The sequence below is a fragment of the Telmatherina bonti genome (genome assembly GCF_933228915.1).
Source record: "Telmatherina bonti genome assembly, chromosome: 5".
NCBI lineage: Eukaryota > Metazoa > Chordata > Actinopteri > Atheriniformes > Telmatherinidae > Telmatherina > Telmatherina bonti.
Genome location: NC_136623.1, coordinates 6,336,357 through 6,480,535, shown reverse-complemented (window position 1 = coordinate 6,480,535; position 144,179 = coordinate 6,336,357). Strand labels below are relative to the sequence as shown.

Here is a 144,179-nt window from a genome sequence, read left to right as displayed (position 1 = left end):
CTGATCCATCACCTAGTACCGCCACAGAGCCGAGATTCATGATCCTGTATCATCAGAACCCTGATCCATGACCCTGTATCATCAGAACCCTGATCCATGACCCCGTACCACCATCAGAACCCAGATCTATGACCCTGTACCACCACAGAACTCTGATCCATGACCCCGTACCACCATCAGAACCCTGATCCATCACCCCGTACCACCACAGAACCTCAATCCATGACCCTGTACCACCACAGAACCCAGATTCATGACCGTGTACCACCACAGAACCTCGATCCACGACCCTGTACCACCACAGAACTCTGATCCATCACCCCGTACCACCACAAAACCCTGATCCATCACCCCATACCACCATCAGAACCCTGATCCATGACCCCGTACCATCAGGACCCTGATCCATGACCCAGTTCCATCAGAACCCTGATCTATGACCCCGTACCATCAGAACCCAGATCCATGACCCTGTAACATCAGAACCCTGATCCATGACCCTGTACCATCAGAACCCTGATCCATGACCCCGTACCATCAGAACCCAGATCCATGACCCTGTACCATCAGAACCCTGATCCATGACCCCGTACCACAATCAGAACCCTGATCCATGACCCCATACCACCTTCAGAACCATGATCCATGACCCCGTACTATAATCAGAACCCTGATCCATGACACCATACTACAATCAGAACCCTGATCCATGACCATGTACCACCACAGAACCCTAATCCATGACCTCATACCACCACAGAATCCTGATCCATGACCCCGTACCATCAGAACCCTGATCCATGACCCTGTACCACCACAGAACATCAATCCATGACCCTGTACCACCACAGAACCCAGATCCATGACCCTGTACCACCACAGAACCTCGATCCACGACCCTGTATCATTACAGAACCCAGATCCATGACCCGTTATATTCAGGACCCAGATCCATGACCCTGTATCATCACAGAACCCAGATCCAAGACCCCGTACCACCATCAGAACCTTGATCCATGACCTCATACCTTCAGAACCCTGATCCATGACCCTGTACCACCACAGAACATCAATCCATGACCCTGTACCACCACAGAACATCAATCCATGACCCTGTACCACCACAGAACCCAAATCCATGACCCTGTACCACCATCAGAACCTTGATCCAGGACCCTGTACCACCACAGAACCCTGATCCATGACCCTGTACCACCACAGAACCCTGATCCATGACCCTGTGTCATCAGAACCCTGATCCATGACCCCGTACCACCACAGAACCCTGATCCATGACCCTGTACCACCATCAAAACCCCGATCCATGACCGTGTACCACCACAGAACCCTGATCCATGACCCTGTACCACAATCAGAACCCTGATCCATGACCCCGTACCACCATCAGAACCATGATCCATGACCCCGTACTATAATCAGAACCCTGATCAATGACCCCGTACCACCATGGAACACTGATCCATCACCCCGTACCACCATCAGAACCCTGATCCATGACCCTGTACCATCAGAACACTGATCCATGACCTCATACCACCACAGAATCCTGATCCATGACCCCGTACCATCAGAACTCTGATCCATCACCCCGTACCACCACAGAATCCTGATCCATGACCCCGTACCATCAGAACTCTGATCCATCACCCCGTACCACCACAAAACCCTGATCCATCACCCCATACCACCATCAGAACCCTGATCCATGACCCCGTACCATCAGGACCCTGATCCATGACCCAGTTCCATCAGAACCCTGATCTATGACCCCGTACCATCAGAACCCAGATCCATGACCCTGTAACATCAGAACCCTGATCCATGACCCTGTACCATCAGAACCCTGATCCATGACCCCGTACCATCAGAACCCAGATCCATGACCCTGTACCATCAGATCCCTGATCCATGACCCCGTACCACAATCAGAACCCTGATCCATGACCCCATACCACCATCAGAACCATGATCCATGACGCCGTACTATAATCAGAACCCTGATCCATGACACCATACTACAATCAGAACCCTGATCCATGACCCCGTTCCATCAGAACCCTGATCCATGACCCCGTACCATCAGAACCCTGATCCATGACCCCGTACTATAATCAGAACCCTGATCCATGACCCCATACTACAATCAGAACTCTGATCCATCACCTAGTACCGCCACAGAGCCGAGATTCATGATCCTGTATCATCAGAACCCTGATCCATGACCCTGTATCATCAGAACCCTGATCCATGACCCCGTACCACAATCAGAACCCAGATCTATGACCCTGTACCACCACAGAACTCTGATCCATGACCCCGTACCACCATCAGAACCCTGATCCATCACCCCGTACCACCACAGAACCTCAATCCATGACCCTGTACCACCACAGAACCCAGATTCATGACCGTGTACCACCACAGAACCTCGATCCACGACCTTGTACCACCACAGAACTCTGATCCATCACCCCGTACCACCACAAAACCCTGATCCATCACCCCATACCACCATCAGAACCCTGATTCATGACCCCGTACCATCAGGACCCTGATCCATGACCCAGTTCCATCAGAACCCTGATCTATGACCCCGTACCATCAGAACCCAGATCCATGACCCTGTAACATCAGAACCCTGATCCATGACCCTGTACCATCAGAACCCTGATCCATGACCCCGTACCATCAGAACCCAGATCCATGACCCTGTACCATCAGAACCCTGATCCATGACCCCGTACCACAATCAGAACCCTGATCCATGACCCCATACCACCATCAGAACCATGATCCATGACCCCGTACTATAATCAGAACCCTGATCCATGACACCATACTACAATCAGAACCCTGATCCATGACCATGTACCACCACAGAACCCAGATCCATGACCTCATACCACCACAGAATCCTGATCCATGACCCCGTACCATCAGAACCCTGATCCATGACCCTGTACCACCACAGAACATCAATCCATGACCCTGTACCACCACAGAACCCAGATCCATGACCCTGTACCACCACAGAACCTCGATCCACGACCCTGTATCATCACAGAACCCAGATCCATGACCCGTTATATTCAGGACCCAGATCCATGACCCTGTATCATCACAGAACCCAGATCCAAGACCCCGTACCACCATCAGAACCTTGATCCATGACCTCATACCTTCAGAACCCTGATCCATGACCCTGTACCACCACAGAACATCAATCCATGACCCTGTACCACCACAGAACATCAATCCATGACCCTGTACCACCACAGAACCCAGATCCATGACCCTGTACCACCATCAGAACCTTGATCCAGGACCCTGTACCACCACAGAACCCTGATCCATGACCCTGTACCACCACAGAACCCTGATCCATGACCCTGTGTCATCAGAACCCTGATCCATGACCCCGTACCACCACAGAACCCTGATCCATGACCCTGTACCACCATCAAAACCCCGATCCATGACCGTGTACCACCACAGAACCCTGATCCATGACCCTGTACCACAATCAGAACCCTGATCCATGACCCCGTACCACCATCAGAACCATGATCCATGACCCCGTACTATAATCAGAACCCTGATCCATGACCCCGTACCACCATGGAACACTGATCCATCACCCCGTACCACCATCAGAACCCTGATCCATGACCCTGTACCATCAGAACACTGATCCATGACCTCATACCACCACAGAATCCTGATCCATGACCCCGTACCATCAGAACTCTGATCCATCACCCCGTACCACCACAGAATCCTGATCCATGACCCCGTACCATCAGAACTCTGATCCATCACCCCGTACCACCACAAAACCCTGATCCATCACCCCATACCACCATCAGAACCCTGATCCATGACCCCGTACCATCAGGACCCTGATCCATGACCCAGTTCCATCAGAACCCTGATCTATGACCCCGTACCATCAGAACCCAGATCCATGACCCTGTAACATCAGAACCCTGATCCATGACCCTGTACCATCAGAACCCTGATCCATGACCCCGTACCATCAGAACCCAGATCCATGGCCCTGTACCATCAGAACCCTGATCCATGACCCCGTACCACAATCAGAACCCTGATCCATGACCCCATACCAACATCAGAACCATGATCCATGACCCCGTACTATAATCAGAACCCTGATCCATGACACCATACTACAATCAGAACCCTGATCCATGACCCCGTTCCATCAGAACCCTGATCCATGACCCCGTACCATCAGAACCCTGATCCATGACCCCGTACTATAATCAGAACCCTGATCCATGACCCCGTACTATAATCAGAACCCTGATCCATGACACCATACTACAATCAGAACCCTGATCCATGACCCCGTTCCATCAGAACCCTGATCCATGACCCCGTACCATCAGAACCCTGATCCATGACCCCGTACTATAATCAGAACCCTGATCCATGACCCTATACTACAATCAGAACTCTGATCCATCACCTAGTACCGCCACAGAGCCGAGATTCATGACCCTGTATCATCAGAACCCTGATCCATGACCCTGTATCATCAGAACCCTGATCCATGACCCCGTACCACCATCAGAACCCAGATCTATGACCCTGTACCATCAGAACCCTGATCCATGACCCCGTACCACAATCAGAACCCTGATCCATGACCCCATACCAACATCAGAACCATGATCCATGACCCCGTACTATAATCACAACCCTGATCCATGACACCATACTACAATCAGAACCCTGATCCATGACCCCGTTCCATCAGAACCCTGATCCATGACCCCGTACCATCAGAACCCTGATCCATGACCCCGTACTATAATCAGAACCCTGATCCATGACCCTATACTACAATCAGAACTCTGATCCATCACCTAGTACCGCCACAGAGCCGAGATTCATGACCCTGTATCATCAGAACCCTGATCCATGACCCTGTATCATCAGAACCCTGATCCATGACCCCGTACCACCATCAGAACCCAGATCTATGACCCTGTACCACCACAGAACTCTGATCCATGACCCCGTACCACCACAGAACCTCAATCCATGACCCTGTACCACCACAGAACCCAGATTCATGACCGTGTACCACCACAGAACCTCGATCCACGACCCTGTACCACCACAGAACCCTGATCCATGACCCTGTATCATCACAACCCTGATCCATGACCCCGTACCACCATCAGAACCCAGATCTATGACCCCATACCACCACAGAACCCTGATCCATGACTCCGTACCACCATCAGAACCCTGATCCATCACCCCGTACCACCACAGAACCCTGATCCATGACTCCGTACCACCATCAGAACCCAGATCCATGAACCTGTACCACCACAGAACCCTAATCCATGACCCCGTACCATCAGAATCCTGATCCATTACCATGTACCACCACAGAACCCAGATCCATGACCTCATACCACCACAGAATCCTGATCCATGACCCCGTACCATCAGAACCCTGATCCATGACCCTGTACCACCACAGAACATCAATCCATGACCCTGTACCACCACAGAACCGAGATCCATGACCCTGTACCACCACAGAACCTCGATCCACGACCCTGTATCATCACAGAACCCAGATCCATGACCCGTTATATTCAGGACCCAGATCCATGACCCTGTATCATCACAGAACCCAGATCCAAGACCCCGTACCACCATCAGAACCTTGATCCATGACCTCATACCATCAGAACCCTGATCCATGACCCTGTACCACCACAGAACATCAATCCATGACCCTGTACCACCACAGAACATCAATCCATGACCCTGTACCACCACAGAACCCAGATCCATGACCCTGTACCACCACAGAATCTCGATCCACGACCCTGTATCATCACAGAACCCAGATCCATGAACCGTTATCATCAGGACCCAGTTCCATGACCCTGTATCATCACAGAACCTCGATCCACGACCCTGTATCATCACAGAACCCAGATCCAAGACCCCGTACCACCATCAGAACCTTGATCCATGACCCTGTACCACCACAGAACCCTGATCCATGACCCTGTACCACCACAGAACCCTGATCCATGACCCTGTGTCATCAGAACCCTGATCCATGATCCCGTACCATCAGAACCCTGATCCATGACCCCGTACCACCACAGAACCCTGATCCATGACCCTGTACCACCATCAAAACCCCGATCCATGACCCTGAACCACCACAGAACCCTGATCCATGACCCTGTACCACCACAGAACCCTGATCCATGACCCCGAACCATCAGAACCCTGATCCATGACCCCGAACCATCAGAACCCTGATCCATGACCCCGTACCACCACAGAACCCTGATCCATGACCCCGTACCACCATCAAAACCACGATCCATGACCCTGTATCATCACAGAACCCTGATCCATGACCCTGTACCACCACAGAAACCTGATCCATGACCCTGTACCACCATCAGAACCCTGATCCATCACCCCGTACCACCATCAGAACCCTGATCCATGACCCTGTGTCATCAGAACCCTGATCCATGACCCCGTACCATCAGAACCTTGATCCATGACCATGTATCATCACAGAACCTTGATCCATGACCCTGTACCACCACAGAACCCTGATCCATGACCCCGTACCACCATCAGAACCCTGATCCATGACCCTGTGTCATCAGAACCCTGATCCATGACCCCGTACCACCATCAAAACAACGATCCATGACCCTGAACCACCACAGAACCCTGATCCATGACCCTGTACCACCACAGAACCCTGATCCATGACCCCGAACCATCAGAACCCTGATCCATGACCCCGAACCATCAGAACCCTGATCCATGACCCCGTACCACCACAGAACCCTGATCCATGACCCCGTACCACCATCAAAACCACGATCCATGACCCTGTATCATCACAGAACCCTGATCCATGACCCTTTACCACCACAGAAACCTGATCCATGACCCTGTACCACCATCAGAACCCTGATCCATCACCCCGTACCACCATCAGAACCCTGATCCATGACCCTGTGTCATCAGAACCCTGATCCATGACCCCGTACCATCAGAACCTTGATCCATGACCATGTATCATCACAGAACCTTGATCCATGACCCTGTACCACCACAGAACCCTGATCCATGACCCCGTACCACCATCAGAACCCTGATCCATGACCCTGTGTCATCAGAACCCTGATCCATGACCCCGTACCACCATCAAAACAACGATCCATGACCCTGTATCATCACAGAACCTCGATCCATGACCCCGTACCATCAGAACCCAGATCCATGACCCCGAACCATCAGAACCCTGATCCATGACCCCGTACCACCATCAGAACCCTGATCCATGACCCCGTACCATCAGAACCCTGATCCATGACCCCGTACCATCAGAACCCTGATCCATGACCCTGTATCATCACAGAACCCTGATCCATGACCCTGTATCATCACATAACCCTGATCCATGACCCTGTACCACCATCAGAACCCTGATCCATGACCCGTACCATCAGGACCCTGATCCATGACCCTGTATCATCACAGAACCCTGATCCATGACCCTGTACCACCATCAGAACCCTGATCCATGACCCCGTACCATCAGAACCCTGATCCATGACCCCGTACCATCAGAACCCTGATCCATGACACCGTACAACAATCAGAACCCTGATCCATGACCCCAAACCACCATCAGAAACATGATCCATGACCCCGTACTATAATCACAACCCTGATCCATGACCCCATACTACAACCACAACCCTGATCCATGACCCCGTTCCATCAGAACCCTGATCCATGACCCTGTCCCATCAGAACCCTGATCCATGACCCCGTACCACAATCAGAACCCTGATCCATGACCCCAAACAACCATCAGAACCATGATCCATGACCCCGTACTATAATCACAACCCTGATCCATGACCCCATACTACAACCAGAACCCTGATCCATGACCCCGTTCCATCAGAACCCTGATCCTTGACCCCGTACCACCATCAGAACCCTGATCCATGACCCCGTACCATCAGAACCCTGATCCACAACCCCGTACCATCACAGAACCCTGATCCATCACCCCGTACCACCATCAGAACCCAAATCCATGACCCTGTATCATCAGAACCCGGATCCATGACCCTGTGTCATCAGAACCCTGATCCATGACCCGGTATCATCAGAATCCTGATCCATCACCCTGTACCACCACAGAACCTCAATCCATGACCCTGTACAAACACAGAACCCTGATCCATGACCCTGTACCAACACATAACCCAGATCCATGACCCTGTACCAACACAGAACCTCGATCCACGACCCTGTATCATCACAGAACCCAGATCCAAGACCCCTTACCACCATCAGAACCTTGATCCATGACCCTGTACCACCACAAAACCCTGATCCATGACCCTGTGTCATCAGAACCCTGATCCATGACCCTGTACCACCATCAAAACCCCGATCCATGACCCTGTACCACCACAGAACCCTGATCCATGACCCTGTACCACCACAGAACCCTGATCCATCACCCCGTACCACCATCAGAACCCTGATCCATGACCCTGTATCATCAGAACCCTGATCCATGACCCTGTACCATCAGAACCCTGATCCATGACCCTGTATCATCAGAACCCTGATCCACGACCCCGTACCATCAGAACCCTGATCCATGACACCGTACCACCATCAAAACCCCGATCCATGACCCTGTATCATCACAGAACCTTGATCCATGACACTGTACCACCATCAGAACCCTGATCCATGACACCGTACCACCATCAAAACCCCGATCCATGACCCTGTATCATCACAGAACCTTGATCCATGACACTGTACCACCATCAAAACCCCGATCCATGACCCTGTATCATCACAGAACATCAATCCATGACCCCGTACCACAATCAGAACGCTGATCCATGACCCCAAACCACCATCAGAAACATGATCCATGACCCCGTGCTATAATCACAACCCTGATCCATGACCCCATACTACAACCACAACCCTGATCCATGACCCCGTTCCATCAGAACCCTGATCCATGACCCCGTACCATCAGAACCCTGATCCATGACCCCGTACCACAATCAGAACCCTGATCCATGACCCCAAACCACCATCAGAACCATGATCCATGACCCCGTACTATAATCACAACCCTGATCCATGACCCCATACTACAACCAGAACCCTGATCCATGACCCCGTTCCATCAGAACCCTGATCCTTGACCCCGTACCACCATCAGAACCCTGATCCATGACCCCGTACCATCAGAACCCTGAACCAAAACCCCGTACCATCACAGAACCCTGATCCATCACCCCGTACCACCATCAGAACCCAGATCCATGACCCTGTATCATCAGAACCCTGATCCATGACCCGGTATCATCAGAATCCTGATCCATGACCCTGTAACACCACAGAACCTCAATCCATGACCCTGTACCAACACAGAACCCAGATCCATGACGCTGTACCAACACAGAAACTCGATCCACGACCCTGTATCATCACAGAACCCAGATCCTTGACCCGTTATCATCAGAACCCAGATCCACGACCCTGTATCATCACAGAACCCAGATCCAAGACCCCTTACCACCATCATAACCTTGATCCATGACCCTGTACCACCACAAAACCCTGATCCATGACCCTGTACCACCACAGTACCCTGATCCATGACCCTGTGTCATCAGAACCCTGATCCATGACCCTGTACCACCATCAAAACCTCGATCCATGACCCTGTACCACCACAGAACCCTGATCCATGACCCTGTACCACCACAGAACCCTGATCCATCACCCCGTACCACCATCAGAACCCTGATCCATGACCCTGTATCATCAGAACCCTGATCCATGACCCCGTACCATCAGAACCCTTATCCATGACCCTGTATCATCAGAACCCTGATCCATGACCCCGTACCATCAGAACCCTGATCCATGACCCCGTACCACCATCAAAACCCCGATCCATGACCCTGTATCATCACAGAACCTTGATCCATGACACTGTACCACCATCAAAACCCCGATCCATGACCCTGTATCATCACAGAACATCAATCCATGACCCCGTACCACAATCAGAACGCTGATCCATGACAACAAACCACCATCAGAAACATGATCCATGACCCCGTGCTATAATCACAACCCTGATCCATGACCCCATACTACAACCAGAACCCTGATCCATGACCCCGTTCCATCAGAACCCTGATCCATGACCCCGTACCATCAGAACCCTGATCCATGACCCCGTACCACAATCAGAACCCTGATCCATGACCCCAAACCACCATCAGAACATTGATCCATGACCCCGTACTATAATCACAACCCTGATCCATGACCCCATACTACAACCAGAACCCTGATCCATGACCCCGTTCCATCAGAACCCTGATCCTTGACCCCGTACCACCATCAGAACCCTGATCCATGACCCCGTACCATCAGAACCCTGAACCACAACCCCGTACCATCACAGAACCCTGATCCATCACCCCGTACCACCATCAGAACCCAGATCCATGACCCTGTATGATCAGAACCCTGATCCATGACCCGGTATCATCAGAATCCTGACCCATGACCCTGTAACACCACAGAACCTCAATCCATGACCCTGTACCAACACAGAACCCTGATCCATGACGCTGTACCAACACAGAAACTCGATCCATGACCCTGTATCATCACAGAACCAAGATCCAAGACCCCTTACCACCATCAGAACCTTGATCCATGACCCTGTACCATCACAGAACCCTGATCCATCACCCCGTACCACCATCAGAACCCAGATCCATGACCCTGTAACATCAGAACCCTGATCCATGACCCTGTGTCATCAGAACCCTGATCCATGACTCTGTATCATCAGAACCCTGATCCATGACCCAGTACCATCAAAACCCGGATCCATGACCCTGTACCACCACAGAACCCTGATCCATGACCCTGTACCACCACAGAACCCTGATCCATGACCCTGTACCACCACAAAACCCTGATCCATGACCCCGTACCATCAGAACCCAGATCCATGACCCTGTACCATCAGAACCCTGATCCATGAACCCGTACCATTAGAACCCTGATCCATGACCCCGTAGCATCAGAACCCTGATCCATGACCCCGTACCATCAGAACCCTGATCCATGACCCCGTACCACCATCAGAACCCTGATCCATAACCCCGTACCATCAGAACCCTGATCCATGACCTCATACCACCACAGAATCCTGATCCATGACCCCGTACCATCAGAACCCTGATCCACCACCCCGTACCACCACAGAACCCTGATTCATCACCTAGTACCGCCACAGAGCCGTGATTCATGACTCCGTACCACCACAGAACCCTGATCCATCACCCTGTACCACCACAGAACCCTGATCCATGACCCTGTATCATCAGAACACAGACCCATGACCCTGTATCATCAGAACCCTGATCCATGACCCTGTACCACCACAGAACCCTGGTCCATGACCCTGTACCACCACAGAACCCTGATCCATGACCCTGTGCCACCACAGAACCCTGATCCATGACCCTGTACCACCACAAAACCCTGATCCATGACCCTGTACCACCACAGAACCCTGATCCATGACCCTTTACCACCACAGAACCCTGATCCATGACCCTGTGTCATCAGAACCCTGATCCATGTCCCCGTACCACCATCAAAACTCCGATCCATGACCCTGTATCATCACAGAACCTTGATCCATGACCCTGTACCACCACAAAACCCTGATCCATGACCCTGTACCACCACAGAACCCTGATCCATGACCCTGTGTCATCAGAACCCTGATCCATGACCCTGTACCACCATCAAAACCCCGATCCATGACCCCGTACCACCACAGAACCCTGATCCATGACCCTTTACCACCACAGAACCCTGATCCATCACCCCGTACCACCATCAGAACCCTGATCCATGACCCTGTATCATCAGACCCTGTACCATCAGAACCCTGATCCATGACCCTGTATCATCAGAACCCTGATCCATGACCCCGTACCATCAGAACCCTGATCCATGACACCGTACCACCATCAAAACCCCGATCCATGACCCTGTACCACCACAGAACCCTGATCCATGACCCTGTACCACCACAGAACCCTGATCCATGACCCTGTACCACCACAAAACCCTGATCCATGACCCCGTACCATCAGAACCCAGATCCATGACCCTGTACCATCAGAACCCTGATCCATGAACCCGTACCATTAGAACCCTGATCCATGACCCCGTAGCATCAGAACCCTGATCCATGACCCCGTACCATCAGAACCCTGATCCATGACCCCGTACCACCATCAGAACCCTGATCCATAACCCCGTACCATCAGAACCCTGATCCATGACCTCATACCACCACAGAATCCTGATCCATGACCCCGTACCATCAGAACCCTGATCCACCACCCCGTACCACCACAGAACCCTGATTCATCACCTAGTACCGCCACAGAGCCGTGATTCATGACTCCGTACCACCACAGAACCCTGATCCATCACCCTGTACCACCACAGAACCCTGATCCATGACCCTGTATCATCAGAACACAGACCCATGACCCTGTATCATCAGAACCCTGATCCATGACCCTGTACCACCACAGAACCCTGGTCCATGACCCTGTACCACCACAGAACCCTGATCCATGACCCTGTGCCACCACAGAACCCTGATCCATGACCCTGTACCACCACAAAACCCTGATCCATGACCCTGTACCACCACAGAACCCTGATCCATGACCCTTTACCACCACAGAACCCTGATCCATGACCCTGTGTCATCAGAACCCTGATCCATGTCCCCGTACCACCATCAAAACTCCGATCCATGACCCTGTATCATCACAGAACCTTGATCCATGACCCTGTACCACCACAAAACCCTGATCCATGACCCTGTACCACCACAGAACCCTGATCCATGACCCTGTGTCATCAGAACCCTGATCCATGACCCTGTACCACCATCAAAACCCCGATCCATGACCCCGTACCACCACAGAACCCTGATCCATGACCCTTTACCACCACAGAACCCTGATCCATCACCCCGTACCACCATCAGAACCCTGATCCATGACCCTGTATCATCAGACCCTGTACCATCAGAACCCTGATCCATGACCCTGTATCATCAGAACCCTGATCCATGACCCCGTACCATCAGAACCCTGATCCATGACACCGTACCACCATCAAAACCCCGATCCATGACCCTGTATCATCACAGAACCTTGATCCATGACACTGTTCCACCATCAAAACCCCGATCCATGACCCTGTATCATCACAGAACATCAATCCATGACCCCGTACCACAATCAGAACGCTGATCCATGACCCCAAACCACCATCAGAAACATGATCCATGACCCCGTGCTATAATCACAACCCTGATCCATGACCCCATACTACAACCAGAACCCTGATCCATGACCCCGTTCCATCAGAACCCTGATCCATGACCCCGTACCATCAGAACCCTGATCCATGACCCCGTACCACAATCAGAACCCTGATCCATGACCCCAAACCACCATCAGAACCATGATCCATGACCCCGTACTATAATCACAACCCTGATCCATGACCCCATACTACAACCAGAACCCTGATCCATGACCCCGTTCCATCAGAACCCTGATCCTTGACCCCGTACCACCATCAGAACCCTGATCCATGACCCCGTACCATCAGAACCCTGATCCACAACCCCGTACCATCACAGAACCCTGATCCATCACCCCGTACCACCATCAGAACCCAGATCCATGACCCTGTATCATCAGAACCCTGATCCATGACCCGGTATCATCAGAATCCTGATCCATGACCCTGTAACACCACAGAACCTCAATCCATGACCCTGTACCAACACAGAACCCTGATCCATGACCCTGTACCAACACAGAACCCAGATCCATGACGCTGTACCAACACAGAACCTCGATCCACGACCCTGTATCATCACAGAACCCAGATCCTTGACCCGTTATCATCAGAACCCAGATCCATGACCCTGTATCATCACAGAACCCAGATCCAAGACCCCTTACCACCATCAGAACCCTGATCCATGACCCTGTACCATCACAGAACCCTGATCCATCACCCCGTACCACCATCAGAACCCAGATCCATGACCCTGTATCATCAGAACCCTGATCCATGACCCTGTGTCATCAGAACCCTGATCCATGACTCTGCATCATCAGAACCCTGATCCATGACCCAGTACCATCAAAACCCGGATCCATGACCCTGTACCACCACAGAACCCTGATCCATGACCCTGTACCACCACAGAACCCTGATCCATGACCCTGTACCACCACAAAACCCTGATCCATGACCCCGTACCATCAGAACCCTGATCCATGAACCCGTACCATTAGAACCCTGATCCATGACCCCGTACCATCAGAACCCTGATCCATGACCTCGTACCATCAGAACCCTGATCCATGACCCCGTACCACAATCAGAACCCTGATCCATGACCCCGTACCACCATCAGAACCCTGATCCATAACCCCGTACCATCAGAACCCTGATCCATGACCTCATACCACCACAGAATCCTGATCCATGACCCCGTACCATCAGAACCCTGATCCATCACCCTGTACCACCACAGAACACTGATCCATGACCCTGTATCATCAGAACACAGATCCATGACCCTGTATCATCAGAACCCTGATCCATGACCCTGTACCACCACAGAACCCTGATCCATGACCCTGTACCACCACAGAACCCTGATCCATGACCCTGTGCCACCACAGAACCCTGATCCATGACCCCGTACCACCATCAAAACCCCGATCCATGACCCCGTACCATCAGAACCCTGATCCATGACCCCGTACAACCATCAGAACCCTGATCCATGACCCTGTGTCATCAGAACCCTGATCCATGTCCCCGTACCACCATCAAAACCCCGATCCATGACCCTGTATCATCACAGAACCTTGATCCATGACCCTGTACCACCATCAAAACCCCGATCCATGACATTGTATCATCACAGAACCCTGATCCATGACCCTGTATCATTACAGAACCCTGATCCATGACCCTGTACCACCATCAGAACCCTGATCCATGACCCCGTACCACCACAGAACCCTGATCCATGACCCCGTACCACCATCAGAACCCTGATCCATGACCCCGTACCATCAGAACCCTGATCCATGACCTCATACCACCACAGAATCCTGATCCATGACCCCGTACCACCATCAGAACCATGATCCATGACCCCGTACTATAATCAGAACCCTTATCCATCACCCCGTACCACCACAGAACCCTGATCCATGACCCCGTACCACCATTAGAACCCTGATCCATGACCCCGTACCATCAGAAACCTGATCCATGACCTCATACCACCACAGAACCCTGATCCATGACCCCGTACCATCAGGACCCTGATCCATGACCTTGTTCCATCAGAACCCTGATCCATGACCCCGTACCATCAAAACCCTGATCCATGACCCCATACCATCAGAACCCAGATCCATGACCCTGTACCATCAGAACCCTGATCCATGACCCCGTACCATTAGAACCCTGATCCATGACCCTGTACCACAATCAGAACCCAGATCCATGACCCTGTACCACAATCAGAACCCTGATCCATGACCCCGTACCATTAGAACCCTGATCCATGACCCTGTACCACAATCAGAACCTAGATCCATGACCCTGTACCATCAGAACCCTGATCCATGACCCTGTACCACAATCAGAACCCTGATCCATGACCCCATACCACCATCAGAACCCTGATCCATGACCCCGTACTATAATCAGAACCCTGATCCATGACCACATAATACAATCAGAAACCTTATCCATGACCCCGTACCATCAGAACCATGATCCATGACCCGGTACCATCAGAACCCTGATCCATGACCCCGTAACATCAGAACCCTGATCCATGACCCTGTATCATCACAGAACCCTGATCCATGACCCCGTACCACCACAGAACCCTGATCCACGACCCCGCACAACCATCAGAACCCTGATCCATGACCCCGTACCATCAGAACCCTGATCGATGACCTCATACCACCACAGAATCCTGATCCATGACCCCGTACCACCATCAGAACCATGATCCATGACCCCGTACTATAATCAGAACCCTGATCCATGACCCCGTACCACCACAGAACCCTGATCCATGACCCCGTACCACCATCAGAACCCTGATCCATGACCCCGTACCATCAGAACCCTGATCCATGACCTCATACCACCACAGAATCCTGATCCATGACCCCGTACCATCAGAACCCTGATCCATCACCCCGTACCACCACAGAACCCTGATCCATGACCCCGTACCATCAGGACCCTGATCCATGACCTTGTTCCATCAGAACCCTGATCCATGACCCCGTACCATCAGAACCCAGATCCATGACCCCATACCATCAGAACCCAGATCCATGACCCCGTACCATTAGAACCCTGATCCATGACCCTGTACCACAATCAGAACCTAGATCCATGACCCTGTACCACAATCAGAACCCTGATCCATGACCCCGTACCATTAGAACCCTGATCCATGACCCTGTACCACAATCAGAACCTAGATCCATGACCCTGTACCATCAGAACCCTGATCCATGACCCTGTACCACAATCAGAACCCTGATCCATGACCCCATACCACCATCAGAACCCTGATCCATGACCCCGTACTATAATCAGAACCCTGATCCATGACCACACACTACAATCAGAACCCTTATCCATGACCCCGTACCATCAGAACCATGATCCATGACCCGGTACCATCAGAACCCTGATCCATGACCCCGTAACATCAGAACCCTGATCCTTGACCCCGTACCATCAGAACCCTGATCCATGACCCCGAACCACCACAGAACCCTGATCCATCACCTCGTAACGCCACAGAGCCGTGATTCATGACCCCGTTCCACCACAGAACCCTGATCCATCACCCCGTACCACCATCAGTCCCTGATCCATGACCCTGTATCATCACAACCCAGATCCATGACCCTGTATCATCAGAACCCTGATCCATGACCCTGTATCATCAGAACCCTGATCCATGACCCTGTACCACCACAGAACCTCAATCCATGACCCTGTAACCACCACACAACCCAGATCCATGACCCTGTACCACCACAGAACCTCGACCCACGACCCTGTATCATCACAGAACCCAGATCCATGACCCGTTATCATCAGGACCCAGATCCATGACCCTGTATCACCACAGAACCCTGATCCAAGACCCCGTACCACCATCAGAACCTTGATCCATGACCCCGTACCACTACAGAACCCAGATCCATTACCCTATACCACCACAGAACCCTGATCCATGACCCAGTATCATCAGAACCCTGATCCATGACCCCGTACCACCATCAGAACCCAGATCTATGACCCTGTACCACCACAGAACCCTAATCCATGACCCCGCACCATCAGAACCCTGATCCATGACCCTGAACCACCGCAGAACCCAGATCCATGACCCCGTGCCACCACAGAACCCTGATCCATGACCGCGTGCCACCACAGAACCCTGATCCATGACCCCGTACCATCAGAACCCTGATCCAAGACTCCGTACCATCAGAACCCTGATCAATGACCCCGTAACATCAGGACCCTGATCCGTGACCCCGTCCTATCAGAACCCTGATCCATGACCCCGTACCATCAGAACCCTGATCCATGACCCCGTACCATCAGAACCATGATCCAAGACCCCGTACCATCAGAACCCTGATCCAAGACCCCGTACCACCATCAGAACCCTGATCCATGACCCCGTACCACCATCAGAACCCTGATCAATGACCCCGTACCATCAGAACCCTGATCCATGACCTCATACCACCACAGAACCCTGATCCATGACCCCGTACCATCAGAACCCTGATCCATGACCCCGTACCATCAGAACCCGAATCCACCACCCCGTACCATCACAGAACCCTGATCCATGACCCTGTACCACCATCAGAACCTAGATCCATGACCCTGTACCATCAGAACCCTGATCCATGACCCTGTACCACAATCAGAACCCTGATCCATGACCCCATACCACCATCAGAACCCTGATCCATGACCCCGTACTATAATCAGAACCCTGATCCATGACCACATACTACAATCAGAACCCTTATCCATGACCCCGTACCATCAGAACCATGATCCATGACCCGGTACCATCAGAACCCTGATCCATGACCCCGTAACATCAGAACCCTGATCCTTGACCCCGTACCATCAGAACCCTGATCCATGACCCCGAACCACCACAGAACCCTGATCCATCACCTCGTAACGCCACAGAGCCGTGATTCATGACCCCGTTCCACCACAGAACCCTGATCCATCACCCCGTACCACCATCAGTCCCTGATCCATGACCCTGTATCATCACAACCCAGATCCATGACCCTGTATCATCAGGACCCTGATCCATGACCCTGTATCATCAGAACCCTGATCCATGACCCTGTACCACCACAGAACCTCAATCCATGACCCTGTAACCACCACACAACCCAGATCCATGACCCTGTACCACCACAGAACCTCGACCCACGACCCTGTATCATCACAGAACCCAGATCCATGACCCGTTATCATCAGGACCCAGATCCATGACCCTGTATCACCACAGAACCCTGATCCAAGACCCCGTACCACCATCAGAACCTTGATCCATGACCCCGTACCACTACAGAACCCAGATCCATTACCCTATACCACCACAGAACCCTGATCCATGACCCAGTATCATCAGAACCCTGATCCATGACCCTGTACCACCGCAGAACCCAGATCCATGACCCCGTGCCACCACAGAACCCTGATCCATGACCGCGTGCCACCACAGAACCCTGATCCAGGACTCCGTACCATCAGAACCCTGATCAATGACCCCGTAACATCAGGACCCTGATCCGTGACCCCGTCCTATCAGAACCCTGATCCATGACCCCGTACCATCAGAACCCTGATCCATGACCCCGTACCATCAGAACCCAGATCCAAGACCCCGTACCATCAGAACCCAGATCCAAGACCCCGTACCACCATCAGAACCCTGATCCATGACCCCGTACCACCATCAGAACCCTGATCAATGACCCCGTACCATCAGAACCCTGATCCATGACCTCATACCACCACAGAACCCTGATCCATGACCCCGTACCATCAGAACCCTGATCCATGACCCCGTACCATCAGAACCCGAATCCACCACCCCGTACCATCACAGAACCCTGATCCATGACCCTGTACCACAATCAGAACCTAGATCCATGACCCTGTACCATCAGAACCCTGATCCATGACCCTGTACCACAATCAGAACCCTGATCCATGACCCCATACCACCATCAGAACCCTGATCCATGACCCCGTACTATAATCAGAACCCTGATCCATGACCACATACTACAATCAGAACCCTTATCCATGACCCCGTACCATCAGAACCATGATCCATGACCCGGTACCATCAGAACCCTGATCCATGACCCCGTAACATCAGAACCCTGATCCTTGACCCCGTACCATCAGAACCCTGATCCATGACCCCGAACCACCACAGAACCCTGATCCATCACCTCGTAACGCCACAGAGCCGTGATTCATGACCCCGTTCCACCACAGAACCCTGATCCATCACCCCGTACCACCATCAGTCCCTGATCCATGACCCTGTATCATCACAACCCAGATCCATGACCCTGTATCATCAGAACCCTGATCCATGACCCTGTATCATCAGAACCCTGATCCATGACCCTGTACCACCACAGAACCTCAATCCATGACCCTGTAACCACCACACAACCCAGATCCATGACCCTGTACCACCACAGAACCTCGACCCACGACCCTGTATCATCACAGAACCCAGATCCATGACCCGTTATCATCAGGACCCAGATCCATGACCCTGTATCACCACAGAACCCTGATCCAAGACCCCGTACCACCATCAGAACCTTGATCCATGACCCCGTACCACTACAGAACCCAGATCCATTACCCTATACCACCACAGAACCCTGATCCATGACCCAGTATCATCAGAACCCTGATCCATGACCCTGTACCACCGCAGAACCCAGATCCATGACCGCGTGCCACCACAGAACCCTGATCCAAGACTCCGTACCATCAGAACCCTGATCAATGACCCCGTAACATCAGGACCCTGATCCGTGACCCCGTCCTATCAGAACCCTGATCCATGACCCCGTACCATCAGAACCCTGATCCATGACCCCGTACCATCAGAACCCAGATCCAAGACCCCGTACCATCAGAACCCAGATCCAAGACCCCGTACCACCATCAGAACCCTGATCCATGACCCCGTACCACCATCAGAACCCTGATCAATGACCCCGTACCATCAGAACCCTGATCCATGACCTCATACCACCACAGAACCCTTATCCATGACCCCGTACCATCAGAACCCTGATCCATGACCCCGTACCATCAGAACCCGAATCCACCACCCCGTACCATCACAGAACCCTGATCCATGACCCTGTACCACAATCAGAACCTAGATCCATGACCCTGTACCATCAGAACCCTGATCCATGACCCTGTACCACAATCAGAACCCTGATCCATGACCCCATACCACCATCAGAACCCTGATCCATGACCCCGTACTATAATCAGAACCCTGATCCATGACCACATACTACAATCAGAACCCTTATCCATGACCCCGTACCATCAGAACCATGATCCATGACCCGGTACCATCAGAACCCTGATCCATGACCCCGTAACATCAGAACCCTGATCCTTGACCCCGTACCATCAGAACCCTGATCCATGACCCCGAACCACCACAGAACCCTGATCCATCACCTCGTAACGCCACAGAGCCGTGATTCATGACCCCGTTCCACCACAGAACCCTGATCCATCACCCCGTACCACCATCAGTCCCTGATCCATGACCCTGTATCATCACAACCCAGATCCATGACCCTGTATCATCAGAACCCTGATCCATGACCCTGTATCATCAGAACCCTGATCCATGACCCTGTACCACCACAGAACCTCAATCCATGACCCTGTAACCACCACACAACCCAGATCCATGACCCTGTACCACCACAGAACCTCGACCCACGACCCTGTATCATCACAGAACCCAGATCCATGACCCGTTATCATCAGGACCCAGATCCATGACCCTGTATCACCACAGAACCCTGATCCAAGACCCCGTACCACCATCAGAACCTTGATCCATGACCCCGTACCACCACAGAACCCTGATCCATGACCCCGTACCACCAGAACTCTGATCCATGACCCTGTACCATCAGAACCCTGATGCATGACCCCGTACCATCAGAATCCTGATCCATGACCCCGTACCACAATCAGAACCCTGATCCATGACCCCGTACCACAATCAGAACCCTGATCCATGACCCCGTGCCACCACAGAACCCTGATCCATGACCCAGTACCATCAGAACCCTGATCCATGACCCCGTACCATCAGACCCCTGATCCATGACCCCGTGCCACCACAGAACCCTGATCCAAGACCCCGTACCACCATCAGAACCTCGATCCATGACCCCGTACCACCATCAGAACCCTGATCAATGACCCCGTACCATCAGAACCCTGATCCATGACCTCATACCACCACAGAACCCTGATCCATGACCCTGTACCACCACAGAACCCTGATCCATGACCCCGTACCATCAGAACCCTGATCCACAACCCCGTACCATCAGAACCGTGATCCATGACCCCATACCATAAGAACCCTGATCCACCAGCCCGTACCCCCATCAAAACCCTGATTCATAACCCTGTATCATCACAGAACCTCGATCCATGACCCGGTATCATCAGAACCCTGATCCATGACCCTGTATCATCAGAACCCAGATCCATGACCCGGTATTATCAGAACCCTGATCCATGACCCTGTATCATCAGAACCCTGATCCATGACCCCGTACCATCAGAACCCTGATTCACCACCCCGTACCATCAGAACCTTGATCCATGACCCTGTATCATCACAGAAACTCGATCCATGACCCTGTATCATCACAGAACCTCGATCCATGACCCGGTATTATCAGAACCCAGATCCATGACCCTGTATCATCAGAACCCTGATCCATGACCCTGTACCACCACAAAACCTTGATCCATGACCCTGTACCACTACAGAACCTCAATCCATGACCCTATACCACCACAGAACCCTCATCCATGACCCCGTACCATCAGAACCCTGATCCACCACCCCGTACCATCAGAACCCTGATCCATGACCCCGTACCACCATCCAAACCCCGATCCATAACCCTGTATCATCACAGAACCTTGATCCATGACCCGGTATCATCAGAACCCAGATCCATGACCCTGTACCACTACAGAACCTCAATCCATGACCCTGTACCACCACAGAACCTTCATGCATGGCCCCGTACCATCAGAACCCTGATCCACCACCCCGTACCATAAGAACCCTGATCCACAACCCTGTATCATCACAGAACCTCGATCCATGACCCGGTATCATCAGAACCCTGATCCATGACCTCGTACCATCAGAACCCTGATCCACCACCCCGTACCATCAGAACCTTGATCCATGACCCTGTATCATCACAGAACCTCGATCCATGACCCTGTATCATCAGAACCCTGATCCATGACCCTGTATCATCACAGAACCTCGATCCATGACCCCGTACCATCAGAACCCAGATCCATGACCCTGTATCATCACAACCCTGATCCATGACCGTTTATTATCAGAACCCTGATCCATGACCCCGTACCATCAGAACCATGATCCATGACCCCGTACCACCACAGAGCCCTGATCCATGACCCTGTATCATCAGAACCCTGATCCATGACCCTGTACCACCACAGAACCTCAATCCATGACCCTGTAACCACCACACAACCCAGATCCATGACCCGTTATCATCAGGACCCAGATCCATGACCCTGTATCACCACAGAACCCTGATCCAAGACCCCGTACCACCATCAGAACCTTGATCCATGACCCCGTACCACTACAGAACCCAGATCCATTACCCTATACCACCACAGAACCCTGATCCATGACCCAGTATCATCAGAACCCTGATCCATGACCCTGTACCACCGCAGAACCCAGATCCATGACCCCGTGCCACCACAGAACCCTGATCCATGACCGCGTGCCACCACAGAACCCTGATCCATGACCCCGTACCATCAGAACCCTGATCCAAGACTCCGTACCATCAGAACCCTGATCAATGACCCCGTAACATCAGGACCCTGATCCGTGACCCCGTCCTATCAGAACCCTGATCCATGACCCCGTACCATCAGAACCCTGATCCATGACCCCGTACCATCAGAACCCAGATCCAAGACCCCGTACCATCAGAACCCAGATCCAAGACCCCGTACCACCATCAGAACCCTGATCCATGACCCCGTACCACCATCAGAACCCTGATCCATGACCTCATACCACCACAGAACCCTGATCCATGACCCCGTACCATCAGAACCCTGATCCATGACCCCGTACCATCAGAACCCGAATCCACCACCCCGTACCATCACAGAACCCTGATCCATGACCCCGTACCACCACAGAACCCTGATCCATGACACCGTACCATCAGAACCCTGATCCACCACCCCGTACCATCAGATCCCTGATCCATGACCCCGTACCACCACAGAACCCTGATCCATGACCCCGTACCACCAGAACTCTGATCCATGACCCTGTACCATCAGAACCCTGATCCATGACCCCGTACCATCAGAATCCTGATCCATGACCCCGTACCACAATCAGAACCCTGATCCATGACCCCGTACCACAATCAGAACCCTGATCCATGACCCCGTGCCACCACAGAACCCTGATCCATGACCCAGTACCATCAGAACCCTGATCCATGACCCCGTACCATCAGACCCCTGATCCATGACCCCGTGCCACCACAGAACCCTGATCCAAGACCCCGTACCACCATCAGAACCTCGATCCATGACCCCGTACCACCATCAGAACCCTGATCAATGACCCCGTACCATCAGAACCCTGATCCATGACCTCATACCACCACAGAACCCTGATCCATGACCCTGTACCACCACAGAACCCTGATCCATGACCCCGTACCATCAGAACCCTGATCCACAACCCCGTACCATCAGAACCGTGATCCATGACCCCATACCATAAGAACCCTGATCCACCAGCCCGTACCCCCATCAAAACCCTGATTCATAACCCTGTATCATCACAGAACCTCGATCCATGACCCGGTATCATCAGAACCCTGATCCATGACCCTGTATCATCAGAACCCAGATCCATGACCCGGTATTATCAGAACCCTGATCCATGACCCTGTATCATCAGAACCCTGATCCATGACCCCGTACCATCAGAACCCTGATTCACCACCCCGTACCATCAGAACCTTGATCCATGACCCTGTATCATCACAGAAACTCGATCCATGACCCTGTATCATCACAGAACCTCGATCCATGACCCGGTATTATCAGAACCCAGATCCATGACCCTGTATCATCAGAACCCTGATCCATGACCCTGTACCACCACAAAACCTTGATCCATGACCCTGTACCACTACAGAACCTCAATCCATGACCCTATACCACCACAGAACCCTCATCCATGACCCCGTACCATCAGAACCCTGATCCACCACCCCGTACCATCAGAACCCTGATCCATGACCCCGTACCACCATCCAAACCCCGATCCATAACCCTGTATCATCACAGAACCTTGATCCATGACCCGGTATCATCAGAACCCAGATCCATGACCCTGTACCACTACAGAACCTCAATCCATGACCCTGTACCACCACAGAACCTTCATGCATGGCCCCGTACCATCAGAACCCTGATCCACCACCCCGTACCATAAGAACCCTGATCCACAACCCTGTATCATCACAGAACCTCGATCCATGACCCGGTATCATCAGAACCCTGATCCATGACACTGTATCATCAGAACCCTGATCCATGACCTCGTACCATCAGAACCCTGATCCACCACCCCGTACCATCAGAACCTTGATCCATGACCCTGTATCATCACAGAACCTCGATCCATGACCCTGTATCATCAGAACCTTGATCCATGACCCTGTATCATCACAGAACCTCGATCCATGACCCCGTACCATCAGAACCCAGATCCATGACCCTGTATCATCACAACCCTGATCCATGACCGTTTATTATCAGAACCCTGATCCATGACCCCGTACCATCAGAACCATGATCCATGACCCCGTACCACCACAGAGCCCTGATCCATGACCCTGTATCATCAGAACCCTGATCCATGATCCCGTACCACCACAGAACCCTGATCCATGACCCCGTGCCACCAGAAATGATGATGATGATATTGATGGTAGTTCTGGATGAAATTTCCTCCAGAATGGGTGAACAGTTTTATAATATTGTGACTGCAGACGGATAAACAATGAAAACCTTGAGTCTTTCAGTGGAATTTTAGCAGTTTGGCCACTGTCTCCTGCTTTTATTAGAAAAACAACACATCATCCTTCTGTCTTTGCGTTTCGAAGACTCAGCCTGTCATGGATGCTCTTTAGAGTAACGTCACGAATAACAACCTTTTAAATCAGACTAATAAAGTGATGAGATCTCCTCATTAGTTCTTATCTGCGTTGATATAAAGGTCGGACAGTCAGGAAAACAAGGGCAGAGAAGACGAGCCCACTCTGGCTGAAGGTCTCCACGTGCTTGCTGACAAAACACCGTGACGGTTCGTGTGGGCAGGGTGAATGTCTGGCAGCGTGTGGGGTCGAATTAAAGAAGTCGTATAAATATTTTTCAGAAATGTTCCGTAGTGTTGGCTGCATTTGTGCGTTTGTGTGTTTGTGTGCTTTGGAGGTCACGGATGTGGTCATGTGACGCAGCCAGGTGACAAACTGAGCTCCTCATAAGGGTCCCTGCCCCTTCAACCTTGTGTCAACACACAAATGACAATAAAAACCAGAGTGATGATGACATGTACCTCACCCAGACGCAGAAACCCCCCAGGTTTCAAGGAAATGTTGATATGTAATCAACCTTGCATACATGCGGGACCCAACACGCACAAACAGAGCAGGTGACACACATCCTCTCTCACCACTCTGGTGGTGTTGCTCTTATTTTTAGCACAGATCGAGTTTCCATCGGTGGGATCGAGCAGGCAGAGACGCTGGGCTGCACAACTCCCTGCAGGCCAGAGGCGAGAGGCTGGTTTCCCAGGATGCACATGTTAGACGGAGCTGCGACCGGAGGCGGCCGCGGGAGAGCCGGGAGGACGCGACGCACTTCAGCAGCCGGCGGAAACCTTTAAACTGCAAGTCACCGTGGTCAGATTGATCTGAAAGGAAGCGGCTGCTGATCCAGGTAAAAGAAAAATGGCTCGTTTTAGAGAAAGTAGCTGAATGTGCTGAGAAATGTGAAAACTGTCTTCATCAGGATGTGAATTTGTCAGCTTTAGTTGATGTGTCAAACATCCATTTGGAATCAACTAAAACGTTCAGATGCAGATTCATCTTTGACTCAAACGGCTAAAAACTCAACAGATATTCTCCTCATAAAGTTGCTTTAAAGGCTGATTAAAAGCAGAAATCTATTGTTTTCCACTTCATTCTGGTCTCAGATCTGCAGCTTTCTGCAGGATCCAACAGGACTGTTATGACATCCACGGAGAACAGATGATTTATGCCAACGTTCTGCAGGTTTTCCAGTTTATTGATACGAAAAACATTTTTCTGCTGAAATGATGAGTCCAGAACCTGCTGAGACCAGACAGTCTGACAGGCAGGAAGCAGGGTGTTCGCTGGAAACTCTGCATGTCAGCAAGGAGGCAGAAACTGGACACGTAGGGGGCAAAGAGGAAGAGTCCGGATCTGAACCCCAGCAGAGACCTGAACCAGGACCTGGGAGATGCATCTGAACCTTCAGCTGATCCATCTACTGTTGGCCGAAGACTCATCAGAAGTGGTCTCCATGGAAACCTGGCTGCTAGAAAAAAACGGAGGTCATATGACCCAAGAACTGGACTGAAGATCAGTGGAAATAAGTCTGATGGAGGGACGGATCTTCCCCAGAACCCGGACCTGCGATCCAGAAGCTGTGTCGGATCATCTCGAGAGAGAACAGAACTAAAGGTAGAAACATCTGAAGAAGAGTTTTTAAAAGTCCTTCAAGGATGGGAGAACCGTTCCTGGATGAGAACAGAGAGCTTCTGGAAGAACGTCCGAAATGATGAAGAAAACTGATCCGACCAAATATACACTTTGAGGATTTATTAAAAAAATATGTAAAAGCTGAACTAAAATACATCCTGCACAATAATCACAAAATAAAACCTCAAAGAGCCTCGACGGGTAGAATTCACACATATCTGACAGAAATTAAAGTATGATTTTCATCTTCATGTCCAGACAAGGTGACCTGTCATCGTCTCGGCTTGGTGTTCATAGGAGAAGACATCTGATCTGCTGCTGGTATCAGTCCATCAGAACGAATGAAGTGATGCTGCTGCAGCCAGGAGGAGGTGAGGCGCTCTTTCACAGAACTATCTGGAACTTTTCACATCATTTCTAACAATCCTTTACGCAGAAAACAGTCAAACAGAAAGGAAACTCTGTAAAACAGGATTGTCGCTCCAGAAATATGTAGAAAGAAATCAAAGGTAAGACTTGAAGCTGCTTCAATCAACAGCTGGACATTTATGTTTGTGGTCAATTTCTTTCCAGATCAAATCCTGATCATTTAAACTTCTGTGATCCTCACCAGACACTTTATCAGGTCCACCTCCTCGTACCAGCTTGGACCCCTTTTTCTTTCAAAACTGCCTTCATTCTTGGTGTCATAGATTCAAAAAGTAGAAACATTCCTCAGATCTTTTGCTCCATGTTGACATGAAGCATCACACAGTTGCTGCACATGCATGATGAGAACCTCCCGTTCCACCTCATCATGATGAGAATCTCCCGTTCCACCTCATCACCATGAGAACCTCCCGTTCCACATTATCATGATGAGAATCTCCCGTTCCACCTCATCACCATGAGAATCTCCCGTTCCACCTCATCACCATGAGAATCTCCCGTTCCACCTCATCACCATGAGAATCTCCCGTTCCACCTCATCACCATGAGAATCTCCCGTTCCACCTCATCGTGATGAGAATCTCCCGTTCCACCTCATTGTGATGAGAATCTCTCGTTCCACCTCATTGTGATGAGAATCTCTCGTTCCACCTCATTGTGATGAGAATCTCCCGTTCCACCTCATCGTGATGAGAACCTCCCGTTCCACCTCATCACCATGAGAATCTCCCGTTCCACCTCATCACCATGAGAATCTCCCGTTCCACCTCATCACCATGAGAATCTCCCGTTCCACCTCATCACAATGAGAATCTCCCGTTCCACCTCATCACCATGAGAATCTCCCGTTCCACCTCATCACCATGAGAATCTCCCTCTCCACCTCATCGTGATGAGAACCTCCCGTTCCACCTCATCGTGATGAGAACCTCCCGTTCCACCTCATCGTGATGAGAACCTCCCGTTCCACCTCATCGTGATGAGAACCTCCCGTTCCACCTCATCGTGATGAGAACCTCCCGTTCCACCTCATCACCATGAGAATCTCCCGTTCCACCTCATCATGATGAGAATCTCCCGTTCCACCTCATCACCATGGAAATCTCCCGTTCCACCTCATCATGATGAGAATCTCCCGTTCCACCTCATCATGATGAGAATCTCCCGTTCCACCTCATCCTGATGAGAACCTCCCGTTCCACCTCATCGTGATGAGAACCTCCCGTTCCACCTCATCGTGATGAGAATCTCCCGTTCCACCTCATCATGATGAGAATCTCCCGTTCCACCTCATCACCATGGAAATCTCCCGTTCCACCACATCATGATGAGAATCTCCCGTTCCACCTCATCATAATGAGAATCTCCCGTTCCACCACATCACCATGGAAATCTCCCGTTCCACCTCATCATGATGAGAATCTCCCGTTCCACCTCATCACCATGAGAATCTCTCGTTCCACCTCATGATGAGAATCTCCCGTTCCACCTCATCATGATGAGAATCTCCCGTTCCACCTCATCATGATGAGAATCTCCCGTTCCACCTCATCGTGATGAGAATCTCCCGTTCCACCTCATCGTGATGAGAATCTCCCGTTCCACCTCATCGTGATGAGAATCTCCCGTTCCACCTCATCGTGATGAGAATCTCCCGTTCCACCACATCACCATGGAAATCTCCCGTTCCACCTCATCATGATGAGAACCTCTCGTTCCACCTCATCGTGATGAGAACCTCTCGTTCCACCTCATCGTGATGAGAATCTCCCGTTCCACCTCATCGTGATGAGAACCTCTCGTTCCACCTCATCGTGATGAGAACCTCTCGTTCCACCTCATCGTGATGAGAACCTCCCGTTCCACCTCATCGTGATGAGAATCTCCCGTTCCACCTCATCGTGATGAGAATCTCTCGTTCCACCTCATCGTGATGAGAACCTCCCGTTCCACCTCATCGTGATGAGAACCTCCCGTTCCACCTCATCGTGATGAGAACCTCCCGTTCCACCTCATCGTGATGAGAACCTCCCGTTCCACCTCATCGTGATGAGAACCTCCCGTTCCACCACATCTCCAACCAGTCTGTCCATCCTCCGCTGACCTCTGACATAACAGCTGGATTTTCTCCTCAGACCTTCCCTGGAAACCAGCCGCCATGTGATGGTCTGATTAGATATTTGCATGAACAAGCAGTTGAACAGGTGAACATGATAAACTGGCTGGTGAGTGTACCTGCACAGCTTTAAATATGCAAAATAATCTGCAGTGATGGAAAGAGCTTTCATGTTACTGCTGCTGATTAGCAGGAAATAAGAACTTATCAAAATAAGCTGTAAAAACCCGTTTAAAATTCAAAGCAAGTATAAACCAGGTATGCTGGGTCTGATTTATAAAGCTATGATGCTCAGCTGTTGAGTGAAATGGTTTATCTTGTGTTTATGACTTGTTTTATCTTTTATGAGCTGAATGAACATCAGGAACGTATTTCCACAGTGCTGACAGTGTGTTTCTACCGGGGTTGGAGTGAGGTCAGGGATCAGGCTGAAACGATTGCACCCACTCTCACTGCCACCAGAGGGCCCAAAGCTTTCAATTCATTCATACAAATCAATTAATTCTTGCTCACAAATCTCCCTTTAAATAAACTCAGAAATTCTTCCAGATCTTAATTATTGTGCATTTTTTCCTCTGTATTTTGGTCTCAGGCTGAGCTTAGACAGTCTGTCGCTGGGAATTTATGGGAATATGATAGAAAGTCGGTTCTCCTTCAGGAAACCCGGAGCGTTTTCGTCTTTATTCATCCTGGAAAATGCGGCATACACAGTTTTAACTGTGTCTTTTGAGATTTAAAAGGATCAGGAACCGATTGGTACCTGTTTGTGGTGGATTCTGTGTGATATAAACGCTCCTCTTCCTCCGCCACATCTTCAGCACAGTTATTTTCTCAGGGCTGTACCACAAAGTTTACTGGAGGGGTGATGGTTTTATTATGATTGATTCTGTTTGTATCTTCTCGTGAGCTAATTAACTTTTATCCTTACAGTATTGTTTTATACCCTATAATTTATTTGTTTTTGTGTTTCAGTTAAATAAAACGAGTTATATATATTTTGTTATCAGGTAGAATTATCATACACCCCCCCCCCTCCGTAAATTAAATCAACCCGCCGACTAACTGACTTGGTTCCACTTTTCACAAAAAGCGCATTTGTCTGCCCCTTTAAACCCAGTTAGCTGGACTTTTAATGCAACGCTAACTCTGGTTTTCATCCTTAAATTAAGTTTCATGTCTGTGTTTTTAAATGGGGCGTTAAAAGTGAAAATGGAAGAAGTTAGGGTCGCACTTTCTCCGCTGGTAATGTTTTTGTGAGCTGCGGAGACCCGGGTGGCAGACGTTAGCGTGCTAGCTGCTAACGGCTAACTGTTAGCAGCTAACGGCTGCTAGCCTCTCTCCGCCTGACAATGTTGATGTGTTCCTGTGAAAAAGTGGATTTTAACATCACCTCGCGCTCCGTCGCGCGGCTGGTTTTCGAGGCCGAACAGGATAATAGAAACGTTGGAAACTCGTCCAATGGGAGGTAGGAGATGAAACTTTAGGGGAAAGTTTTTGTGTTTTTCTTTGAACTTCTCTCCTCCTGCATCTGCTTGACGCGCAGCCTGCCTGCTTTCCTGTGAAACATCAACCTGTGCAGCGAGGTCTGGCTGTGGATTTATGGTGGATTACCCTCAACAAACAAGTCTGTGCCAAGATTGTTCTTGTTCAAACAGATCATATCAAACAGTGTCAGACGGGCTCGAGCCCTTTCCCTGCTTTAAAGGCAAACAATGGAGTAACACACACACACGCAACCCCTGCTGGAGAGTGCATGTGTGTGTGTGGTTGAAGATCAGGAGCTGATTGTAGTAATTACGTCTGATTATTGTGTGTAAGAGTTGTGTTTCTGCAGGGTGTGTAGCTGTTGTGTGTTTTTTCTGTCTGTTGTCAGGTTGTGTGTTTTTTCTGTCTGTTGTCAGGTTGTGTGTTTTTTCTGTCGTACCAAATGCTGGATAAGCAGTTTGGAAACCAGTTAAATGCAACCCGAGATGAAGAGTCACGTTGTGTTGTTGCTTATTTACTAAAGCGGAGAGTTGTGTGTCTGCACAGTTTCCAGGAGGAAAGACATCAGAAACGGCTGCGTTTCCGTCGCCCCCAGAATCACGTAAAACTAGTGCTGGGCGAATATGGCTGAAAAATATTGAGTCAGCCTAGGAGTTTACCTGAATTTAAAGGGCAACTAAACAAGCTGTTAAACGAGATTGTAAAAAAAAAAAAAAAGAGATGCAGACGCTGCCACTGTAAACATTATAAGAAACAACATGTTCGCGCTTCGTGAGTTTCCACTGTGAGATAGTTTTTAACTTTTGATCATACATTTAAGAATAAGCCTCACTTCACTTGTGTAACTTTCTTCTAAAATAAAAAAAAAAAAAATAAAAGTGCCTCTTGGAAGAAAATTAGTGATTCCTTTTAGAGTATTTTGACATTAAATAATCAAAACAATTTCCCACATTGGCATGAGGTAATAAAAATGAATGTTTCTTTACACTTAAGTGCTTTGAGAATATTGACCTCTTTGGTTCAAAATACTTTTTTTTTTTTTTTTTAAATTCCTGAATGTCAATTAAAGCTATGTTTCTAAAATACATGTATTATTACATTCTTGCAGTTTTTTTTTTTTTGTGTTTAATTTTCACATTTTTGGCAAGAAAGACTAGCCTGTCAGCTGCATCTGGCTTCAGACCCCTGTGGCATGGGACAATCCCCCCTCCCACACTGAAAACCCTGCGTTTCCATGACAACTAGAACTGCGCAAAATCTAAATATCGCCATAAAGACCCGCTAATGGAAACACCTATATTTTTAAAAAAAAAAAAAAAAGTCTCAAATATTACTAAAAAGTTTTTACGATCTCAAGAGGTGGTTTTTTGAGACATTTCGATATCGAAATCTATTTCAAAATTGTAATGGAAACACTTTTTTGCATTTACATGTCCCCAGACGTGACGTGGGGGTCATGACTAGTTAATTCCCGGTAAAGATGGCGCGGTGTGGAATAAACAGAGTTTTAGATAAGAAAGTGAGGAAGAAAAGCTTCGAAAATTTGAAGCAAGTTCTCCGCAGCAAGCAGAAAACCCTAAAATAATGCTACTTTCCCACATTGCATAAACCGCAATTTTTGTAAAATCTCACGAGAGAAACGAGATTTTACGACACATGATGCTAATGTGCTAAACATTGTTCAATGGAAACACAATTGTTTGTCAAAACTTACAAATATAGTTTTTATTTTGTATTTTGCAACAAATGGAAATGTAATGGAAACGCACGCAGAGGGTGCACTTGTTAATCGTTGCTAGCTGCCATAATGTTGTGTTGATGCGTTTCTGTGGGAAACCAGCGGGAGTGCGCTAACGTCACTAAAAGGTACGGAAGGCATGAAGGTGCTGGCGGGGCAAAAAAAATTCTGATTTTCATAAAAATAAATCTTCATAAACAGCAAATTCGAATTAATCTATTAAATTGATTGATTGCCCAGCCCTACATAAAACATAAACATCGCAATCAAAACCTGCTGCTACGTTTAGAATAACCTCTCAATCGGCATTTTTACTTGGGATGGGAAATCGGATTTTTAAAAAAAAAAAAAAAATCGAATTTCAGGATTTTTTTTGCTTCACAGTTTAAACAAAAAAAAAAAAAACAATACAAAAACTCCATGATAAAATGTCATTTTTATTGTTTTCATTGATCTTTTTATTTGTTTTCTTGGGCGTTACAGCAGCAGAACGACGGTCTGGCTGCGGTGTTGTTTTTGTCTGAATTAAAATTAAGAAAAATGATGACCAGAAGTTTTGTATATTTTTTTTGTTTTAGTTTTAGTCTGCAAAAATCAGCAATATCTAAGAATTGTTAGAATCGCCATTTAAATTGAATTGGCACCCAAAACACAGAATCGAATCGGGACAATAACATATCAACACACCCCCAGTTTTTACGCCTTTATAATGTAGTTTTTCAGTCGTGTCCATCAAGAAGTATATCGCTTAAGTGGACAATGTGTTCCCTGACGCAGTTCGGGGGTCAGGTGACCAGTTCTTTTACCATAAACCTAAAACCAAACATCCTTTCCTGCTTTGTTTCTGTCGGGTCGCAGTAGAACAAGTTAGACTTTTCAACCAATCAAAACATTGCAGTGTCCCAAGCCCCGCCCCTTTTTGGGGCTTTTCGAAGCTCATTTCCTCCTAATTCTTTGTAAAACTCTGCATTTCGGTGCTGTTTGCTGTGAAGGATGGAGGTTAGAGGGTTTTTCTAAATGTGTTCCTATCAGCAGCTTTTCGCCAGGATATTTAGTGATTCCAGTCATGGAAACGCAGCGACTGAGAGGACTGTACAGTCGGGTGTACGTCCATCTGTCTGAAAGGGGTTCATGCAAGCAGATCCGCCACAGAACCAAGGCGTTGCCATGATCCAGTCCGGATCTTCACAGTCCTGCAGAAACAGATGAACTCAACTTTTCCACAAGATGAGCTGATAGCATGGCTGCACCTGGATGCAACATCACCTCGATGTTCGCTTGGTTTAGTCTGTTTCTGTGTTACTTAAAGGGAGATTTGATCAGGATTCTAAAACAAAGTCTCTGCCTTGAAAGACTTCATAACATCCAGCCTCCTCCACCACAAATGAACCCCATCGATCAGCCTTGTTGTTGTCACACGATATCTCGTATTCCCAGAACTGTCAGTCGGGATCGAAGACGGGTCGGGTTGAGTCTCTGCTCTTGTCATCCCCCAGGTAGCTTCCTGCAGGTCTATTCGTTTCTGGATCTCCAGCTCTGAGATGAAACATTCCAGCCTGAAGTCGGCTGACGGGCTGAGAGCGGCAGGCGGCTGCAGGAGGACGGCATGACGGGACGTTTTAGACGATAACAAGGACACGAGACTTCCTGCTGCATCGGTTTGCTGTTCGGATCAGCTTGTGGGGAAAGTTTTTTTTTACCTCACAGGAAGTATGGTGTCCCTGAAGGGAGTGTTCTTTTTGCTTTTTGTAATTTCCCTTTGTGAGCCAACACGGCAACGTCTCTGTGAGAATCTGCTGTAAACCTTCTCTGGACGGCACTGTTGTCGCTCTGAGAACACTTAAGATGACCACGTCCTCTGCTGTACCGGAGGGTTTCTCTCTGACCCGGCCCATCCCCGTCCCAACGCTGACCGTCCTGCCGCCGTCCTCCGACACAGAGTCCTGGTCACGCTCCCCCAGCCCCAGACAGTCCTGCTCTGGCCGCATGACCCGGTCCCACCGCAGCCGGACCCGAACCAAGAAGCAGACCAGAGAGGAGCGAGGCTGCCCCGCTAAGATGCCTCACATTGTTGCAACGGTTCGCCAGCGAAGCCCCTCGCCCTCCGTAGCCTCTCTAAAGGAAGGAGTCGGACAAGGTCGGGACAGCCCCTCGCATGACCGCCTCCTGCCGCCACCTCGCTCCTGGTCTCGAAGTCCCTCGCCGAGCCGGCGGTCTCGCTGGTCCCTGCGGAGCCTGCTGAGCAGAGACTCTGACTGGGATGGCTGCAGGTTAGTGTGCAACAGTTAGAAAGTCATGATGAAAGAAGAGTCACAGGGCTGAGCTGCTAGACCGCTGCACCAATCGACCCGCTCAGCCCGGTGCAGTCAGCTGCACCGGTCGACCCGCTCAGCCCGCCGCGTGCAGTCAGCTGCGCCGGTCGACCCGCTCAGCCCGCCGCGTGCAGTCAGCTGCGCCGGTCGACCCGCTCAGCCCGCCGCGTGCAGTCAGCTGCACCGGGAGCAGATCTGAAGTGTGGAGAACAAATCCTCCCACCTCACAGAGCTCAGGCAACTTTTACTCAGAGCTCCACCAGGACGCAGCGGGGACTCCTATTAACCCTAAAGAGGACAGGTCATGCTGTCAAAGTCCTGATAATGGAGGTGATTTGTGGTTGATAAGGCAGCGCGCCGTCTGCTGACGTAACCGCCACTTTTATGAGGTCAGTGTGAGACTGAAGGACACGGGAAGTCTTCAACAAGCAGCTCCGTTATGTAAACTGTAAACAAAGACAGCGAGACACTGCTGGGGAAGACGGGGGCTGGAGGCGGGGCTTGTCAGCCCTTTATCCTTCCTCTGAATGATGACATCACCGCCAGCCAATGGGAGCGGGCTCTGGGTCTGATGATGTCATGTGAGTCCAATCAGACGAGGCGGTGTGCACGGCTGCAGAGGGCAAGCAGAGGGTGTTTCACAGGAACAGCTGTGTCCTTGTCCTCCTTGTTCACACGTTGTTTTATTGACCCACTTACATTGTTTGGCTGCGTGCAGCATCATAAGCAGACGGAACGATCCGGATGGATTTATGACCAGATGATAATGAAGAGGAGGAGGATGATGATGATGATGATGAAGGCATTAGGCTAAAAATAGCTTGATAGATTCACTTTTTCACAAGATAAATCTTCATTCTTTTCTTTAAGGAACAGTTCTGCAGACTTCCTGAAAAACTTCCAGAGATCTTCTCAGTCCAGATGGTTCCAATTAGTCCCTCTTTGTTTCATTCATTCATTCAGCTCACCGGTCCCTCACAGACATCATTTATTTCTGTTTTATCACTCGGAGCTGGACAACATCCGCCAGACCCGTTCAGGTCCTGGTTCTGGCCAGGATCAGACCTGTTCAGGTCCTGGTTCTGGTCTCTGCCTTGTTCCACCACGTCTCCAGTCTTTGTGCTGAAAAGCAGGAAACCACCTTGTTGTGGAGAACAGGCGGCGTTTGCTGCCGTCAGGAGTGATTCAGGTTTATCGTGGAATAAATATTAAAAATAAAAGTTTTTACTTTCAGGAATATGGAAGACGTTTCTCGTCTTCTGGTCTGTCTCCATCTGCGTGTTCGCCTCGCAGCTCGCCGTTAGCGATGAGCTACACCTGCTGCTCCACGCCGTCTGGGACGGTGTGCAGGTTTTATATCTGATTCAGAGCAGAGTGGCAGGAGCTGCTACAGACTGATGCATTGTGGGACTTTTCTCAACTCTGAAGGTTCCTTCTTGTTCAGGAAGTTCATCTGCTTCTTGCTCGCTCTGAAAACTGCAGCAAAGCCACATTTATGTCCTCACATCCTGCGTTGCAGCGACTGCTCGCCGCCGACACGGCTGCAGATTACACCCAGGCCAGGCCAGCATGGATTACCATGTGGACTCTAATCCTGGGAGGTGGACGCAGACTGGGGGGGCTCTGGACCCCGGCCAGGTGGACGCAGACTGGGGGGGCCAGGTGGACATGACCTCTCTGTTTGCTGCAGGTTGTGTTTCTCTGGTTCTCTTCTGCAGCTCAGTAGAACAAGCAGCATGTCTGCTGAACTGATGATGCTCATTTTAATCTGCACGAGATCAGAAGAGAAAAGCAAGGCCTCATTCATCTGCTGGAGTCTCCTCCTCCTCCTCCTCCTCCTCTCCTTAGCAAAGGGATTAGGGATGGCTGCAGAGACGGCAGCCCGCTCCTGCATTCTGCACACACGGCATCGGCGTGTCCGAGGTGGAAGGAGCAGTTCGGCTGCGATGGGAATTTAACCTCCGACCGCGGGACGGTCGACCATGTTTCCATTTTTAATCCGGGTTTGAGTGCAGGAGACCCGGCTACAGGAGCGGCCGTCTGCCCCCGGATCCTCCAGGCTCGCTTCCCCCGCAGCACAGCGCGCTTTATCCGCCGCAAGCTGCGTGTTTCCCGGTGGAAAGCTGCGTGTTTCCCGGTGGAAAGCTGCGTGGTTCCCGGTGGAAAGCTGCCTGTTTTCCCGCAGGACATCAGCAGGACCTGGAACACCTCATGACATGTTCGAGTAAGTGGAATCCAGCGAGAATTTCCCGGTGGGGTGATGAGCGCGTGCCGGCCGGTGCAGCGGGCTTTTAGCCCTCGTGCAGCGGGGTTTTTTAGCTCTTATTAACCGAATCCCGTGGGATGAACCGCACCGGTTCCGTCCGAAGCATGAACATACAGAGAATCAGAAATGATAAGATATTGTCTGATGAATTGGATCGATACTAATTTACCCCCCTCCCTCTTCTTCCTCCTCCTCTTCCTCCATCCCTCCATCCTAGTTCCACAGCCTCCATCTCTGCAGCGTCCTTTGCGGTTTTACTGTGATCCAGCCTGCTGGTTGGCTGTCTAACATGTTATCATGCTGGAAACCAGCTTATGAAGCAGATTGCATGCTAGCTGTTAGCGGATCATCTGCTAGCTGCTGACTGAAACCTGGACATGTTCGCTCTGTTGCTGCAGCGAGCTGTGGTCCAGAGGAGACGGCGTGTTTCTGGACATGTTTGCTCTGTGTTGCTGTGGTCCAGAGGAGACGGCGTGTTTCTGGACATGTTTGCTCTGTGTTGCTGTGGTCCAGAGGAGACGGCGTGTTTCTGGACATGTTTGCTCTGTGTTGCTGTGGTATGCCGTAAGAGCCACATGACCAGTTACTTCCAGTAAAGATGCTTCTGGGTGACTTCTCTCTGTTTCAGCCCAAACATTTGCTCCAAAACACACAATATGTCCGTCCTCGACGTCCTTGCAGGATCAGATCTTAACAGATCTCGTACTTTGTCGCAGTTTCACTTTGTTGAAATTGGAGAAATTTTGCTTTTGTTTGGCGTTAAACTGTGATGGAAACACGTAAATCTTCCCAGTGTTTTACGTCAAACTTTTCATTTTAAAGGAAGTGGAATAAAAAGAGCTGAACATTAAACATAAATATTCTGAGAACCATCCAGCTTTAATGAAGCACCTGCAAAGAGATCTCTTCAGACCTTTTCTGTCTCCACATCAAACTATTATATAAAATATCATATCTAGACGATTACAAACATAAGTCGAGGTTAATCCCTTATGTAATCTTATACCATCAATATAAAAGCCAAATATTTTCAGTCCAGCGTGGTGTAAAGAGCAGCAGGAATTATCTATCGTGTGTAATAACGGAATAAATCTCAGCTTAGGTTTATGTCTAACATAACTAGATAATATAGCATCAGAATAAAGTAACCAGAAATGTGAACAAATCTCATGTTTTCAGTCTGGATTTCTCTCAGAGGAAAGGAATAAAAAGGTTTTGGGAGCTCTACCTGGAATACAGAGGCTTCTGTCTGCAAACGACACCAAAAGTCTTCTTTAAGAAGGCAGGAGAAGCTAGCTGAAAGACGCGTAGTTTCCGTGTTTATCTGCACGTTAATGCTGCTGCAAACCTGAATCTGTCTGTCCATTAGTTCACGTTATTCATGCTGTCGCACATTTCCGCGTGTTTTAGCGTGAAAATGTTGCGTGAACGTGTAGCTTGGTGCAGAGCGAGGATAAAAACGTGTCTGAACAACGAATCTTAGAAAATTCTGATGTTTTGGTTTTTCTCGGTGATGATGTAACGGTCACACTGCAGTCCTGAGCGTGTGCGGTTAAACCCCGCGTTACCGAGGCCTTTCTTCACTCGCTCATGTTTTTCATGTGTTCACCAGACGGGAATGAACCCAAGCTGAATGACAGACTTCTCCTGCAGCTCACAGTAAACGTCTGGTGGTAAGAGGCTTTAAATGTCGTCTCTGTGTGGCTGCAGTATCGCTGAGACTCTTCTTCAGATCATACCGGAAAGGAAACGCCTGCAGCTCTTCTTCACAGCATGACCTTAAAGTCGTCTCAGAGCGGAGAAATGAAAGCTTTTCCTCCGTGTTCCCCTGAGATAACCCTCTCTCTCTCTGCCTTCTCTCGTCCCCAGCACGGCCAGTAACTCTCCACGCAGCACCCCCGGCAGCTCCCCCTCCCTGCGGCGCAGGGTCCTCGGGGGAGGCAAGGCCAGCGAGAGCGAAGGAGGAGGGGAGAAGAGCACCGGAGGAGGAGGAGGAGGTTCGGACAGCCCGCTGCCCTCCATACCCTCCGCCTCTTCCCTTTCGTCCGCGTACCCACTCGCTTCTCGCCACTTCAGTCGCAATGCCAAGGTAACGCCGCCGTGCAGGGCATGGGGGTCTGGTCTATAATACCGGTCTGCTGCTACGGGGTCTACGGGGGACGGCCCGGGTCTGGTCTATCCTACCGGTCTGCTGCTACGGGGTCTACGGGGGACGGCCCGGGTCTGGTCTATCCTACCGGTCTGCTGCTACGGGGTCTACGGGGGACGGCCCGGGTCTGGTCTATCCTACCGGTCTGCTGCTACGGGGTCTACGGGGAACGGCCCGGGTCTGGTCTATCCTACCGGTCTGCTGCTACGGGGTCTACGGGGAACGGCCCGGGTCTGGTCTATCCTACCGGTCTGCTGCTACGGGGTCTACGGGGAACGGCCCGGGTCTGGTCTATCCTACCGGTCTGCTGCTACGGGGTCTACGGGGAACGGCCCGGGTCTGGTCTATCCTACCGGTCTGCTGCTACGGGGTCTACGGGGGACGGCCCGGGTCTGGTCTATCCTACCGGTCTGCTGCTACGGGGTCTACGGGGGACGGCCCGGGTCTGGTCTATCCTACCGGTCTGCTGCTACGGGGTCTACGGGGGACGGCCCGGGTCTGGTCTATCCTACCGGTCTGCTGCTACGGGGTCTACGGGGGACGGCCCGGGTCTGGTCTATCCTACCGGTCTGCTGCTACGGGGTCTACGGGGGGGCGGATGGCGGAAGCATCTCAGCTTTTTGTCAGGCGGTTTTGGTGGCGCCTCATGGTTTTCACATGAAGCAAAACAACTTTTAGTGTCCAGAACTTCCTCCAGACCAGCGGTCCAACTGTCGGTCGCGTAAAAAATACACTCTGTATTTATTTAAAGAAATGTGGGATTTTCAGCAGAACGAAACTATTAAAGAAAAAATGCTAATTTGTCCACATTTAAACAACTTGGTTAGAACACGTCTTGTCTAAAAGCTGAATGTGGCGTTATCTCTGTGAGAGAAGCTGATTTGGTCACATTGACGTCACAGCTGTGACCCGAAGAACCACGTTATCCTCCTCTGTTTATAAAGATTCTGACAGTTTTCCAGCTAAACATGGAGGAAACACAAGACCGGTGTTGGAATAGGGGGGGCGATGGATGGATAACTCTTTGTCGTGCTTTTATAACCTGTTAAGCACTTTGTTACATGTTACTGCAGGAAAAGTGCTTTATAAATAAAGTTAGATCTGATCCATGGCACTATTAATCCCTCAGTCAGCGCGTTGGGGTCCTGAACGCCAGCATACGTCAGGTTCTGGTTCTGGAAGGTTCTGTTGGAGAACCACCGATGACTTTCAGCAGCTTGTCGTCTGATACGTCGTCATGACCTCCTGGACCTTCTCTGCTGAACATCTGCAGTCGCTCAGCTGCGGGTCCCTCCTCAAACACACTTTCCTCTCCGCACTGAGGACGTACTTCCTGAACACATCATGGTTTTAGCCAAAGTTTTTTTATACAGCAGTTTTCATACAAAAGTAGCACAAAAACAAGGTTAAAAACCTGCCTTCACATACAAAAATATAGAATTTACCCAAAGTCTAACACACTTATCACACACACTCACATAGATAAAACACTCTCATCAAACCAGTCTTGGGGATCCACATTGGCACACAAAAAAATAAATAAAAACAGAAAAATAAATAAATAATTTAAATGACAATCATAAAAGAAAAGTCCATGCAAAGTGCATGTTTTAACGCAGGACTAGATATCCAGGTGGGCCAGATTGTCAAATAACAAAATGATCAGAGCCAGTAAATAAAGTAAGGGAAAATAAATCAGTAAAAATAAAGACACATTTACATTTAGAAAAATAAGTATTTATTTTTGCTATTTTAAATTCAGTTGCACATGAGGACTTCTGCTTTAGTGGAACCACTGGTTCTGATCTGCTGGTTGCAGATTTAAAAAGCAGAAAGAAGCGCTGAGATCTCGCTGTGGCGCACGCCACACCTCAGCTGGATCCTGGAAGGCAGGGATTCTCTCTGCTGGGTCGCAGACCCGTCTGAACTGGACTTACTGCGCAAAATGCTGCCAGGAGGTGAAAATAACTTGCTGATCTGAAGGAAACTTAACTTTGTGGATCGGAATCTTTTAGTTTGATGTTTCTGGTTGAAACCTCTGCTAGCTGTGTATTCTCAGCTGATTGATGTACCAGGTGGCGAGGGATTCACTTCTCTGCTGAGGTTTCTACCTGAGGCAGGAAAACACCAACACAGACCCTGAAATCTGGCTAGAAATATGTGTACTTCTACGTAAGCTTTCATTCTGTAGGATCTCCGGTTAAAACATTAAATCTGGAACATTTCCATGGATCTGGGTGAGTTAGTTGTGAAGGTCTGATGGTGGGTCTGGAACCAGACCAGTCCAGATCACTGCCATACTGCTGCGCTGTCAGTCAAACTTTGTTCCTGCAGAAACATCCGACACTCAGGAAGTTCTTCTTGTTTCTTTGCAGAAAATGCAGAGCTGGTACAACGTAAGTACACGTCAGCAGCAAATCGGTGTTGGTAAATGTGCAAACGGTCGCTGTGAGCTCTCTTCTCTCCCAGGTTCTCAGTCCGACTTACAAACAGCGCAACGAGGACTTCCGTAAGATCTTTAAGAAACTTCCGGACACGGAGCGGCTCATTGTGGGTGAGGCAGGCTGACTGGTTGAAGGGTTTCCTGGAGCAGGCAGGTGTCCTCGCTCAGCTGATCCGGTCTCTTTTCCTCTTTCTTTCCTCAGACTACTCGTGTGCTCTGCAGAAGGACATACTGCTGCAGGGGCGCCTCTATCTCTCCGAGAACTGGCTCTGTTTCTACAGCAACATCTTCCGCTGGGAAACCACTGTAGGTCATGCTCTCACTGTGTACACACAGGCTCATACAGCCCAGTTACTGTCCCAGCTCCCAGCAGATAAGGCAGATATGTTCCCAGGTCGATATGTGACAGATAAGAGTCAGACAGGAACATGTCCCGCTCTCCTCTGTTCAGATCACCATTCTGCTGAAAGACGTGACGTCTATGACCAAGGAGAAGACTGCCAAGCTCATCCCGAACGCCATCCAGATCAGCACCGACAATGAGAAGGTATGACTCGACACTTCTCTGCCTGGAAAGGCGTGAAAACTGTTTACACGCCTTGCTTCCCACCAAGAGAAGGAGCTGACGGAGTTCGTCTCCCGCAGACTTTAACCTATTTCTTCTTCTGTCTTGTCGCCTCTGTTCGTCCTCTCAGCATTTCTTCACGTCGTTCGGGGCGAGGGATCGCAGCTTCATGATGATTTTCCGTCTGTGGCAAAACGCCTTGTTGGAGAAGGTAAAGCTTGGAAAAAGCTGTTTAGTTTGTTTTAAATACCTGGAATTACCTCCATACAGTTATTTTCATAATCGACTGGTCGCCAGTTATTGTGTCGACTAGCGGGATCAGCTGTAAGTTGTAGCTTTTAGCAGCAGCATAACCTCTTTATATTCCAGCGTGACGTGTTATCTCAGTTTTTCATTAAATAAAGACGATGAACTTGTCGTCCGTTGGTCAGCTTGTAGTGAAATCAGAAAAACAAGGTGCTGCGCTGAAGTAAACGGTAAATACTTTAGTAGGTTTGTCTTCACACAGCTACATTTCTAAGTACTGAAAGCTACTGGACCTAATGCGGCAAAGAATAAACTGATGTTAGTTTAGCTTTTAAAGCAGCGCAGCAAAACATCTGCAGCTGTCAACCTTTTTAAACTCTCCAGGAAACCACAGGTACGATCGTTTCAATCTGATAAAAGTATTTCTGTAGCAGAGCATAAAAGATGCGATAAGCAGGTGTTAACATTTCATATTGGGAAACCTGACGTCCGATCAGCTGATCGAAGCCAACGTGTCAACAACGTAGGTTCAGCTGAGAGTAATTCCAGACCATCCAGGTGACGTCGTGCTGAAAAAAGATGCTGAACAGAGAAATCCTGAATATTTCTCATCTGCTGCAAAAACCTGAAACGAAAAAAACGCGAGTCGGACGTCCGAGGGTTAACATGCTGAGTATACTGTGTTCCTATTGGTCAGGTTTCCTGATTAGCATCATTCACACCGAATGACGTCACTTTCACCGCTCTGTGTACTGTTTAAGTACTAGTACATCATGCAGTACACGAGCCGGAATACTGAGTACTAGTACATCATGCAGTACACGAGCCGGAATACTGAGTACTAGTACATCATGCAGTACACGAGCCGGAATACTGAGTACTAGTACATCATGCAGTACACGAGCCGGAATACTGAGTACTAGTACATCATGCAGTACACGAGCCGGAATACTGAGTACTAGTACATCATGCAGTACACGAGCCGGAATACTGAGTACTAGTACATCATGCAGTACACGAGCCGGAATACTGAGTACTAGTACATCATGCAGTACACGAGCCGGAATACTGAGTACTAGTACATCATGCAGTACACGAGCCGGAATACTGAGTACTAGTACATAAAAGGGAACAGTACTACTACTAGTACATGGAACAGTACTACGGTGTACTAGTACACGGAACAGTACTACGGTGTACTAGTACACGGAACAGTACTACGGTGTACTAGTACACGGAACAGTACTACGGCGTACTAGTACACGGAACAGTACTACGGCGTACTAGTACACGGAACAGTACTACGGCGTACTAGTACATGGAACAGTACTACGGCGTACTAGTACACGGAACAGTACTAGTACATGGAACAGTACTACGGCGTACTAGTACACGGAACAGTACTACGGCGTACTAGTACATGGAACAGTACTACTACTAGTACATGGAACAGTACTACGGTGTACTAGTACACGGAACAGTACTACGGTGTACTAGTACACGGAACAGTACTACGGTGTACTAGTACACGGAACAGTACTACGGCGTACTAGTACACGGAACAGTACTACGGCGTACTAGTACACGGAACAGTACTAGTACATGGAACAGTACTACGGCGTACTAGTACACGGAACAGTACTAGTACATGGAACAGTACTACGGCGTACTAGTACACGGAACAGTACTACGGCGTACTAGTACATGGAACAGTACTACTACTAGTACATGGAACAGTACTACGGTGTACTAGTACACGGAACAGTACTACGGTGTACTAGTACACGGAACAGTACTACGGTGTACTAGTACACGGAACAGTACTACGGCGTACTAGTACACGGAACAGTACTAGTACATGGAACAGTACTACGGCGTACTAGTACACGGAACAGTACTACGGCGTACTAGTACATGGAACAGTACTAGTACATGGAACAGTACTACGGTGTACTAGTACATGGAACAGTACTACGGCGTACTAGTACACGGAACAGTACTAGTACACGGAACAGTACTAGTACATGGAACAGTACTACGGTGTGCTAGTACATGGAACAGTACTAGTACATGGAACAGTACTACGGTGTACTAGTACATGGAACAGTACTAGTACATGGAACAGTACTACGGTGTACCAGTACACGGAACAGTACTACGGTGTACTAGTACATGGAACAGTACTACGGTGTACTAGTACACGGAACAGTACTATGGCGTACTAGTACACGGAACAGTACTAGTACATGGAACAGTACTACGGTGTACTAGTACATGGAACAGTACTAGTACATGGAATAGTACTACGGTGTACTGGTACATGGAACAGTACTAGTACATGGAACAGTACTGCGGTGTACTAGTACATGGAACAGTACTACGGTGTACTAGTACACAGAACAGTACTAGTACATGGAACAGTACTGCGGTGTACTAGTACATGGAACAGTACTACGGCATACTAGTACATGGAACATTACTAGTACATGGAACAGTACTACGGTGTACCAGTACACGGAACAGTACTACGGTGTACTAGTACATGGAACAGTACTACGGTGTACTAGTACACGGAACAGTACTATGGCGTACTAGTACACGGAACAGTACTATGGCGTACTAGTACACGGAACAGTACTACGGCGTACTAGTACACGGAACAGTACTAGTACATGGAACAGTACTACGGTGTACTAGTACATGGAACAATACTAGTACATGGAACAGTACTACGGTGTACTAGTACATGGAACAGTACTAGTACATGGAATAGTACTACGGTGTACTGGTACATGGAACAGTACTAGTACATGGAACAGTACTGCGGTGTACTAGTACATGGAACAGTACTACGGTGTACTAGTACACAGAACAGTACTAGTACATGGAACAGTACTGCGGTGTACTAGTACACGGAACAGTACTATGGCGTACTAGTACACGGAACAGTACTGCGGTGTACCAGTACATGGAACAGTACTGCGGTGTACTAGTACACGGAACAGTACTAGTACATGGAACAGTACTACGGTGTACTGTACTGCGGTGTACTAGTACACGGAACAGTACTGCGGTGTACCAGTACACGGAACAGTACTACGGTGTACTAGTACACAGAACAGTACTAGTACATGGAACAGTACTGCGGTGTACTAGTACATGGAACAGTACTACGGCATACTAGTACATGGAACAGTACTAGTACATGGAACAGTACTACGGTGTACTAGTACACGGAACAGTACTGCGGTGTACCAGTACACGGAACAGTACTGCGGTGTACCAGTACACGGAACAGTACTGCGGTGTACTAGTACACGGAACAGTACTGCGGTGTACCAGTACATGGAACAGTACTGCGGTGTACTAGTACACGGAGCAGTACTGCGGTGTACTAGTACACGGAACAGTACTAGTACATGGAACAGTACTACGGTGTACTGTACTGCGGTGTACTAGTACACGGAACAGTACTAGTACATGGAACAGTACTACGGTGTACTGTACTGCGGTGTACTAGTACACGGAACAGTACTAGTACATGGAACAGTACTACGGTGTACTGTACTGCGGTGTACTAGTACACGGAACAGTACTGCGGTGTACTAGTACATGGAACAGTACTGCGGTGTACCAGTACACGGAACAGTACTGCGGTGTACCAGTACACGGAACAGTACTGCGGTGTACCAGTACACGGAACAGTACTGCGGTGTACCAGTACACGGAACAGTACTGCGGTGTACCAGTACACGGAACAGTACTGCGGTGTACTAGTACACGGAACAGTACTAGTACATGGAACAGTACTACGGTGTACTGTACTGCGGTGTACTAGTACACGGAACAGTACTGCGGTGTACTAGTACATGGAACAGTACTGCGGTGTACTAGTACACGGAACAGTACTGCGGTGTACCAGTACACGGAACAGTACTGCGGTGTACCAGTACACGGAACAGTACTGCGGTGTACCAGTACACGGAACAGTACTGCGGTGTACCAGTACACGGAACAGTACTGCGGTGTACCAGTACACGGAACAGTACTGCGGTGTACTAGTACACGGAACAGTACTAGTACATGGAACAGTACTACGGTGTACTGTACTGCGGTGTACTAGTACACGGAACAGTACTGCGGTGTACTAGTACATGGAACAGTACTGCGGTGTACCAGTACATGGAACAGTACTGCGGTGTACCAGTACACGGAACAGTACTGCGGTGTACCAGTACACGGAACAGTACTGCGGTGTACCAGTACACGGAACAGTACTAGTACACGGAACAGTACTACGGTGTACTAGTACACGGAACAGTACTAGTACACGGAACAGTACTAGTACATGGAACAGTACTACGGTGTACTGTACTGCGGTGTACTAGTACACGGAACAGTACTGCGGTGTACTAGTACACGGAGCAGTACTAGTACACGGAACAGTACTACGGTGTACTAGTACACGGAACAGTACTAGTACACGGAACAGTACTAGTACATGGAACAGTACTACGGTGTACTGTACTGCGGTGTACTAGTACACGGAACAGTACTGCGGTGTACTAGTACACGGAGCAGTACTAGTACACGGAACAGTACTACGGTGTACTAGTACACGGAGCAGTACTAGTACACGGAACAGTACTACGGCATACTAGTACATGGAACAGTACTAGTACATGGAACAGTACTACGGGGTACTAGTACACGGAACAGTACTGCGGTGTACCAGTACACGGAACAGTACTGCGGTGTACTAGTACACGGAACAGTACTGCGGTGTACTAGTACACGGAACAGTACTGCGGTGTACTAGTACACGGAACAGTACTGCGGTGTACCAGTACATGGAACAGTACTGCGGTGTACTAGTACACGGAGCAGTACTGCGGTGTACTAGTACACGGAACAGTACTAGTACATGGAACAGTACTACGGTGTACTGTACTGCGGTGTACTAGTACACGGAACAGTACTAGTACATGGAACAGTACTACGGTGTACTGTACTGCGGTGTACTAGTACACGGAACAGTACTAGTACATGGAACAGTACTACGGTGTACTGTACTGCGGTGTACTAGTACACGGAACAGTACTAGTACATGGAACAGTACTACGGTGTACTGTACTGCGGTGTACTAGTACACGGAACAGTACTGCGGTGTACTAGTACATGGAACAGTACTGCGGTGTACCAGTACACGGAACAGTACTGCGGTGTACCAGTACACGGAACAGTACTGCGGTGTACCAGTACACGGAACAGTACTGCGGTGTACCAGTACACGGAACAGTACTGCGGTGTACCAGTACACGGAACAGTACTGCGGTGTACTAGTACACGGAACAGTACTAGTACATGGAACAGTACTACGGTGTACTGTACTGCGGTGTACTAGTACACGGAACAGTACTGCGGTGTACTAGTACATGGAACAGTACTGCGGTGTACCAGTACATGGAACAGTACTGCGGTGTACCAGTACACGGAACAGTACTGCGGTGTACCAGTACACGGAACAGTACTGCGGTGTACCAGTACACGGAACAGTACTGCGGTGTACCAGTACACGGAACAGTACTGCGGTGTACCAGTACACGGAACAGTACTGCGGTGTACCAGTACACGGAACAGTACTGCGGTGTACTAGTACACGGAACAGTACTGCGGTGTACCAGTACACGGAACAGTACTGCGGTGTACCAGTACACGGAACAGTACTGCGGTGTACTAGTACACGGAACAGTACTAGTACATGGAACAGTACTACGGTGTACTGTACTGCGGTGTACTAGTACACGGAGCAGTACTAGTACACGGAACAGTACTACGGTGTACTAGTACACGGAACAGTACTAGTACACGGAACAGTACTAGTACATGGAACAGTACTACGGTGTACTGTACTGCGGTGTACTAGTACACGGAACAGTACTGCGGTGTACTAGTACACGGAGCAGTACTAGTACACGGAACAGTACTACGGTGTACTAGTACACGGAGCAGTACTAGTACACGGAACAGTACTGCGGTGTACTAGTACACGGAGCAGTACTAGTACACGGAACAGTACTACGGTGTACCAGTACACGAAACGAGCGTTTTCCCATCGGTTTCGTGACGTCTATATTAAAATGCTGTTGCCAGTCTCTGTCCCCCAAAGAGCTGTGGCACATCGTGCACCAGTGCTACGGCACCGAGCTGGGCCTGACGAGCGAAGACGACGACTACGTCTCTCCCACTGCGGAACACATGAACGGCCTGCTGTGAGTTTAGGGGGCGGAGTTTAGAGGGTTTACCTGCAGGGTGTGTGTTTTAACGTGAACTCTTTAACCTGTTCTCCAGGCCAGCGGAAGAGTCCGTGTCGGTCACGGATCTTCTCGACCTGAGCTCGGTGTCGCTTCCCTCCACCGGCAGCACCCCGCCTCCGCTGGTGCTCTGCGGTATGGCCAGTTTCCCCTCAGCCACCAGCCTCAGTGGGACTTCTCCAGCATCCTCCACTTCCTGTCTGCCCATCGAGGTGCCTTCCTCATCGGGACGCAGACTCAGCTCTGAACCTCTGGAACCCAGTCCGCCCAGTTCACTGCCATCCACCACGCCCACCAACACCACGGCCTCCGCTGCCGCCTCCTTCGTAAGTCCCCCTGACATCCAGCACTGTGTGAGCCAGATGATAGGAAGAGGCGCCACCTCCACAGCACTCAGACTTCCTGGTGATGAGTAGTTTCTGTCAGGCTGCAGCTCTAATACTCTCTGCTTTGTATAAATGGAGGTCTGTGCAGGTTTCCCATTGATTACACGGCCATGGCGGTACGTCTGCTCAGGTCGCATCAACACGAGGTCGACCACTACGACCTCATGTCATGTGACAGTGGGCTCATTTTCATACTAATCTTCCCTTCTGTTTGCTGTGACTGTTTCAGAATCTGGAGGAAGGAGGGGACAGTCTGTCCGAATCAGCCAATCACATGCTTCCCCCACCATCCTCCAGCCACGGAAACCTCTCCTCATTGGACATCGCCAACGATGAAGAGCTCCCCACGGACCCCAGCAACTCGTCCGACACGCAAGACGATAGTAAGTAATCGGAATGAAACCTGACGGACTTGTAGACCTGCATGAAAATCAGTCCTTTAGAAATCTCTTTTTAGATTCTTGTCCTAGTTTCTAAACTTCCACGTTGTTTCTTTTGTTTCTGCATTTTCTTTTTTTTTTTTTTTCTAATTTATTTTTAAAATATAATTTATTGAGTTAATTATTTTTTATTCTGCATTTTCTTTTTTCTTTATTTTTATTCTTTTACTTTTTCTAAATTTTCTTTTTTTTATTTATTTTATTTATTTTTTTATTCATTTTTTTTTTCTGCATTTTCTTTTATCTATTTTTTAAATTCTTTTTTTTTTATTTATTTATTCTTGTTTTGCATTTTCCACGTTAGCCGTGACTGCGAGAAAGGCTTTTACAGCGTAAACATAAAGACAATAAGAGTTAACAGCTTGAAGCGGAAAGAGAATCCCTCCGGGCTGAGGAGTCGCATTTAAACGGACGCTTGATGCAAAGTAGCAGCGCCTGCGTAGCTCTCCACCGGTTCTGGTGACGCTGCACGCCTTCTCTGATTGGTCCATTGTGTTTGTCGGATGCTGAGGTGAAGAAAAGTTCACATCAGTTTGAAAAAGATAAAAATTGTTAGACGAACCTTACCTTCATGCTGAACAAAAGAAAGCCAAACAAGCAACGAGCTGTTGCTTCCTGAGTTGATCTGATCTGCTGTCGTAGTTCAAATGTGATCATTTATTGAACCGATGATGTTTACCATGAATTGATCATGCAAATTAATTGTTAAATTTACCCATCGTGACATCCTGAAGCATCACTCTGTTTGCTGAGTGGAAATCGCCAGTTTGAGCGTGACATTTAGATTTAATCGCCGATATCTCAAATTCAGTCATGATCTGATTTCAGATCAGTTTAGGATTCGTCGATTGATAAGAATCAATATTGAAGGTAATTGAACAGCCATTTCCATTCATGTCTAAATAACAAAAAGCGGCAAGTATGTTGCTAAATATTTAATTCCTGATTTGCTCATATATTTTATCAGTTTAATAAAACTAATTTCTGATGAAGAAGACTAAAAGTAATAAAAGGAAATGAGGCACCTGATTGACTTGCTATCAAGCCATTTTCAAAATAAAAGATTTATCTTTGAATATTTGGATTTTGCATCGATGTCCTCGGCTCATTGACCACATGATTGATCCAATTGATTCAGATCGATGTATTGTTACACCCCTAATTTTAAAACAATCACAAGTTGCTTGTTTGTTTAGTTCAGAAGCTTTGAATTGGAAATAATGAAACGGTGGGAAAGTCAGGAAAAACAAAAAACTGGAGGAAAGTTGGAGGTTAAAATAAAAATAAAATAAAAAAAAAATAAAAAAAAACACAGTCGCACATGAACTTTAGACTGTCTGAGGAATCCAGCCAGGCCTGGACGGCATCCACAGCTGCAACCGTCTTGGTAGACCACAGGAACAGTAAAATACTAAAATATGTCCGATCCACACGGCACCGTTAGCCATGGCACTTTTTCAGTCAGTACCAAAACTTCTTGTCCCTTAAAATAAACATTATGATTGTACAGCGTCCATTAATGTCTTTATTACAAGGTTAAAATGGAATAAAAAGTAAATTATATTAATGAGTACATTAAACAAATATCAGATAAAATAAACTTTTTTCAAAATGATAAACTAGATCAACATCAGATTATTCACTATAAAAGGATTAAAAAATGTGAAAGAAATACAATAAACAGAACAATGTGCAATAATGTACATTAGACCAATAGAATCACAAAGCGTTGTCTTCATCATGTCATCATGAAATCTGATTGGCTGCCATGATCATGTGACACCGAAGAAAAACACTTTGCTGCGCTTCATAAGCAGAGTTATTATCTAAAACTCTCAGAAGTGAAAACAAGTGTCATGTTTTGTCTCTGCAGAGTCTTATCCACATATTTAATAAAGCAACAAATGCAATATTTTGACTGGCCAATATCGACTCCAGAGTATCGATACGTCCATCCCTTCACAGCAACATGGAGTGCTGAAAGGATGAAGCTGGTGTGAAAAACCCCAGGAAGCAGAACATGATGCAGAGTAAAGGCTGCTGGGTTTGTCTCTGCTAAGAACAGTCGAAGTAACTCGGCAGGGTGTGCACTGGTGCATCAAACCCCTCGTTTTCATGTCATTTTTACAGTTTTTACAAGTTAACTGGCTGGAAAAAAACACAGAATGAATGTTTCTGCTGCTGAAGTGCCAAAGTTTAAGACTGAGGAAGCAGAGCTATTTTTAGTTTCAGGGGAGGTGGAGTCGTTCTGCGCTGACCTCGGCGGACGGCTCAACATCAACACCGTGGTCCGCATGAGCGTGGACAAGCTGCACGACCTGCTATTCTCTGCAGACACACACTTCATCCAGCACCTATTCTCCCAGAGACACTTCACCGGTACGTTGTTTCTCTTGCTGTCAAAGTTACAACAAAGCCTCAACCTGCATGGACTTGTTGCATCGGACAAAACGGCGAGAAAGCCAGTTTTTCCTGTCCAGACGCTGGCGGTTGGTTTGTTTTTATTCCACTGTTCACTGAGCTGTCAAGGCTGCTGTCAGCAGAATGGATCAGTACTGCGTTACCCAACGGGTTCATGTCGATCCCTAAGCTTTCGCTTTCTGTTATCAGATCCAGCTGAGAAACACTGGAAGAGATTTATCTGTGCTGCTGCGAGGCTAGCTGAGCGCTGATGAGAAAAACACACATCTGTCTGTTCTGGATGTGCTGATAGAGGAGATGTGCTCATGAATGGAGCCAGGATAGGCTTCATTCCAGTTTAACTTCTCCTGTATGAAGTTAAACTGGGGACTGGTAGTATCCAAAACATTGTTCCTGTTCTGGATGGTAGGATCCAAAACATTGTTCCTGTTCTGGATGGTAGGATCCAAAACATTGTTCCTGTTCTGGATGGTAGTATCCAAAACATTGTTCCTGTTCTGGATGGTAGGATCCAAAACATTGTTCCTGTTCTGGATGGTAGGATCCAAAACATTGTTCCTGTTCTGGATGGTAGGATCCAAAACATTGTTCCTGTTCTGGATGGTAGTATCCAAAACATTGTTCCTGTTCTGGATGGTAGTATCCAAAACATTGTTCCTGTTCTGGATGGTAGTATCCAAAACATTGTTCCTGTTCTGGATGGTAGTATCCAAAACATTGTTCCTGTTCTGGATGGTAGTATCCAGAATGTTGTTCCTGTTCTGGATGGTAGTATCCAGAATGTTGTTCCTGTTCTGGATGGTAGTATCCAGAATGTTGTTCCTGTTCTGGATGGTAGTATCCAGAATGTTGTTCCTGTTCTGGATGGTAGTAACCAGGACGTTGTTCCTGTTCTGGATGGTAGTATCCAGAATGTTGTTCCTGTTCTGGATGGTAGTATCCAGAATGTTGTTCCTGTTCTGGATGGTAGTATCCAGAATGTTGTTCCTGTTATGGATGGTAGGATCCAGAATGTTGTTCCTGTTCTGGATGGTAGGATCCAGAATGTTGTTCCTGTTCTGGATGGTAGGATCCAGAATGTTGTTCCTGTTCTGGATGGTAGTATCCAGAATGTTGTTCCTGTTCTGGATGGTAGTATCCAGAATGTTGTTCCTGTTCTGGATGGTAGTATCCAGAATGTTGTTCCTGTTCTGGATGGTAGTATCCAGAATGTTGTTCCTGTTCTGGATGGTAGTATCCAGAATGTTGTTCCTGTTCTGGATGGTAGTATCCAGAATGTTGTTCCTGTTATGGATGGTAGTATCCAGAATGTTGTTCCTGTTCTGGATGGTAGTATCCAAAACATTGTTCCTGTTCTGGATGGTAGTATCCAGAATGTTGTTCCTGTTCTGGATGGTAGTATCCAGAATGTTGTTCCTGTTCTGGATGGTAGTATCCAAAACATTGTTCCTGTTCTGGGTGGTAGGATCCAGAATGTTGTTCCTGTTCTGGATGGTAGTATCCAAAACGTTGTTCCTGTTCTGGATGGTAGTAACCAGGACGTTGTTCCTGTTCTGGATGGTAGTATCCAAAACGTTGTTCCTGTTCTGGATGGTAGTATCCAAAACGTTGTTCCTGTTCTGGATGGTAGTATCCAAAACGTTGTTCCTGTTCTGGATGGTAGTATCCAGAATGTTGTTCCTGTTCTGCATGGTAGTATCCAGAATGTTGTTCCTGTTCTGGATGGTAGTAACCAGGACGTTGTTCCTGTTCTGGATGGTAGTATCCAAAACGTTGTTCCTGTTCTGGATGGTAGGATCCAGAATGTTGTTCCTGTTCTGGATGGTAGGATCCAGAATGTTGTTCCTGTTCTGGATGATAGTATCCAGAATGTTGTTCCTGTTCTGGATGGTAGTATCCAGAATGTTGTTCCTGTTCTGGATGGTAGTATCCAGAATGTTGTTCCTGTTCTGGATGGTAGTATCCAGAATGTTGTTCCTGTTCTGGATGGTAGTATGTATATTGGGATTTTATGCAGATATATGGAAAATGGTTTTATGTCACAATCAGGAAGAGTCCTTCACAACATTCCTTAATCCAGATGCTGATCCGGATCAGAGTTAGACCAGGACCCGTTCTATAAGAAACATCATGAAGGTCCCTGCAGGAGGTTTTACTTGAAGTTGCTAAAAAACAGACAAACACAACAAACATAAAGTCCACATCCTCCTTGGTGGAGGTAAATATTACGTAATTATCAACTGGCTGAAAGATTCTGCATCATCTCTTCCACCAGCAAATGGAACGAAGCCGCTCGCTGCGTCCACCACCAAGCTTTCTGTTGTGTTGGAAAGGATACCCGTATGACCAACACCAATCGCTGTCTAAGCTGCTGAACATGACTGAAGTTTGCATCGATAACGTGTTATTCCTGCTTAAACAGACTTATCTTTACGGAGCTGTGACGGCTGCTTTGACCTTGGTCATCTCTCTGTGACTTGGGATTTTCTGACTTGTTGTATTAATCTGAATTTAGAGATCTGCTTTTTATCTGTACAAATATAGAGATAAAGGTTGCACAACTGGTGTAAATAATACGCAAGTTTGATACAAAAATGTACATTTCACTTTGTCTTTCTGATAAAGTGGTTTGTTTTCTCACATCCGAGTTATTGTTTCACCTCTTCTTCCTGCAGACCTCTCGGTGGGGGAATGGCAGCCGGACGGCGGCAATGGGACCACCAGCCGCGTGCTTAGTTACACCATCGCCCTCAACAACCCCCTCGGCCCGAAGACCGCCCCTGTGGTGGAGACGCAGGTCAGGGCTTCAGACTTTCAGGGTTTTTTTAATCATATTTTGTCTCAGCAGTTTCCAAGCAGGAACAGAATCTGCTTCTGGAGGAAGATCCTGTAACGTCTGGAACAAGATGTTTAATCAGTCTGGTTCAGTTTGCTTTGTAGACTCTGAGACTTCAGCTCGCGTTCTGGGAGTTGATCTGGAGCTGATTTGTCCAGAGGACATTGGGGAGCTTCGGTGTTGCAGACAGCTGGATATCGTACACACAGAACTAAAATAAGAACCATACACACATATATATGTATATACCGAAAACAAAGGGGGAAAATGCGACGGCATCGAGGTTGAATATGTACAGTTATAGTGACTGTATGAGCTGCGGTGTGGGTGGGTGGATTTCATTAGACTCCTGTGTTGGTTAGCGCGTAATTTGGTCTGTTTTCAAGGGGCTCAGCTATCCGTCACCGAGGCAGAAAATACCACAGGAAATTTGGGGGGGGGATAAGTCGCATAGCCAACACACAACAACAAATATAACAAACCAGAGAAGAGGAGGAATAGGAACAAGACGACGCAGAAACTGCCAAATAAGATGCACCTGAAGAGGTAGAGAACAAAAAACCAAACCTTGTGGTTTTTCTTCTTCTGGTGTTTTTGGATGGTCGTAAACGACCTTATGGCGGTACGTTATCAGTACCAACTGCTTTCAAAATGCAGAGTTGAACTCTGAACTCAGCCCTGTCCACTAGAGGATGAACTGACTGAGCAACACCGGGAAAGAGGTGTGGATGTATGACGGCGGCGACGTACGACATCGTCTGATTTACATACGTAAGGGAGCAGAGATGGGCCTTCGAGCCTCATGTAGGCAGTGTTTGTGATCATCCTCCTGCCTTCCACCACGTCCATAGGCTGGAGACTGGCCGAAACAGTCAGCCACCAGTTTGTCCAGTTCCTGCTGAACATGGAGAATTCTTCTCTTACACTGAGGAAACAAGAAGCTTCCTCCTGTCTGCTGACTGAGGAACTGCACTGCTGTAACTGAACACTTTTTTTATATCAGTTATTTTCTCGTGAAAAAAAATTGTTTATAATAATAATAAATTATTTATTGCATTATTTTCTTTTAGTGCATCTGCTCTGCTGCTGCACGTTTGCTGCATTTGTACATGCAGAACACTGTCTGCTTCAGTGCTGCGGCTCCATAATGCAGCGCTGCATCTGCAGAGACGGTCCAGCCAGTGCAGGGAAATCCTGCCGTGAATTATCCGTTAGGGAAGCAGCAACTTGCCAGCAGGGCACTTCGTGGTTTTGTTGCTGACCCGCATGAAAGCGGCGTGTTTTCATCACATCCATCTCTACGGTTCTTCCTGCTCGCAGACTCTGCATAAAAGCTGCTCCCGGGGGGAATGCTATGTGGTGGACTCTGAGGTCATCACTTCAGGCATCCCCTACCAGGACTACTTCTACACCGTCCACAGATACTGCCTCACCTCCATCAACAAACACAAGAGTCGGCTCAGGTGGGTTCGTTGTGCTAACTGTGTGTCCATGTGGTTCCCTCTCAACGTCTACATTTGCTAAACATCTGAAGTTGTGAATAAAAACAAAGCGACTGGAAGAGATAGAAAAACAGAACGTCCTGAGCCCGACGAGTCAGGCGAGGGTAGCGTCACGTCATTAGAAGTGATGTGTTAAAATCAGTATATTCATTTCTTTCTTTATAACCCAACCCTGTTACTCGCAATTAATCGAATAAAATGATGCGATTAATCGCAAATTAAAAAGCTTTATAGCACTAATTAAACACTTGCTTCAGAACATATGCAACTTTTGTGCAACAAATTTATTATTTATTTAAATGATCAGATAAAAATACTTTTTCACACTTTTACTGCAGTCGTTTGTTTGAGCAACTTTCCTGCTGATTATAACTATTAATTTACCCTGAATTTCTATGAGAATTAAAACTCTGTGTCTATTTATAAATGCAAAATGCCAAAGTTTAGTTAGCAGAATAAAACCAGCAGAAAATGTTTTAAAGAAAGCTGGCTGCAGGGTTTGTGTTAAACATCGTGTCAGTGACGAAAATAAAGATCTCATGCAGCAGGATTGTTTGCTCCGCTTTATTTGGCGACGCCATCTGTCAGATTTCTGTAAAAAGCAGATCATATGTCAGATTTGTGTGTTTATGTGTCTTCGTTCCAACAGATGCCATCAGATTAATGGAGAGCAGAGTTTTTATCTGCCAAGCTGTGATATAACACTGATGGAATATTCGCTTCAGCTCTGTTCAGATAATTTTTCATCATTATTACCAAACCATAAAACTGCTGGGTTGTCAGCTGGAAGGATTTCTGGCTCTTCACTTGCCCCAACGTTGTAGATAAACACAACTTAGATGAAAATATCAGTACTTGACTCATGATGGAGCTTTTCTGTGTTCTAATTACATGCTAAATTCAATGATGTATTAAAAACTGGTGTCGTAGCACTGCTCAATTATGGGCAAAATTATAATCACAATTGTTTTGACTGACATTGAGATCTTGATTATTTACTTACTGCTTTTTAACAGCAGTATTTCCCTTTCATTCAGCAGCTTTTGAGATATTTATTCTAAATCTTGCATGTTAATGTGATCAAACCAAATATCAATGAAAAAGTGAACATTTTCAGATTTTTAGTTGAAAAGGCAACAAGTCAGCAGGACGAGCATAAAATGTGTGCAAGGTGACATATTTCAAACATTAGAAAAGAAAAACGCTGAGCTCGAGTTTTCCTGCCAGAAGGCATCAGATCCACGTTTCAGCAGGTTTTCACTCCTGGAGTGAATCCTGGAGTCTGGTGATCTGGCAAAACGTTGGTTAGGTCCTGCAGGTCATGCCGCTTCCTCAGATCGTCTCCTTGTAGATGTAACTGTCGGAACGCTTTGACCTGATGACATGTCAGCATGTTACGGCTACATGCAAAGCTAAAAGTCAGGGTCTCAGGATGGAGGAGCCAAGACGTTTGGCAGCAGTTTCTGCACCGTCGCCTCAAAAGGCTGTTATATAACGATGCTCCGAGGCATTTTACTCTGAATAAGAGCTGACTGCTCTGCTCTTGCTTCGTGTCTTTCTGCTGAGGAAGTTTGCCTTTTATCAGTCCAATAAAAATCGCTTTTACTTCGTATGAGAAAGCGTTCAGAGGCGTTGAACTGCTGTGTTGCTTTTCTGCAGAGTTTCCTCAAACATCTGCTACAGGAAGCAGCCGTGGAGCCTGGTGAAAGCGCTGATCGAAAAGAACACTTGGAGCGGTATCGAGGAGTACTACAGACACATGGGTGGGTCACATGTTCGTCCTCCTCAGACATAACACACACGCAAACACACTCATCCCTTCTGCCTTTTACTGCCTCCACAAGTCATTTACAGTAACGTGAAGCACAGAAAAGCCGGATGCATCCACCTCTCTGCCTTATCTCTTCAACATTGAAACATGCTTTATTTTATTTATCTAACTTTTATCCTACCAGGGAAACAAACAAATCGTCCCGGCCGAGATGGCAGCACATGTAACAACCAAAAGATAAAACAGAAAACAGATAATAAAAGCAGTAAAACACAAGATAACCTCCAGATCCAGCTTTAAAAGAGGTGATTTTGCAGCCTGTTCCAGGTAATCGGGACAGACCACATCCAGCCAGGTCCGTCCTGACACTGCAGATGTCGTATTCCTCCCGTTACAGAAGAAGAAATACGGTTTAGTGTGTTTAGTAGAAACTTTAAAACCAAACGGTTCATGTCAGCTGTACGCGCGCGTCGTTGACCAACCCTCAGGCCTTTCTTATTGACAGGATTTTGTAAATGAAGATGCCTAACATCCCGTCTGTAAAGAAGGTTGACTCCATCCACAGGATGCAAAAACTCAGTTTTATACAAACCCTGAAACCTTTAATCCCAGTAAATAATACCCAGTTTGTGTCAGATCAGTGAAGCTCTGCCTCGTCCGGTAGATGACGAGAGACGTAGATGCAAAATACTAGAGCTGTGATGATACGCTTTTGTCCCGATTTGATTCCGATTTCTTTGGGTACCGATTGATTTAAATTGCGATTCTCTTCATTCTTCAACATGACTGATTTATGTAGATTAAAAACAAAAAAATGGATAAAACTTTTTTTTGCTCATCATTTTTCTTCAATTAAGGAAAAAAAAAAAAAAAAACAGTAGCCAGACCATCATTCTGCTGCTACAACGCCTAAGATGACATTTAAAAAGATCAATGAAAATATTACATCAATTTTATTTATTTGAAAGAAAAATCCTTTTTTTTTTTTTTTTTTTTTTTTTTTAAAACAAAAAAATCCATTTTAAAATTGTGAAGCAAAAAATCCCGATTTTCTGTTCTTCAATGTGGTTTTCCCGTCCCTACAAAATACTGTTTCCACTTTGACACGTCTGGGAAAAACCAGTGTTTCTGAGCATAAAAATGTTTTTGTGATGTTTGAGAGGCTTTTAGAAATGCAGCTGCTTCTATTACTGTGTTTTTGTGTGTTTTTTAGGTTTTTCACACAATTGTCGAGGAAACGCATGTTTTCATCACATCCTGTATTTATTTCAATTTAACGGCGTTTTATTTCAGCAACTTCTGAAGCACAAAAAAACCTCACGTTAAAGATGTTGAAGCTAAAAGCTGCTTTTATCTTGAACTATAAACACTTTCTTCAAGGTCAAGCAGGATGAGAATATTTTTTCTTTTATAAAACACAAAACAAAACACAACAACAAAAAAGTCTTATTTGTTTCCACATTCCAGGGTTTTATAGCTTCCATTACAAACCTTCAGTCCTTCTAACTACATGTTTACCCCATTTCTCTGTATTACCTACAAACAGCGAGGCGGGGGGGGAGTGCATGAAGAAAAGGAGCTAAATGTTGTGCAGACGGGACTTTCCATCGCAGTCTGTAATATTTTAATGATGAGAACATGAATAGAGGTTGTTCACGTGTCCAAGTCATCCTCTTCTTCCTCTCCGTCCTCCACGCAGAGAGTGAGGTGTGCAAGCTGGAGACGCTACTGCAGTCCGAAGTTACCGTGGTAACCACAGGCGAAGCAGTGGGCGCCGACGCCACCAAGACCCCGCCTGCCCTGCGGCGCAGGAAGCGTACCTGCTCTCGACGGCAAGGCGAGAGGGACAGAGAGAGGGACGGAGGCGGCGTGGGGCCGGGGGACCGAAGAGTCTCAGAGGAGAGGGACCGGAGAGAAACCGGTAAGGGATGATGAGGATGATGAGGGGTCTGTCCTTCTCCTGATCAATACTGCCCGCTGGTGGTCCTGATCAGAACTTCCACAGCCAGCGAAACGTGATGCACAGAAACATTTCATTCATCCCATAATGGAAGTCAGAAGCTTTATGAAACCAGATGGTGCATCATCATCTTCACATTCATGGTCCTCCTTGATGCAGAGAAAATACAACAGGACCAACTAGAAGCCATATTGCATCACTGCAAACCAAAAACCACCTCATGGACTGGAACATCATGCCGTTGAAGACCAACGAGCAACACGTCAGCTGTCAGGTGGTCCTTCAGAGGAAGGCTGCGTTTGACAGTAGGGCTGTCCCGAACGCTTGTTTCCATCATCGACTGGTTTAGTTATTTTATCCACTGGTCGACTACTGGGATCAGATGGAAACTGGAGACTATGGTACCAGCATGCCGCTGCTCCTACATAACCTTCCTGAGCTCCATCTCCAAACGTTATCTCTGGAAATAAAGACTATTATCACTGAGCCCGGCGCGACTCTGAGCCCGGCGCGACTCTGAGCCCGGCGCGACTCTGAGCCCGGCGCGACTCTGAGCCCGGCGCGACTCTGAGCCCGGCGCGACTCTGAGCCCGGCGCGACTCTGAGCCCGGCGCGACTCTGAGCCCGGCGCGACTCTGAGCCCGGCGCGACTCTGAGCCCGGCGCGACTCTGAGCCCGGCGCGACTCTGAGCACGCCGCGACTCTGAGCCCGCCGCGACTCTGAGCCCGCCGCGACTCTGAGCCCGCCGCGACTCTGAGCCCGCCGCGACTCTGAGCCCGCCGCGACTCTGAGCCCGCCGCGACTCTGAGCCCGCCGCGACTCTGAGCCCGCCGCGACTCTGAGCCCGCCGCGACTCTGAGCCCGCCGCGACTCTGAGCCCGCCGCGACTCTGAGCCCGCCGCGACTCTGAGCCCGCCGCGACTCTTGAGCCCGCCGCGACTCTTGAGCCCGCCGCGACTCTTGAGCCCGCCGCGACTCTTGAGCCCGCCGCGACTCTTGAGCCCGCCGCGACTCTGAGCCCCGTTCTCTCTGAACCCGGTGCGTCTGAAATGAAGCAAATGAAATCCCAGCTTGCCTTCATTCTGGGAGGATTAACAGAAGAACTCCGACCGCTGGACGTTGGTGTCAAAGGAGCAGTTAAAATGTCATGGAAATGATGGATGAGAGATGGCGAACACCTCCACAAAGCCTGAGAGGCAGCGTCGGGCGAGTTACACCACCAGATGTGAATGGATCGTCTCCACGTTGGTTTCATGTTTACGCCGGCCGCATCGTGGAGCTCCGTGATGTAAACATGAAACCAAAGTTCTGCTTGATACACTGGTTTTCTTCTTTGTTGGTTTTCTTGCCTCCTCCAGCGGACTAGGCCCCCCCCCGCAGCGGACTAGCCCCCCCCTGCGGACTAGACCCTCCAGTGGACTAGCCCCCCCCCAGCGGACTAGTCCCCCAGCGGACTAGCCCCCCCCTGCAGACTAGTCCCCCAGCGGACTAGCCCCCCCCTGCAGACTAGTCCCCCTGCGGACTAGCCCCCCCCCCTGCAGACTAGTCCCCCTGCAGACTAGTCCCCCTGCGGACTAGCCCCCCCCTGCGGACTAGCCCCCCCCCTGCAGACTAGTCCCCCTGCGGACTAGCCCCCCTGCGGACTAGCCCCCCCCAGCGGACTAGCCCCCCCCAGCGGACTAGTCCCCCAGCGGACTAGCCCCCCCCTGCAGACTAGTCCCCCAGCGGACTAGCCCCCCCCCTGCAGACTAGTCCCCCTGCGGACTAGCCCCCCCCTGCGGACTAGCCCCCCCCCTGCAGACTAGTCCCCCTGCGGACTAGCCCCCCCCAGCGGACTAGCCCCCCCCAGCGGACTAGTCCCCCTGCGGACTAGCCCCCCCCTGCAGACTAGTCCCCCAGAGGACTAGCCCCCCCCTGCGGACTAGCCCCCCCCCTGCAGACTAGTCCCCCAGAGGACTAGCCCAGTGTGGATTTAGCCTTATCTGAATGACGATTGTTTTATCGGACCCCGGAACGCCTCGCCACCGTGTTTCAGTGCGAACATGAACGTTTAAATCCACCAACCGGCTGACGGGAACCGTTTGCTTCTGAATGTTTGCAGGCGCTCCGTTTCTGAAGCTGGGGGAGCGTGCACGTATCGGAGGACAAAACGGCATCTCCACCATCCTCCTCATCGTCAGCTTCATGTAAGTGTGTGTGTGTGTTTGAGGTGTGTGTGTTTCTGGTGTCAGCCTCCCGCCTGGCGGCTGGCCCCGCAGTCACATGACCAGCCTCCCGCCTGGCGGCTGGTCCCGCAGTCACATGACCAGCCTCCCGCCTGGCGGCTGGTCCCGCAGTCACATGACCAGCCTCCCGCCTGGCGGCTGGTCCCGCAGTCACATGACCAGCCTCCCGCCTGGCGGCTGGCCCCGCAGTCACATGACCAGCCTCCCGCCTGGCGGCTGGTCCCGCAGTCACATGACCTTCAGGCGGGATCGGATGTAAGAAGCTTTGCTGTTGGATGTCTCACCATGCCTCTCTTGCTATCTCTCTTCTCCCTCCTGCTAAACTTGTTGTGCGTAGGATCTGTATCAGGTTCGTATGACAGGCTTTAATTTTCTGGCTGCGTTGATGAAAACACCCGACTGGGAAAAATCCACCACTGAACCGCGGCGCGGTGCCTCCAGACGGAGTCTGCTGATGGCTCCTCTGGTCCCTGATTTTCACCCTGCAGTTTTTCAGCGCCACTCCTCAGCGTAGGGCTGGGTATCATTCAAAATTTTTCGATACTGGTACCGGTACTGATACCTTCACTTCAATACCGGTTCATCAACGATACTTTTTTCGATACTTAACAAAAATAAAATTACACATTATCAATAAAGTCTGAGTTTTATTTTTCAGCTTTGGCTTTCTTACACTCAAAAATCAGTTTTCCAACATCAATTTAAATGCAAATTTTTTGTGCAAAAGAACAGTTGCAAACAAGTTACAAGGCAGCATCTGGTGCTCATTGCTGCAGACTAAACACCCTCAAATTTTAGTGAGGCTTTACTTAGCTATTCTTTTTCAGGAAAATTAGCATGTCTGCTTTCTCAGGTAGGAGACAAGCACGCTCCAGGCTGATGGTGTCCCCAGCACTAGAAAATGTACGCTCTGAGGGTGTGGATGATGCTTGCACACAAAGATACCTAATTGCAAAGTTTGATCATATTGGCAAAGTATCCCTCACATTCCACCACCAGGTTACTGGATTCACTGAGGTTCGGGTGGATGGCAGATCCCTGTAATGCTGTATTTCTCTCTGAATTGTCTGTGCGGTGGTTAGAGTACCCTCTTGTCTCCTTTCAACTACCATGTCCTCGTCCGCAAATAGCTCCTCAAGGGCAGAGAGCTTTGGCTTCTTCTGGAAACAAAAAAAAAAAAAAAAAAAAGGGAAAAAAAGAGAAGCAAAAGACAATCAGCCTTGGTGCCAGTCAATTTTCTTAAAATAATAAATGGGGGAATATATATATATATATATATATATATATATATATATATATATATATATACACACACACACACACACACACACACACACACACACACACACACACACACACACACACACACACACACACACACAATACATACACACATTTATGCTATTACCACTGTTGCTACTGCAGCTGTACAGTCTTCATCAGAGGAGTCATCATTAACATGGTCACCAGCAATGGTGTCTTCAAGGTTCTGTTTCAAGTTCTGGGCCTGGACCCTGGTCTTTACACCCTCATTCTGTATTCAATAGATTATGAGTCATATACACTGATATACTACAATGGAAAAGGAAAAGAATACGACCAACAACAATAAACACCTGTTGTGAGGTTCTACTCATGAGCTGCTCCTCTAATCTGGTCCACACTCCATCGGCCACTTTAGACTTGAATCTCGGGTCTAAGGCTGTGCCCTCCTCTAAGAACTGCTTGATGCTCTCATCCTGCACAGCAAAAACATGCTGTAGTAGTAATGTCTGTTTGAGTATACACTACTCACAAAAAGTTAGGGATATTTGGCTTTCAGGTGAAATTTATGGAAAATGCAATATGTTCGTGCTACAGTGATATAATATCATAAAAGTAAGACATTTAAGTAGAAGGATGCACTACTGATTTCCTCATCTCAAAAAATTCATTCAACACAAAAGGTAACAACAATGGTAGTTACACCACAACAAAAAATTTGAACGTCTCAATATCTGGTCATGTGCCCTTGAGCATCAATTACAGCTTGACAACGACGTCTCATGCTGTTCACAAGGCAACTTATTGCCTGCTGAGGCATGGCATCCCACTCTTCTTGAAGGGCAGCCCTCGGGTCATTGAGGTTCTGGGGTGCAGGGTTTCGAGCCTCTACACGACGGCTCAGCTGATCCCACAGGTTTTCAATGGGATTCAGGTCTGGAGAGAGTGCAGGCCATTCCATTTGAGGTACACCAGTCTCCAACAGCCGTTCCCTGATGATGCGGCCTCGATGAGCAGGAGCTTTGTCGTCCATGAAGATGAAATTAGGCCTGTGCTGTTCATGTAGGGGCACAATCACTGGATTAATGATGTTATTCAGGTAGTATGGGCTTGTCACTGTACCATTCACAAAGTGTAGGGCAGTTCTGTACCAAGTGGACACCCCTGCCCACACTGTAACACCGCCACCACCAAAAGCTGGCCTGGTGACAACAGTGGCTGATGCATAGCGCTCTCCCTGACGTCTCCAACATCGTTGCCGGCCATCATTTCTGCTCAGTGTGAATCGACTTTCATCAGAGAACAGCACTGAGGCCCACTGGTTCCTCGTCCAGCGTAAATGCTCCCTGGCCCATGCAAGACGATGATGCCTGTGCCTGGTGGTGTGGTCAGGTACCCGTGCAGGTCGTCTAGCACGCAGACCACGCTGATGGAAACGGTTTGGAATGGTCTGACGTGACACTTGGGTGCCTCTCACCTCTCTTAAACGTGCCTGGAGTTGAGTGGCATTCATCATCCGGTTTCTCAGGGCAGTGTTCACAATGTAGCGGTCATCAGCACGGGATGTGGCCAAAGGACGTCCACTTCTAGGCCTTTCTGTGACTCTTCCAGTCTCTCCATATCTCTGTTGCAACCTGCTGATGACACTGTGACACTCCAAGCTCAGTGGCCACTTCTGTCTGAGAACGTCCTGTTTGAAGCATCGCAATGGCAAGGGACTGTTGTTCCATTGTTAGGTGTCGTCTTGGTCTCATGATGTCAAAATGTGAACAGCATGATGAGGACAACTGTTTAAACACCAGCTCTAATTGAACCAGGACATTTATTGGGCAATTCAAGGATCACACACCTGCTGTGATTTTTGCCGTTAAGCTCCTTGTTAGAGAACAGCAACTTGTGCAAAATTTATTGAAACATTTAACAGTTGGACATGTGCATTTAAAAGCTTAGAGAAGATCACATTAAGTTCACCTGTACAGGTTTGAATGCATTTTAGGCTTGTTGTGAAATTTGACCCAAAAGCTGAATATCCCTAACTTTTTGTGAATAGTGTATTTAATGAAAACAACAGAGAAATCAGAATTATGTTCCACACTTGGTATCGTTTTGAGAGGTCTTCCCAGATCTTCTCCTTTATGGACCGTGTAAAGGAAGAGTCCTCATCAGTGACTGTAAAGTGCTGCTGGAGCTTCCCCAAGATGGGTAGAATCTGGCCCAGAGTTGGACTCCTTTCAGCAGAGATGCAGATGGTTGACGTATAGAGGACCTTCATTACTTTGACAAACTGTTCTGCTTTTCTGTAATCGTCATCAGAAAGTCTCTCCAGTCTGAAAAAGTACACATTGTTTTTTGTAGCTACAGCCTTTTGAGCACTTTAGCTTACGTTGATAATGGAGTAAGGTAATATCAATGCACTTCCTTATCTACAATACCTGTCCTTCTCCATTGGTTTTTTTTAAACGAGGGTCCATGGAAGCTGCCTGGATAGAAGGGAACTGCTCCAGAAATCGCTCCACCATCAGAAACAAGCTGTTCCACCTGTTCTTCACATCCAGAATGACAGCATGTTGTGGAAGACCTAGAGAGAGCATGTGTTTGGCTGTCAAATAGGTTGTCTTTGTGTAGTAGTAGTAGTAGTAGTAGTAGTAGTATAGTAGTAGTAGTAGTAGTATAGTAGTAGTAGTAGTAGTAGTAGTAGTAGTTCAATAACTGATTTAGCCATGGAATTTTGCGCCAAGCTTAGTCTGTTTCCATTTCCAGACTTACCGAGAAGATGCTGCTTCTCTTTTAGGACAGGTTTAGCCAAGCTACACCTCTTTAACCACACCACCATAGCTCTGATTCTTCCTGCCCACCTGGAGACTACTGGTATAGTGTACAACTATTGAGCAGCAATGTTTAGAGTATGAGCAAAGCAGCCAATTTTTCGAATGCTCATTTATTTTACTGCTACATCCATATTAGCTGCATTGTCTACAGTAATGGCAACAACTTTTTCCTTGATATTAAATTCATCAAGAATATCCCCCATTTCCTCAGCTATTACAGCCCCTGTCTGTGATGTGTAGACTGCCCTGGTATGCAGGATTTTCTCCTTCATGGCACCCTCTCTCACGTAGTGGACTGAAACAGTCAGGTAGTGGTCCTGTGCCACACTGGTCCAGCCATCTGCAGTCACAGCCACATCCCAGACGTCTTGCAATTCTGTCTTGACATTTCCCTTCTCTACTGCATACCATGCAGGTATGAGTGTATTTGACAGAGTGTCTCTGCTGGGGGACTGATATCTGGGGTTTAGGGCCCTTATCATCTCCCTAAATTGAAATTGGAACACAAAACATCAATGATCGTATGGTTGTATTATTATTACTGCTTACTATAAAAGTAAAAAAAACATTTTCTAAGCTGTAGCTGAGAGATAACTAATCAACAGTAGCTTTTGAGGCTTACTTACCTCCACCATGGAGCCTCCACTGTGGAAAAAGGCAGCAAACCTTTAACAATAAAGTTTGTAACTGCCCTGTGGCACTCATCTTGTTTTTCTTTTGACATTTTTCCTTTTTCAGCCAGTGTGAAAGGATTCACATTGGCTGGCCTTGTCTTCCTCCCACCATGGTGAACTGGATCAGCAGTTTCTGTGAGGAGAAAATAAACAAAGCACCTAAAATAAGATGTACTCTTCAACCAATCGACCGACCTATCAGATAACCTCTTATAAAGATGCTAATATCAGTCACTGTCATTCATTTGTTAGCTTTCTAGCTATATAGCCATAAAATAAAGCTACACAACAATATATCCAGAACGTGATAAAGTAACATTTTAGTCATCTCGGTGCATCTTTTTAGTTGCAGTAACAATAACGTAAGTAAACAAACATAACGTTGGCCCAATTTTGCTAAACGTGAACTTACCTGTTGTAATCCCAGACACAGTGCCATCGTCGGTCCGCTCGGGTAAAACGGGGTCCGTTGGTGCAAGTTTTGGAGGCCCCCCAGTCTCTTCAACGTCCTCAGGCGGACTTGAATGATGTGAGGACGACGCATGCGGTCCACTCTTCTTGCAGTCAAACACGGAGCAACTTTCTGCCCTTAAATTGATTCCGTGCACATTCAAATGCTTCATCAAATTCGTCGTGTTACCAGCCTTAGCAACTATATGTTTTTGGCAAATATTGCACCGCGCGCTGTTGGCATCAATCCTGCTAAAATGGAGCCACACTTTTGACCTGGGAGGCATTTTTTTCCCTGCTTTGATAACACACGCGCTATAGTTAGCAACACAAATACACGTGAACCTTGTTGTGGGCGTTACCACACGGTATTGTCTCTGTGTGCCTGAACCACGTGTGGCATTACAGCCAATCATCGGCAGCATTGCCAGATCTCGTTCCTGTTATTAACCCTTAAAGGCACCGAAACTTGGCACCGACAGACACGTCATATTTTGATACTGTCTAGTATCGAAGTTTTTCGGTCGGTGTAATAAAAGAACCGAAGTTCGGTACCCAGCCCTACCTCAGCGCCATGCTGCTGGTTCCGCCTGAAAGCACCGTCCACGTGCCACAGGTTGGGATGAAACCACGGCTTTGCAGTCGTCTCCATGTTTTCTGACCACGTTTCTGCGACGGCTGAAAGAGAGCTGAACTCGCTGCAGCTTCAGGAAAACATCCTGGATCAAACATAATGCTGGATGTCCACCATTTTCCTCCGTGGTTACTTCGTTTAGGTCAGATCGGTAAGTTATGGTCAGTTTCGGCGCCGTTAGGGTTAGGAGTACCTGCTGTGTGTACACGGCAACGTTCAGCTGTGCTTACGTACGTAAATGTGGACATCATATGCCGCCGTCCTCATACATCAAATTTTTTTATGTTGCCATGGTGATTAGGTCAGTTCATCCACTAGGGGCAGTGCTGAGTTCAGACTTCACCTCCACGTTTTGACGCTGGTTGGGCGCTGTAACGCACAGATATAAAGTTGTTTACAACGCTCAGCCTGTATACAGGCGGCTGAAATGAGTTTCCTCCGCAGGATGGCCGGGCTCTCCCTTAGAGATAGGATGAGGAGCTCAGTCATCCGGGAGGGGCTCAGAGTAGAGCCGCTGCTCCTCCGCATCGAGAGGAACCAGTTGAGGTGGCTCGGGCATCTGGTCAGGATGCCTCCTGGACGCCTCCCTGGTGAGGTGTTCCAGGCATGTCCCTCTGGGAGGAGACCCCGGGGAAGACTCAGGACACGCTGGAGGGATTACATCTCTCGGCTGGCCTGGGAACGCCTCGGGATCCCCCCGCAGAGTTGGCAAATGTGGCTGGGGAGAGGGAAGTCTGGGCTTCCCTGCTTAGGCTGCTGCCCCCGCGACCCGACCCCGGATAAGCGGCAGAAGATGGATGGATGGATACAACGCTCAGAAAACAGCAGAAGAAGAAAATCACTCGTTTCATCTTGTTCTTCAGGTGCTTTTTATTTGTTGGTTTCTACCATAGCCATCATATTTACGTAGACGCCTCATTGAGCGCTGGAGAGGGACCCAGCGTCGCTGCCATATTGGGTGGGTCACCGCCATATTGGATGGGTTTCTGCTTTTTAGTCTTGCTGCAGAATCAACGTAGTTTCCCCACATAACTGTTTTCTGTGGAACAACACGTATATATTACACACTAACAAAACACTTTTCTACATAACTGGTTTATAAATAACGTTAACACAGTGAATAATCTACTAAATGCAAATGATACATTTTACTCCCATGAGGTGTTTATGGAAAAATATTATATAGATGCTTCACAGAGAGTTTTACATGGTAGCATAATTACCTCCGCCAAGGAGGTTATGTTTTTACTGGCTTTATTTGTTTGTCTCTTTGTGTTCAAGATAACTTAAAAAGTTATGGACAGATTTTCATGAAATTCAGGACTTGATGGAAATGTGAAAAGGAAGAACTGATTTAATTTTGGTGGTGATCCGGATCACCGTTTGGATCCAGGAACTTTTTAAAGGCCTTGGTGGAGGTTTACGCTCTGTGTTTTTCTGGGTAACTTCTGAATTTCACAGTTTTGATACAATACTTTATTTTCAGACTTTGTACAACTGTATCTCTATATTGATAAATTAATAAATGTAAATAAAAGAAAGAGTCCACCGTAGTCAAGATAAAGCAGCAACTACTCTCGTATTTTGTTCAGCATACGGTTGCAATAACCGGCGAAATATTGAAAGCAGATTGTGTGGAATTACGTTTCACAAGGTTGAATAATAAAATGGCACATAAAAATATTTTAGCATGAAACCACGTTGTTTTTTAATGTTTTACAGTGATCATAACAATATCTTTGCCCTTTGTAACAAACCAAACTGTGAGAAAAATCAGGTAAAAATTGGTGAAGTTATTGTTGTGGTTGGACCTACACCTTACAAATAAATACATTGGAGGCGCATGGAGACCCATCCAAGATGGCGGCGCGATGAGACGTCGGCTCGCATAGGCAGCGTGATGCGGCATCTATGTTTATGGTGTTTATGATGTCTATGGATTCTACGTCCTCTTTCTGTTCCTCCTTCTCTGGTTTGTTCCTTTAGCTCAGTGTTTCTCAGTTCCGGTCCTCCGCCCCCCCCCCCCCCCCCCCCCACCCTGCATATTTTATAGACAACCTACTTTAACACACCTGAATGAAATCTAGTCTCGTTAACAGGCTGCAAAGAACTTGATGAGGAAGTTTAATAATCGGACTCGGGTGCTTTAGAGGACGATCATGTCTAAACCATGCAGGACGGGGGGGGGTCTGAGGACTGGAAATGAAACGCTGCTTTAGCTGGTTGCTTGTCAGCGATACAACTCAGCACTGCCCCCCAGTGGTTCCCGATGGTGTTACTCCATTTTCTGCCCTCTAAATTACCCGCGAAACTGCCATGTGTCTGTTTTCTTGTCCAGTTTTTGCCCGTGGAAAGACGAAATGCTTTGCGTATTTTCCAACCTGCAGTGGGTTCAGCTCTCCTCCAACGTGAACTTCAGGTTGTCCTGCGGCTCATCGCAGTCATCCAGCAGAAACGTGTCACACGTGAGCGTTGGGGGAATAAAAAGCCTCCCCGTGAGGCCGCCTGCGTGATGGTGGATTGTTCTTGTTGGGGTGTTGTGATGTGTTGTGATGTAGAGTTGTGTTTGACCTCTGCGATGTTTCTGTTCGTTGTTTTGTCTCGGCGAGGTTCCGACTCTGAAACGTGACGTGTTCTTGTCTCGACCCGGCAGCTTGGTGGTGCTCGTGGCTCTCAACATGCTGCTGTTCTACAAGCTCTACGCTCTGGAAAGAGCGGCTCACACACTGGAGAGGTGGCACTCCTACTCTGTGGCCGACAGGTAAGCGCTCCATCCGGGACAACGGGGGGGTCGACACAGTCACGCCTCTGAGATCTGAGCTGTGTGTCCTGTTCTTGTCTTCAGTCCTTTGCCGCAGACGGCCGGGGAGTGGGCCCAGGTCCTCCACCTCCAGCGGCAGTTCCACCAGGCTCAGCTCGGCAAGTGGCAGCAGATCCTGCAGTCCTCCGTGGCGCTGCTGGACCAGGTGAGCGCCGGCTTCCACGCCACGCAGACAGAAACCCTGAAACCCTGAACGTCTCACGTCTCGCTTTCCCCCCAGATGAAGCAGTCTCTGGAAAAACTCCACCGGAACATTGTGGTCCCGGAGGTGCAGCAGGATCCGGCGGCCGAGACCCTCACAGAGTCCCTGACGGAAGCCTGACCCCCCCCCCACAACCTCAGACTCTGGATCACCAGAACCAGGAGGCTCAGGACACTCCCTCATTTCCAAACAAACCCGAGTCCAGAGTAGGACCTAGCAGGGGACTACGTTACCCATAATTCTCCTCTCCTGACTGACTTGAAACGGCAACAGACGCCTTCAGCTTCAACCGGGTCTCTCAGACTGGAACTGATCTGGACCACAGCAATAATCCAGCTGCAGGAAAACGGGCCACTGGCGGGCCCGCTCACTCCACCCACCCAAATCTTCCAGCTGGAGTCGGACCTGCTGCGCTTCAGGAGCTGGGAGTCCACCTCCCAGTCCGACCGTGATGAGAACCGGACCCGGCTCAGGAAGCTGCGTCTGATCAGTATTTATTTTCACTCCCAACTCTAACGTCCTGTCCTGCTCTGAAGGAGTCATGTGATGGCTGTTCTGTGCTCTGATTGGCTGTTGAGGTTTGGACCAAGAGGACGACGATGGTCGCAGCAATAACAACAAACCCGACTAGTTTGTTCTGAATGTTAGAAGCAAAGTAGTAAAAAATAATAATAATAATGAGAAGAATAATATTATATATATGTGTGTGTGTGTGTGTGTGTGTATATATATATGTGTATATATATATATATATATATCGCTCTCGGATGGATGTGTGTGTGTGTGTGTGTGTGTGTGTGTGTGTATATATATATATATGTGTATATATATATATATATATCTCTCGGATGGATGTTTGTGTGTGTGTGTGTGTGTGTGTGGTGTGTGTGTGTGTTAGAGGTCACTGATACATTTTCTTATCAGCATTTTGTTGATTTGTTTTGTTGATTCCTTTATGTTGTATCAGAGTTCCACAGGAACCAGAACCGGGCTCAAAGCTAAAGGACCAAGCAGAACCACGCGGGCCCAGTGAAGAAGGGAAGCCATTTACAGTATTTTTTCTTTTCTGTGTGTGAGATTAATCAGAATCACTCATCGTCTTTACATTCAGATACTTTTTCATTTTCTGTCTTTGTTTTCCCTCTGTGATGTAAAAAAAAACAAAACAACTTTTGTCATCTGATCGTCCCGTTCTGTCTCACTTTTCCCTCCCGGTGTTCGGCTGCAGAAGCATGAAGGCCCTGCTGTGCACGGCCATCCGCGGACCGCTGACAGGGTCCTATTTATTTATGGAGGGAGGGGCGGAGATGAGAATGTACTGTAAACATGTGATTGTAAACCACAAACACGGAGAGGAAAGTTCTAAAACATGCAGCAACGTCTCCGAGTCGTTTTTTTCCCTCTTGTCCTGTAAAGCAGTGCGAACATCAGTGGTCTGATTAGTCAGAGCTTTGGGGACCCCGGTGCTCCTGGAGGTCCTGGAACCCAGGTTGGAAGTTACTGCTGGAAAGCATCATGGCAGCAGAACGAAAGTGGTCTTTTTACGTGTATAAATAATGTAAACTTTTATAAATACACGACTCCTGGTAATATTTGACCCTTTAGAGCAGAGGTGTCCAGCTCCGGTCCTCGAGAGCCAGAATCCTGCAGGTTTTCTATGTATCCCTGCTCAGACACACCTGATTCAAATTAATTAGTAGTAGAGCTTAATCAGTTGTGCACGTCATTGGCTGTTTGATCCATTTAGTGGAAGCTAGATGTGTTGGAACAGGAATACATGGAAAACCTGCAGGACAGCGGCACCTCGAGGACCGACTTTGGACACCCCTGCTTTAGAGCCAAAAAATAGGGAGAAAATTCTTGTTTTTCTATCTAAATTCTTTATTTGACCCTTTACTAGAATGTAAAAAGGAAAAATTATTAATTACATGATTTACCTAAATTATTGTAGTGCAGACGGTGTCCACCAGGGGGCAGAAGAGGAGCCTCATTGAATTCAACTGGGAATATTTACCATAAAGTTCAAACTATAAATATAAAGATACAAAGGCTTCATTTATTTAAATAGATTTTACTATACATGATTTCTGGTTATAAATCAATTTGAAGTGAAGATCCGTAGGATAGAAAACTGAGAAATGGATGAAATGGAGGCGGCTGCGCGTGCAGTCAGTGGCTTGTTGGGTGTTTAGATATATAAACCCATGTAAACAACCGTAGCAGACAGTGGTAGTAATATATAGTAGTAATAGGAAGTTGTAGTAAATCAGTTGTGACCCGATCTTGTCTGTTTTGTTTGTTTTTCACAAAATAAATATTTCTAAAATGTCAACAAAATAGGTTTTTGTATGTGGAGGCGTTTTAGTGCACAAGTCATCGTTTGAGTTTTTTATTGTGATATTTAGGTTTTATCGTAATAAAAAAGTTGGTAATGGAAACGCCTGCATTTAGAAAAAAACCTTAAAGTATCCCTACAACATTTTTACGTTTGTGAGGTGGTTTTCAGACGAGGAATGGCATTTACACGTCACGTGACTGGTTCATCACCAGTAAAGATGCTTCTTCAGGACTTTGGTTTCGTACCTCCATCGTCCTCATAGTGGTGTTTCGCGGGACGAGATTTCACCAGAATAACGTATTTCTGACGAAGCTGCAGCTCTGGGGAAAGGATGGCGTTTGTCAAGGCAGGAGAGCCACAACTCGGAGCTCCTGCTGCAGACTGCACATGACAGCTCGATGGGATGTTTTTAGAGGCCTCAGCTCGCCATGATGGAGTTGGTGGTGCCCTGGGAGGACCAGAGTTCTGCCGGTTTGGCAGACCTCGTCAGCATCCCGCAGGATTACAGTTTGATCCGTCAGTTTTGGCTTCATTGGCGAAACCAGTTAAGCCCAACGCAAGCCGTTTTCCTGACTCTAACCCCAAATAGACATTACAGAAGACTTTAATGTTGGTAAACTGTCATACGTTCGATGGTCCACATGCGTATCAAGCAAAGCTACGCTACTCTGATGGGTGTGCTAAACTAATGGAACACCTGATGGAGGAGGCTTCTGAAAGGAAATACACCTAAACCAGAACCTCGTGGAGGAATACCGGGGTTGTCCTGTAGAAGTCGGCTGCAGAGGCTTTCAGGTCACTGCAGATGCCGTGCTGCCCTCGGGGTCAGGGTCAGCCAAGCGGACTGCCATCAGGGTCGTAACGGACTCAGCCGAGCGAGCTGCCAGGTTCTGGTGGGTCGCCTGGACTCGTCCCTTATGATGCATCCCAGCACATCTACACCTTCAATACATTTATGTTGAAAAATTACTTCATGTTTGAGTTTATATTTCGTACAATATGAACTTGTACAAAACGGCAGCATTTTTAATAAAGTTTCTTTTATTAAGTAATGTATTACTATTTGATGTAACCAAACAGAGTAACTATATACTTTATAAAGTTTCCTCATCTGAGGGCTGAAAACGTCATCGACATGCCGAGTATTGGTACAGTTTTCATGGCTGTTGAAGGAAAACATTTAATTTATTTAGTTCTTTCATAAACTGACTAATATCTATTTAGGAAAATTCACTTTTAGAGGACAGAGCTGAGGTTCTGCAGTAATTCACATATTTTCTATTAGTTTAACCATAAAACCACTTCTGCACTTAGTTTAACTCTGTTTAAACTAATATTATCGTTTTCAGTGTTTTGTATTTTAACATAGGGGATATTGTGAGGTGGAGAAGAAGAAAAACAAAGCCTGTAGCTCTACATGTCAACACCTGCAGTCCACCAGCAGCTTCCTACGATGTTCCTACTGGTTGATTTCATGCTTGTGCTGTTCTCACGCTCATATACAAGTTGCTTAGCATCTGCTAAATGACTATAGAATGGAATAACTATGGGTGAAAGATGGACGGGGGCATTTTTCTGCAGCTTTACTACTTCCTGTATTTGTTTACAGTATTGTTTCGTTGCGGAACATTTACTGGTAGAGGAATATTTCTGCGGTTTTGTTTTAATGGAAAAACTTTAGTTTTTTTCATCCCAACAACAAGGCCGGATTATCCAAAGGGCATTCTGGTCATGGGCCCAGGGGCCCACACCCACTTGGGGCCCATGTGAGTCCCAAGTAGGGCAAACACCAGTAGTTTGGACATAAAATGTCCATAAAAGCCAGATGCACCCCAGTGTCTTGTGTGTTGCTATTGGTACCACTGGCTGAGAGATTGTGGGAAATGTTGTTGCACAGTTTATCATTCACAATTTTAAGGTGGGGAAGGGGGCCCTTGGGACACTCTGGGCTCAAGGGCCTCTGTACTTTTAATCCGGCCCTGCTAACGAACCTGAAAACTGTCCACGCCGCCGGATAATCACGTCATCCATGTTGTTTTAATAGTCGGCCACCAGGTGTCGCTGTTTCTTTGATCGTCAGTCTGAGCTGCAGAAACCTGCTTCAGTCCGTGTGTCTTCTTTTCCTAAAGGCCTTGTCCGTGTGGACGCTGTCTGACACGTGAAGATGATGCTGCTTCACATCTCATGTTAGTTTGGTTCAGATCTGCTCTCTGATGTCTCTGAACCAACACGTCCTTCATCATCAGCCTGTTGCACAGACCATAAACCTGCTTTTTTAATCTATTTTCATTTAATCAGGAAATAAAAATTAAACGTTGCGAGATAAAGCTGCAAAGCAAAATGCTAAAATGTTATTTGTGCAGATAGTTGTTTTCCTTTGTACTGTTAAAAACATATTTGTTAACCCTTTTGTGCATGAATTAATAAAAAATGCAACAGTTTTTAGATACGTTATTTTACCTCTACAGACATATGCAGATACTTTTTTTGTTTATTAGTAATATTTAGAATTTATCACGATTTATTTTAATATATTCTATAAAATATTTTTAAAATAATCATAATTATGTAAATCTATAAAATACTGCTGTATCATTTTTTTCCCCTATTATCTCAAAAGAAAACTTGTGTAATTAAATTATGTTCAATTACATCATATATTCATTTATTCTCCAGTGAGTAGAAACGTATTAGATGACTGACTAACTTCCACTGAAGTGGTTTATTTACAAAAAATACCTCCTCTTTCATGGATATGCAAGAAAAGAAGCTTGTAAATAGGTGCTCACTATGTGGCCATGATCCACAAAAGGGTTAATAACATTTTTGGTTTAATAGAGGAAAAACCAGATGAAAGCCTCAAATGAAACCTCAGCTGTTTGATTAGTTCGTCCACATGCAAGCAGAGGAAGTACATTACAGCCTTGTGATTATTCTGCAGGAGATAAGTGATGGTCCGTTTGCATATATACAGCTTAACTCTTCTCTGATGCATCAGAATCCTGCAGAAAGTCACATAAAAAACCCTTTGCATGAAGACGTTGCTCCTCGTCCGTCTCCATTGTCTACTGCACAGGAGGACAGGATCAGGTGGGTGTGGAAGTCCTCGAGGAAGCTGCCGCAAGAATTCTCCCTCAACCTGACGTTTGAAAGACAGAGGGAGCTGTTAGAGAGAGAAACGCGCAACAAAAAAACTTCCTGAAATGTTCAGTCCAACCGAAGCTAGGGGAGATTCAGGATGTTTCATTATCACGGCTCAAAATTTCCTCCAGAGCGCCAGAAAAACGCTACGTTTATGTCCTCTTTTAGTTTCATTATAATTACTTACAGTTAGAAAAAATTTATTTAAATAAATCGTTGTGGATTTCTTACATCTGAGCCGAGTCCAGAAGAGCTGACTGCAAATCGTCTGCTCAGGTCATACATGCCCGTTGTGACATCAGCTGAAGGAGACCAGGTGTTTGCACAGAGCTCCGCCCCAAATATCAATAATACCCATTGATACTCATGTGATCCCTTACAGGATAAACAGGTCATGTTTGACATGGTTTACATGTGAATAATTTAAGATCACATCATGTAACTGACTCCTGTTCTTCACACATGGATCACATGAAATCGCTCCAAAGCCACGTTTGCACATGTGGTTCTCATCGTTTTCGGCTTAAAAACTTCCAGAATCTTCATAAATAAGGAGAAAAAGTTGTTTTTTAGTGGATTTACCTGCTGAACTAAAGTCAGAACAAAGTTATAAATACATATGATGGAACAAATGTCAAGAGCTGGAGTTGTGGTTTAAATGAAAACAGTAGACATGGAATAAAACAGAATAGAACATACTGGCACTATTCAGCCTCCTGTTCAACTGTGCAGTCATCTTTACTTTCTGATGCTACAGCTGAGTACTCCTCCCTGCAGGACAGAAAGAAAGGAAACAGACAAGATATCAGGGAGGAAAAGGACCCTGCTTGTTATTCTGAGAAGGACAGCTGGACACAGCTTGCGTGAAAGTCTGGACATTTGGCCGGCCTGCAGGATCTGGACACGAGGAAGCCAGATGCTCGGCTGTTTTACTCACGCGTTCTCCCTCAGAGCTTTTTCTCCCGCTGCAGAGATCTTCCTGTAGCAGTAGATCATCTCAACCACCAGCCAGAGCTGCAGGCCGACGATGGAGACGTACATCATGACCTCGGACAAGATGGATGCCATTCCTCTGGTGACTGCAGAGACGAGGACGGAGAAGAGCTCAGACAAAAGGTTGTTTCTGTTTGTTCATTTTAACAAATCATTTCCTGTTTCCCTGATGACACAGAACAAATTCGGGCTGTCCTCCTGAATCTCACAGCAGATACTCGTCTGCTCGTCTGATCCTCACAGGTCAGGGTTCAGAAAACATGCAACGTGTGATGTTTAAGGTGGAAAAGTTCAAATACCAAAAATGGTGCAAATGAAAAAGTTTCAAGGGGCCGAGTATGGAACCCTGAGGAACACCTGAGTGATGCGTAACAAACTCTTGGTGAAATCCTTTTAGTGCATTTTAAGACGGTGTTTACTTGCATTTCTGTGGTTTTTATTATGATTTCAGGGCATCAAAACAAACTAAAACAACGATAAACCTTATCAGTCTTACAGTCAGAGCTAATTTTTGCCAAAATACCTGCAACCGAAGCCAATAAAACCATTTCTTCATTCTCGTTTTTATTTTTTTGTCTGTTCTTTTTCATGTTCTGTCATGAGATTTGTCAACCCATTTACTGACATTTTGTCTTCAGTACTGGTTCAGAAAACAGTGGCACAATGTGAGACTAGATGTATCAGTACGCAGATGGATGGACTGAAGGACGGCTTTGTTCATCTCCTATATGAAAGATGGACGGAGGCTCCAGCAGTTAAAAGTGAAGCCTATGTGGAAGTGCATAAAACTGCAGTTCCTCCTTCATCCACTAGGGGCTGCAAAACAGAGAGAATCCCCATAGACTCCCATGTTAAAAAGACCAACTTCACAGCAGGAATAAACATGTTTACAGCAGGAATAAACATGTTTACAGCAGAAATAAACATGTTTACAGCAGAAATAAACATGTTTACAGCCTGGTTCAAAAATCCATTTTAGGTGTAATAGGTCAGGTTTACGTTCATGACAACTGTGGGAGGTGTGAATTTTTTTCTAACTCGCCCGTTTAAAAGTAATTAAATCTCAAAATTTAACATATTTAGGGGCGTGTCCTTTTGATTGACAGGTACCCGATCTCCTGCTTCAAGTAAGAAGAACGTAGAACAACAGCAATTGGCTGGACGTTGGCACGATGCCGTAGAGGTTGGTGGTTTGTCTGAATGTATCCTAGTTTTTTTTTAGTGAAGTGTGATCATAGTTCTTCTATGCTGGAGACACAGAGGACACTTACACCCATCGTTACCAGTTGAAAGGGACTGACTGACAGCCCAGTTATTACACACACATGCTGAATGAATGTTCTTCCCAAGCAGCAACCTCCAGCGGTTAAAAGTGAAGCCTATGCGGAAGTGCATAAAATTGCAGTTCCCCCTTCATCCACCAGGGGCTGCAAAACAGAACAAATCTCCATAAACTTCCATGTTAAAAAGACCAACTTCACAGCAGAAATAAACATGTTTACAGCAGAAGTAAATATGTTAACTGCCTGGTTAAAAAAAAACATTTTAGGTTTATTAGGTCAGGTTTACCTTCATGACAACTGTGGGGGGAGTGAATTTTTTTCTAACTCGCCCGTTTAAATGTAATTTAATCTCAAAATTCAACATATTTGACCTTTGTGTCCTTTTGATTGACAGGTACCCGATCTCCCGCTTCAAGTCAGAAGAACGTAGAACAACCGCAGTTTTTAGCCACTTAACAACGTGGCTTAGCTTTAGCCCACTTATCTCCGTTAGCTGATTAGCTCCTGTTAGCTCCAGGTTAGCTCGGTTAGCTCTTAGCTACAGAAAGCCCGGAGTTCGCTCGATGTCAATCATCCACCATGACGCTCACAGCCCCCCTCTCAGCTCCACCTCTTTGTCCATATTTGTATTTTCTGGGTGAGACGACACACATGCCCCTGCCAAGATGGCGATGGTAGGAACCGCCCACCGAGCTTCAGTTCAGCTCTTCAGAAACCTACGGGTGACGTCACAGAGGCTCCGCCCATCTTTAATATACAGTCTATGATCAGTTTTTAAGGAGTTTAGCTATTCGTCATTCAACGTAGAAAACAGAGCAAAACCACTGGAAACCACAGATCCCCGCCTTCCCACACACACACACACACACACACACACACTTACATTCTGGCACGACATTGAGTTCGATAATTTTAGAAATGATAGTTATATTCTCAAAGTTCTTGTGCGTGAAGGTGCGCTCAAATATGCAGTTGTAGGTTCCAGAATCGTTTTGGGTGACGTTGAAGATGAAGATGGATCCATCCAGCAGGTCGTTGGTGCGGTTGCTGCCTCTCCAAACAATACGGTCTTCGAAGCGATCGTCTTCAATGTGCGCCTTTTGGTCTTCATAATAGAAGATCTGCAGAAGGAAGCAGAGCAAACAGGCTAACTACAGCACTCTTCTGCATGACAGAAACACATCGTTCTGGTTGCATTTCAGGATTTCAGACAGACTGGAAGAATCAGAGATCTGCTGCAGGTCTCTGTATTGACCCAGCTGCATTTACATCCTCGTCTCTGCATTTCCTGCTGGATTAGTGGGCACTCAGTCCCAGTGTTCTGCAGGCTAATGGTATGTTGTGGTTATAAAGTGTAATGGCTTTCTGGCTTTGCCAGCTGGGAGCTCTATTAGTTTAAAAAACTGCTTACTGGAATGGAAGGAAAACAGTCTTCCATAAATAATGCAGGACTGCACTCTGATAAATGCATTGCATATGTTTGTCACAAGCAGAGAGAAGACAAACTAATTACAGAAGGGAAATAGCAGCATCCAAAGCTAACTGCTTCGATAGCTCAATACAATACGGCCCCAAGGTTTGGGGTGCTTCCCCAGTGGATTTAACACGACAGTGTTCAAAGAGTCCAGTTTTCAGTTGGGAAAGCAGTCCAGATCCTACAACTGGACCTGGTTAGTGTTGCATTTCTGCTTCACTCAGACTTTAAAGGTGAAATAAAACAGGATGTAAATGAGCTTTAGGTCTTGTAGATGCTGCCTTTAGAAGGACAACAAAGGAGCTCCTCCACCAACTTCCATTCATGCATCTAATTATGACTTACAAGCGTCTGATTCAAGTTTTTGCCTTTGAAGTACCAGCTGACGGTGGCGGTGGCCGGCACCTCGGCTCTCGTCTTGCAGGAGATGCAGCCCAGATGGAAGCCTTTGTCGACCACGGCCTCAGTGTCCGAGTCCACCTCCACACAAACTGCCCGGCACAGAGACGCTGCAGAGGGTGAAAAACGTTCAGTCACAAAGCTGCCGCCATCGTCAGCTGATCTTTGCCTGGTTGCAGGTCGCCGGGTCAGAGAGGAGAGCCGTGGGTGGCCGTCGGTCTCGTGGACCCGGGACTCCAGGGGGAGCCGTGGTGTTTTCTCTCAGGACTTCAGAAAACAGTCTTTTGCATGCTTGCTGTCAATGCACTCTGCATGCGTGTGTCGGTCTCCTCACACGGGCATAACTTTTACATTCTTGCACAGTTTTTATTTCCACTCATCACCCCACTGGTGAATCGGATTCATTGTGTTTCAGCTGGCTCGTGTTTGCCTTTTCAGTGTGAGAAACTGAGGGGAAATAAAGAGGTTGCAGTGAGCGATGCCATCATCTTGCATTCGGTCAGTTTGCTAACTGAGCTAACATCATATATAGAAGCGTGAGTCTATATATGCCAGTCTTCATCATGACACGTACTTGTCGTCGGCCAGGAAAAACACACCTGTAACTCCAAATGTTTCTGCCTCACACTGCACCTCGCAGCTTCCACAGAGGCCTCAGCATCGCTCTCAACCAGTGAGGCTCTACCCTCAACTTTCACCTCGGGGGAGCTTTCGTTTAGATTCGTACCATGGAGGGAAGGGAATAAGAGGAGAGGACAGGAAACACAAAGCTGATCACACCAATGCTAACAAGTCAGTAAACGTTGGTTTAGAGTCACAGCAGCTGCACGTCGTCTCAGGATCGCAAACGCAGCTCTGATGGAAACACTGAAGCAGCATCGTAAAAAGAGAGGAAAAGCAGCACACCAACTCGGGGCTCAGTGACTTGCCCAAGGACACTTTGGCACATAGTCAGGGAATCTAACTCCCAACTTTCCAGCTGAAAGACAGCCGCTCTTCCTCCTCTTCCCCATCCCAACCTCCCTCTGCTGGCCTGGCACCGCCTCAGAATCCTCCTGACAAGCCTGAAATGCGGCTCGGGAGCAGCGGCCCCCACCAGACCTCGGCTGAGCGACTGAAGGAGGGACGAATAAATCAGGCTAAACATGTTTGTAAGAGCTCGCTGCAGGGTTTTGCTTCAGTTGTAACTCATTTATATTTTGCTGTCATAAATCAGACGGAGCATCTTGTTCGATCTTCCTGCAGAGCATCACTGGAGTAGTCGTAATTAGTTTACGTTCCTGGAATCCGCGCTGGAGGCTCCAGCCGGATGCCATCGGCTTTAAAAGCCCAGCCTGCAGTCGGCTCGCAGCTGAGCTCACGGCTCATAACTTTCTGTTGCAAAAAGGTCCAGAACACGGCAGCATGTCTGGCTCAGGACCGGTTCGTCATGCTGCCTGTCCAGTCGCTGAGACGTGTTCTGCCTCTGGACAACGGTTTGCATCTGGTTCTGCCTGCAGGTTCGGCCCATGGACTCAGACTTCCAGGCAGTCTCATTTACTTTTAATAAACTCTTAAGACTCTTCAGAAAACCCGTCCGTCTCCTCCTCATCACTTTCAGCAGCAACAGCTGAACTTCTGGCAGCAGCAACACTCTCACAGCAAACTCCCAAACGGACCCCATAGAGAGGCTGCAGATCACGGAAAACAGCGACGGATGTGCATAGGTGTTACCCAGGTGGCATCACCATGGCAACACAGCCACTTCCTACTCACCTTGAAGTGCCAGGAGAGTCAGAGTCAGCAGCAGTCCGTGCGTTACAGACATCCTGATAGAAGCAGCGTCAAAACACACACGTTGATGAAAACTCAACAATGACTCGTCCTGACTGAAAGTCTGGGAGGAGGAGGTCTGGTTTCTGCTGGGACTCCGGGTGTGGTCCACCCTCCTCCTCCTCTTCTCCTGTTGTCTCCAGCTGATACAGGAGAGGCTGAAGGGAGGGTTGTAGGTCCTCTGAACCACCTGGACACCCGGACTGCTTGAGCTGTAGTTCTGCTTCTCAGAGTCTGGAGTTACCCAACCCACAGTTCAGCTTCTTGTCCTTTCTGCTCTGCGGCACCCTCACCGAGGCTGTGTGCGCCAAACAACGCCAGGAAGCATGTCTGTCAGCGAGAGCCAGAGGAAGTCTTCTGATTCCTGCCTCCAAATGCAACATGTACACAAAACACAGAAGCTCCCGGAAGCAATGAGAGTCTCAAAATCCCTCATGCACTCAAACTCATCTGTGTGTGAAGACGTGTGTGTGTGTGTGTGTGTGTACTATGTGATTAGTGCACGCATACTGAATGATATGTATGAACAGGCACATTTTAAACACTTTCTACATTTACAGTGTCGAAGGTTAAACAGATGTGTAAAATCTAAAATAATTTCTGCAGTTTCACACAAACTGGTTTAAAGTCTAGATTTTAATCATTCATGCTCGTAACTACGCAGGAAGTTCGGAAAGCTCAGATGTCCACGCGAGTCTCCACAGAGTGTCGTCTTTAGTAGGAAAATGAGAACAACGTCAGAGAGTTGTGGAGATGAGGAGAGAGGACGGCTGGGTGGAAACACAGCAGATGGAGTGACAGGACGGGGAGGACAGAAAGGAAGACGTGGAGAACGAGGACGGTAAAGGATGGGGTTGAGAAAACGACAAACAGTTGGGGAGGTGAAGTGACGTTAAAGGAAACATGTCTCAGAGCATAGGGAAGTGCAGCATACAGCAGGTCACCACTAGGGGGCAGTGAGCAGCACTTGGACTCAGAAATCGTGAAAAGCTCAACCTGCCGGTGTCGGTAGCAGATCTGCTCGGGACCTTTTCGCCTGCCAGTGACGCCACACTAAATTTCATAAGAATCAGATCTCATCGTGTTTCTCTTTGCAGCATCAAATCCTGTTTTTGCTTTTATTTCATGTTTACTTTGGCAACTGGCTCCAGTCGTTCCAATAAAAACCTCTTGAATTTAAATGGACAATGACAAAATCAAAACTTAAACACTGAATAGTTTGATTTGTTTCAAGGCTCAGCTAACAAACAACACAACTTTATTCAGACCTTCATCCTTCTGGAAATGTTTCAGAGATGATTTAGTCCAGTCTGGGTTTTGTGTATGAACCCCAAGGTTGTCATGGCAACTCCTAAATACATTGCAAACTTGTGCTTAAAGCACCACCAAGCGCAGCTTGTCCTGATTGTTAGGAAGAACCATAGACTGTATATAAAAGATGGGCGGAGCCTCCGTGACATCCCCCGTAGGTTTCTGAAGAGCTGAATTGAAGCTCGGTGGGCGGTTCCTACCATCACCATCTTGGCAGGAGCATGCGTGTCGTCTCACCCGGAAAATACAAATATGGGCAAAGAGGTGGAGCTGAGAGGGGGGCTGTGAGCGTCATGGTGGATGATTGACATCAAGCGAACTCCAAGCTTTCTGTAGCTAAGAGCTATTTATTTATTTTGTCACTTCTAAAGAATTTTCTTTCGTTCAGTAAACTGTGAACCCGCATTTGTTGTCCAGTGGTTTTACTGGAACTATGACCTTTTCTTAATTTACTGGGGTGATGTTTTCTGCCAGTTCATACACTTTCTATTCCCTCATCATCGGTTACGAACTTGATTTGGTCCATTTTCAAGGGGCTTCGCTATCTGTCACGTCACATAGAAAGCAGAGCAATACCGTCTGCCATCTTGGATTGGTCTCCCATGTGCCTCAAATGCATTATTTGTAAGGTGTAGGTCCAACCACGATGATAATTTCACCAATCTTTACCTGATTTTTTGCACTTTGGTTTGTTACAAAGGACAGACATATTGTTATGATACAGTTTACTGTAAAACATTAAAAGCAACATGCTTTTATCCTAAAATATTTTCATAATGCTACATAACTAAGACATGTTTGATTGTTTACTGATGCATTTGGATTTATATATTTACTTTTATCTGGTCAAATAAATTATTATTCAATTTTGTGAAATGTAATTCCACACGATCTGCTTTCAATATTTCTCCGGTTATTGCTACCGTTTGCTGAACAAAATACGGGAGTAGTTGCTGGTTTTCTCTTGACTACGGTGGACTCTTTCTTTTATTTACATTTATTAATTTATCAATATAGAGATACAGTTGTACAAAGTCTGAAAATAAAGTATTGAATCAAAACTGTGAAATTCAGAAGTTACCCAGAAAAACACTCGGAGAGCGTAAACCTCCGCCAAGACCTTTAAAAAGTTCCTGGATCCAAACGGTGATCCAGATCACCACCAAAATTAAACCAGTTCTTCCTTTTCACATTTCCAACAAGTCCTGAAAATTTCATGAAAATCCGTCCATAACGTTTTTAGCTGTCTTAAACACAAACAGATAAAGCCGGTAAAAACATAACCTCCATGGTGGAGGTAATTATGTGTGGTGGTGAGCACACGAGTGTCATGTGGCTCAGGTTGGCCCTTCCCTGCTAATCAGCAGGTACCTATAAAAGACACCTGTTGATTTTCTTCTCTGCTGGCTGATTATGTGTTGGTGGTGGTGACTGGCTGCCCTCTGTGCTCTTCCTCCTGGCTTGGTTTTACTCAGGGTGGTGAGTAGAAACAGGAACTTGAAATGGAAAAACTAATTTTGTAGTTTTACTAATTGTGTTTTCTGTTTTTATAGATCCACCTGCTGCTGTTTTTATTGGCATAATTTTATTGTAGTGTTTCTTTTAATCAGTTCTGTTTGCATTAGTGATGGGAAAATGAGGCGTCATGAATCAGTGAGGCATCGCTGCCAAGTGTATCACACATTGGTTGGCGCTTCATCAAGGTGCTTCATTTGCTCTATGTCTCCATTGTGTGGACAAAAAAATGAACTACACACTGGTTGAGTTAAAGGGGTTCTGACACAGAGCTGTGAAATGTGCCTGTGTTACTTGTTGTTTGTGCTTTTGTGACTTTATATTTGTGCTTGTGTTACTTGTTGTTTGTGCTTTTGTGACTTTATATTTGTGCTTGTGTTACTTGTTGTTTGTGCTTTTGTGACTTTATATTTGTGCTTGTGTTACTTGTTGTTTGTGCTTTTGTGACTTTATATTTGTGCTTGTGTTACTTGATGTTTGTGCTTATGCAAAACTGAATAAAGATGTAATTTAAAAGTATCCATTTTTATTTAGAAATATTAAGTTATCCAGTGTTTTGGGAGAAAGACGATTTCTTTTTTTGTACAATAGTTCTCCAGCTTTAGAAAATACCCTTTCACAGGGCACAGACGAGGCAGGAGTGCACAGAAATGCCACAGCTAGTTTGTACAGATTTGGATATACAGCCTTCTGTTGCTCCCAATACTTCAGTGGGTCTGATTTCCTCAAGATGTTAGGTTCCGACAGGTAGGCTTGGACCTCCATTGTGGCACCTGCAGTCACATTCGTCGTTCTAGTCTGCTGACTAGTTGCATCAAAGCGATGCCACAATTTGCTTCCTACAAAAAAAATGAATAAATAAACATTACTTATTAGCACAATTGTACTGTATTAATTACCTTGCTCCACAGATTGAGTAGCTGATGTTGATGGAGTGGATGGAGATGGAGATGATGATGATGATGATGATGATGACTGATGATGCCTTATAATAGCAGCACACTCTGATATCAGTCTTGTCTCTGCATCCACTGCTTTATTTGGGCTAAAGAAACCAATTTTTTTAAACCTTGGGTCCAGAAGTGTTGACAGGTACATGATGCTCATTGACTGGATGTTATTTAGTTTGTCCCTCAGCTGTCTTCGAAGAAACTGGGCCATTTCTCTGCTCTCTGCTGTCTGGATCATCCCAATCTCCTCCTCTTCCAGGGAACAGTGGAGCATTGAAAGGAGTGGAATAACTTTTGACCCCGACACTCTCTTTTCCTCAGACAACTCAGTCGTTGCCTGATTGAAAGGCTCCAAAACTTTGAGGCAGTCTTTGATAATTGTAAAAGTATCTGCCGACAGCGGTTGAATGTCAGTTCGCAGTCCGGCCAAAGCTGCACCAACAGGTTCACGGAGATCATATAGCCGCTGGAACATTAAATAGGTGCTGTTCCAGCGAGTTTCCACCTCTTGAACAAGCTTCAACACAGGAAGGTTCATCTGAACTTGCATTTGTGACAGTCTTTCCTATAAAAAACAACAAACTTGTCAACACACACACACACACAAATAAAACAATTCACATGGTGCATGTAAAGGGCTTACTTTTGCAGTAGTGCTACTCTTGAAATATCCCACTATCCTTCTGCAGTTACTGCGGATAGCAGAAATCTCAAGAGAATTCTCCATTGCCTTTCTCACCATCAAATTTAGGGAATGTGCAACACATGTTGTGTGGTGCAAATGCAGCTCCCTTGCACAGGCACCCATGTTGAGTGCACCATCAGTCACAAGGCATGTGACCTTGTCCCCTATGCCCCATTCTGTCATAAGTGCCGTTTTGGTGCTTGCCAGGTTTACTGCAGAATGTGCTTCAGTAAAATGCTGCACTCCAAGAACCACAGACTGCAGACTGGTGCTTTCATCAATGAAATGGCATGTCACAGCCAAAAAAGATTCTGTGTTGATGGATGTCCACAAATCTGATGTAATGCTGACAGCCTGGGCTTTAGAAACCACAGCCTTGGCTTTCTCCTTGGTTTCTTGGTATCGTTTATCCACCATGGCTTTCAGAGTCTACAATAAAAGTATAATGTGTTAAAAAGAAAATGAGAAAAATATAAAAAATGCTTTGTGTACTTACCTTCCTTGTGGGTAGAACATAATTAGGGGCCAATGCTTCAAAAAGCTTTTTGAAGCCAGTGCCCTCCACAAAGGAAAAGGGTTGGGAATCTTCAACGACCATATTCACCAACAACTCCGCAATATCAGCATTCTTATCTAAATGCATTACAATAATGTGTTATTATACAGTGAGATCACATTATTGTGTTTCCAAAAGGCCTACCTGGGCCTGGATTTTCTTGAGTGGCCTCCACATTGACATGCAAAGACCGATAATGCCTTAGCATTGATGAGGTGTTGTTGTTATACACCAGCTCCCTGAGGCACAACAGACACTTCACCTGAAAAAAAAAAAAAAAAAGAGGGCTATAGATTTAGTAAAATGCAAACAGTATACAGCTGTTTTTAAACTAACATTTGTAGAATTTGTACATAACAAGGTAGTTACCTTATTCGGAGAAATCAAATCAAAATGTTCCCAGACAGGTGAAGTTTTTCTTTTTCTGGCTGCTGGTTCCATAGCAACAATTACACAGTTCAAAAACGTGATAATTGTATTGAAACAGCAACAAAGTGGACCCAATAACTCAAGATGAGCGAGATGACACGGGCAATCCATTGCGTTTCAACCCCCCTTTTATTTCGAATGCCGCTCCAAAAGCGCGAGACACTTCCTGAACCTGTCACGTGACGCCGCATGCTCGGCGAGGCTTCACGATGCTTCACACGTCACTGCATACATCAGCGACACACACGTCGACAAGCACTTCGGCAAAGCGCTTCCGGAATTACTCGATACAAGCTTCGGAGCCCTGCTTCGTATTGGCCATCACTAGTTTGCGTCTTTTGCTTTAATTTTGTAAGTTGACTTTTCTTTTGTTTGAATTGTTTCCTTTAGGCAGCTGGGAACCATTTGGTGGATGGGCTAGGCACTCGTGGTTGGGGACCCTCACGTTTGGTTTGGTTTGTTTGATGCACTGGGCACAGGAGGGCTCCACAGTTATAGTTTGCAGTGAAGTGTGACTGTATTCATAAGGTAAGAGGTGGCAACACACCGGGACACTCCTTCCCTGTAGGCTGCCCTCCACTGGTGGTCCCAGCTGGCCTGGTTTCTTTAGTTTATATAGTTATTTGCTTTTAAATAGGTCTTAACAGTGGGTTCATACCCTGCTAATTTTAGCTTTAAATGATGACAACGACCATTCGCGGAAATGTTCCCTTGCCTGGACGTGGGTCACTGGGGCCCCCCTCTGGAGCCAGGCCTGGGGGTGGGGCACATGAGCGAGCGTCTGGTGGCCGGGCCTTGGCCCGTGAGGCCCAGTTGGGCTCAGCCCGAAAGGGTTACGTGGGCTCACCATCTGCGGGAGGAGCCATAGGGGTCGGGTGCAGTGTGAGCTGGGTGGCAGCAAGGGACGGGGACCCTGGCGGTCCGATCCCCGGCTGCAGAAGCTGGCTCTAGGGACGTGGAACGTCACCTCTCTGGTGGGGACGGAGCCTGAGCTTGTGCGCGAGGTTGAGCGGTTCCGGCTAGATATAGTTGGACTCACCTCAACGCATGGCTTGGGCTGTGGAACCAGTACCCTCGAGAGGGGCTGGACCTTCTTCCACTCTGGAGTTGCTCATGATGAGAGGCGCCGAGCAGGTGTGGGCATTCTCATCAGCCCCCAGCTTGGTGCCTGCACGTTGGGGTTTACCCCGGTGGATGAAAGGGCAGTTTCCCTCCGCCTCCTGGTGGGGGGACGGGTCCTGACTGTTGTCTGTGCTTATGCACCGAACAGCAGTTCAGAGTACCCACCCTTTCTGGAGTCCTTGGAGGGAGTGCTGTAGGGTGCTCCTTCTGGGGACTCCATTGTTCTGCTGGGGGACTTCAATGCTCACGTGGGGAATGACAGTGAGACCTGGAGAGGAGTGATTGGGAGGCATTGTCCCCCCCCCCCCCCCCCCCCCCCCCCCCCCCCCCTCTGAGCCCAAATGTTATTTGGTTATTGGACTTCTGTGCTTGTAATGGATTGTTGATAACGAACACCATGTTTAAAAATAAGCATAAGAGTCCATTGGATAGTCGAAGAGGAGGAGCAGTGTGGTTTTCGTCCTGGTCGAGGAACAGTGGACCAGCTCTAAACCCTGTTTGGGGTCCTGGAGGGGGCATGGGAGTTTGCCCAACCAGTCTACATGTGCTTTGTGGACCTGGAGAAGGCATTCGACCGTGTCCCCCGGGGGCTCCTGTGGGGGGTACTCCGGGAGTATGGGGTACCGGACCCCCTTATACGAGCTGTCCGGTCCCTGTACGACAGGTGTCAGAGCTTGGTCCACATTCCAGTGAGGGTTGGACTCCGCCAAGGCTGCCCTTTATCACCGATTCTGTTCATAACTTATATGGACAGAATTTCTAGGCGCAGCCGAGATTTGGCGCCGTCTGCAGTACTGCGGACTCTGTGCCGGTCTGTCGTGGGGAAGAAGGAGCTGAACCAGAAGGTGAAGCTCTCGATTTACCAGTCGATCCACGTTCCTACCCTCACCTATGGTCATGACCGAAAGAATGAGATCTTGTATACAGGCGGCTGAAAGGAGTTTCCCCCGCAGGGTGGCCGGGCTCTCCCTTAGAGATAGGGTGAGGAGCTCGGTCATCCGGGAGGAGATCAGAGTAGAGCCGCTGCTCCTCCGCATCGAGAGGAACCAGTTGAGGTGGCTCGGGCATCTGGTCAGGATGCCTCCTGGACCTCCCTGGTGAGGTGTTCCAGGCACGTCCCTCTGGGAGGAGACCCCAGGGAAGACCCAGGACACGCTGGAGGGATTATATCTCTCGGCTGACCTTGGAATGCCTTCTGATCCTCCCCGCAGAGTTGGCAGATGTAGCTGGAGAGAGAAGTCTGGGCTTCCCTGCTTAGGCTGCTGCCCCCACGACCCGACCCCGGATAAGCGGATGAAAATGGATGGAAATCAAGCCTGTCATGATGTCTGCGTTTTGTTGGTGTGAGGCCACAGTGCTAACCACTATGCCACTAAAGATGGCTCTATTCGGTTAAATCCACGTGGTGACTTCTTGTGGAGAGTCTGTGCATAGTCATGTTTATGAGTCAGTTCTGGGGTCAGATCTGTTTGCTGATTGGCTGTTTTACATCACAATCATGATTATTTTATAATATATGTATGTTTGGCCATCTTGCTGTGCACGTGTTTATTATTGTTTCTGCATCATGTGTTTTTTAGCTTTTTTTCTTGATGTTCCTGTGTCTTCTCCTGTGTTTTTCAGCAAAACAACTTCAATGTTGCAGAGAGACACAGAATCCAGTCTGAATCATTGTTTTCTTTATTGTGGGAAGCAACATGACAACAGATGCATGAGGACAAAACTGAAGTTTGATTTGGTCCTGAAAGAAAACACCAGAAGACGACGAGAACAGCGGCGTCGCGGCTGAAAGACTGAAACACTCAGATGTTTTTTCTGTTTTAACTCATAAACAATGTTTTACAGTGTAAAAGTCACAGTGCAGCTTTTGCTTTGATTCATCATGCAGGTACATCAGATGGGTGGATGGACGGATTGAGACAGACACTCAGATGAATAGATGGATGGATTGATGGATGGATGGATGGATGGATGGACGGACACTCGGATGGATGGATGGATGGATGGATGGACGGACACTCGGATGAATGGATGGATGGATGGAGGGACGGACACTCAGATGGATGGATGGATGGATGGACAGACACTCAGATGGATGGACGGACACTCAGATGGATGGTGGATGGATGGATGGATGGATGGAGGGACGGACGGACACTCGGATGGATGGATGGATGGAGGGACAGACACTCAGATGGATGGACGGACACTCAGATGGATGGTGGATGGATGGATGGATGGAGGGACGGACACTCGGATGGATGGATGGATGGAGGGACGGACACTCGGCTGGATGGATGGATGAAATGGATGGACGGACACTTGGATGGATGGATGTATGGATAGATGGATGGATGGATGGAAGGATGGACGAACACTCGGATGGATGGATGGATGGATGGAAGGATGGATGGAGGGACGAACACTTGGATGGATGGATGGAAGGATGGACAAACACTCGGATGGATGGATGGATGGATGGATGGATGGATGGATGGATGGATGGACGGAGGGACGAACACTTGGATGGATGGATGGATGGATGGATGGAAGGATGGACGAACACTCGGATAGATAGATGGATGGATGGATGGAAGGATGGACAGATGGACGAACACTCGGATGTATGGATGGAAGGATGGACAAACACTCAGATGGATGGATGGATGGATGGACGGAGGGATGGACACTTGGATGGATGGATGGATGGAAGGATGGACGGAGGGACGAACACTCGGATAGATAGATGGATGGATGGATGGAAGGATGGACAGATGGACGAACACTTGGATGGATGGATGGAAGGATGGACAAACACTCGGATGGATGGATGGATGGATGGATGGATGGATGGATGGATGGATGGATGGACGGAGGGACGAACACTTGGATGGATGGATGGATGGATGGATGGAAGGATGGACGAACACTCGGATAGATAGATGGATGGATGGATGGAAGGATGGACAGATGGACGAACACTCGGATGTATGGATGGAAGGATGGACAAACACTCAGATGGATGGATGGATGGATGGACGGAGGGATGGACACTTGGATGGATGGATGGATGGAAGGATGGACGGAGGGACGAACACTCGGATGGATGGATTTGGGTAAATCCAGTTGCTTTTTTTTGAAACATCAGCTTGGCTTAGCTGTGGGAGGCACACCGGACACGTGTAGTGGTGCGTTGGCTCCACGGCAGTGACATTACAGCGATTAGCCCTTCATTTGTACAGACAACAATAAGTCTGAGTGAAAGTTTCCACGGTGACAAACTCAGCCGGAGGTCACGTTGTGTTTGACAGGAAATCACAGCGTTTCCAAGAAGCCAGTATCAGTTTGGTTTCCCATGTCATGCAGCCAGTAAAACCAGCTCAGCTGTGCTGGGAATGAACCGGTTCCGTGAAGTCGCAGAATTTCTGGTTCTGCTGTTATTAATTATCAAAACCAACATTTTTTGTGACTTTTGAGGTCTGAGGGCCGGAACCTTTCCTTTTAGGCATCGAGTTCATGTGAATTTAAGAAAAAAGGAACATTTTAAAGAGTACAAAACTGATATAGTGTATTATTACTACAGTAGTATAGTAGTATAGTATACTGTAGTATTTTAGTACTTTTACTGAGGAATGTTTTGTGCTTTTTACTACTCTGCTTTTAACCTGTATGAGTTATTTTAGACAAAACTTAAGAAAACTGGTGAATGTTTAACAGATTAGTACTGAAAATAGTCATTTGTTATTAAAAGATTATAGAAATATTTGAGGTTGTAAATGTGAATTATTTCATTTTGTTTTGTTAAAGCGGTTTGGAAGAAGCAGAGGAAGGTTTTTGTTGCACCAGGTTAGCGAGCTGCTTGTTCTTCCTCCTGGTTTTACACATCTGGATCCTGCGGCGTCCTCAGAGGCCTGAACCACATATTAATGAGATTAATAGTTTAATGAGTTCTGTGTTAAATGAGGCCAAACTCCAGAACCGTTTCTGTTCAGAGTTTCGGATCAAATCAGTCTTTAACTCTTTTTTTGTCTCTTCAGGTGGAAATAATCTTTGATCTCCGCTAATTAAATGATTGACTATCAGAAAGTGCATGCTGTGCATCACGTTGCTATGGAAACTGTGCTGCTGAAGCAGAATAAGTTTGTATATTTTGTGCATTTGTGACGTCGGATGTCACGCAGACATGATTTAGTTGTAATATCTGTTTTTTTAAAGCGAAATTGTCGCTGGTCTTCAGACATCTGCGAAGTAAACAAACAGATGAGATCTTCTGTCGGACCTGTTTCATCTGCAACTTTACGTTTCATACGATCAATTTTAGCTGCAAACACAAAGAAACGGCGGCTTAGCATGTTGTGGCATGTAAACAGCTGATCCAGGTTTCTGAACAGCCTCTGCTGGCGAAGATCGAAGACAAACGACACTGATTGCATCAAGCAAGCTGTGATGTTAGCAGTGGGAGCTTTTTAGTTTTCTCTATTTATTCAGTTAATGTGCATCAAATCTTCATTTAAACTTTTTCCTTTTCTTTAACTTTCACTCAGCTTTATTTCAGTCTTCATAAAGCGAATAAAAACAGCAACAGAGGCCTAAATAACGAGCAAATAGGCACAGAAAATTAGCCTGGAATAGGAATGCTTGCTTGTATAAGAGAAAAACCAGGAGAAAAATATGTTTTACTACTTTCTATACTTGTTTTTAGTATTCTTTGACATTTTCTTTATGGAATGTTTACTAGTAGATGAGTATTTCTGCAGTTTTGTGACAACAAAGACACTTTTGACAGTTTCTTTCAGCACAAACAAACCAGAAAACCATCAGGTTCCTGCTGCATGTCGTTTTAAATTCGGCCACCAGGCGTCGCTGTTGGGCCATCAGCCCGAGCTACAGAAAGCAAGCGTTTCAGTCCAGGAGGTGAAGAAGATGCTCCTCACATCTCATGTCACTTTGGTTTAAATCTGCTCTCTGTTGCTGTTTGATCCAGCTTGTCCTTCATCATCGCTCTGCAGATAAACCTGCTTTGTGTTTTGCCTCGAAGAGGATTATAAGTAAATATTAAGCGGCAAAGCAAAACATTTAGCTGTTTCTTCTGCAGTTTAACCCTAACAGTAACAAATATTCTTTTTTTTTATTTATTTTTTTTAAATATAACTATTAAGTGTGTGTTATTAGTAAAATAAGTTTGGTCAAAATCTTTTATTTTCTTACTTTATAATGAATAAAGTTTTAATTTGCACAAATCTTTGTAAGAAATGACTGTAAAGTCTCACACGAACTAAAACTAAACTGTTAGTCAGGAATGTGACAGAATATCGTGTCGGTTGATTGATTAGTTTGTTCGCATGCAAACAGGGAAAATACGTCATGGACTTGTGATCTGCATATGTTCAACAGAGATCCGTGCAGATCTGTTTGCATATTTACAGTTCAGCTCTCCTCCTCTGATGCTTCCATCCTGCAGGGAGTCACATAAAAAAAACCTTTTGCATGAAGATGTGTCTCCTCTTTCTGCTTGCACTGTCCACTGTGGAGAGGAGGGAGGGAGCTGAGTGACTGTGGGAGGTGGAAGAGGTGGATGTGGAAGTCCTCAAAGAAGCTGTCTTAAATTCTTCCTTGGCCTGAATAAAAAGAAACATCAGTTAAAGAGAGAAAATGGAGCAAAAACAACATTTCAAAGCACATTTCTGAAACTGGAGTGAAAAATCGGCTGAGTGTCTCCAGCTTTGTGTGGTTTCACAAACATCTGATGTGGTCAGAATGTCCACAAGGGGGCGCTAAAGCGTTGCGTTAATATTTTTCTGAATGTTTCCGCTGATTTAAAAGAAAATAAACTTGTTTTTTTCTTCCAGTGAGTCACCAGTCAGACAGACTGGTCTGCTGCTGGTCGCCGTTCACACCAGTCCCTATGTGCTCCTCATGCACACGTCACTCACGTGCAGGTATGTGTTGTTGTTTTTTTTATCTGATCCACATGTGATGGACCGAAATATGAAATATATGCATTTCACATGTGAACCACGTATACAAATGTGTAGTTTGGCATTGTTCACGTGCCTCTCTATCCTACAGTCATTTGGCAGACGCTTCTATCCAAAGCGACTTACATGTGATCAGTTAACAGTCAAGCTAACATGCATGTCCGTGCCGCCCATGTGGTCTATACGTGACTCACATGGAAGACACATGTGCAAATGTGTGAATTCAAAACAATTTAATGTGATCGACATATAAAGAACATGTGAATCACATGTAGCTTTCACGTGGTTCATGTGGTTCAATTACGTTTTCTTCATGTGTCATTCATGTGTTTCATGTTCTTCACATATGATTCACATGGTTTACATGTATTTCACATGTGAAACACATATAATCCACGTGTGATTCACATGGTTTACATGTATTTCACATAAGAAACACATATAATCCACGTGTGATTCACATGGTTTACATGTATTTCACATAAGAAACACATATAATCCACGTGTGATTCACATGGTTTACATGTGAAATACATATAATCCAAGTGTGATTCACATGGTTTACATGTATTTCACATGAGAAACACATATAATCCACGTGTGATTCACATGGTTTACATGTATTTCACATGTGAAATACACATGATCCACATGTGATTCACATGGTTTACATGTGAAATACATATAATCCAAGTGTGATTCACATGGTTTACATGTATTTCACATGAGAAACACATATAATCCACGTGTGATTCACATGGTTTACATGTATTTCACATGTGAAACACATATAATCCATGTGTGATTCACATGGTTTACATGTATTTCACATGTGAAATACACATGATCCACATGTGATTCACATGGTTTACATGTGAAATACATATAATCCAAGTGTGATTCACATGGTTTACATGTATTTCACATGAGAAACACATATAATCCACGTGTGATTCACATGGATTACATGTATTTCACATGTGAAACACATATAATCCACATGTGATCACATGGGTTACATGTATTTCACGTGTGAAACACATATACCGGTAATTTATATGTGATTCACATGGTTTACATGTATTTCACATGTGAAACACATATAATCCACGTGTGATTCACATGATAGTAGAACAATTTCATTCACATTTTCCACAACTACGTTTGCAAATTTTGCTTAACATGAGTTTCACATGTGAACATGAAGAAGACATGGTTCATATGTGTTTGACACGTGATTCACATGTGAAACAAATGTAGTCTACATGGGGTTTACATGTTGAACACATGTGGATCACATGTAATTCTCCCAAAACCATGTCTGCACATGTGGAACATGTGTAGTCTACAGGTGGTCTTCTGTAAGCGGTCCAGGGTCCGATTGGGCGGATTTGCGAAAGATTTAACGGCTTCCTTTTGTTTTGTTTGCGTTTACAGAATCCAGACCGGACTCCGCCTCTGTGGTCCGGCTGGAGTCCACATGAGTCGTACCGTCCCTGAAAGCGAACCACGGTCTTGTCAAAGTGGACCAAACAGCGGTATTCTGGACACCCGGACATGTAATGAAGGTTCGCTCCGTAAAAAAGGGGCTGAGATAAGTAATCTGATTACTGGAACCCCAACAGAAACGAGCTGTTCCTGAAATGATGACAGCCAGAAGAAGAAAAAACAAGTAGAGAAGAAGGAAAAAGAGAAGAAGAAGCAGACATACCAGCACTATTCAGCCACTTGTACACTCGCACAGTTTTCTTTGTTTTCTGATGCTATAGCTAAATACTCCTCCCTGCAGGACAGAAAGGTAGGAAACAGAAAGACAAGATGTCAGGGAGGAAAAGGACCCTGCTTGTTATTCTGAGATGGACAGATGGACACAGCTTGCGTGAAAGTCGGGACATTTGGCCGGCCTGCAGGATCTGGACACGAGGAAGCTTTTTTACTCACGCGCTCTCCCTTAGAGCCTCCTCCCCCGCGGCAGAGATCTTCCTGTAGCAGTAGATCATCTCAACCACCAGCCAGACCTGCAGCCCGATGATGGAGACGTACATCATCACCTCGGACAAGATGGACGCCATTCCTCTGGTGACTGCAGAGACAAGTACGGAGAAGAGCTCAGACAAAAGGTTTTTGGGATTTATGGAAGCCGAGGTTCGGTATCATTTCAGGAGACTGGGGACGAACGGGTCATGGATCCTCTAAAACAGTCAGCATTCATGATGTCTTGTCCTGGATTAGAGTCAGGAAAAGTCCTGATCCAGTCCGCATGGCTTCATCTCTGTCTTTTAAAAAGGACTTGATCAAAAGTTCTCCGTCTTACTGAAGGCCTCTGGTACTGGTCCAGTTCAGGTACTGGACCGGTTTCAGAGGAACTTAAATCCTGCTCTTCCAGTCACTCAGGCAGGAAAAAGGCTCCAAAGTAAACCCAAGATGTGTCAACATAGCAGACAACTAACTGGTTTAAACTGGATCTGAAGCACACATCCCGTGTTTGCTGTGTGTGTGTCTGAGTTTCAGGTATGGATGAGCAGGTTGCCGTGGAAACTCAGGGCGGAGTCTGGAGCTTCAGTGGCCACCACCTGCGACTCGTCATCCTGCGCTACACTCGTCTTTTTCAGGACAAGCAGGAGCTCCAGTCTTTTCTCACCTTGCTGCGTGGTAATCAGACCAGTTCTAGGGACTTTTTGTGACCCGTTTCTCACCGGGCTTTCCTTCCGCCATCAGCGCTTCTGGAAAACCCTCGGAATCATTCTGAATCCGGACCTTTTCCTCGACCCGCTCCACTTGCTGAATGCCTGCCTGCTCTTCCTGCCTCCCACCAGAATTCAGTTACCTCAGTCAAAGGTCTCCCCTCAGCGTCCCCTCCTCCCCATCAGACCACTTAGTGTCCAAGAAAGCTTTCCCGGGTCCCGGACCAAGCCATGATCCGTGATTCAAAATAAAACATCCTTCATTCTTTCCTCCACCCTTTGAGTTCTGCATTTGGGTCCACCTCTCCACCCCGGTCTCTGACCATGACATCTGGGCATGTTGTGCAAAGATCTGAACCAGGACCTGAGAAATTCATCTGGGCCTTCAGCTGATCCGTTTCTGTTGGCCAAAGCCAATGGTCATTAATGGTCTCCATGGAAACATGGCTTCAAAAAGCCAGAAAAGGCTGCAGTCACACGACCCGAGAACTGGACTAAAGATCAGTGGAAACCGGTCTGATGGGGGGACAGATTCTCCCCAGAACCAGGATCTTAACAGGTCTGATGGAGGGATGGATCTAATGGTCTAAAGGGTCTAACAGGGTCTAAGAGTGTCTAAAAGGGTCTAACAGGGTCTAAGACGGTCTAATAGGGTCTAACAGGATCTAACAGGTCTAAGATGGTCTAAAAGGATCTAAGAGGATCTAAGAGTGTCTAACAGGTCTAAGAGGGTCTAAAAGAGTCCAAGAGGGTCTAACAGGGCCTAAAAGGGTCCAAAAGGGTCTAAGAGGGTCTAAAAGGGTCTAACATGGTCTAACAGGGTCCAGAATGAGTTGCAGAATAAAGCTGCTCAGACCAAATATTGTGTTTAAGATCCTGCCAACTGGACATAAGTTTGTAGCCTCATAAACTGTATTTACTGTAACATTTGCACATTTTAATAAATCGCTGCATCTACTTCCTGTTTTCCTGACAAATGAGACTGGATCTGGACTTTTCACAAAACTCAAAATCCATTTCTAAGTTCTACACGCCAACGAGTCTTTATGCTAAAAATGTAATCCGGTGGGCCGCGGGCAGAACCCTGAGGGACCTCGTGTCATATTTACAGGACTTTTTACTGAGGATTTCTGTTTTTGTTTGGGAAAAAGATCCCTCACACTTAAAATTACAAATGAACTATCTCAAACAATACAATCTCTTGAGATACACCACCACCCATAGCCGCCCCCCTCCCCCCAGACAAATATTCCTAAAAGTATGACTGCGCTGTTGAAGGTTGTCTATCTTCAAAGACAATTTTTATTTTTATAATAAACTACTTTTTAATGGTTCTTTTCTGCATCTTGTGTTTCTAACTAGAAGAAACCTGCATCACTGACTAATTTATATGGATAAAACTGCATGAAAACATTTTTATATTATAAAACATCCAGTTGAAATAAAACAAACATTAAAGAAGTTGGCGCTGCCGGTATACGCTGGAAAGCTTTCATCTTTATGAGACCCGTGACTGGAAACACATCTGAAACTGTGTAAATATCCAGGCTGCAGGTTCGTTTGCACGGCTGTTGTTCGTCTCGTTTGGTCTGGGACTGCTTTCATGCCATGAACGGTGTTTGTCCAACAGGCCAACAACAGCTGTGCTTGCCTTAAAGAGCAAAACCAGTCATACATTATTAAACGTCTGCAGCCTGACAGGTCGATGCTTTAAGAATTTATCTGTGAATGCTCTACGGAGACAAGCTGGAGTTGTTTAATCACCAGTGTCGGCGGACCAGAACTTAGTAAGACCAGTCATCTCCGTCTTTATAATCACTTCATAAACATAGTGAAAGTCGTACGAGGTACTTTTACTTACATCGTGGCACCACGTTCAGCTGGATGGTCTTGCTTGTGTTGGTTTGATACTCGTAGTTGGTGTAAATGAGGATTCGGTCGAAGATACACAGGAAGGTTCCTGTGTCGTTGTAGGTAACGTTGAGAATGTAGATGGAGCCGTCCTGCAGGTCAGTGGTGTGGTTGCTGCCTCTCCAAACCAGACGATTTTGGAAGCGGGCGTCGGTGATCTCCCCTGCGATGTTTTCATAGGTGTAGAACTGAAACAGGAAGCATAGCAACAAGATGCTGTGAGACATAAAGACACCATGTGCAGGGAATACTTGCAGCCAGGCCCTCTTCATTGTTTTCCATCACCGGTGGATAAATAAAACTGCAGTGGAATGCAGGACAACAGAGGACACCTCGAGGACATGACGTTTTTAAATGATTCCAAATCAAAATATTCTCCTTTGTATTTGCAGGGAAAACACTTTTATTCACCTTCACATTCCTCAGATCAGGTGGGCAGGGCTCTGATTGGACGGAACCGGATGTGACATATTTCCTTCCTGCTTCCTTTCTCTTCAGCTACAACATGCAAAACCACAACTTTAATTTAGGTTATAATGTTTGACATGGGGATACTGCAGGATCCGCAGGGTGGCCGGGCTCTCCCTTAGAGATAGGGTCAGGAGCTCCTCCGCATCGAGAGGAACCAGTTGAGGTGGCTCGGGCATCTGGTCAGGATGCCTCCTGGACCTCTCCCCAATAAACCGTTCCAGGCACGTCCCTCTGGGAGGAGACCCCGAGGAAGACCCAGGACACGCTGGAGGGATTATATCTCTCGGCAGGCCTGTGAACGCCTCGGGATCCCCCTGCAGAGTTGGCAGCTGGGGAGAGGGAAGTCTGGGCTTCCCTGCTTAGGCTGCTGCTCCCGCGACCCGACCCCGGATAAGTGGCAGAAGATGGATGGACATGGGATTACTACTTCACTTCATCAGGAGGAGACGGAAGATGAAGTACCAGAGACAGGAGGCTTAAGACCATGTGGAATATGTGCGTCATCGCAACAGGACGAGGTAATGAGCATTTGCTGAACAAACGGCATGAACATTTACCTGAGAAGAATTAATCAGTTCGGGTTTAAAATGTCTCAAATAATCATTTTTTGTTTAAACAGTCGTTGTCCATCTGTTTAAGACAGATTTTACTTTTATTTGGTATAAAGCGGAATTAGAACGTTGTGGATTGATCGTGCTGCAGCCTGTTGGCTTTCGCTGCCGATGCCTCCAACTCTCTGGCCGGTGGGTTCCGAAAGCCGCAAAGCTCTGCGCTCTCTCATGATAAATGCACTGAATGTTTACTTTTACACATACTTGCCTCATCTATAAGTCCTTTCATGGCCTTGCCCCTCTTCCCCTTGAAGAATTTATCAGACATAAAGACAGTAACCTCAGGACCAGATCAGCCTCCAGACTGTGAGCTTCCATTTAGACAGACTGCCAAAGGGCAAAACGCCATTGTTGTTTAGGGTTGTATGAACTGGAATAGTCTTCCAACATATATAAGAGAGAGTTCCACCCTTACGGCGTTTAGAAAAGAACTTAAAAAATGGCTTAAAACCAATCAAGTCTGTCAACATAAATGTGGTTTAACATGGGCAGTATATTGTCTGTGGATTGATTTTTTTTGTGTCTGTGTGTATATAGTAATTTGATGTATGTTTTATATGTCTCGTCCGTAAATGTTTGAAGACTACAGATGTAAAGTAGCTTCTAGCTAATTATGGCATATTTACACACTGTATTGAATTTGTACAAGGTGTTCATTATTGTGCATTGTCCCCATTAAATTAAAAAAAAGAAGAAGAATATTTCCCACTAGAGGAAAATGGCAGCAGTTCCTTTCACGCCTCTTTAGCTCAGCAGTTTGTTTGGTTTCTTTCACAACATGAATTAAAAAGCGTTTCCGGCCTGTTGGTCCACTGAATAATAATAATAACCATGTGTTTTTACTCCACAGGCTCTTCGCGATATGCTGTCTGCAAGCTACATGGCCGTGAAGACGAGTCAAGCTAGTTATCATGATAAATTTAGCAATGAAACATTTGTTTTTGCCTCTTAGTTTTTGTATCGTGGCAAGAAATTCACCTCCCATGGGCTCACCATCTGCGAGAGGAGCCGTAGGGGTTGAGCTGGGTGGCAGCAAGGGGCGGGGACCCTGGCGGTCCGATCCCCGGCTGCAGAAGCTGGCTCTAGGGACGTGGAACGTCACCTCTCTGGTGGGGAAGGAGCCTGAGCTTGTGCGCGAGGTTGAGCGGTTCCGGCTAGATATAGTTGGACTCACCTCAACGCATGGCTTGGGCTGTGGAACCAGTACCCTCGAAAGGGGCTGGACCTTCTTCCACTCTGGAGTTGCTCATGGTGAGAGGCGGCGAGCAGGTGTGGGCATTCTCATCGGCCCCCAGCTTGGTGCCTGCACGTTGGGGTTTACCCCGGTGGATGAAAGGATAGTTTCCCTCCGCCTCCGGGTGGGGGGACGGGTCCTGACTGTTGTCTGTGCTTATGCACCGAACAGCAGTTCAGAGTACCCACCCTTTCTGGAGTCCTTGGAGGGAGTGCTGGAGGGTGCTCCTTCTGGGGACTCCATTGTTCTGCTGGGGGACTTCAATACTCACGTGGGCAATGACAGTGAGACCTGGAGGGGAGTGATTGGGAGGCATGGTCACCCCCCTCTGAACCCAAATGGTGTTTTGTTATTGGACTTCTGTGCTCGTCATGGATTGTTCATGATGAACACCATGTTCCAACATAAGAGTGTCCATATGTACACCTGGCATCAGGATTCCCTGGGCCGCAGTTCGATGATCGATTTTGTAGTCGTATCATCGGACCTGCGGCCACATGCCTTGGACACTCGGGTGAAGAGGGGGGCGGAGCTGTCAACTGATCACCACCTGGTGGTGAGTTGGCTCAGATGGTGGGGGAGGAAGCCGGTCAGATCTGGCAGACCCAAACGTGTTGTGAGGGTCTGCTGGGAACGTCTGGCTGAGTCCCCCGTCAGAGCGAGCTTCAACTCCCACCTTCAGCAGAGCTTCAACCATGTCCCGAGTGAGGCGGGGGACATTGAGTCCGAATGGGATGTGTTCCGTGCCTCTATTGCTGAGGCGGCCAGCCGGAGCTGTGGCTGCAAGGTCGTTGGTGCCTGTCATGGCGGTAATCCCAGGACTCGTTGGTGGACACCAGCAGTGAGGGATGCCGTCAAGCTGAAGAAGGAGTCCTATCGGGCCTTCTTGGCCTGTGGGACTCTGGAGGCAGCTGATGGGTACCGGCGGGCTAAGCGGCATGTGGCTTCGGCTGTTGCCGAGGCAAAAACTCGGGCATGGGAGGAGTTCGGCGAGGCCATGGAGAAACACTCCCAGACGGCTTCGAGGAGATTCTGGTCCACCATCCGGCGGCTCAGGAGGGGGAAGCAGTGCTCCATCAACACTGTGTACAGTGGAGGTGGGGAGCTGCTGACCTCAACTCGGGACGTAGTGGGTCGGTGGAAGGAATACTTCGAAGACCTCCTCAATCCTACCAACACGTCTTCCGATGAGGAAGCAGAGCTGGCGGACTCAGGGGTGGACTCTCCTATCTCTGGGGCTGAAGTCGCTGAGGTGGTCAAAAAGCTCCTTGGCAGCAAGGCCCCGGGGGTGGATGAGATCCGCCCGGAGTTCCTTAAGGCTCTGGATGCTATGGGGCTGTCCTGGCTGACACGCCTCTGCAGCATCGCGTGGACATCGGGGACAGTGCCGCTGGATTGGCAGACTGGGGTGGTGGTCCCCCTTTTTTAGAAGGGGGACCGGAGGGTGTGTTCCAATTACAGGGGAATCACACTCCTCAGCCTCCCTGGTAAGGTCTATTCAGGGGTCCTGGAGAGGAGGGTCCACCGGATAGTCGAATCCCGGATTGAGGAGGAGCAGTGTGGTTTTCGTCCTGGTCGCGGAACAGTGGACCAGCACTATACCCTCTTTGGGGTCCTGGAGGGGGCATGGGAGTTTGCCCAACCAGTCTACATGTGTTTTGTGGACCTGGAGAAGGCATTCGACCGTGTCCCCCGGGGGCACCCGGGGGGGTGGGGGGTACTCCGGGAGTATGGGGTACCGGACCCCCTTGTAAGGGCTGTCCGGTCCCTGTACGACAGGTGTCAGAGCTTGGTTCGCATTGCCGGTAGTAAGTCGGATTCGTTTCCGGTGAGGGTTGGACTCCGCCAAGGCTGCCCTTTATCACCGATGCTGTTCATAACTTATATGGACAGAATTTCTAGGTGCAGCCGAGGTGTTTAAGGGATCCGACTTGGTGGCCTCAGGATTGGGTCCCTGCTTTTTGCGGATGATGTGGTCCTGTTGGCTTCATCTGGTCGTAATCTCCAGCTCTCGCTTGAGCGATTCGCGGCCGAGTGTGAAGCGGCTGGGATGGGAATCAGCACCTCCAAATCTGAGACCATGGTTCTCAGCCGGAATAGGGTGGATTGCCCTCTCCGGGTCGGGAATGAGGTCCTGCCTCAAGTGGAGGAGTTTAAATATCTCGGGGTCTTGTTCACGAGTGAGGGAAGGATGGAGCGCGAGATCGACAGACGGATCGATGCGGCGTCTGCAGTAATGCGGACTCTGCGCCGGTCTGTCGTGGTGAAGAAGGAGCTGAGCCAGAAGGTGAAGCTCTCGATTTACCAGTCGATCTACGTTCCTACCCTCACCTATGGTCATGAGCTGTGGGTCGTGACCGAAAGAACGAGATCTCGTATACAGGCGGCTGAAATGGGTTTCCTCCGCAGGGTGGCCGGGCTCTCCCTTAGAGATAGGGTGAGGAGCTCGGTCATCCGGGAGGGGCTCAGAGTAGAGCCGCTGCTCCTCTGCATCGAGAGGAACCAGTTGAGGTGGCTCGGGCATCTGGTCAGGATGCCTCCTGGACCTCCCTGGTGAGGTGTTCCAGGCACGTCCCTCTGGGAGGAGACCCCGGGGAAGACCCAGGACACGCTGGAGGGGTTATATCTCTCTGCTGGCCTGGGAACGCCTCGGGATCCCCCCCGCAGAGTTGGCAAATGTGGCCGGGGAGAGGGAAGTCTGGGCTTCCCTGCTTAGGCTGCTGCCCCCGCGACCCGACCCCGGATAAGCGGCAGAAGATGGATGGATGGCAAGAAATTCACTTATATCTATATCGTATGAAAACACTTCAGTGTTTGGTATTTCATGAAACTTTGTTACATTTTAACTGCTTTATAAGAAACGCTTGGATCAAATATGACACTGTTCTGTTTGTTTAATAAAAACAAACCCTGCAGGTGCTCCTGATGGTTGTCTGCTGTGCTTTCTACCAGAGGCTGCCACATGTTTTCCACTTATTTTCTGTTTAGCTTTGATTGTACATTTGTTGTTTCTATTATTTTGACGCCTCTATTCCTCTCTTTCCTTTCTCCTTTTCCGTCTTCTCCAGGTTTCCGTCCTCCTCCTCCTTTATTTGCGCATTTAACAGAAACTAAAGAAGAAGATGAAGAAGCGTACTTGTATCATTGTGATAACTTTGTTCTGCACAACATGGCAGCCCTGCAATGGACTGTTGAGCTGTCCAGGGTGTCTCCTGCCTTTCCCCCTAAGTATGCTGGGGTAAGTTCCAGCTTTGCTGCGACCCTTCATTGGACTAAGTGGTTAGGATAATGAACGAATGGATGAACATGGCAGCCAGAGAATCGTACTGCGATTGGACAGGAAAAAACAGAGAAAAGGAATTAGCTTCTTTGTTACCCAATAAACGGCTCATTTCCTTCTTCATTTTACTAGTCACGTCATTTAAGGACAGAATCAGAGGAAATATCGCTGCTCTAACACACCTAATTTAAATCTAGTGGATCCAACAGCTTATAAAGTCCTGCACAAAGACTCTTTCATTTGGGTGAAGTTTGTTGGAGCAGGGAGCTCTAAAACCTGCATTAGAGTATAATTTACCTTGCAGGACAAGCTGCTGTTCCCTGAAGGCTTTAAAGAGCGCTACGATTTAAAACCTCTGATTTTCATGCATCTGGTTAACACTCACATGCGTGAACTCGATCTCGTCCGAAGCTTTGAAGTACCAGCTGACGGTGGCGGTGGCCGGCACCTCGGCTCTCATCTTGCAGGAGATGCAGCCCAGCTTGAAGCCTTTGTTGACCACGGCCTCAGTGTCCGAGTCCACCTCCACACAAGCTGCCCGGCACAGAGACGCTGCAGAGGGTGAAAAACGTTCAGTCACAAAGCTGCCGCCATCGTCAGCTGATCTTTGCCTGGTTGCAGGTCGCCGGGTCAGAGAGGAAAGCCGTGGGTGGCCGTCGGTCTCGTGGACCCGGGACTCCAGGGGGAGCCGTGGTGTTTTCTCTCAGTACTTGCAGGCAAACTGTCTAATCAGTACTTCAGAAAACAACGTTAGCTTCTTTAACTTTCTTGCATGCTTGCTGTCAATGCACTCTGCATGCGTGTGTCGGTCTCCTCACACGGGCATAACTTTTACATTCTTGCACAGTTTTTATTTCCACTCATCACCCCACTGGTGAATCGGATTCATTGTGTTTCAGCTGGCTCGTGTTTGCCTTTTCAGTGTGAGAAACTGAGGGGAAATAAAGAGGTTGCAGTGAGCGATGCCATCATCTTGCATTCGGTCAGTTTGCTAACTGAGCTAACATCATATATAGAAGCGTGAGTCTATATATGCCAGTCTTCATCATGACACGTACTTGTCGTCGGCCAGGAAAAACACACCTGTAACTCCAAATGTTTCTGCCTCACACTGCACCTCGCAGCTTCCACAGAGGCCTCAGCATCGCTCTCAACCAGTGAGGCTCTACCCTCAACTTTCACCTCGGGGGAGCTTTCGTTTAGATTCGTACCATGGAGGGAAGGGAATAAGAGGAGAGGACAGGAAACACAAAGCTGATCACACCAATGCTAACAAGTCAGTAAACGTTGGTTTAGAGTCACAGCAGCTGCACGTCGTCTCAGGATCGCAAACGCAGCTCTGATGGAAACACTGAAGCAGCATCGTAAAAAGAGAGGAAAAGCAGCACACCAACATGGAGGCAGATCAGCTCAGATCAGAGCAGCGCAGCAGAGAGGCAGGAAGCAGGACAGATGCCACTGCAGAGAAAATGAAAGGAAGGTCGAGCATTAGGACAACAAGTTGCGATAAATGGCGGAAAGGCATCGGAAGTGAACTCCAAACTGCCGTCCAGTGCAATGGTTTCCAAACTGGGGGGGGGGGGGGGGGGGGGGGGGGGGGGTCGGGTCATTGCCACACAAACACAGAACAAAAATATTCTCCATTTATCAAATAAATGATGGATTTTTACCAGGACTGTCAAAACAAGGCATTAATGCGGAAAATAAGACTTCAGAGACTTCTTTAATCCCCCCAACATGTCTTCTGATGAGGAACTGAGCTGGAGGACTCAGGTGGGCTCTTCGGGGGTGGAGCCCAGACTGCCTTAAGCCTCTGATTGGCTCTTGGAAGGCTCCCCGGTAAGGTGGGCCATGAGAAGACCCTGAACACGGTGGAGGGATACATTCTATTCTATCCTATTCTATTCTGTTCTATTCTCCAGTCTTTTATCCAAACCTTACTGTGTGAGAACTCGATACCCCGATAGGCACATCGGGGGGGGGGGGGGGCAACTCGGGGCTCAGTGACTTGCCCAAGGACACTTTGGCACATAGTCAGGGAATCTAACTCCCAACTTTCCAGCTGAAAGACAGCCGCTCTTCCTGCTCTTCCCCATCCCAACCTCCCTCTGCTGGCCTGGCACCGCCTCAGAATCCTCCTGACAAGCCTGAAATGCGGCTCGGGAGCAGCGGCCCCCACCAGACCTCGGCTGAGCGACTGAAGGAGGGACGAATAAATCAGGCTAAACATGTTTGTAAGAGCTCGCTGCAGGGTTTTGCTTCAGTTGTAACTCATTTATATTTTGCTGTCATAAATCAGACGGAGCATCTTGTTCGATCTTCCTGCAGAGCATCACTGGAGTAGTCGTAATTAGTTTACGTTCCTGGAATCCGCGCTGGAGGCTCCAGCCGGATGCCATCGGCTTTAAAAGCCCAGCCTGCAGTCGGCTCGCAGCTGAGCTCACGGCTCATAACTTTCTGTTGCAAAAAGGTCCAGAACACGGCAGCATGTCTGGCTCAGGACCGGTTCGTCATGCTGCCTGTCCAGTCGCTGAGACGTGTTCTGCCTCTGGACAACGGTTTGCATCTGGTTCTGCCTGCAGGTTCGGCCCATGGACTCAGACTTCCAGGCAGTCTCATTTACTTTTAATAAACTCTTAAGACTCTTCAGAAAACCCGTCCGTCTCCTCCTCATCACTTTCAGCAGCAACAGCTGAACTTCTGGCAGCAGCAACACTCTCACAGCAAACTCCCAAACGGACCCCATAGAGAGGCTGCAGATCACGGAAAACAGCGACGGATGTGCATAGGTGTTACCCAGGTGGCATCACCATGGCAACACAGCCACTTCCTACTCACCTTGAAGTGCCAGGAGAGTCAGAGTCAGCAGCAGTCCGTGCGTTACAGACATCCTGATAGAAGCAGCGTCAAAACACACACGTTGATGAAAACTCAACCATGACTCGTCCTGACTGAAAGTCTGGGAGGAGGAGGTCTGGTTTCTGCTGGGACTCCGGGTGTGGTCCACCCTCCTCCTCCTCTTCTCCTGTTGTCTCCAGCTGATACAGGAGAGGCTAAAGGGAGGGTTGTAGGTCCTCTGAACCACCTGGACACCCGGACTGCTTGAGCTGTAGTTCTGCTTCTCAGAGTCTGGAGTTACCCAACCCACAGTTCAGCTTCTTGTCCTTTCTGCTCTGCGGCACCCTCACCGAGGCTGTGTGCGCCAAACAACGCCAGGAAGCATGTCTGTCAGCGAGAGCCAGAGGAAGTCTTCTGATTCCTGCCTCCAAATGCAACATGTACACAAAACACAGAAGCTCCCGGAAGCAATGAGAGTCTCAAAATCCCTCATGCACTCAAACTCATCTGTGTGTGAAGACGTGTGTGTGTGTGTGTGTGTGTGTGTGTGTACTATGTGATTAGTGCACGCATACTGAATGATATGTATGAACAGGCACATTTTAAACACTTTCTACATTTACAGTGTCGAAGGTTAAACAGATGTGTAAAATCTAAAATAATTTCTGCAGATGTGAACATCCAGAGTTTCACACAAACTGGTTTAAAGTCTAGATTTTAATCATTCATGCTCGTAACTACGCAGGAAGTTCGGAAAGCTCAGATGTCCACGCGAGTCTCCACAGAGTGTCGTCTTTAGTAGGAAAATGAGAACAACGTCAGAGAGTTGTGGAGATGAGGAGAGAGGACGGCTGGGTGGAAACACAGCAGATGGAGTGACAGGACGGGGAGGACAGAAAGGAAGACGTGGAGAACGAGGACGGTAAAGGATGGGGTTGAGAAAACGACAAACAGTTGGGGAGGTGAAGTGACGTTAAAGGAAACATGTCTCAGAGCATAGGGAAGTGCAGCATACAGCAGGTCACCACTAGGGGGCAGTGAGCAGCACTTGGACTCAGAAATCGTGAAAAGCTCAACCTGCCGGTGTCGGTAGCAGATCTGCTCGGGACCTTTTCGCCTGCCAGTGACGCCACACTAAATTTCATAAGAATCAGATCTCATCGTGTTTCTCTTTGCAGCATCAAATCCTGTTTTTGCTTTTATTTCATGTTTACTTTGGCAACTGGCTCCAGTCGTTCCAATAAAAACCTCTTGAATTTAAATGGACAATGACAAAATCAAAACTTAAACACTGAATAGTTTGATTTGTTTCAAGGCTCAGCTAACAAACAACACAACTTTATTCAGACCTTCATCCTTCTGGAAATGTTTCAGAGATGATTTAGTCCAGTCTGGGTTTTGGAACCACAAAGCTGATCACACCAATGCTAACAAGTCAGTAAACGTTGGTTTAGAGTCACAGCAGCTGCACGTCGTCTCAGGATCGCAAACGCAGCTCTGATGGAAACACTGAAGCATCATTTACAGATTCATCCTGTCAAAATGCTGCCAGGCTGCCGCCCGATGTGGAAGAGGGAGGAAAAGAAAAGGTTAGCACAGTTCAGAACAGCTGAAAGCATGGAGGAGGTAGGAAGCAGGAGGCCGGGTGCTACTTGATGCGCTGCAGAGAGAAAAACAGCATTAACATCAATGTGAGACTTCACACACGGTCGCTGTCAGATCTGATGCCAGACGATGGAACCCGACCCAAACCTGCTGACCTGGTAGCAACAGAAACAACCCGTGCTGACGAACAAACAAAGCTAAACACGTAAAAAAGCAACGGATCTCATTCTGTTTCATCACTTCTGCTCCTTTTATTGGAACGGAAAATAATTATCCAAACGTGGTGAAATTACAAAACCAAACCATCAATTTGCTTTAATCCTGAAGCAGCTGCAGCCAATCATGTGAAAATCTTCATCAGACTCTTCCAGGTTCTCCTCGCTGCAACCTGCAGCAGTGCATGATGGGATGGAACCTTCATCGCCGCTACACAACACCAGCCTCCTTTAGCCAGCAGTCTGATCTGAGTGTCCCACCTCACCCTGCCGGGAAAACCACACGCTGGCTACATGCTGTTCACATGTGCTTCACATGTAACTACACATGAGAAGAACATGGGAATCGCTTGTAGAATACCTGCAATTCACACCTGGTTTTCATGCTCTAGACGAGTCAAACACACCTGATCATTTCATGAATTCATTCACGTGAAACTGTTCCTAAACCACATGTCTGCACATGTGAAGAGAAACCACATGTCTGCACATGTGAAGAGACACCACATGTCTGCACATGTGAAAAGAAACCACATGTCTACACATGTGAAAAGAAACCACATGTCTGCACATGTGAGGAGAAACCACATGTCTGCACATGTGAAGAGAAACCACATGTATACACATGTGAAGAGAAACCACATGTCTGCACATGTGAAGAGAAACCACATGTCTACACATGTGAAGAGAAACCACATGTCTGCACATGTGAAGAGAAACCGCATGTCTGCACATGTGAAGAGAAACCGCATGTCTGCACATGTGAAGAGAAACCGCATGTCTGCACATGTGAAGAGAAACCGCATGTCTGCACATGTGAAGAGAAACCGCATGTCTGCACATGTGAAGAGAAACCGCATGTCTGCACATGTGAAGAGAAACCACATGTCTGCACATGTGAAGAGACACCACATGTCTAAACATGTGAAGAGACACCACATGTCTGCACATGTGAAGAGAAACTACATGTCTGCACATGTGAAGAGAAACCACATGTCTGCACATGTGAAGAGAAACCACATGTCTGCACATGTGAAGAGACACCACATGTCTACACATGTGAAGAGAAACCACATGTATACACATGTGAAGAGAGATCACATGTCTGCACATGTGAAGAGAAACCACATGTATACACATGTGAAGAGAAACCACATGTCTGCACATGTGAAGAGAAACCACATGTCTGCACATGTGAAGAGACACCACATGTCTACACATGTGAAGAGAAACCACATGTATACACATGTGAAGAGAGATCACATGTCTGCACATGTGAAGAGAAACCACATGTATACACATGTGAAGAGAAACCACATGTCTGCACATGTGAAGAGAAACCACATGTCTGCACATGTGAAAAGAAATCAAATGTCTGCATATGTAAAGAGACACCACATGTCTACACATGTGAAGAGAAACCACATGTCTGCACATGTGAAGAGAAACCGCATGTCTGCACATGTGAAGAGAAACCACATGTCTGCACATGTGAAGAGAAACCACATGTCTGCACATGTGAAGAGACACCACATGTCTGCACATGTGAAGAGAAACCACATGTATACACATGTGAAGAGAAACCACATGTCTGCACATGTGAAGAGAAACCACATGTCTGCACATGTGAAGAGAAACCAAATGTCTGCATATGTAAAGAGACACCACATGTCTACACATGTGAAGAGAAACCACATGTCTGCACATGTGAAGAGACACCACATGTCTACACATGTGAAGAGAAACCACATGTATACACATGTGAAGAGAGATCACATGTCTGCACATGTGAAGAGAAACCACATGTATACACATGTGAAGAGAAACCACATGTCTGCACATGTGAAGAGAAACCACATGTCTACACATGTGAAGAGAAACCACATGTCTGCACATGTGAAGAGAAACCGCATGTCTGCACATGTGAAGAGAAACCGCATGTCTGCACATGTGAAGAGAAACCGCATGTCTGCACATGTGAAGAGAAACCGCATGTCTGCACATGTGAAGAGAAACCACATGTCTGCACATGTGAAGAGAAACCGCATGTCTGCACATGTGAAGAGAAACCGCATGTCTGCACATGTGAAGAGAAACCGCATGTCTGCACATGTGAAGAGAAACCACATGTCTGCACATGTGAAGAGAAACCGCATGTCTGCACATGTGAAGAGAAACCGCATGTCTGCACATGTGAAGAGAAACCGCATGTCTGCACATGTGAAGAGAAACCGCATGTCTGCACATGTGAAGAGAAACCGCATGTCTGCACATGTGACGAGAAACCGCATGTCTGCACATGTGAAGAGAAACCACATGTCTGCACATGTGATGAGAAACTGCATGTCTGCACATGTGAAAAGAAACCACATGTCTGCACATGTGTTTTCTCTTTAAGGGTGGAATTGAGAACCTTTTGACTCCTTAATACACGACTGTTGTTTCATCAATGGTTAATTTTTACGGTTCGGTTTTCCCTGGTTCTGGGTTCTCTGGTTCTGGTTTCTCTGGTTCTGGTTTCTCTGGTTCTGCCTTTACTGGTTCTGGGTTCTCTGGTCCTGTTTGTCTGGTTCTGGGTTCTCCGGGTCAGCAGAGACCAGACATCTGGTCTGAATGGAGGAAAAGGAACATCCAGCCTCTGAGCATGCGATGTGAGCGCGCTCTGATTGTCCGTATTAGTTTCAGGCTGCAGCAGCTGTCGCCGCTAATCCGCTGCCAGAGGACAATGAAAGACATTCATCAGTTAATGTTCCGACAGAACTCGCAACCGAGCGTCAGATCAGTCAACATGTAAATAAAGTACGATGGAAAGAATTCCATCGGTTGCTGAGATGAATCTCAGCTCAGATAAACAACAACATGTCTGTGTTGTTTATGGAATAAAAGTCTGAGCGAGAGCGGGAAGCTCGTCCTCCTGGTATTTAATCTGTCCTTCTGTAAATAAAACTGATCGGATCACTTAAGCAGCTTCCGTTTAGCAGCTGGAATCTCCCACCATCCCTCAGGTTAACGTAGCAGAACACGCCCCGATCATCATCCCTCCACCACCGTGCTGACAGCTGCTGGAAGGTGTTTCTGTCCACACTGGTCTGGTCTCTCTGAAGGCTGCTGTTCCACACGGCTTGTTCAGATGCAGTTCTGACAACGTGAACCAAGCTGTGTTGGTTTCACTCCCAGCAAGCCAAACTGGTTTTCTCTCTCTCTAACTGGGCTGTGGTGAACCTGCTAATGGAGGCCCGTAGCTAAGCTAACTGGGAAGACTGGCGGCTGTTCTGAACCTTTTCCTCTTCTTCATCTCTTAGAGAGATAAACTCCAGACAGACTGGAAATGACCTTTCATCTGTTCCTGAAGATCATGGCTGATGTCTTTCCTCCGTGGCGTTCCTTTAACACTAACCTGAAAGCTGCAGAGCAGAAAGAGGAGCTCATGCTGGTGGTAATCAGGTTGTTCATTCACTGTTTCTGTGTTTCTAACAGTAACATGGAGGAAAATGTCGCCTTGTTGCTCACATCAGGCTGAATTCATCTGTCGCTGTTTCACCGTCGTATGTTGCTTCAAGTCTCTGCAACATAGTTTGTTTTTAGTAAAGACAGAGGCAGACAGTGTTTCATGCAGACGAACACAGAAGGTTTGAGCAGAAGAGTTCTGGAATACAGACGGAAGAGATGCATTAAAGCCACAACCAGCAGGAGACGCAGCGTGAGGGAGTGAAGCTGCGACAGGACGGGTTGTCCAAGGCGAGCAGCGTGAGGAGGACGGGGAAAAGACAGAGCGGAGAGACAGACATGCAAGCTCGCATCCGGAGTGCAGCGTAAACAGTCTCCAAACTGACTCAACAGCAGCAGACCGAGGTTCAGGATTATGTAACAGAAATTCCAGAAACAGCAGATTAGGATTTTATTTTGACCTGGCACGATGCTGGCCGGCTAATCCCTCACATCGGCTGCTGTTTGTCCCGCGAGGCAGAACAACCTGCACTAAAGGCCGTCGTCTGAAACAGCAGGAGACGGCGGCGAAGCAGATTGTTTACTGCAGACCGAGTGGGAGGACAGAAAAGTGTGGAAAGAACAGAACAGAGAAGGCAGAGAACAACATCTGTCCCCGTTACTCTGATACGTCCACAAGCTGCGGAAATACCAAGCATTTCCCTCGACACCGAGAACAAAGCTGCGGTCTGTTGCTTCGTACTCCACAAGCACAAACTTTCTGCTGGGAGATCAGCAGAACGTCTGCAGCGCACAGAACATGTCAGTACAGCTTCTCAGTCAGTCATCCGAGCAGACGCTTCCAGAAAAACGACGCGTTTGAGACATGTTGTTTCCATGCAGCTCTCATTTAAAGAACATGCAAACGGCAGGCGGTTGACGCGTGAATTACATGAGAAAAGCATGTTTACAGAGATATCTCTGCTTTTCTGTGTGAGCTGCAGACAGAACGAGAGTTTACAGCTCAGACCGGACAGAAAGACTCGCTGAACCCGAGTCTGGAAGCCAGAAACTGGTCCAGAGTCGTTACAATGTGGGGAAAACGGGCTGCGAGTTGTTGGTCTCCCTGCAGAGACAACATGCTGATGTCCTGATTCTCCTTGTGCTGCTTCGAAGCAAACACGTGCACTGTGACAGAGGAGCAGCCCAACGTCACCGGAGCTGATGAAGCATGTACAACTGACAGCACTTACAAGCTTCACATCTCTCCTCTGATTGGTCCATCTGTTTCCAGGATGCAAACCTCCTCCTCCTCCTCCTCCACTGACTCGTCCATTCAGCGCGTCCTTCAGCCATCAGAAACGTGGCTGCATGGTCAACAAGAAGATGCAGATTTAACGAGCTGAGAAATGTTGGGAACATGTTTGCATGTTTTGTCAGATCATGTTAACTGAGTTCTCCTCCTGCAGCTGCAGGACACGACTTTTTAATCCGCTGCCACACAGCTGGACAAGCTCAGGTGTGTGTGTGTGTTTGCCTGTGTGTGTGTGACACATGCAGGCTTCATGTAGGTCGCAGCTCCAGATTTGTGAGCTGGAATAGAAGCTGATAGAAGAAGAAGCCTCAAATAGAGTCAGAATGAAACTTCACTGTTTAATTCATGGAACAGCTGCAGATGGAGGCCATGCTGTTAAATCTGCAGGGCTCTCCAGATGGAACGCATCAGCCACGCTTCCGGTGCGACGGCTGTTTGCACAACACCACGAACAGACAACCAGACCTCCTTCTGATTCATGGAACGGACATGAGATCTGCAGGAAGCTGCAAAAAGCCAGCAGCTCTGTCTCCCAGCGCCTCACATGCTGGGTTACACGCAGGAAGCTTCACTTCTCAGCAGCAGCGGCGTTTCCATAACAGCTTTTCACAAAATTAAAGGATTTTTCTCTAATTCCATCTAAGTACAGTTGCAGTATGCAGGTGTTTCCAGGAGAATCGCGGCTCAGGCCAGGCATCCAGGTAGCCTAGTTTCAGGGTTTCCCTCTCTATGCGGAGGATTCTCCAAGTCCTTCTCCTTCTTTTCTCTTTCTAACTCCTCGTAAATCTCCTTTCTGCCTCAGTTTGCTGTGAAAGATGGAGGTTTTATTTTTCTCTTTGTGAAAGATTTCCGTCTCCTCCTGCATCTATACAAACCACGCCCTCTTTATCTGAACTGAACAGGTCATGTGACCTCCTATGTCATATTCTATTCTATTCTATTCTATTCTATTCTACAGTCATTTAGAGGATTTTATCCAAAGCGGCTTAAATATGAGAGTGAGAGCAACACAAGCATGAAATCCTCCTCTGACAGAACTGCTCCTTGAAGAGTCGAGTCTTCAGCTTCCCTTTAAAATAGACAAAAACTCCACAGATCAAAGTTTTGGAGGTCATTCCACCAGCGCGGACAAACAGAGGAAAAGATTTCTGTGATTTAGTCCCACGTAGCCATGGTAACACCAGGCGTCTTTCATTGGTAGAGCATAACTGTGGAGAGGGAGTGTAGCTCTGGATGGATCGGGGGATGCGTTGTTGGTGTCTGATACAACTGCAGATGGACGAACAGTCTCGTCCGTCTCCGGTGTCGGTTTCGTACATAATTTGGTTGGTTTTATGGGAGCTTAGCTATCTGTTGCTTGAGCCAGAAAATGTAGCAATACCACCAAAAACCACCGGCGGCAGTGTGGAGTTGTACAGCTGACATAGAACCACAGAAATAAACAAATAAAGTTAGAAAAAGAAAAGTTGAGATGAAATCAAGGAGAGCAAGAAGAAAATTTTTTGGTTTTCTTCTTCTCCTGGTGTTTTTAGACGGTTGTAAACAACTTTACAGCAATCCGTTATCGCTAGTCGGTGTCTTAGTTCTGAACTCAGCACTGCCTACTAGTGGATGTACTGATGAACAACTTTGACAACGTAAGGCGAATGGCAGTATGAGCGCCCCATTTAGCTACGTAAGGAAGCAGAAATCGACCTTTACACGTCTGCCATCTAGTGGCGGGAAGTAGTAACATGTTTGGAGAAATGAGCTGAAATATTTTCTGTACAACTTTGTCTTGTGCTGAAAATATACTCGATTTTAAATATGCGTGCACATATTTGTCATGACTGTCTCCCTGACTGTGCGTGTACAGAGATGAGCGCTTTGCTAGCAGCAGTGTAGGAACTGATCTGACTGGATTGAAGCTCTGAAGTTCAAGCCTGAAAAGAATTATGGAAGGTTTCATACTTGAGTCATACTTGAGCCCTGCCGCGTGCACAACAGGCCCTGCCGCGGACGAAGTTGCTCGTCAAATATGAAGCTAGAAACTCGGAGAGCGGAAACCTCCACCAAGCACGATGCTCAAGAATCCTTTTAAAACATTCCTGGATCCAAACGGTGATCCGGATCACCACCAGAATTTAATCAGTTCTTCATTTTCACATTTCCAACAACTCTGGAAATGTTTATAAAAATCCGTCCGTAACCTTCTGGGTTATGTTGAGCAAAAAGACGCCGGGAAAAACATGACTTGGTGGAGGAAACAACCGGGTTCATGGCACATAAAGCAGACATCGCCCCCCGCAGTGACCCCTCCCCGCTGCAGACATCGCCCCCCGCAGTGACCCCTCCCCGCTGCAGACATCGCCCCCCGCAGTGACCCCTCCCCGCTGCAGACATCGGCCCCCGTGCAGTGACCCCTCCCCGCTGCAGACATCGCCCCCCGCAGTGACCCCTCCCCGCTGCAGACATCGCCCCCCATGCAGTGACCCCTCCCCGCTGCAGACATCGCCCCCCCCGCAGTGACCCCTCCCTGCTGCAGACATCGCCCCCCATGCAGTGACCCCTCCCCGCTGCAGACATCGCCCCCCCGCAGTGACCCCTCCCTGCTGCAGACATCGCCCCCCGCAGTGACCCCTCCCCGCTGCAGACATCGCCCCCCGCAGTGACCCCTCCCCGCTGCAGACATCGCCCCCCGCAGTGACCCCTCCCCGCTGCAGACATCGCCCCCCGCAGTGACCCCTCCCCGCTGCAGACATCGGCCCCCGTGCAGTGACCCCTCCCCGCTGCAGACATCGCCCCCCGCAGTGACCCCTCCCCGCTGCAGACATCGCCCCCCATGCAGTGACCCCTCCCCGCTGCAGACATCGCCCCCCCCGCAGTGACCCCTCCCTGCTGCAGACATCGCCCCCCATGCAGTGACCCCTCCCCGCTGCAGACATCGCCCCCCCGCAGTGACCCCTCCCTGCTGCAGACATCGCCCCCCGCAGTGACCCCTCCCCGCTGCAGACATCGCCCCCCGCAGTGACCCCTCCCCGCTGCAGACATCGCCCCCCGCAGTGACCCCTCCCCGCTGCAGACATCGCCCCCCGTGCAGTGACCCCTCCCCGCTGCAGACATCGCCCCCCGCAGTGACCCCTCCCCGCTGCAGACATCGCCCCCCGCAGTGACCCCTCCCCGCTGCAGACATCGCCCCCCATGCAGTGACCCCTCCCCGCTGCAGACATCGCCCCCCGCAGTGACCCCTCCCCGCTGCAGACATCGCCCCCCCCCCCCCGCAGTGACCCCTCCCTGCTGCAGACATCGCCCCCCACAGTGACCCCTCCACGCTGCAGACATCGCCCCCCGCAGTGACCCCTCCCCGCTGCAGACATCGCCCCCCGCAGTGACCCCTCCACGCTGCAGACATCGCCCCCCGCAGTGACCCCTCCCCGCTGCAGACATCGCCCCCCGTGCAGTGACCCCTCCCTGCTGCAGACATCGCCCCCCGCAGTGACCCCTCCACGCTGCAGACATCGCCCCCCGCAGTGACCCCTCCACGCTGCAGACATCGCCCCCCGTGCAGTGACCCCTCCCCGCTGCAGACATCGGCCCCCATGCAGTGACCCCTCCCCGCTGCAGACATCGCCCCCCCCCCCCCCCCCCCCGCAGTGACCCCTCCCCGCTGCAGACATCGCCCCCCGTGCAGTGACCCCTCCCTGCTGCAGACATCGCCCCCCCGCAGTGACCCCTCCCCGCTGCAGACATCGCCCCCCGCAGTGACCCCTCCCCGCTGCAGACATCGGCCCCCGTGCAGTGACCCCTCCCCGCTGCAGACATCGCCGATAGATGGATGGATGGATGGATAGATGGATAGATGGATGGATGGATAGATAGATGGATGGATGGTCAGTCACAACGTGCTTTGTTACAAACTACCTCCTACTGCTGCCGTCGTTTATTCTGCCATTAATTTGATCTCCATCCTGCAAATTCAGCAGCTCTATCCAGTCTGACTTCTCCTTCTTGTGAAATCCTCCACGAGCAGGTACATTACCATACTGCCTCCTGTTTAGGTTAAAGAATGCAGTGACTTTAGAAATAAGCAGTTCTGGTAAGTTTAATGAGTTGAGCATAATCAGCATTGATCTGATAAAACGTAGAGGAACTCTGTGACTCAGAAAGCAACCGTAAGGAGGAACCTCTGATACGAAGGGCAGAGGTTTTGGCAAAAACAGGTGGGTGATGAGTTGATTTAGGGAAGAGATTCTATTAAAGACGCATTTATGGAGAATCTGGTCGTTCTCTGTGCAGCAAAAACCAGAAAGTAAACATATTTCTTCTTTATTTTTTACAATTAAGAGAGAAAAGTTCCAGTCTTAAATCAGGCTGAACACTTCCTTCGCTGCAACTCTTTAGCGCCTGTAATTAGTTTATGGACTTTACTGAAAATGATCTGTGATGTAATTTAATGTCTAGAATGGATAGTGTTGTTGTGGTGGGTGTGGTTCTTCAAATATCCAGTTATCAGCTTCGACCAGAAGCTATGGTTTTATAATTCAGCTGCAGACACAGAGAGTCTCTCTGCTGGGTGCTTTAGTTCAAGCAGCCTTCAGAAGCATCAGACCTCGTCTTCGGGTCAATTTGACCCCTTTTCAACCATTAACATGCCCTTACTTTGGTTTTCTTCCATAGAATTGCGTGAAAAATGACTATTTTTATTGAATTTATTATGTTTTATACAAATTTATAGCTTCTGTGGTCATTCTGGGTGAATTTGTTGGGTATTTTCAGCCAAATTAGCATACATAGACCCAAAAACACAAGCAAAAATTTAGGTCAGTGAGGTTTAAAGCACCATTAATGTAAACATGTACTGTAAAAAAGTTGACTAACAAGGTAAAATAAAAATATTTGGATATCACTTTAAAACCTTTTTTATAAGAAGTCAAACCAGCCAGGTCAGTTTGACACAAGAACACAAAAGACTTATAGAAAATGTGAACTGCAGGGTTAAAAGCCACCCTTGTCTACTCTCATAACTAAGTGAGTTAAAAACATTCAACTATCATTTATAATAATAAATTGATTTATTGGTTCTTTTCAGGATGTTTCAGGTCACCTTAGAAATCTCATTAAAGGAAGTAAAAACACATAAAAAACAGCAAACACAGTGAGACAGTCCCATAACTAAAGCACAAACTATCTGAGAAGGTGTTTGATCACATATCAGCTGGTTTGTTTACATCAGATGCATGAAATTATCGGCAGACTACAGGTATCGGTCGATATCGGTGGATATCGGTGGATATCGGTGAATATCGGTGAATATCGGTGAATATCGGTGGATATCGGTGGATATTGGTGAATATCGGTGGATATCGGTGGATATCGGTGGATATCGGTGAATATCGGTGAATATCGGTGGATATCGGTGAATATCGGTGGATATCGGTGGATATCGGTGAATATCGGTGGATATCGGTGGATTTCGGTGAATATCGGTGGATATCGGTGAATATCGGTGGATATCGGTGGATATCGGTGAATATCGGTGAATATCGGTGGATATCGGTGGATATCGGTGGATATCGGTGAATATCGGTGGATATCGGTGGATTTCGGTGGATATCGGTGAATATCGGTGGATATCGGTGAATATCTATTGAAAGCTACAAGTGGAGGATTGTTTTCACGCTGCTGAGATTTTGGATGCAGGAGGGTTTTTTTTTTTTTTTTGGTTTATTTTTCGATTTTAATTGAGAATCAAATGGAAGAAAAACTTCTTCAAACTGAATTTTTGTGCTGGAAAAGGTCATGTTTGCAACCATTGCTGATGTTTAAACATGCTCTGTGGGACAAAAACTCTTCTTCATGTTTAATTTCAGTGATAAACACATTTTCTCTCCTTTAGCTCCAGCTACCTCTTCGTGTTTGTAGCTGAATCATAAAAGCATTGAGTCTGCAGCTTGGTGTCAAAGCTGCTGACACGATATCTGAACAACCACAGCGCTGTCAGTCCTGAGCTATTTGGTCTCTCCATCCATTCCAGACTCTAAATTACATCACAGATCACTTCCAGTAAAGTCCATAAACTCATTAGAACGGCTAAAGTGTTGCGCAGGAAGTCTTCAGCCTGATGTACGACTGAAGATTCAGCCCCAAAAAGCCTGAAGCTCCTTTTGTCCCCGTTTTGTTGCTTTGAGAGATTCCATCTAATTTCCTGTCTGGACTGGAGTCTTTGTCCTCGTTAGCCAGATGCAGAAACTGGGCCTCACACCAACCCCCACCCTCAAGGTTGCGTAACCTTTTTGCATTTTTCTTCCCAGCTCCGCTGCCTGCAGCTGCACCTCCTCTTTCCTCACTACAACTTCCACCTTCCAGAAGCGCCGGCTTGATTTGTGTTTCATGTTGTTGCGAGTGGAACCGAGCAGCTGGACAACGGAGGGAAGTGCTCAGTAAATCTCCTCAACGGCTCCTTTTCTGTCTCTGCAGTAAATCACCAGGAGCGATGAGCCAGTTTTACAGCCGGACGTATGCATCAGCCTCCCGTCAGAAGGCCTGACAGGCGGCGCAGTCGCGTCAGAAAACACGAAACATTCGTTCAGCGCACTGAATCGTTGTAAATGTGAGATGGTTGTGAATCTGTGCTGTTGGCTCTCTTTCATCATGCATGACGTGTAAACATGACAACATGGAATAAAAAAACCACATCATTTCCTGTTTGTCGTCGTTGGCAACATGCAGACGGTGATTTTCCTCACGTTAAACTCCTTTCCCACGCCAACCTACCAACCGAGCAGACTGCATTTCAGACCCTGTTCACACCACGACACTGAGGCGGTGAAACAGAAAACTTTGCTGCATTTTGGCCTCTCGTTTCCATGGTTACTGAGTTTTGGGTGGATAACACCGCGACAACGTGACTTCTCTACCAGCAACACGAATCTTTGGGCGATGTGACGTCTTTCTTGCGCGCTCAGACTCTGTTTACGTTGCGGACAGAACAACATGGTGGATCTCTGAGACGGCACCATTCCAGACCAAGACTGCGTTCACACCGCACTTCTCAAACGAACCGGAACTTTTGGGAAACATTTCACTCTCCACGGGAGGCAGCAAAACGTTCAGTTGATCTCCTCCTGTCCTACAGACACCTCCTCCTGTCCTACAGAGACCTCCTCCTGTCCTACAGACACCTCCTCCTGTCTACAGAGACCTCCTCCTGTCTGAGAGACACCTCCTCCTGTCCTACAGAGACCTCCTCCTGTCCTACAGACACCTCCTCCTGTCTACAGAGACCTCCTCCTGTCCGAGAGACACCTCCTCCAGTCCTACAGAGACCTCCTCCTGTCCTACAGACACCTCCTCCTGTCCTACAGACACCTCCTCCTGTCTACAGAGACCTCCTCCTGTGCTACAGACACCTCCTCCTGTCCTACAGAGACCTCCTCCTGTCCTACAGACACCTCCTCCTGTCCTACAGACACCTCCTCCTGTCTACAGAGACCTCCTCCTGTCCGAGAGACACCTCCTCCAGTCCTACAGAGACCTCCTCCTGTCCTACAGACACCTCGTCCTGTCCTACAGACACCTCCTCCTGTCCTACAGAGACCTCCTCCTGTCTACAGAGACCTCCTCCTGTCCAACAGACACCTCCTCCTGTCCTACAGAGACCTCCTCCTGTCCTACAGACACCTCCTCCTGTCCTACAGACACCTCCTCCTGTCTACAGAGACCTCCTCCTGTCCTACAGACACCTCCTCCTGTCCTACAGACACCTTCTCCTGTCCTACAGACACCTCCTCCTGTCCTACAGACACCTCCTCCTGTCGTAAAGACACCTCCTCCTGTCCTACAGACACCTCCTCGTGTCCGACAGACACCTCCTCAAGTCCTACAGAGACCTCCTCCTGTGCAACAGACACCTCCTCCTGTCCTACAGACACCTCCTCCTGTCTACAGAGACCTCCTCCTGTCGAACAGACACCTCCTCCTGTCCTACAGAGACCTCCTCCTGTCCTACAGACACCTCCTCCTGTCGTACAGACACCTCCTCCTGTCCTACAGAGACCTCCTCGTGTCCGACAGACACCTCCTCAAGTCCTACAGAGACCTCCTCCTGTGCAACAGACACCTCCTCCTGTCCTAAAGACACCTCCTTCTGTCTACAGAGACCTCCTCCTGTCCAACAGACACCTCCTCCTGTCTACAGAGACCTCCTCCTGTCCTACAGACACCTCCTCCTGTCCTACAGAGACCTCCTCCTGTCCGACAGACACCTCTTCCTGTCTACAGACACCTCCTCCTGTCCTACAGAGACCTCCTCCTGTCCTACAGACACCTTCTCCTGTCCTACAGAGACGTCCTCCTGTCCTACAGACACCTCCTCCTGTCCTGAAGAGACCTCCTCCTGTCCTACAGACACCTCCTCCTGTCCGACAGACACCTCCTCTTGTCCTACAGACACCTCGTCCTGTCCTACAGACACCTCCTCCTGTCCGACAGACACCTCCTCCTGTCCTACAGAGACCTCCTCCTGTCCGACAGACACCTCCTCCTGTCCGACAGACACCTCCTCAAGTCCTACAGACACCTCCTCCTGTCCGACAGACACCTCCTCCTGTCCTACAGAGACCTCCTCCTGTCCTACAGACACCTTCTCCTGTCCTACAGAGACCTCCTCCTGTCCTACAGACACCTCCTCCTGTCCTACAGAGACCTCCTCCTGTCCTACAGACACCTTCTCCTGTCCTACAGAGACCTCCTCCTGTCCTACAGACACCTCCTCCTGTCCTACAGACACCTCCTCCTGTCCTGCAGACAGATCCTCCTGTCCTACAGAGAACTCCTCCTGTCCTACAGACACCTCCTCCTGTCCTACAGACACCTCGTCCTGTCGAAAAGAGACCTCCTCCTGTCCTACTGACACCTCCTCCTGTCGTACAGACATCTCCTCCTGTCCTGCAGAGCGTCCTCCTTTCCTACAGACACATCCTCCTGTCCCACAGACACCTCGTCCTGTCGTACAGAGACCTCCTCCTGTCCTACTGACACCTCCTCCTGTCCTACGGACACCTCCTCCTGTCCTACAGACACCTCGTCCTGTTGTACAGAGACCTCCTCCTGTCCTACTGACACCTCCTCCTGTCCTACAGACACCTCGTCCTGTCCTACAGAGACCTCCTCCTGTCCTACTGACACCTCCTGTCGTACAGACATCTCGTCCTGTCCTGCAGAGCGTCCTCCTTTCCTACAGAACATCCTCCTGTCCTACAGAGACCTCCTCCTGTCCTACAGACACCTCCTCCTGTCCTACAGACACCTCGTCCTGTCGTACAGAGACCTCCTCCTGTCCTACTGACACCTCCTCCTGTCGTACAGAGACCTCCTCCTGTCCTACAGACACCTCCTCCTGTCCGACAGAGACCTCCTCCTGTCCTACAGACACCTCCTCCTGTCCTACAGACACCTTCTCCTGTCCTACAGAGACCTCCTCCTGTCCTACAGACACCTCCTCCTGTCCTACAGACACCTCGTCCTGTCGAACAGAGACCTCCTCCTGTCCTACTGACACCTCCTCCTGTCGTACAGACATCTCCTCCTGTCCTGCAGAGCGTCCTCCTTTCCAACAGACACATCCTCCTGTCCTACAGAGACCTCCTCCTGTCCTACGGACACCACCTCCTGTCCTACAGACACCTCGTCCTGTCGTACAGAGACCTCCTCCTGTCCTACTGACACCTCCTCCTGTCCTACAGACACCTCGTCCTGTCCTACAGAGACCTCCTCCTGTCCTACTGACACCTCCTCCTGTCGTACAGACATCTCGTCCTGTCCTGCAGAGCGTCCTCCTTTCCTACAGACACATCCTCCTGTCCTACAGAGACCTCCTCCTGTCCTAAAGACACCTCCTCCTGTCCTACAGACACCTCCTCCAGTCCTACAGAGACCTCCTCCTGTCCTACAGACACCTCGTCCTGTCCTACAGACACCTCCTCCTGTCCTACAGAGACCTCCTCCTGTCTACAGAGACCTCCTCCTGTCCAACAGACACCTCCTCCTGTCCTACACAGACCTCCTCCTGTCCTACAGACACCTCCTCCTGTTCTACAGACACCTCCTCCTGTCTTCAGAGACCTCCTCCTGTCCAACAGACACCTCCTCCTGTCCTACACAGACCTCCTCCTGTCCTACAGACACCTCCTCCTGTTCTACAGACACCTCCTCCTGTCCTACAGAGACCTCCTCCTGTCCGACAGACACCTCCTCCTGTCCTACAGACACATCCTCCTGTCTACAGAGACCTCCTCCTGTCCTACAGACACCTCCTCCTGTCTACAGACACCTCCTCCTGTCCAACAGACACCTCCTCCTGTCCTACAGAGACCTCCTCCTGTCCTACAGACACCTCCTCCTGTCCTACAGACACCTCCTCGTGTCCGACAGACACCTCCTCAAGTCCTACAGAGACCTCCTCCTGTGCAACAGACACCTCCTCCTGTCCTACAGACACCTCCTCCTGTCCTGAAGACAGATCCTCCTGTCCTACAGAGACCTCCTCCTGTCCTACAGACACCTCCTCCTGTCTTCAGAGACCTCCTCCTGTCCAACAGACACCTCCTCCTGTCCTACAGAGACCTCCTCCTGTCCTACAGACACCTCGTCCTGTTGTACAGAGACCTCCTCCTGTCTGACAGAGACCTCCTCCTGTCCTACAGACACCTCCTCCTGTCCTACAGAGACCTCCTCCTGTCCTACAGAAACCTCCTCCTGTCCTACAGACACCTCCTCCTGTCGTACAGAGACCTCCTCCTGTCCTACAGACACCTCCTCCTGTCCTACAGAGACCTCCTCCTGTCCTATAGACACCTTCTCCTGTCCTACAGAGACGTCCTCCTGTCCTACAGACACCTACTCTTGTCCTACAGACACCTCGTCCTGTCCTACAGACACCTCCTCCTGTCCTACAGACACCTCGTCCTGTCCGACAGACACCTCCTCTTATCCTACAGAGACCTCCTCCTGTCTGACAGACACCTCCTCCTGTCCGACAGACACCTCCTCCTGTCCTACAGACACCTCCTCCTGTCCGACAGACACCTCCTCCTGTCCTACAGAGACCTCCTCCTGTCCTACAGACACCTCCTCCTGTCCTACAGAGACCTCCTCCTGTCCTACAGACACCTTCTCCTGTCCTACAGAGACCTCCTCCTGTCCTACAGACACCTCCTCCTGTCCTACAGACACCTCCTCCTGTCCTGCAGACAGATCCCCCTGTCCTACAGAGACCTCCTCCTGTCCTACAGACACCTCCTCCTGTCCTACAGACACCTCGTCCTGTCGAAAAGAGACCTCCTCCTGTCCTACTGAGACCTCCTCCTGTCGTACAGACATCTCCTCCTGTCCTGCAGAGCGTCCTCCTTTCCTACAGACACATCCTCCTGTCCTACAGAGACCTCCTCCTGTCCTACGGACACCTCCTCCTGTCCTACAGACACCTCCTCCTGTTCTACAGACACCTCCTCCTGTCCTACAGAGACCTCCTCCTGTCCGACAGACACCTCCTCCTGTCCTACAGACACATCCTCCTGTCTAAAGAGACCTTCTCCTGTCCAACAGACACCTCCTCCTGTCTACAGAGACCTCCTCCTGTCCAACAGACACCTCCTCCTGTCCTACAGAGACCTCCTCCTGTCCTACAGACACCTCCTCCTGTCCTACAGACACCTCCTCGTGTCCGACAGACACCTCCTCAAGTCCTACAGAGACCTCCTCCTGTGCAACAGACACCTCCTCCTGTCCTACAGACACCTCCTCCTGTCCTGCAGACAGATCCTCCTGTCCTACAGAGACCTCCTCCTGTCCTACAGACACCTCCTCCTGTCTTCAGAGACCTCCTCCTGTCCAACAGACACCTCCTCCTGTCCTACAGAGACCTCCTCCTGTCCTACAGACACCTCGTCCTGTTGTACAGAGACCTCCTCCTGTCTGACAGAGACCTCCTCCTGTCCTACAGACACCTCCTCCTGTCCTACAGAGACCTCCTCCTGTCCTACAGAAACCTCCTCCTGTCGTACAGAGACCTCCTCCTGTCCTACAGACACCTCCTCCTGTCCTATAGAGACCTCCTCCTGTCCTACAGACACCTTCTCCTGTCCTACAGAGACGTCCTCCTGTCCTACAGACACCTCCACCTGTCCTGAAGAGACCTCCTCCTGTCCTACAGACACCTCCTCCTGTCCGACAGACACCTCCTCTTGTCCTACAGACACCTCCTCCTGTCCTACAGACACCTCCTCCTGTCCTACAGACACCTCGTCCTGTCCGACAGACACCTCCTCTTGTCCTACAGACACCTCCTCCTGTCCAACAGACACCTCCTCCTGTCCTACAGAGACCTCCTCCTGTCCTACAGCCACCTCCTCCTGTCCTACAGACACCTCCTCGTGTCCGACAGACACCTCCTCAAGTCCTACAGAGACCTCCTCCTGTGCAACAGACACCTCCTCCTGTCCTACAGACACCTCCTCCTGTCCTGCAGACAGATCCTCCTGTCCTACAGAGACCTCCTCCTGTCCTACAGACACCTCCTCCTGTCTTCAGAGACCTCCTCCTGTCCAACAGAGACCTCCTCCTGTCTGACAGAGACCTCCTCCTGTCCTACAGACACCTCCTCCTGTCCTACAGAGACCTCCTCCTGTCCTACAGAAACCTCCTCCTGTCGTACAGAGACCTCCTCCTGTCCTACAGACACCTCCTCCTGTCCTACAGAGACCTCCTCCTGTCCTACAGACACCTTCTCCTGTCCTACAGAGACGTCCTCCTGTCCTACAGACACCTCCACCTGTCCTGAAGAGACCTCCTCCTGTCCTACAGACACCTCCTCCTGTCCGACAGACACCTCCTCTTGTCCTACAGACACCTCCTCCTGTCCTACAGACACCTCCTCCTGTCCTACAGACACCTCCTCCTGTCCGACAGACACCTCCTCTTGTCCTACAGAGACCTCCTCCTGTCCGACAGACACCTCCTCCTGTCCGACAGACACCTCCTCCTGTCCTACAGACACCTCCTCCTGTCCGACAGACACCTCCTCCTGTCCTACAGAGACCTCCTCCTGTCCTACAGAGACCTCCTCCTGTCCTACAGACACCTCCTCCTGTCCTACAGACACCTCCTCCTGTCCTGCAGACAGATCCCCCTGTCCTACAGAGACCTCCTCCTGTCCTACAGACACCTCCTCCTGTCCTACAGACACCTCGTCCTGTCGAAAAGAGACCTCCTCCTGTCCTACTGACACCTCCTCCTGTCGTACAGACATCTCCTCCTGTCCTGCAGAGCGTCCTCCTTTCCTACAGACACATCCTCCTGTCCTACAGAGACCTCCTCCTGTCCTACGGACACCTCCTCCTGTCCTACAGACACCTCGTCCTGTCGTACAGAGACCTCCTCCTGTCCTACTGACACCTCCTCCTGTCCTACAGACACCTCGTCCTGTCCTACAGAGACCTCCTCCTGTCCTACTGACACCTCCTGTCGTACAGACATCTCGTCCTGTCCTGCAGAGCGTCCTCCTTTCCTACAGACACATCCTCCTGTCCTACAGAGACCTCCTCCTGTCCTACAGACACCTCCTCCTGTCCTACAGACACCTCCTCCTGTCCGACAGACACCTCCTCCTGTCCTACAGAGACCTCCTCCTGTCCTACAGAGACCTCCTCCTGTCCTACAGACACCTTCTCCTGTCCTACAGAGACCTCCTCCTGTCCTACAGACACCTCCTCCTGTCCTACAGACACCTCCTCCTGTCCTGCAGACAGATCCCCCTGTCCTACAGAGACCTCCTCCTGTCCTACAGACACCTCCTCCTGTCCTACAGACACCTCGTCCTGTCGAAAAGAGACCTCCTCCTGTCCTACTGACACCTCCTCCTGTCGTACAGACATCTCCTCCTGTCCTGCAGAGCGTCCTCCTTTCCTACAGACACATCCTCCTGTCCTACAGAGACCTCCTCCTGTCCTACGGACACCTCCTCCTGTCCTACAGACACCTCGTCCTGTCGTACAGAGACCTCCTCCTGTCCTACTGACACCTCCTCCTGTCCTACAGACACCTCGTCCTGTCCTACAGAGACCTCCTCCTGTCCTACTGACACCTCCTGTCGTACAGACATCTCGTCCTGTCCTGCAGAGCGTCCTCCTTTCCTACAGACACATCCTCCTGTCCTACAGAGACCTCCTCCTGTCCTACAGACACCTCCTCCTGTCCTACAGACACCTCGTCCTGTCGTACAGAGACCTCCTCCTGTCCTACTGACACCTCCTCCTGTCGTACAGAGACCTCCTCCTGTCCTACAGAGACCTCCTCCTGTCCTACAGACACCTCCTCCTGTCCGACAGAGACCTCCTCCTGTCCTACAGACACCTCCTCCTGTCCTACAGACACCTTCTCCTGTCCTACAGAGACCTCCTCCTGTCCTACAGACACCTCCTCCTGTCCTACAGACACCTCCTCCTGTCCTGCAGACAGATCCTCCTGTCCTACAGAGACCTCCTCCTGTCCTACAGACACCTCCTCCTGTCCTACAGACACCTCGTCCTGTCGAACAGAGACCTCCTCCTGTCCTACTGACACCTCCTCCTGTCGTACAGACATCTCCTCCTGTCCTGCAGAGCGTCCTCCTTTCCAACAGACACATCCTCCTGTCCTACAGAGACCTCCTCCTGTCCTACGGACACCTCCTCCTGTCCTACAGACACCTCGTCCTGTCGTACAGAGACCTCCTCCTGTCCTACTGACACCTCCTCCTGTCCTACAGACACCTCGTCCTGTCGTACAGAGACCTCCTCCTGTCCTACTGACACCTCCTCCTGTCGTACAGAGACCTCCTCCTGTCCTACGGACACCTCCTCCTGTCCTACAGACACCTCCTCCTGTCCGACAGAGACCTCCTCCTGTCCTACAGACACCTCCTCCTGTCCTACAGACACCTTGTCCTGTCGTACATAGACCTCCTCCTGTCCGACAGACACATCCTCCTGTCCTACAGACACCTCCTCCTGTCCTACAGACACCTCCTCCTGTCGTACAGAGACCTCCTCCTGTCCTACTGACACCTGCTCCTGTCGTACAGAGACCTCCTCCTGTCCTACAGACACCTCCTCCTGTCATACAGAGACCTCCTCCTGTCCTACAGACACCTCCTCCTGTCCTATAGAGACCTCCTCCTGTCCTACAGACACCTCCTCCTGTCGTACAGAGACCTCCTCCTTTCCTACAGACACCTCCTCCTGTCCGACAGACACCTCCTCCTATCCTACAGACACCTCCTCCTGTCCTACAGAGACCTCCTCCTGTCCTACAGACACCTTCTCCTGTCCTACAGAGACGTCCTCCTGTCCTACAGACACCTCCTCCTGTCCTGCAGACACATCCTCCTGTCCTACAGAGACCTCCTCCTGCCATACAGACACCTCCTCCTGTCCTACAGACACCTCCTCCTGTCCAACAGACACGTCCTCCTGTCCAACACAGACCTCCTCCTGTCCAACAGACACCTCCTCCTGTCCTACAGAGACCTCCTCCTGTCCTACAGACACCTCCTCCTGTCCTACAGACACCTCCTCCTGTCCTACAGAGACCTCCTCCTGTCCGACAGACACCTCCTCCTGTCCTACAGACACATTCTCCTGTCTACAGAGACCTCCTCCTATCCAACAGACACCTCCTCCTGTCTACAGAGACCTCCTCCTGTCCAACAGACACCTCCTCCTGTCCTACAGAGACCTCCTCCTGTCCTACAGACACCTCCTCCTGTCGTACAGACAGCTCCTTCTGTCCTACAGACACCTCCTCGTGTCCGACAGACACCTCCTCAAGACCTACAGAGACCTCCTCCTGTGCAACAGACACCTCCTCCTGTCCTACAGACACCTCCTCCTGTCTACAGACACCTCCTCCTGTCCTACAGAGACCTCCTCCTGTCCTACAGACACCTCCTCCTGTCGTACAGACACCTCCTCCTGTCCTACAGAGACCTCCTCGTGTCCGACAGACACCTCCTCAAGTCCTACAGAGACCTCCTCCTGTGCAGCAGACACCTCCTCCTGTCCTACAGAGACCTCCTCCTGTCCAACAGACACCTCCTCCTGTCTACAGAGACCTCCTCCTGTCCTACAGACACCTCCTCCTGTCCTACAGAGACCTCCTCCTGTCCGACAGACACCTTCTCCTGTCCTACAGAGACCTCCTCCTGTCCTACAGAAACCTCCTCCTGTCCTACAGACACCTCTTCCTGTCTACAGAGACCTCCTCCTGTCCTACAGACACCTCCTCCTGTCTGACAGACACATCCTCCTGTCCGAGAGACACCTCCTCCAGTCCTACAGAGACCTCCTCCTGTCCTACAGACACCTCGTCCTGTTGTACAGAGACCTCCTCCTGTCCGACAGAGACCTCCTCCTGTCCTACAGACACCTCCTCCTGTCCTACAGACACCTCCTCCTGTCCGACAGAGACCTCCTCCTGTCCTACAGACACCTCCTCCTGTCCTACAGACACCTTGTCCTGTCGTACATAGACCTCCTCCTGTCCGACAGACACATCCTCCTGTCCTACAGACACCTCCTCCTGTCCTACAGACACCTCCTCCTGTCGTACAGAGACCTCCTCCTGTCCTACTGACACCTCCTCCTGTCGTACAGAGACCTCCTCCTGTCCTACAGACACCTCCTCCTGTCATACAGAGACCTCCTCCTGTCCTACAGACACCTCCTCCTGTCCTATAGAGACCTCCTCCTGTCCTACAGACACCTCCTCCTGTCGTACAGAGACCTCCTCCTTTCCTACAGACACCTCCTCCTGTCCGACAGACACCTCCTCCTATCCTACAGACACCTCCTCCTGTCCTACAGAGACCTCCTCCTGTCCTACAGACACCTCCTCCTGTCCTACAGAGACGTCCTCCTGTCCTACAGACACCTCCTCCTGTCCTGCAGACACATCCTCCTGTCCTACAGAGACCTCCTCCTGTCCTACAGACACCTCCTCCTGTCCTACAGACACCTCCTCCTGTCCAACAGACACCTCCTCCTGTCCTACACAGACCTCCTCCTGTCCAACAGACACCTCCTCCTGTCCTACAGAGACCTCCTCCTGTCCTACAGACACCTCCTCCTGTCCTACAGACACCTCCTCCTGTCCTACAGAGACCTCCTCCTGTCCGACAGACACCTCCTCCTGTCCTACAGACACATCCTCCTGTCTACAGAGACCTCCTCCTATCCAACAGACACCTCCTCCTGTCTACAGAGACCTCCTCCTGTCCAACAGACACCTCCTCCTGTCCTACAGAGACCTCCTCCTGTCCTACAGACACCTCCTCCTGTCGTACAGACACCTCCTTCTGTCCTACAGACACCTCCTCGTGTCCGACAGACACCTCCTCAAGACCTACAGAGACCTCCTCCTGTGCAACAGACACCTCCTCCTGTCCTACAGACACCTCCTCCTGTCTACAGACACCTCCTCCTGTCCTACAGAGACCTCCTCCTGTCCTACAGACACCTCCTCCTGTCCTACAGAGACCTCCTCGTGTCCGACAGACACCTCCTCAAGTCCTACAGAGACCTCCTCCTGTGCAGCAGACACCTCCTCCTGTCCTACAGAGACCTCCTCCTGTCCAACAGACACCTCCTCCTGTCCTACAGAGACCTCCTCCTGTCCGACAGACACCTTCTCCTGTCCTACAGAGACCTCCTCCTGTCCTACAGAAACCTCCTCCTGTCCTACAGACACCTCTTCCTGTCTACAGAGACCTCCTCCTGTCCTACAGACACCTCCTCCTGTCTGACAGACACATCCTCCTGTCCGAGAGACACCTCCTCCAGTCCTACAGAGACCTCCTCCTGTCCTACAGACACCTCGTCCTGTTGTACAGAGACCTCCTCCTGTCCGACAGAGACCTCCTCCTGTCCTACAGACACCTCCTCCTGTCCTACAGAGACCTCCTCCTGTCCTACAGACACCTCCTCCTGTCGTACAGAGACCTCCTCCTGTCCTACAGACACCTCCTCCTGTCCTACAGAGACCTCCTCCTGTCCTACAGACACCTTCTCCTGTCCTACAGAGACGTCCTCCTGTCCTACAGACACCTCCTCCTGTCCTGAAGAGACCTCCTCCTGTCCTACAGACACCTCCTCCTGTCCGACAGACACCTCCTCTTGTCCTACAGACACCTCGTCCTGTCCTACAGACACCTCGTCCTGTCCGACAGACACCTCCTCCTGTCCTACAGAGACCTCCTCCTGTCCTACAGACACCTCCTCCTGTCCTACAGAGACCTCCTCCTGTCCTACAGACACCTTCTCCTGTCCTACAGAGACCTCCTCCTATCCTACAGACACCTCCTCCTGTCCTACAGACACCTCCTCCTGTCCTGCAGACAGATCCCCCTGTCCTACAGAGACCTCCTCCTGTCCTACAGACACCTCCTCCTGTCCTACAGACACCTCGTCCTGTCGAACAGAGACCTCCTCCTGTCCTACTGACACCTCCTCCTGTCGTACAGACATCTCCTCCTGTCCTGCAGAGCGTCCTCCTTTCCAACAGACACATCCTCCTGTCCTACAGAGACCTCCTCCTGTCCTACGGACACCTCCTCCTGTCCTACAGACACCTCGTCCTGTCGTACAGAGACCTCCTCCTGTCCTACTGACACCTCCTCCTGTCCTACAGACACCTCGTCCTGTCCTACAGAGACCTCCTCCTGTCCTACTGACACCTCCTCCTGTCGTACAGACATCTCGTCCTGTCCTGCAGAGCGTCCTCCTTTCCTACAGACACATCCTCCTGTCCTACAGAGACCTCCTCCTGTCCTACAGACACCTCCTCCTGTCCTACAGACACCTCGTCCTGTCGTACAGAGACCTCCTCCTGTCCTACTGACACCTCCTCCTGTCGTACAGAGACCTCCTCCTGTCCTACAGACACCTCCTCCTGTCCTACAGACACCTCCTCCTGTCCGACAGAGACCTCCTCCTGTCCTACAGACACCTCCTCCTGTCCTACAGACACCTTGTCCTGTCGTACATAGACCTCCTCCTGTCCGACAGACACCTCCTCCTGTCCTACAGACACCTCGTCCTGTCGTACAGACATCTCCTCCTGTCCTGCAGAGCGTCCTCCTTTCCTACAGACACATCCTCCTGTCCTACAGACACCTCCTCCTGTCCTACAGACACCTCCTCCTGTCGTACAGAGACCTCCTCCTGTCCTACTGACACCTCCTCCTGTCGTACAGAGACCTCCTCCTGTCCTACAGACACCTCCTCCTGTCATACAGAGACCTCCTCCTGTCCTACAGACACCTCCTCCTTTCCTACAGACACCTCCTCCTGTCCTATAGAGACCTCCTCCTGTCCTACAGACACCTCCTCCTGTCGTACAGAGACCTCCTCCTTTCCTACAGACATCTCCTCCTGTCCTACAGACACCTTCTCCTGTCCTACAGAGACGTCCTCCTGTCCTACAGACACCTCCTCCTGTCCTGCAGACACATCCTCCTGTTCTACAGACACCTCCTCCTGTCCTACAGAGACCTCCTCCTCCTGTCCTACAGAGACCTCCTCCTGTCCTACAGACACCTCCTCCTGTCGAACAGAGACCTCCTCCTGTCCTACAAAGACCTCCTCCTGTCCTACAGACACCTCGTCCTGTCCTACAGACACCTTCTCCTGTCCTACAGAGACCTCCTCCTGTCCTACAGACACCTCCTCCTGTCCTACAGATACCTCCTCCTGTCCTGCAGACAGATCCCCCTGTCCTACAGAGACCTCCTCCTGTCCTACAGACACCTCGTCCTGTCGAACAGAGACCTCCTCCTGTCCTACTGACACCTCCTCCTGTCGTACAGACATCTCCTCCTGTCCTGCAGAGCGTCCTCCTTTCCAACAGACACATCCTCCTGTCCTACAGAGACCTCCTCCTGTCCTACGGACACCTCCTCCTGTCCTACAGACACCTGGTCCTGCCGTACAGAGACCTCCTCCTGTCCTACTGACACCTCCTCCTGTCCTACAGACACCTCGTCCTGTCGTACAGACATCTCGTCCTGTCCTGCAGAGCGTCCTCCTTTCCTACAGACACATCCTCCTGTCCTACAGAGACCTCCTCCTGTCCTACAGACACCTCCTCCTGTCCTACAGAGACCTCCTCCTGTCCTACTGACACCTCCTCCTGTCGTACAGACATCTCGTCCTGTCCTGCAGAGCGTCCTCCTTTCCTACAGACACATCCTCCTGTCCTACAGAGACCTCCTCCTGTCCTACAGACACCTCCTCCTGTCCTACAGACACCTCGTCCTGTCGTACAGAGACCTCCTCCTGTCCTACTGACACCTCCTCCTGTCGTACAGAGACCTCCTCCTGTCCTACAGACACCTCCTCCTGTCCTACAGACACCTCCTCCTGTCCGACAGAGACCTCCTCCTGTCCTACAGACACCTCCTCCTGTCCTACAGACACCTCGTCCTGTCGAACAGAGACCTCCTCCTGTCCTACAGACACCTCGTCCTGTCGTACAGACATCTCCTCCTGTCCTGCAGAGCGTCCTCCTTTCCTACAGACACATCCTCCTGTCCTACAGACACCTCCTCCTGTCCTACAGACACCTCCTCCTGTCGTACAGAGACCTCCTCCTGTCCTACTGACACCTCCTCCTGTCGTACAGAGACCTCCTCCTGTCCTACAGACACCTCCTCCTGTCATACAGAGACCTCCTCCTGTCCTACAGACACCTCCTCCTGTCCTACAGACACCTCCTCCTGTCCTATAGAGACCTCCTCCTGTCCTACAGACACCTCCTCCTGTCGTACAGAGACCTCCTCCTGTCCTACAGACACCTCCTCCTGTCCTACAGACACCTCCTCCTGTCCTATAGAGACCTCCTCCTGTCCTACAGACACCTCCTCCTGTCGTACAGAGACGTCCTCCTGTCCTACAGACACCTCCTCCTGTCCTGCAGACACATCCTCCTGTTCTACAGACACCTCCTCCTGTCCTACAGAGACCTCCTCCTCCTGTCCTACAGAGACCTCCTCCTGTCCTACAGACACCTCCTCCTGTCGAACAGAGACCTCCTCCTGTCCTACAGAGACCTCCTCCTGTCCTACAGACACCTCCTCCTGTCCTACAGACACCTCGTCCTGTCGTACAGAGACCTCCTCCTGTCCTACTGACACCTCCTCCTGTCCTACAGACACCTCCTCCTGTCCGACACACACCTCCTCTTGTCCTACAGACACCTCCTCCTGTCCGACAGACACCTCCTCTTGTCCCACAGACACCTCCTCCTGTCCTACAGACACCTCCTCCTGTCCTACAGAGACCTCCTCCTGTCCTGCAGAGACGTCCTCCATTCCTACAGACACCTCCTCCTGTCCGACACACACCTCCTCTTGTCCGACAGACACCTCCTCCTGTCCTACAGACACCTCCTCCTGTCCGACAGACACCTCCTCTTGTAATACAGACACCTCCTCCTGTCCGACAGAGACCTCCTCCTGTCCTACAGACACCTCCTCCTGTCCGACAGAGACCTCCTCCTGTCCTACAGAGACCTCCTACTGTCCTACAGACACCTCCTCCTGTCCGACAGACACCTCCTCTTGTAATACAGACACCTACTCCTGTCCGACAGACACCTCCTCCTGTCCTACAGACACCTCCTCCTGCTCCGACAGACACCTCCTCCTGTCCTACAGAGACCTCCTACTGTCCTACAGACACCTCCTCCTGTCCGACAGAGACCTCCTACTGTCCCTACAGACACCTACTCCTGTCCGACAGACACCTCCTCTTGTCCTACAGACACCTCCCTCCTGTCCGACAGAGACCTCCTACTGTCCTACAGACACCTCCTCCTGTCCGACAGAGACCCTCCTACTGTCCCGACAGACACCTCCTCTTGTCCTACAGACACCTCCTCCTGTCCGAACATGTCTGATGTGACTAATACTCTTACTTTTCACCTCCTTCTTCTTTTGCCTTCTTGTCTCACACAAATCAGAAATCTGGAGTCTTTGTTTTGACTTTTAGACACACAACGTGAGAGTGTGTGTTTGTCTCCAGTTTCTAAGCTGTGTGTGTGTGTGTGTGTGTGTGTGTGTGTGTGTGTGTGTGTGTGTGTGTGTGTGTGTGTGTGTGAAAAGCGGAAAGTCCCTCAGCCACACATCTGGGTGTGAACACACAGTCACACAGGAGAAACTCCCTAACAGAACCCGCCATCCGACAACAGAACAACAGCGACCATGTGTGCAGCCCACCCGCCCGCCAAGGTGTTGCCCAGGTGGCGTCACCGTGGCAACAAGCACAGCCCACTCACCTTGAAGTGCCAGGAGGGTGAGAAGCAGCAGCATCCCGTTCACTGCAGGCATCCTGATGTGGGAAGGAGGAGCGGTGGCGTTAGAGACAAACACACTCAGAGAGGAAAACACACACACACACAGGTTGACAACACAACAGATGTTCCAGCTGTTGATGAAAACCTCACGGCAACGACTCGGTGTGACTGGGAGTAAAAGTCTGGCAGGAGGTCTGGTTTCTGCTGGGATGATGGGTGGTCCACCCTCCTCTTCTTCTGTGGTGTCCAGCTGATATGGGGGGGGGGGGGGGGGGGGGGGCTGAAAGAAGGGTCTGCAGATCCCCTGGAGCACTTGGAAGCCCTGATAGCTGCAGCTTTAACCAGAGTCCATCCTCCTCTCAGAGTTACCCAACAGGACCTGACCCTGGTTTCACATTTCAGCCTGTTGTCCTGCAGAAAGAGTCTTTTGTTCAGATGTTTACTGTGCGGCTGCGCGGAACATCCCACAGGAGGAAGACTGGAGCCTGGTCCGGGACTGGTCCAAGACTGGAGCCTGGTTCGGGACTGGTTCGAGACTGGAGCCTGGTCCGGAACTGGAGCCTGGTCCGAGACTGGAGCCTGGTCCGGGACTGGAGCCTGGTCCGGGACTGGAGCCTGGTCCGGGACTGGAGCCTGGTCCGAGACTGGAGACTGGTCCGAGACTGGAGCCTGGTCCGAGACTGGAGCCTGGTCCGGGACTGGAGCCTGGTCCGGGACTGGAGACTGGTCTGAGACTGGTCCGAGACTGGAGACTGGTCCGAGACTGGAGCCTGGTCCGGGACTGGAGACTGGTCTGAGACTGGTCCGAGACTGGAGACTGGTCCGAGACTGGAACCTGGTCTGGGACTGGAGACTGGTCTGAGACTGGTCCGAGACTGGAGCCTGGTCCGGGACTGGAGCCTAGTCCGGGGACTAAAGCCTGGTCCGGGACTGGAGCCTAGTCCGGGACTGGAGCCTGGTCCGGGACTGGAGACTGGTCCGGGACTGGAGACTGGTCTGAGACTGGTCTGGGACTGGAGCCTGGTCCGGGACTGGAGACTGGTCTGAGACTGGTCCGGGACTGGAGACTGGAGGTGGAAGCCTGTTGGTGAAGTCTGCTGAATGCGCGCGGATGTGCGTGTGTCCTCGTGCAGAAGCGACCTGAGAGAGAAGAGCTGCGGCTCGAGGTCGCCTCCTGCCTGGTGTCCTTATTGCCTCATGTGGAGGTTATTGCTTTCTCTACAGCCTGAGCCCAGGATTCCCAGCTGTATGTCTCTGAGCTGCAGTCCGCTTCAATCTGCTGCAGTTTGCGACATAAGTCTGCAGCCTGCGGCAGCCCAGGCGTCCACGCACCGCACGCCGCTTTGCGGGATCGGGGAATGGAAAAGCGGCGTGGGACTGGGTTTGACCTCAGCTCCTCCTGGTCGCAGCGCCTCCTGGTCGCAGCGCCTCCTGGACGCAGCGCCTCCTGGTCGCAGCGCCTCCTGGACGCAGCGCCTCCTGGTCGCAGCGCCTCCTGGACGCAACGCCTCCTGGTCTCCTGTCCCTCCGGTGGATCAGAGGTGGGCGGCTGCCATCCCGGTCTTTGGGGGTCCCTCAGCTCCACACACCCGCGCAGAACTGTTAGGATCGCGGCAGAGAAAGGAAGACATGAATAATAGATGTGTACATCCTTTTCATTCCCTTCACGAGGACGCACGCGCAGGAAAATGTGCGTTGGGATGCAGCAGAACGAGGCGTCAGTCACGCGCGCAAAGACACAAACCAGGAACCTCCAGAGAGACTGTTGGTGAAAGGATGGCGAGCTCATCGGTCTTTGGGACGGGGGGGGGGGGGGGGGGGGGGGGGGGGGGGGGGGGACGGGGGGGGGGGGGGGGGGGTGTATGCACGCGGAGGAGGAGGGGGAGGATGGGATGCATTGCAGAGAGAGATGAAGAGGAGGAGGAGGGAGAGGTATAGAGCCGTTGTTATAGCAACAGTGATCCTATGTAATGTTTTCGTTGCTTCCAGAACCCCCCCCCCCCCCCCCAAACACAAAATATCACAACACTTCAGACTTTTCAGATGGAGGGATCTATTTTCTATCGGCTACAGAGGCGGAGCTACACTGTCACATGGATGGGGAAGGTACCGGTGTCCTGCAGGTACTGATAGTCTCGCTGCTGCAATGCACCTGATTCAAATAAAATAGTTGTTGTCAAGTTTTGCACCAGTTTGTTTATAACACATTTATTTGAATCAGGAGTTTTGCTGCAGGGAAAATCCAAAACCTGCAGGACACTGACCCTCAAAGCGAAGACTTGGAGATCCCTGTATTACGTCATACCAGTACGGGTTTTTAACCTTACTGGGAAAGGTCTGGTATCGGTAGGGTGACCTATGAGTGGCAGACGAACAAATCTGAACAAACCAAACGCATTCTCTGCGTAGACCAAAGCCGACATGTTGTCCGTGATGATGTGGACCTGGACATGCCATCACTCATGAAACTTAGTCGTAAGCGATGCTGGTGGTTTAAAAGGCCAAACAATATAAATGGAGCTGACTGTGTCGTTGTGTCTCAGCAGACGAAGAGTGTCTCCAAAGTCCATCCAAAGAACAAATACGATGAGCTCAAACACACCAGCAACCAGGAATCCAGTTAAATGTTCCCAATGGGAATATAATGGTATATTATAATGGTGCTATAAAATAGCATCCTGCACAGATCCATTAATTTATGTTTTACTGCTTTATATGGAGACGATTTAAACCAGAGGAAAATCATATCAATAACATCTGTTGTGTTAAACAGGAGAATCTAATCCTGGTTTTACCTTCCTGAAAGGGTCAACTGGTTTCAGCTGGACTCCTCATGCCCACTCAGCCCACAGACATCCCTTAGAGGACTCCATGTGCTTCTCATATAGGGCTCATAAAACCACCGGTTCAACCCCCAAATTTAACCCTTGTGCACCCAGTATGGGCCCAGCGATGGACTGGTGAGGTGTCCAGGGTGTACCCCGCCTTTCGCCCACAGACTGTAGGGATAGGCTCCAGCTTCCCCACAACCCCGAACTGGATTAAGCGGTTAGGATGATGAATGAATGAACGTACGCCGTATAGACATGGTAGTTGAGATATGGGGTTTGCATGGGTTGGGCTCCATCATGAACCCAATCAGATCCAACCTTGAACCCATATGTGGAAACACAGATGAGGCCATCGTGGAAACTGCATACAAACCCACATGGGACCCTTGTCTGCAGCCCAAACTGAAGCCTTAAGGGCCCCGCATGGACATCCTGGGTGACTTGTCTGTTTCTGAGTTTTCCCCTCTCCTTTCCTTCCTGCACAAGGCCAGGAAATGAACTTAACAGACCGTCTCAGTCTCTGTGATAAAATAAAAGTTCAAATAGAAGAATCTTTGGTTCTTTTCATGGTTCAACCGTGCAACATCCTGAGCAGGAACACAGACATCAAATTCACCACAAGAGTCAACAAAACACAGCCTCTTTTACTCTTTTCATGTGATCAGCTGAAAGAATGACATGAATTCGCCGTGAGAGAATGACAGTCTCCATCTAGTACAGAGGTGTCCAGCTCCGGTCCTCGAGGGCCAGAATCCTGCAGGTTTTCTATGTATCCCTGCTCAGACACACCTGATTCAAATTAATTAGTAGTAGAGCTTAATCAGTTGTGCACGACATTGGCTGTTTGATCCATTTAGTGGAAGCTAGATGTGTTGGAACAGGAATACATGGGAAACCTGCAGGACAGCGGCCCTCGAGGACCCACTTTGGACACCCCTGATCTAGTATGTCCTCCCAGTGAATTAGTGACGCAACGCTGCCACCATGAGGCCGAAAAGGGAATCACACCCCATATCAGGCAACACAAGTTCAACTGATCACACTTTAAGTACATCTTCAGTTGTTGTTCAGTCTCTTTCTGCTTTATCACAGTTCACTCTTGGACTACAAAGTATTAAAAGTGTGTTTATTTGTATAATAATAATAATAATAATAATAATAATAATCCTTCTCCACAGCTGCGTTCCACCAGTGAAAGACGCCTCATGTTACCACCACAACGTGGGACTAAATAACCAGCCAGACTCTTTTCCTCTGTTGTGCCACGATGGTGGAATGATCTCCCAAACTCTGTCTGCTCTGCAGAGTCCCTGCCTACTGAAGATCCAGCTGAAGACTCAGCTCTTCAAGGAGAACTTCAACACTTAGTTTAGATATATTTGTTGGAAAGTTGGAGAACTTAACCCAGTTCTTTGTAACAAACTTTATGGTATTAATTCTTTGTATTATAACATAGGTGAGATTATGGGGTGGGAAGGGAGTAAACAACAACAACAACAACAACAAAAGCCTGAAGCACTTCATGGAAGGACCTGCGTCCAACTGGACAGTCCACCAGCACCTTCCTACCATGTCCTCTACTGTCTGATTAACTGCTTGTGTTGTTCTCACTCATATGTAAGTCGCTTTGGATAAAAGCGTCTAAACGACTGTAGAATAGAATAGAATAGAATAGAATAGAATAGAATAGAATAGAATAATAATCATAATAGTAATAATAAGTTTTTATTTCAAAACCCTCAAAGTGAAGAAGAATCTCAAAGTGCAAGAAGAAAATCGAAAAGATGCTCCTCACGTCAACACAAATGCAATCAAACGGATTAAGAATCAGAAAACACATTTCACAAACAATACAACTCAAAGTTCTGACAACTCTTTATTATTTCCCACCATGTAGTTCAGCTATTTTCCTAACTATGTCCAGACAATCAGCTGTGCATTCATCACATTTCGTGCTGCAGCTGAACAGAGATGCTGCCCTCGATCAAAGGAAACAGCCTGGAGAATAGATGTAGTTATATATGATGCAAACCAACGTCAACAGGAAATACGCCATTGTCATCATTGTGGTGGAAATTATGCACACAGTGTACTTTTAATATGTTACTCCTTTATTAAGCTTCTTTTATGTAGTACAAAATACATATTCTGCATAGTTTAGAGTAGTTCAGAAAGCTTGCTTCAGTAGATTCATGCATAGAACTGAATGTTCTGTTCACGGCCTGCTTCAGCGTTGACTGTTGTTATCTCCAAGCTAGCAGTTGTTTTGACAAGTGCTGCCAGGCAAAGGTTGTTTGTGTCTGTCTGAAGATCGCTGTAACACCCTGAGCAGGGGCAGAGCTCTCCAGACCTCTCGCTAGCAACATCTGTAAATTGAACAGAAAACAGTTGATTTCTAAATTTATTTCTCAAAAAAAAATTCCACGACACGATAAATTCCACGAAAATTATCATCATCATAATCAATACCAAGAATAGAAAAAGAAAAACTCTTTTCATTAAAAGTTGTGATGAAACTTCAGGAGTTCTGGTAGTTTATTCCACATGTCAGGAGTGAACCATCTCGTACCTTTAAATCACCTGCGATTGGTCCAGCCTCCAGGTGAGGCTGAAGGTTAGGCAGTGGTGTTTGTAACCAGATAACCAGGACATAACCTCATACAGACATAACCATCATTTAATAAACTGTCATTATAATAAAAAGTCAGCAGGTGGATCTGCGGGTCGCAGGAAGATCTGATGCGGATGCAGTCTGTTGCTTGATACTTAAAAAAAAACATCTAGAATTAAATCTGTGTTGACCTCAAACTTGCTCTGAAACCACGCCCACCTCACATGTCAGACGATTAACCACGCCCACCTTCGATGCCAGACCATTAACCACGCCCATATTTGAGTTTCTGCCAATTAGCCACGCCCAGTTTCAATGTCAGACCATTAACCACGCCCACCTTTAAATGTCAGATCATTAATTCTGAGGAATGTTTACCTGAAACAACAAAGTGATCTTGGAATTTTGAGTTGGGAACTCGATGAGGACCCTGATATTACAGATTGCAAGATGGCTGCAGGACCACCTGTAGTCCGTTGTTATTTATTGAAATTCCTTTTTTGTGTACATTAAGTATCTCATGTAAACAGCAGGGAGTTGTAACCAATACTTACATTGTTGTTTGTGAAAAACTGGTTCATTAAATCATAAATCACTTCAACTGGCTGCTGTTGCCATGGTGACATCTTTACCTTAAGTTTGTGATTTTCTTCTTTTATACGACATTCATAGATGCTGACAAATCTGCTGTTATTGAGGCGTCCATTTTTAGAAGTTGGCCAACTGGAACGATGGCTACCTGGTAACGATGTCACCTTGTCGGGACCGCTCAGAATTCTGACACAACTGGAACGCACCACGAGCTGCAAGTTGTCCCTAATCACGTCCTCG

The 144,179-nt window shown here is 48.6% G+C and overlaps 2 protein-coding genes across 7 annotated transcripts; one reads left to right on the top strand and one right to left on the bottom strand.

Annotated features, from left to right (window-relative positions):
- Positions 1-26,571: 26,571 nt before the first annotated feature.
- On the top strand, positions 26,572-73,335 carry gramd1a (GRAM domain containing 1A). Of its 2 annotated transcripts, XM_079240376.1 has the most exons (21): positions 26,572-26,706; positions 27,750-27,862; positions 34,756-35,529; positions 39,707-39,926; positions 42,362-42,382; positions 42,456-42,540; positions 42,632-42,735; positions 42,881-42,976; positions 43,125-43,205; positions 49,394-49,512; positions 49,592-49,880; positions 50,170-50,323; positions 52,607-52,759; positions 55,477-55,598; positions 56,958-57,100; positions 58,799-58,902; positions 60,610-60,831; positions 62,973-63,057; positions 71,599-71,706; positions 71,791-71,911; positions 71,987-73,335. In XM_079240376.1, the coding sequence occupies exons 3-21, from the start codon at positions 35,105-35,107 to the stop codon at positions 72,086-72,088; spliced, it is 2,754 nt and encodes a 917-aa protein (XP_079096502.1). In that variant the 5' UTR covers positions 26,572-26,706; positions 27,750-27,862; positions 34,756-35,104; the 3' UTR covers positions 72,089-73,335. The 2 variants fall into 2 exon arrangements, with proteins under 2 accessions (XP_079096502.1, XP_079096503.1); XM_079240377.1 differs by lacking the exons at positions 26,572-26,706; positions 27,750-27,862; positions 34,756-35,529 and adding an exon at positions 31,263-31,501.
- Positions 73,336-93,119: 19,784 nt separating this feature from the next.
- scn1ba (sodium channel, voltage-gated, type I, beta a) lies at positions 93,120-139,567 on the bottom strand. Of its 5 annotated transcripts, XM_079240975.1 has the most exons (8): positions 138,057-139,567; positions 137,889-137,941; positions 108,984-109,370; positions 106,531-106,697; positions 100,500-100,737; positions 97,896-98,037; positions 97,666-97,737; positions 93,120-95,594 (listed from the first exon to the last, which is right to left on the bottom strand). In XM_079240975.1, the coding sequence occupies exons 3-7, from the start codon at positions 109,033-109,035 to the stop codon at positions 97,671-97,673; spliced, it is 666 nt and encodes a 221-aa protein (XP_079097101.1). In that variant the 5' UTR covers positions 109,036-109,370; positions 137,889-137,941; positions 138,057-139,567; the 3' UTR covers positions 93,120-95,594; positions 97,666-97,670. The 5 variants fall into 5 exon arrangements, with proteins under 5 accessions (XP_079097101.1, XP_079097102.1, XP_079097100.1 ...); XM_079240976.1 differs by lacking the exon at positions 108,984-109,370; XM_079240974.1 differs by lacking the exon at positions 108,984-109,370 and having other exon boundaries at positions 137,889-139,567.
- Between the last annotated feature and the right edge of the window lie 4,612 nt (positions 139,568-144,179).

Bases quoted from the DNA above. Each gene is read 5' to 3' on its own strand.
- gramd1a (XM_079240376.1), top strand. From the start codon at position 35,105: ATGACCACGTCCTCTGCTGTACCGGAGGGTTTCTCTCTGACCCGGCCC. The intron at 39,927-42,361 runs GTAACGCCGCCG...GTTTCTTTGCAG, and splicing joins ACTTCAGTCGCAATGCCAAG to AAAATGCAGAGCTGGTACAA. The intron at 49,513-49,591 runs GTGAGTTTAGGG...CCTGTTCTCCAG, and splicing joins GAACACATGAACGGCCTGCT to GCCAGCGGAAGAGTCCGTGT.
- scn1ba (XM_079240974.1), bottom strand. From the start codon at position 137,940: ATGCCTGCAGTGAACGGGATGCTGCTGCTTCTCACCCTCCTGGCACTT. The intron at 98,038-100,499 runs GTAAGTAAAAGT...TTGTCTCTGCAG, and splicing joins GCTGAACGTGGTGCCACGAT to TCACCAGAGGAATGGCGTCC. The intron at 97,738-97,895 runs GTGAGTAAAAAA...TCTGTCCTGCAG, and splicing joins GAGGCTCTAAGGGAGAGCGC to GGAGGAGTATTTAGCTATAG.